This window comes from Anabrus simplex, chromosome 3 (assembly GCF_040414725.1).
Source record: "Anabrus simplex isolate iqAnaSimp1 chromosome 3, ASM4041472v1, whole genome shotgun sequence".
Taxonomy (NCBI): Eukaryota; Metazoa; Arthropoda; class Insecta; order Orthoptera; family Tettigoniidae; genus Anabrus; species Anabrus simplex.
In genome coordinates, this window is record NC_090267.1 from 458,571,651 (window position 1) to 458,715,829 (window position 144,179).

The following is a 144,179-nucleotide window of genomic DNA, read 5'->3' on the forward strand; positions in this document are numbered from 1 at the left end:
TGAAGGTGCCTAAATGCCCCCGTAATGGGGTCACATGATAGTACTTGAAATCATAGGCACAAGAACAGCTGGAACTACTACTTTCATCTTCTGATCATGCCCCGACGAGCAACACAGTACCCTGATTCTCAACACATAAGGGGACGATATGTTCCCCAGAAGAAAGGGTTTCCATCATAGGGGCCAGCACAGGATCTTCACGTTGATATTTTTCAATGTCACTAAACAATATGGAGGCATCAGTTTTAGAATGGCATTAATACCCGAAGGCATGGGCGTGGGAAGAGAAGAACTACCTTCCTGTTCGGTGGTCTCCACATCATGAGAAAACGTGCGGCTTAGTCCATCCGCAACAACATTTTCAGATCCTCTGACAAGTCTTACATCAAACTGGAATGCAGAAATCCTGATGGCCCAGCGGGCTATACGACCAGTACGACGCGGCCTAGCTAAGACCCAATTTAAGGCTTGGTTATCAGTTTCTAGGTCGAACTTGATGCAAATAAAACTGCCAAACCCTCAAGTTCATAGATGGAATATTTGGCCTCTTGGGCCGATAATGTCCTAGACGCATAGGCGATGAGTCGCCTTCCGAGTTCATTTTCCTGAAGAAGCACAGCAGCCACCGCCGATGACGAGGCGTCGGTTTGACCGAAAAATCAGGCATAGCAAGGACAGGGGCGTTGCAAAGAGCTAATTTCAGGTCTTCAAAAGCGGCTTGTTGAGACGGTCCACACTCAAATTTGACGCCTTTCCTACGAAGCAAGTTCAAGGGCGCCGCTCTGTTAGCGAAGTTAGGAATGAATTTCCTGAAGAAATTCACCATGCCTATGAACCTGGCAATACCTTTGATGTCCTTAGGAGGTTTGAAATTACGGGTGGCCTGTGTTCCGGAATGATCGATAGAAACACCATCGGGCGACACAATATGCCCTAGGAATGACATAGAAGGTTTAGCAAAGGCCACCTTAGATAATTTGACAGTCAACCCGGCCTTACGAAGACGATTTAGTACTTCCTTTAGATGATCTAGGTGTTCTTCAAAGGTCTCAGAAAATACGACGACATCATCAAGATAGTGATACAAGTATTCAAACTTGATGTCGGAAAAGACCCTATCTAGCAGTCTAGTGAGCACAGCTGCCCCCGTGGGGATCCCGAAAGGCACGCGGTTATACTCATACATGTTCCAATCGGTGGCAAAAGCTGCTAGATGTTTCGATTCTTCAGCTAAAGGTATTTGGTTGTACGCCTGATTGCGATCAAGGATGGTAAAGAACTTAGCTTTCCGAAACCATGAGAAACAAGAGTGAAGGTCGGGAAGAGGCAGATATTGTAACACCACCTACCGATTTAAAGACCTATAGTCAGTCACAGGCCTGAAGCCGCCTTGGGGTTTCGGCACTAGGAAAATGGGCGATGAATTCGCCGACTTAGAAGGTCGAATAATACCATCTTTTAGCATTTGGTCGACGATATCTTTAAGAGCCTTCATTTTGGGTGGAGACAGCCTGTAAAGTGGAAACCTAACTGGTATCGAATCCGTAACCTCAATCTTGTACTCGATAAGGTCAGTAACACCAAGAGTATCGGAAAATACATCTGGAAACGACTGACACAACTTACGAATACTTTCAGCCTGTTCCTCATGTAGATGTCTAAGGTCTAACAACATCTCATCCTGGGTAGGCGAAACAGATGAACATGATACAGAATTACACTTATGCAAAGGGATTTTACACTTATTAGCAAATTTGAAAGTGCACGACTTGCTCTGAATGTCGAGCACCAGACCAGTAGAAGCCATGAAATCCGCTCCTAATATTATGGGGCGAGACAAGGGTTCAGCCAAAAAAATTTACATTCCAGGTGAATTTAGATATCCGAATGTTGGCAAGAATGAACCCTATCATTTCTAACGGAGAGGAATTAGCCGAATCACAATGGACTGAAGACGAACAACATTCAGGAAACTTACAGACAGACTTTAATTTGGAATACCATTCGGCGGAAATAATGGAAAAAACACTCCCAGAGTCTAATAGGGCAGTGACCGGTTCACTAATCAATTCCATTTTTAGAAAAGGTACAAGTACGGGGGTGTCCGCCGCAATACTAAGGCATTATTTAGGGCATTCAAATGCGGGGTTAGAAGAACTTCTACCCTGTTCCGAGGTTTCGGTGGTTTTAACTGGGGCTGAGCCTAGGGAAGATGAACATGCCGACTCAGCCGATGACACTAGTCACTTCCTATTATTGGAGTAAAAGAGCAGCATTTGAAACATCCTTGTGAAGACCCTGCTCCATTCTTTGTCCCACCCGATTTTATCACTGGGCACTTGTTACGGAGATGTTCCGTTGACCCACAAGCATAGCACTTACGGGTGGTGAAAGTTCGGCGAGGTTGAGGCCGAAAATTACTAGAAGACGGAGGGGACTCCTTAGCGACTCGTAAGGTGTCAGCATAACCGCACTCTTTCGGCTGAGACAGCCATAGCCTCTAATTCTGCAAAGTTTTGAGGACGCGACGCGAAACACAAATACGACCTATAGGGCGGGGAAATGCCTTCACCAATCGTCTGCACAATTCGATCTTCAGGGAAATGAAGAGCGAATACCCTGGTGTAAAACTTAATATCTTGGATGAAGTCTGCAAGATTTTCATCCATTCGCTGTACTCTGAAATAGTACTTCTGGATTAATGAAGACATGGCTCGAGCCGGAATGAAGTTAGCTAACAGATGGGCGTGGAAGTCTTCTATGGAAGATTGTTCAGCTATTGCTTTGACTATTTTGTCCGAGAGGACACCTATGGAGTTAGGGTACATAATTTGAAGAATTTGAGAGTGAGATAGGGAAAACACTAGTGCGTGATCCTGAAATTCAACTAAAAATCTTATAAATGAAATGACCTCGTTAGTAGTTATACAGTAAACTTTGAAATTCCCCTAAGCAACATAGCCAATGAATGAGGCAAACTACTAAACCCAGGTGACATAATAGGTAACGGCCTAGAAGGTTGAGAAGTTTCTACCACAGCATTATTTAAGAAGAAAGATGGAATTTGTGTACGGTGATCAGACTCCTTTTCTAATGGGGATGATGTTTGTTGCATTGCCACAGATTTTCTACTTTCTACCATTTTTGAATAATCTTCCTCACTCGCAGTGTTTATCACAGGGGCTGGGTCGGTTTTGAGAGCAGCTGCCCCAGACAATTGATTGACTCTATTAGACATATTTGAAAGGTGATCAACAAGATTACTAGCTTCCATAGCATGATCTTTTAACTTGAGAGACAATAGGTCCCTAAAACTTTAATAAAAATGGAACAATCTTGCTTGTACTCTCTTAAGCTGATTAGGAGATAGATCACTTACTTCAAAAAACTAACTACAGACGCTAGCTCGGCGGTGTTGTCCGTGATAGTGGATATGGCTTCATCAATTCCCTTCTCCCCCAAAGTTGGGATACAAATTGGTAATTCTAATGACTCTGTAAGTTTGGTGGTATCTGCCGCAACAGTTCGATGCGGATTCTACGTTTATCCGTCAAAAAGGGTTTAATTGAGACCCATTCAACCACGCTCTGCTACCACTTGTTACGGGGTTACCCTTGGAGCAGAAAGATGTTAAAGAAGGTGCCGGGGTTAATGGGTCTAACTACAATATCAAGAATTGAATTAAAATTGTAAAATGTTATATTTTTCTTTTAGAACTTCAAACGTAACAATTGTTCATAACAATGAAACATCAGGCACAATGACCATCTTGAAACAACTCTAGGAAAATTCAAAATTAGTGAGCTTTACAAATCCTGGGCTTCAAGACCCTCGCCTTACAATTCCTGAGCTCCCAGCTCAAATTTACAAAAGAGCACAAATTTATTCAAGGGCAAAAATCCCCTAATTAACAGAGCACTTGCTCCCAAGATACGATTTCTAGCCTTCCAGAGGCACTCGTTAATCTTACCAAAACTTTGACAAAGAGCTAATAGGCTCTCACTTTTCCAAGCCTACTCAAGGCAACATCAACTTACAATCACTGGCCTCTCACGGCACAACTTACAATTTGAGAAAAATTTAATACAGGGGTATTTAATACCCAACCTACGCGGCTTTCATGGAAAAGAATAGGTTAAGTAACTGGCCCAAACACAAAAGGAATGGAGGCATACACTGCGCTCCAAGATAATTAAAACTTAAAACCCTAAAGGGCTCTAGGCTGATGAAACAGGGGCTATTCCCAAACTACTCAGGTGACTCGTATAGAAATTACTTTACCACATTACAGAAGGAAAAACAGTTACAAAACGTAGGCACCTCAAACCTAGATGAAGGGGAGCTCGAGAGGGTAATTCACTCTCTGTCCCCGATTTACAATTAAGGTTTTTACGAAGTTTTTACATTAGCCGAAAGATGATTTACATTTTAGATGAGTAGGTTACATAGCTCAAGAGTCGGACCTTTCCCTCGGATTAAACTGCGGATGTAGCAAGAAAGAATGATTTATGTGGCCAGTACCTTATATATGTTCTGCTGACCGAAGAAAGAAGCCACCTGCCTTCTGCTTAAGCACACACACTCAGTAAGACGACGTTCAATTGGCCAAGAAACGTGAAAAGCCGCAGTTTATAAAACCTCAGGGAATTTTCGAGATCATTCACGACTAAACCAGCCACATCCTCTCAATTTAATAGGTTAATCTCAAAGTTACACTCAAAATCGAACAAGAAGCCTGTGATAGGTTGAAAATTAATTACAGCAATTTTCCATCGGCCAGATTCAAAGCTGGCGGAAGGTAAAATGAAATATTGCCAACCCAAAAATAAATGAACATCAATCAGTTACAACAACCTAGAAATACAAAACTCCTTTAAATTATAAGTTCCTTCACTTTGCACCAGAATGCATGATCATAATTTTTAGTGGTGTCATCTGTAGGAAAATGTCCAAACTTCTTGATGAATATCAAAACAAAACCAGGAGAAATTCAGTCAATTTAGGAAACTGCACAATAACAAAATTACTTAATATTTCAGTGGAGACATCTTCTGATTAAAGTTCCGATTATTTGTGTTATTAGTTTAACTTTTGATTGATAGAGGCGTTCCTTTAGGCGCTAATTTTTAATGCGCGGCGTTGAGTTGTACATCCCGATACAATTATTATTATTATTATTATTATTATTATTATTATTATTATTATTATTATTATTATTATTATTATTATTCATCTGTTTACCCTCCAGGTTCAGTTTTATCCCTCGGACTTAGCGAGGGATCCCACCTCTACCGCCCCAAGGGCAGTGTCCTGGAGCTTCAGACTCTTGGTAGGGGATACAACTGGGGAGAATGACCAGTACCTCTCCCAGGCGGCCTCACCTGCTATGCCGAACAGGGGCCTTGTGGAGGGATGGGCAGATTGGAAGGGATAGGCAAGGAAGAGGGAAGGAAGCGGCCGTGGCCTTAAGTTAGGTACCATCCCGGCATTCGCCTGGAGGAGAAGTGGGAAACCACGGAAAACCACTTCCAGGTTGGCTGAGGTGGGAATCGAACCCACCTCTACTCAGTTGACCTCCCGCTGCTGAGTGGACCCCGTTCCAGCCCTCGTACCACTGTTCAAATTTCGTGGCAGAGCCGGGAATCGAACCTGGGCCTCCGGGGTTGGCAGCTAATCACGCTAACCACTACACCACAGAGGCGGACATTATTATTATTATTATTATTATTATTATTATTATTATTATTATTAATAATAATAATATTATTTTCTTCTTCTTCCTAATGTATTCAAACTCCAGGGTTGCTTTTATCCTCGGACTCAGCGAGGGATTCCAACTCTACCGCCTCAGGTGCAGTGTTCTGGAGCGTGAGACTTTGGGTCGGGGATACAACTTGGGAGAATGACCAGTACCTCACCCAGGTGGCCTCACCTGCTATATTGAACAGGGGCCTTGGTTGGGGGATGGGAAGATTGGAAGGGATAGATAAGGAAGAGGGAAGGAAGCGGCCGTGGCCTTAGGTTAGGTACCATCCCGACATTTGCCTGGAGGAGAATTGGGAAACCACGGAAAACCACTTCCAGGATGGCTGAGATGTGAATCGAACCCACCTCTACTCAGTTGACCTCCCGAGGCTGAGTGGACCCCGTTCCAGCCCTCATACAATTTTTCAAATCTCGTGGCAGAGCTGGGAATCGAACCCGAGCTTCAGGGGATGGCAGCTAATCACACTACCATTACACCACAGAGGCGGACATCAAATAGGCTACGGAAGCTAAAATAAACAATGAGCCGATGACCTAGATGTTAGCCTCCTTTAAACAACAAGCACCATCATCATCAAGATAGGCAAGAAAGGCAAAAATAATAACTGGTCCTAACGTTCCCAAACGTACGGAAACATGTTTGTGTCTATGTTACATTTCCATGTAGGCTTATCTACCTATATAAAAAGGCAATTTTGCCTAACTTCTGGGCTGTAGTTATAAATTACATCTTGTCGTATGAGGATTGAATTTTCCTTAAGTCGTTTGCATAAAATTTTCCCGGGGGAGGCTCGAACTCACAATCCCGGCATCGCTAAGCTACTGTCCATTAAGTACCGTGCGCTAACCAATTGCGCCACCTGGCAACATATCTGCAGTGCTATAAGTTATATAATATTGACTTCCAAGGACAATACCTTGTTAGCCGTTGATGGCGACATGGTGACATGGCGTTACCCGGTTTTTTTCATTTTCATGTCAGCTCACCGGCTCGTTCTTGTTATTTTCCTTCTAATTCTTTATCTGTTTACGATACAAGGTCGGTTTTCCCCTCGGTCTCAGCGAGGGAATCCACCTCTACCGCCTCAAGAGTAGTGTCCCGTAACTTCAGATTCTGGGTCGGGGATGAAACTGGGGAGGATGATCAGTACCTCACCCAGGCGACCTCACTTGCTATGCTGAACAGGGGCCTTGCTGGGGGATGGGAAGATTGGAAGGGATGGACAAGGAAGAGGAAAGGAAGTGGTCGTGGCCTTAAGTTATGTACTATCCCGGCATGTGCCAGGAGGAAAAGAGGGAAACCACGAAAAACCACTTCCAAAATGGCTGAGGTGGAAATCGAACCCACCTCTTGTCAGTTTTCCTCCCGAGGCTGAATGAACCCTTCTGCAGCTTCGCACCACTTTTTCGAATTTCGTGGCAGAGCCGGGAATCAAACCCTGGCCTCCGGGGGTGGCAGCTAATGACACTAACCACTACATCCAAGGATTCTAAAATATGTAGTAAATCACATCTTACCGAGCTCGATAGCTGCAGTCGCTTAAGTGCGGCCAGTATCCAGTATTCGGGAGATAGTAGATTCGAATCCCACTGTCGGCAGCCCTGAAAATGGTTGTCCGTGGTTTCCCATTTTCACACCAGGCAAATGCTGGGGCTGTACCTTATTAAGGCCACGGCCGATTCCTTCCCACTCCTAGCCCTTCCCTGTCCCATCGTCGCCATAAGACCTATCTGTGTCGGTGCGACGTAAAGCAACTAGCAAAAAAATCACATCTTGTCGTATGGGGATTGAATTTTCCTCAAGTAGTTGCATAAAATTTATCCAGGTTAGGGTCACATTCACAACCCCGGCATCGCTCAGCTACTGTCTTACAGGTACCTTGCGTTAACCAATTGCGCCACTGGGGAAGACGCGGACAGTGCTGTAAGTTACTGTATTTGAACTACAACGTCGACTTTAAGACAAAACCTCGTTAGCAGTTTTGAGTCATTGATACATGGGCGTCACCCGTTTTTTTTTCTTTTTTTTTTTTTTTTTTTCCATTCTCATGTTAGCTCACTGAAACTAAAATTGTATATACTGGCCCTTACTGACTTGAATGACCCAACCAGAGGCCGAAGCTACTGCCGACATGCTCTCAAGGTAAGGGAAGTACAGTATTCATATCTCCCCAATACGCCAAGGTATAAGGCACGAAACAGGACACAGAAAAATAATTAATCTGACCGATATTCTGTCATGTTTCTTCCGTCAAGATGCCGCTTCAATTAGGAATTGTGCAGCATCCGGTAGCCATTACGGCGATGATTATTATTATTATTATTATTATTATTATTATTATTATTATTATTATTATTATTATTATTATTATTATTATTATTATTATTATTATTATTATTATTATTATTATTGTACCGGACGGTACACCTCCACGACCCAAGTTCAAATCTTGCGCCAATTGAAACTTCTCTACTGGAGAAACCCGGAACTTTAACAACTGAACTAACTCTACTGGTTATCAAAAACTATGAGAATGCACTCTAGTGTGAAGGAATGAACCTTCTTGGAGAAATTTTGTATTCATAAGTTTTCATCATCATCATCATCATCATCATCTGTTTACCCTCCAGGTTCGGTTTTTCCCTCGGACTGAGCGAGGGATCCCACCTCTACCGCCTCAAGGGCAGTGTCCTGGAGCTTCAGACTCTTGGTCGGGGGATACAACTGGGGAGAATGACCAGTACCTCGCCCAGGCGGCCTCACCTGCTATGCTGAACAGGGGCCTTGTGGAGGGATGGGAAGATCGGATGGGATGGGCAAGGAAGAGGGAAGGAAGCGGCCGTGGCCTTAAGTTAGGTACCGTCCCGGCATTCGCCTGGAGGAGAAGTGGGAAACCACGGAAAACCACCTCCAGGATGGCTGAGGTGGGAATCGAACTCACCTCTACTCAGCTGACCTCCCGAGGCTGAGTGGACCCCGTTCCAGCCCTTGTACCACGTTTCAAATTTCGTGGCAGAGCCGGGAATCGAACCCGGACCTCCGGGGGTGGCAGCTAATCACGCTAAGCACTTCACCACAGAGGCGGACTTCATAAGTTTTCTCTTTACTAAATTTTGTTCTGTGGTTTGTGGGTTGGCAATATTAATCCTTTCTTTCCGCCTGTTTTGAATGTAGCCAATCAGGAATTTCTGTAATTAATTTTCGGCCAATCGGGGCTCTCTTCTCCAATTTTGTATGTAACTGTGTACTGTAGCCAATAAAAGTTTGAGGGCAGGTTGTTATCATTCATGAAAGGTCTCGAACTTTCCATGAGGGTATAAAAACTGCTGATTTTCTTGTCTCCGGGCCACTTCAGTAACATCTTGCTTAGAGTGTGGATATGTAGCAGGGGGCAGGAAGCGCCTCTTTCTTCGGGCAACAGATCTCCAACAAGGTAATGGCCTTTTAACATCTTTAATTCGTGCTAGCTCAGCAGTTTAACTCTCGGGGAGGGTTCGAAACCTTTCATATGTAAACTATTAAACATGTAAACCCTTTTTCTGGTAAACTTCAGTTTTCTTGAAATTTAATTCGGGGATAGAGAGTGCTTTACCCTCTCGAGCTCCCCTTCATTTGAAATTGAGGAGACTACGTTTTCGTAACCGTTTCTTCTCTTCCTTAATGTATTAAAGTTTTCTCATACGAGTCACCTCCCTAGCTTGGGAATAGCCCCTGTGTATCGGCCTAGAGCCACTTAGGTTTTAAAATGTGTATTTAGGAGTGCAAGCTCACGCCTCCTGTCCTTTGGGCCAGTAACTTAACCTGATGTTTTGTTTTCTTCATAGGAAGGCCCTGTAGGTTGGGTATTAAATACCCCTGTTCCTTGGTGTGCCTTGAGGGCAGTTAGAAGTAATGTTTGTTGTGGCCTTTGATAGGCTTGTAAAACTGAGAGCAGGCCAGCTCTTTCTGGTATTTTGGAAGGTGCCTCTAAGAGGCTTGGTATTACGAAGCGGGAGCAAGAGCTCCATGTAATGAAGGGGTTTTCTGCCCTTTGGTAATTTGTGGGTGTGAGCTGTGAGCTCAGACTTTGGGGCTCGTAGCCCAGTATTTGTAAAGTTGCCTTGTACCTGATTTAACTGGTTGTTAATTGTTGTACGCTCTAAATTCTGTCACCATTGTTAAGTTTTGAAAATATAACCTTTGTTGAAATTTTAATTCATCTTTCGAACTTGTAGTTAGACCCATTCCAGCCCGCACCTTCTTTCACCTCTGACTTCAACGGATAACTCCGTAACAATTATTATTATTATTATTACTGTACCGGGCGGTACACCTCTACTCTGTTTATTTAAAAGTTGCGCCAGTGGAAACTCCTCTTCTGGAGGAAGGTTGAACTTTATCTATTCTATTAATTCTCTACTTTCTCAGAAGATGTCACCACGTGGAAAATTTTGAGTTTTTGAACTGTGTCACTTTTGATGTGTTTTTGTTTCGCTTGAAGTAAGAAGTGTGAACTTTCTCTTCTAGAGGACACTACTGAAGATCAACAATAGTGCGACCTAGTGCGGAGTTAAAGAACTATTTTGTTGGAGAAATTTTTATTTCAAGAGTTTGTTCTTTGTTAAATTTCTTTCTGTCATGGTTTAAGTTGGCTGTATACCCCTCTTTTTCCCCTTAGTTTGGATCTAGCCAATCCCGAATTTCTTTAATTAATTTTCCACCAATAATGTGTTTCTTTTTCCTCTATGTAGGGGTTTCTTTTCCCGAATCAATAAAAACTTTGAGGGAGGGTGTTTTATTTCCCCTAACGCCTAGAATCTTCCGCGAGAGGATATAAACTGCTGATTTTGGGGTCTCCGGGCCACTTCTGTTCCATCTTTCAGTGTATTAAGTACATAGCAGGAGGCGGGAAGCGCCTCTTTCTTCTTCAGCCGTTCAACACCAGGTAATGGCCTATTAATAACTTCTTTTCTTGCTAGGTCGGCAGTTTAACACTCGCGGCGGGTTCGAAGCATTTCCATCATGTAGCCTTTTCCTAAAATGTAATTACTCCTTTCATCTTTTTCTTGTAAAGCTACATATTGGGATAGAGAGTGCCTACCCTCTCGAGCTCCCACTCACATTTGTTTTGAGGTGAACTTATTTTCTCAAACTATTCTTCGTTTATGTAATGTAAAGTGTTCTTCTCTAAGTCACCTCTGTAGTATGGGATTAGCCCTTGCGTTAGCGGCCCAGAGCCAGATTAGGTTTTAAAAAAAAAAAACAAAGTGTATTAGGAGTGCAAGATCGCCTCCTCTCAAATTGTTACTTTAGAGGTCATGTAATCCACCTTCTTTTCATGTAATAGACCTCTGTAGGTTGGGTATTTTACCCCTGTGAATACGTCCTTAAAGGACAGCTTGAAGGTAGAGTTTGGTTTGGCCTTTGAGAGGCTTAAATTTTAAGAGCGGATCGCTCTTTTGAAAATGGAGTGTCATATGCCTCGTGGAGGCTTTTCTGTGTAATTCGGAGCCAGGGGCTCCTAGGGATGAATGGGGTTTTCTGCCCCTCTGTTAAAACTTGTGTTTGTGGTAAAACTGAGCTGATCGCAGAAGTCAGGGCGTGAAGCCCAAAACCTGTAAATATTGTATCTCCCCTTGTTTTGCTACATTGTACCTGCCATGTCTGTTATTGCTTTGTTTTTGAAAAGAAAATATAACCTAGTTAAATTTTAAATTACTTTTACATTAACTTTGATTCCGTAGTTTGAAACCCATTCACGCCCGCACCTTCTTACGCCTCTACCTACCGCTAAAACACGGTAACAAGTGGTAGCAGAGCGTGGTTGAATGGGTCTCAATTTAGCCCCTTTTGACGGCTAAACATTGCTTTGATTCGAACTCTAACAATTTTCTCAGTTGCTGGAATTTTTTGAGTTTTTCAAAATTGTTCTGTCATCATGCCCGGCCCTCGCGATGTTCTCCTCCTTAACTACTTGCGCAAAGAGGAGTTGATATATGAGTTAACTATCAGAAACGTTCAATCTGGAGGCACGGTTGCAATAGACACTAACAAGCTTAGAGAGTCCCTTGATTTGCCCATTTCCATCCCCAATTTGGGAGAGAAAGAAATCGATGACTCTCTTTCCACGATTGTCGAGAATATTACTGGGCTTGCATCGGTAGTCAGCTTTTTTGATGAAAACGATCCATCTCCTAATCAAATTAAGCGTGTGCAAGGCAGGCTGTATCACTTTGCAAATAGAGTTAATGATCTGTTGTCTCTAAAGGTGAATGACGTTCAGAGGAAGCAAGCTAATACGCTCCTTGAAACTATTTCTGAATTGTCTAATAAGGTCACTCAATTGCTAACCGGCGAAGCTCCTCCCAAAACTGATCAACCCGCCATGGTGAATGTAGGTAACGAGGAAGAGCCTCCTCAGGGAGAAGTCAATAGGATAACCGTTGCTGCTCAAACTATCTCTGCCCCATCGAACAACGAATCTGAACGCCGTGCGTCATTGAGTAACATCCGCTCTGAATTAACTTCTTTGCCATTGAAACCTTTAACGACTATGTCACCTGGGTTCAGCAGCTTGCCTCATCCATTGGCAATGTTGCTTAGAGGTATCTCTAAGTTTTCCGTCAACACCACCAGTGACGTAATTTCATTTTTAAGATTTCTAGTGGAATTTCAGGATCATGCCCTTGTGTTTTCTCTTTCCCCATGTCAAATTTTGCAAATTATCTATCCTTATGCTATTGGTGTTCTATCTGACAAAATAGTTAGAGCCATCGCTGAGCAATCTTCTATTGAGGATTTCCATGCCCATTTGCTAGCTAACTTCATCCCGGCTAGGGCCAGGTCCTCCCTTATTCAGAAATACTATTATCGGGTACAGCGCTTGGATGAAAACCTGGCAGACTTCATCCAAGATATTAAGTTTTATACTAGGGTGTTTGCTCTTCACTTCCCTGAGGATCAAATTGTACAAGCTATTGTGGAAGGTATTTCACCATCCTATAGGTCATATTTGTGTTTCGCGGCGTGCCCGCAAACGTTCTCGGAACTTGAAGCATTGGCAGTCTCAGCGGAAGGAGTTAGATACGCCGATTCTTTGCGTGTCGCGAAAGAACCCCCGCCTTCCTTTAGTAACACTCGGCCTCCACCTCGCCGACCAGTCAATCCCCGTAAATGTTATGCTTGCGGGTCGCCTGACCATCTGCGGAATAAGTGTCCTCTGATCAAGTCAAGTGGGACAAGGAATGGAGCAGGGTCATCACAAGGCTGTTTTAAGTGTGGGGCCTTCTCACATATCGCCAAGAATTGCCCAAACTCAAATAGCACCCCCTCCTGCTCAACTTCTGGTGCAAATTCCAGCTATGCCAATAATAAAAAGTGACTAGTGGCGTCGGCTGAGCCGACTAATCCATCTTCCCGAGACTCAGCCCCTAGTAAACAGGTTGTAAATGCAGAGAACGACCAGCCTTCAAATTCATCTTTTGAATGCCCTAAAGAGTGTCTTAGGATTGCGGCGGATACCCCCGCACCTGTTCCTTTTCTTAAGATTGAGTTAAATAACGAGCCTATAACAGCTCTCTTAGATTCAGGCAGTGTTTGTTCCATTATTTCGGCTGATTGGTATTCTAAATTGAAATCTGTTTGTAAACTCCCTGACTATGACTCATCTCCTGTTAAATATGTTTCGGCTAATTCATCTCCATTAGAAATTCTAGGTTCCTTACATGTCAAAATTCGGGTTTTTAAATTTACATGGAAGATCAAATTGTTTGTGGCCAAGCGTTTGTCTTGCCCCATCATATTGGGAGCGGACTTCATTTCTCACACTGGTCTTGTGCTCGATCTCCAGAGTAGGTCGTGCACATTCAAATTTGCGTCCAATTGTAGAATTCCCTTGTTAAAGTGTAATTCTGTATCATGTTCATCTATTTCGCCTACCCAGGATGAGATGTTGTTAGACCTTAGACATCTACCTGAGGAGCAGGCTGATAGTATTCGGAAACTGTGTCAGTCGTTTCCCGAGGTGTTCTCTGATACTCTTGGTGTTACTGACCTTATTGAATACAAAATTGAGGTCACGGATTCAATTCCTGTCCGTTTTCCACCGTATAGGCTATCTCCACCTAAAATGAAGGCTCTGAAAGAAATCATCGATCAGATGTTGAAGGATGGTATTATTAGGCCCTCTAAGTCAGCGTATTCTTCGCCTATTTTTCTAGTCCCGAAACCCCAAGGAGGCTTCAGGCCTGTCATTGATTACAGGGCTCTCAATCGGAAGGTGGTGTTGCAATCTGTGCCCCTTCCCGACCTTCATTCTTGCTTTTCATGGTTTCGAAAGGCCAAGTTCTTCACTATCTTGGACTTGAATCAGGCCTATAATCAAATTCCCCTTGCCGAGGAGTCTAAACATCTTACAGCGTTTGCCACGGACTGGAATTTATACGAATACAACCGCGTGCCTTTCGGGCTCCCCACGGGGGCAGCTGTGCTCACTAGGCTACTAGATAGGGTCTTTTCCGACATCAAATTTGAGTACTTATATCACTACTTGGATGATGTCGTCGTATTTTCCGAGACTTTTGAAGAACATCTAGATCATCTGCGAGAAGTTCTCAATCGCCTTCGTAAGGCTGGGTTAACTGTCAAGTTGTCCAAGGTTGCCTTTGCTAAGCCCTCTATGTCATTCCTAGGGCATATTGTGTCTCCCGATGGGGTAGCTGTCGATCATTCTAGAACACAGGCCATCCGTGATTTTAAACCTCCTAAGGACATCAAAGGTATCGCTAGATTCATTGGTATGGTGAATTTCTTCAGGAAGTTTATTCCTAACTTCGCTAATAGAGCGGCGCCCTTAAACCTTCTTCGTAGGAAAGGCATCAAATTCGAGTGGGGACCTTCTCAACAAGCCGCTTTCGAAGATCTTAAATTAGCTCTCTGTAATGCCCCTGTACTTGCTATGCCTGATTTCTCGAAGAAATTCATCGTCCAAACGGACGCGTCGTCGTCAGCTGTAGCTGCAGTCCTTCTTCAAGAGACTGAACTAGGGAGGCGTCCCATCGCCTATGCATCTAGGACTCTATCGGCTCAAGAAGCCAAGTATTCCATCTATGAGCTCGAAGGGTTGGCAGTCTTATTCGCCTTAGAAAAGTTCCGTCTCTATCTGGAACATGTCAAATTCGACCTGGAGACAGATAATCAAGCCTTAAGCTGGGTCTTAGGTAGGCCGCGTCGTACTGGTCGTATAGCCCGTTGGGCCATCCGTATTTCTGCCTTCCAATTTGATGTACGACATATCAGAGGTACCGAAAATGTTGTTGCTGATGGACTCAGCCGTATGTTTCACAACGACGTCGAAACCCACGAACCGGTCGACAGTTCATCACCTTCCGAGTCCATACTATCCGAGGTTAATGCCATCCTAACAGATGCTCCCATGCTTTTTAGGGATATTGAGAAATACCAACGTGAAGATCCGACGCTGGCTCCTATAATGGAAACCCTTTCTTCTGGGGAACATGCTGTCCCTTATGTTCTGAGGAATGGTGTTCTATGTTGCCCTTCGAGGCATGATAAGTTGATGAAAGTTGTTGTTCCAGCGGTTCTTGTACCTATGATCTTCAAATACTATCATGAGACCCCATTGGGGGGGCATCTGGGTATCTTTAAAACTCGTGAAAAGATTCGTGAAATGTTCATCTGGAAAGGTATGGACGGTGAAATCCGTGAACTTGTAAAAGCTTGTAAATCTTGTTTGCTCAGTAAACCCACCATGTCCACTAAAGTAGGCCTTTTGTCTTCTCATCAAGCGTCGCGCCCCATGGAACGCCTGTATATTGATTATGTGGGACCCTTCCCCCAGTCAAAGGGCAATGCCAACAAGTTCATCCTTGTGTGTGTAGATGGTTTTACAAGATTTTCCTGGTTATTTCCGACTAAGCTGGCTACCGCTCAGTCAACCATTACTTGCTTAAATTCTATTTTTGCTTCTTTTGGTCCGTGTCAATATATTGTATCTGATAATGCTAAGGCTTTTACATCTAATTTATTTCGTAAATTCTGTTTTGACTTGTCCATCTCTCATGTAACTACATCTGCTTATTATCCTCAACCATCTCTGGCTGAACGGGTTAACCGTAATCTCAGGTCCGCACTCATTGCCTATCATCATGAAGATCCTTCCAGGTGGGACACGTCCCTGCATTGGATAGCTTTTGCTTTGAATTCGGCGGTTCATGAATCTCACAAGTTTACTCCAGCTTCCTTGATGTTCAAGTTTGTTCCCAACTCGCCGCTCTCTAACCTCTGGTCTTTGAATGACATTCTACCCGAGACAATAGATCCGGATAACATTAAAGATCTTTGGAAGAAGGCTAAAGCCAATCTTAAAGTGTCTCATGAAAAGGTTAGGGAAAGGTATGATCGTGGACGGAGACCCACCACTTTGAAGGTAGGTGACCAGGTTATGGTCAAAAATTTTGTTCCCGCGGGCAAGCTTGCCCCCAGATTTCATGGGCCTTGTATCATTCTCGATTTTCTTACGCCGGTTACCTTATTGCTAAGTAATCCAGCCACCGAGAGGATATTTAGAGTTCACCTGTCCCAGGTGAAACCGGTGTAATTTTGTGTTAACTTGCTTCATATTATTTTGAAAGGATATGAAGGTTATATTTTTTTTTTGAGTTTCACTTTTAAGGCGTTCTGCCCCTTCTGTAATATTTTGGTTTTAGATGTAAGCCTTCTGTAAAACCCACCCCGATCCGTTAAACTGCCATCCTGTTCTTGCCACGGCCATTACCACGCTCCCGTCTCCTGCTTCACCTTACACTGTGGCTTCATAATAGTAAATGCCATGGATATCTACACGCCGCTGGCCCCTCAACCTCTCCACAAGCCTGTACCCTCAAAGAAAATGATTGTCCAACACAATTCTGCCGCCTAGCTTTAATGTTTCAGCACCCCCGCAGCCGCGCAGCGCCGTGCAGCGACTGGGGAGGGGGATGGGCCCCCTCCTCTCCAGCGAGGACGACATGTGCACGGCGAGCCGGAGCTCACCTCCCGGCCAAGGCTGATGTGCGGCGCACGACCTGCTACATGCCCGCAGCCTGTATCTGTTCACCGCGGGCGCGGCGTACTTCAACACCTCTGCTCCCCTCATAGTGCGGGCGAGCGGTATCTCAGGGTACTTAAGGGGTCCGAGCGGCCTCCTTTTGGACGCAAGCTGCAACGGCCGGTCCGGCCATCCAACTTCATCAACATCAACTACATGGACAGTTACTATAAGAGATAACTACATTTGGGAATTTAACAACAATATTTGGTGGACATTGCAAAACTTTTCTTCACTTTTAAGCATTAAAGGTTTATCTTCAGAAATTCAACTACTACAAACAGAAAGACTTTACTGCACCTGCAACAACAAAATTTTGAAATTGAAACCAACCAAATTACTAAAATCTTATAAATGCTTCCGCAATTAATCTTAATATCAACATCATTACTTGGACTTTGTTTCAAACTGATTTCATGTGTCACCCCTGGAGGAACTTTTGGGGGGGGAGGTCTGTACCGGGCGGTACACCTCTACTCTGTTTATTTAAAAGTTGCGCCAGTGGAAACTCCTCTTCTGGAGGAAGGTTGAACTTTATCTATTCTATTAATTCTCTACTTTCTCAGAAGATGTCACCACGTGGAAAATTTTGAGTTTTTGAACTGTGTCACTTTTGATGTGTTTTTGTTTCGCTTGAAGTAAGAAGTGTGAACTTTCTCTTCTAGAGGACACTACTGAAGATCAACAATAGTGCGACCTAGTGCGGAGTTAAAGAACTATTTTGTTGGAGAAATTTTTATTTCAAGAGTTTGTTCTTTGTTAAATTTCTTTCTGTCATGGTTTAAGTTGGCTGTATACCCCTCTTTTTCCCCTTAGTTTGGATCTAGCCAATCCCGAATTTCTTTAATTAATTTTCCACCAATAATGTGTTTCTTTTTCCTCTATGTAGGGGTTTCTTTTCCCGAACCAATAAAAACTTTGAGGGAGGGTGTTTTATTTCCCCTAACGCCTAGAATCTTCCGCGAGAGGATATAAACTGCTGATTTTGGGGTCTCCGGGCCACTTCTGTTCCATCTTTCAGTGTATTAAGTACATAGCAGGAGGCGGGAAGCGCCTCTTTCTTCTTCAGCCGTTCAACACCAGGTAATGGCCTATTAATAACTTCTTTTCTTGCTAGGTCGGCAGTTTAACACTCGCGGCGGGTTCGAAGCATTTCCATCATGTAGCCTTTTCCTAAAATGTAATTACTCCTTTCATCTTTTTCTTGTAAAGCTACATATTGGGATAGAGAGTGCCTACCCTCTCGAGCTCCCACTCACATTTGTTTTGAGGTGAACTTATTTTCTCAAACTATTCTTCGTTTATGTAATGTAAAGTGTTCTTCTCTAAGTCACCTCTGTAGTATGGGATTAGCCCTTGCGTTAGCGGCCCAGAGCCAGATTAGGTTTTAAAAAAAAAAAAAAAAGTGTATTAGGAGTGCAAGATCGCCTCCTCTCAAATTGTTACTTTAGAGGTCATGTAATCAACCTTCTTTTCATGTAATAGACCTCTGTAGGTTGGGTATTTTACCCCTGTGAATACGTCCTTAAAGGACAGCTTGAAGGTAGAGTTTGGTTTGGCCTTTGAGAGGCTTAAATTTTAAGAGCGGATCGCTCTTTTGAAAATGGAGTGTCATATGCCTCGTGGAGGCTTTTCTGTGTAATTCGGAGCCAGGGGCTCCTAGGGATGAATGGGGTTTTCTGCCCCTCTGTTAAAACTTGTGTTTGTGGTAAAACTGAGCTGATCGCAGAAGTCAGGGCGTGAAGCCCAAAACCTGTAAATATTGTATCTCCCCTTGTTTTGCTACATTGTACCTGCCATGTCTGTTATTGCTTTGTTTTTGAAAAGAAAATATAACCTAGTTAAATTTTAAATTACTTTTACATTAACTTTGATTCCGTAGTTTGAAACCCATTCACGCCCGCACCTTCTTACGCCTCTACCTACCGCTAAAACACGGTAACAATTACTATTATTATTATTATTATTATTATTATTATTATTATTATTATTATTATTATTATTATTATTATTATTATTTTATTTTCTTCTTAATCTATTTACCCTCAAGGTTGGTTGGAGGGTAAACAGATTAATAATAATAATAATAATAATAATAATAATAATAATAATAATAATAATAATGTGTTCCTACCGCAGTAAGAATCATCATTGAAAATGTTTTTTTTAAATTTTTTTATCGCATCTGTGACCACGAATGTTTCGAGAACTGTGTACCGACCTTCAACGTGGCGTCAGCAATAGCTAGGTTTATCGCTGTTATATGGAGCGGACGTGGCTTTTCAATTACACAATGGGTGTTAAATAGCTCACAACTCATACTGAACGGTACGGTAATTGTGTATTTCCAAGCCTAGCAATGGTTGGTGGCTATCAAAACGTTTACTGGCGATAAATCTTAAGTTTGAACTTCAATACCATCCATGGGTTACAGCACTCTGCAAGTCCGTGATATCAGTATTGGAACTTACATAAGCTGTTACTGAATACATGCGTATTTGTCGAAGGCCATTGTGTTCGAGCCCTGCCCAGGCTCAAAGCCCAGCCCGGCTCGAAAAGAGGCAGAACTAAAAGCGATAGAAAGCGGCGATTGGTTTAAAATTCCTTAGCATGGCTACACTACAGCAATATTTGGAACAAATTATTTTGACGGCTTTCTTTATTTCGGTTAATAATACACTGGCTACTCCGTCAATCAAATCATATTTTTCACTTGATGTGAAAAACGTGTGAACACCGTTGCTATATAGAGTATTAAAAGGTTCTGCAGAAACTAAAGTAGTCCGCCTCTGTGGTGTAGTGGTTAGTGTGATTAGCTGCCACCCCTGGAGGGCCGGATTCGATTCCCGGCTTTGCCACGAAATTTGAAAAGTGGTACGAGGGCTGACAAGGGGTCCACTCAGCCTCGGGAGGTCCACTGAGTAGAGGTGGGTTCGATTCCCAGCTCAGCCATCCTGGAAGTGGATTTCCGTTGTTTCGCACTTCTCATCCAGGCAAATGCCGGGATGGTACCTAACTGAAGACCACGGCCAATTCCTTCCTTCTTCCTTATCTATCCCTTCCAGTCTTCTCATCCCCCCGCAAGGCCCCTGTTCAGCATAGCAGGTGAGGCCGCCTGGGCGAGTCACTGGTCATCCTCCCCAGTTGTATCCCCCGACCCAGAGTCTGAAGCTCCAGGACACTGCCCTTGAGACAGAGTCCGAGGGAAAAACCAACCCTGGAGGGTAAACAGATTAAGAAAGAAAGAAAGAAACTAAAGTAGACTACAGAAAGAGCTCTGCACGAATGCGGATATCCGCTAAATTAGTGTCTTGGCGGATACAAACTGCGTGGCAGTGCGGATAATTTCTAAATAATGAAGTTTATTGTTTTTCACTCAGATATGCTGTCCGACTCGTTGGCTGAAAGGTCAGCGTACTGGCCTTCTGTTCAGAGGGTCCCGGGTTCGATTCCCGGCCGGGTCGGGGATTTTAACCTTCATTGGCTAATTCCAGTGGCCCGGGTGTTTGTGCTGTCCCAACATTCCTGCAACTCACACACCACACATAACACTATCCTCCACCACAATAATACGCAGTTACCTACACATGGCAGATGCCGCCCACCCTCATCGGAGGGTCTGCCTTACAAGGGCTGCACTCGGCTAGTAATAGCCACACGAAATTATTATTATTACTCAGATATGCTCTTATTTTTACTTGTGGTTAGGCCACCCTTGATATTGGTATGGGAGCCAGTATAAAGAGCCTTGAGACCATAAAGCTGTAAATCTGACCTAAGCCTAACTGACTTCTGCCCACAATTAATGGAAAGAAGGAACAAAGGTCAATACGTCGGTAGTTGTCGCAAGAGAAAATCCCTCATAAACGTGTGACTGTAGGGGTTCTAGTGCCAGGTGTCAGGTCTATTGTATTATGTTAACAGATCTATCCGTTTCAATGCTTTCGGTGTAATATCCTATAGCTAAATAGTTACAATAACCGCGGATAGACATTCGAGGATGCGGAAGCGGATAATATTTTGTGTATCCGCCCAGGGCTCTAACTATACAAGGGACGAAATATAACAACTTTCGAAGAGGAATATATAGTCGAGGACAGGCCATTCTTTATCCCTTTTAAGTCGCACTGACACAGATAAGTCTTAGGGCAACGAAAGGATACGAAATGGTTAGGAGTGGGAAGGGGCCTTGGCCTTAATTAAGGTACAGCCCTAGCATTTGCCTGGTGTAAAATGGGAAACATGGAAAACAATCTTCAGGGCTCCCGACATTGGAATTCGAACCCACTATCTACCGAATGCAAGCTCACAGCTGTGATTCATAACCGCAGGAAGAACTCGCTCGGTGACAGGCCATTCGAACCCTGCGCCTGAGGGCTACGGAGTATTGACGCAGCCCCATGTCTGCTCAGGACTGATGTTCACTAATCTGTCGCAGTGGATGCGGTGATTCTGGAATTCACACGCTGGGTTGCTGACCTTGACCATTTTAGCCTCCACTGCAAACCATTTGAGTGATTTATATGTTTCTTTGTTGGGCAAAAATATTTGTTTTTTAAGGACAAAAAATTTCTACAAGAAAATTTTGTTTAATTATATATACTCCTGTTCACTACTGTACAACAATACAGTTATAATAAATAGTAAATTAAATCTTAAATTAGGACATCTTTAGGTGCTTGTATGGACCATCTTCAACTAACATCAAAAGTACAAGGTGAAATTAAAAGAGTATATTACATTCGGGAGATAGTAGGTTCGAACTCGACTGTCGGCAGTCCTGAAGATGGTTTTCCGTGGTTTCGATCTTCACACCAGGTACCTTAACTAAGGCTACAGCAGCTTTCTTCCCACTCCTGGCACTTTCCTATCCCATCGTTACCACAGGACCTATCTGCGTCGGTGCGACATAAAGCAACTTGTAAAAGAGTACAAAGACATTTAAATCAAAAATAAAATACGCGGATACATAGATAATTGCAGTTTTATGTCTAAAAAGGATTAAAAACACTTAGTTGCTTTGGTATTTTATTTTATTTTATTTATTTATTTATTTATTTATTTATTTATTTTTTTCTTTGCTAGTTGCCTTACGTCGCATCGACACAGATAGGTCTTATGGCGACGATGGGACAGGGAAGGGCTAGGAGTGGGAAGGAAGCGGCCGTGGCCTTAATTGAGTACAGCCCCAGCATTTGCCTGGTGTGAAAATGGGAAACCACGGAAAACCATTTTCAGGGCTGCCGACAGTGGGGTTCGAACCTACTATCTCCCGAATACTGGATAGTGGCCGCACTTAAGCGACTACAGCTATCGAACTCGGTGGTATTCTTTGAAAAGCAAAATAAACAAAGTGTAAAGACAGCTAAATGTCGGTCAGAAATATACATAAGTAGAGCCCCCCTCTGTGGTGTAGTGGTTAGTGTAATTAGATGTCACCCCCAGAGGACCGAGTTCGATTCCCACCTCAGCTATCATAGAAGTGATTTTTCCGTGGTTTCCTATTTCTCCTTCAGGCAAATTCCAGGTTAGTAACTAACCTAAGGGCCTCTTCCTTGTCTATCTCTTCCAATCTTCCCATCGCCCACAAGGCCCTGTTCACCATAGCAGGTGAGGCCGCCTGGGAGAGTTAGTGGCCCTCCTCCTCGGTTGTATCCCCGACTGAATGTCTCACGCTCCAGGACACTGCCCTTGAGGCGGTCCTGGGGAAAAGCCTACCCTTAAAGATAAACAGATAATGGAATGAAATGAAAACAATCCAACGATGCCATGTGCAGTTGCGAACCTCTGAACAGAAGTGAATTCTGATTGGCTGGTAATATTTAATGGTCCGCGTCACCTGAAGCTCAAAAAATTACCTTTACGTCGCTTCGACACAGAGCCTTCGCAGACTCACTTGAAAGTCAATGTGTAACTCACGATATTTCTGACGATGATGACGAAAACGAACAGCGGACCCGAGAAACACAGAAAAGCCTCAATTTTCAAACAACAATGGAGACCTGACAATGACATACCATACATAAAGCCTGCAGAGGTCCGCAGGGTTATAGGGCGTAAATGAGAAGAATTCTCCCGGCAATCACAAGGTGTTAAATAAAGAAATTAAATCGCTGCCGTATAAGGCAGTAGTACTTTTGGCAGCTATATTATCGGTCTGTTTAAAAACTAGATACCTCCCAGGAAAGGACAGATTATTCCCGAAAAATTATCGTACGATCACCTTGTTATCGCACGTTTCCAAAGCATTTGAGACTCCTTCTCACGCGCCTCAATGGTTACCTTACCCGCAAAGAATAGTGCGACCGGAACACCTCGGCTTCCGGTCTAAGCGCAATGCCCCACTAGCTGCGGTGCGCTTAGTCCATTGCTTTAGAAGATTATTCAATATACGCTTTAACGAACCAGTAGTATTTTTCGATGTTCAAAAAGCTTTTGATACTGTCTGGCACGAAGACTTATAGTAGAACTCCTAGGAACGTATAAAGTTCCCACTTATTTGGTCAATATTATTCAGTCTTATTTAACTAACAGGAGATTTTATGTCTCCTGTGAAAGGAAGAAATTCTCCCCTAGGGCCCTCCAGGCTGGGGTCCCTCAGGGAGGAATAATATTCCCTGTATTATACGGCCTATATGTGAATGATCTTCCAACCTATCAAGGAGTAGAAGTCCAACAGTACTTTTTTTTTTTTTTACGGGGGGCCCCCGTAGCCCGCTCCCCCGCCGTGACCATCGACTCAATCTACATGGCCTCCGACATGCTATTAATTTCTAAGAAGAAAGAGATAGCAGGGAAGAGTGGGAAGTGATACAAGGAGTATCTGCCGGTTTCCGAGTTAGACTCGCTACCACGGCAAGAGTTTGTGTTTGGTAAGGTGGTGTTGAAGTGTGGTATTGAAGGGTCAGGGAAAAACCACATGGGCAGAAAGGAGAGAGAGCCTACAGTACGCTGACGACATAGACATTTATACATCTCAGAGGAGAAATTACTATGTTATCAGAGCGCTGCAAAAACCTGTTCTGGAAATGGTGCGTTCGGAACAAGACGAAAATAAATTCCACGAATACCCAGGTTGTTATTTTCACCAAGTGCCGGCCTAAACTTGGTCTTCTGGCTAATAATAATGTCCCACTGTCTTGGCCTAACAAAATTAAATATCTAGGTTTAATATGGACCGTCGTTTGACTTGGAGATGGAATATAGAACAGGCTTTACAGCCAGCCAGGGCATGGGTGGCAGTCCTGAGATCTATGCTATATAATAGGTGTACCTCTAACAGCATTAAGAGAAACAGTTATTTAGCATGTCAGGCCCATCCTGCTGTAAGGCTGTCAGGCCTGGAGCTACAGATAGTCGCAAAAGTATCCGTCCACCTGCTGGTGTGATAAACACTTAGGGAAAAAAAAACCAAAATAGTCTGTAGCAAAGTAACGTCAAGGCAGAATATAATTGTATCAAAATATAGTGTATGTACCTCCGTTTCTGTTAATAATCCATTAATGTACGGATATAGCGTAATTAACGGCAACGCACAAGTCTTCGTCTGCTATGTTCTCTGTGATGTCTAACATCATAACGTTTGGAAATACATGAGTCAGGCTTCTTTCAAGCAGTACGTGCTGATGGTGCAACACGTAAACAACAGTATCAGAGTTAGAATGGGTAAGACAAGGAAAACACTTTTTGAACAGGAGCGAATTGTTGAGCGTCCGCCTGTGTGGTGTAGTGGTTAGTGTGATTAGCTGCCACCCCCGGAGGCTCGGGTTCGATTCCCGGCTCTGCCACGAAATTATTAAGTGGTACGAAGGCTGGAACGGGGTCCGCTCAGCCTCGGGAGGTCAGCTGAGAAGAGGTGGGTTCGCTTCACACGTCAGCCCTCCTGGAAGTGGTTTTCCGTGGTTTCCCAATTCTCCTCTAGGCAAATGCTGGGATGGTACCTAACTTAAGGCCACGGCCGCTGCCTTCTCTCTTCCTTGTCTATTCCTTCCAATTTTCCCATTCCCCACCAAGGCCCCTTTTCAGCATAGCAGGTGAGGCCGCCTGGGCGATGTCCTGGTCATCCTCGCCAGTTGTATCCCCCGACCCAGAGTCTGAAGTTCCAGGACACTGCCCTTGAGGCGGTAGAGGTGGGATCCCTCACTGAGTCCGAGGGAAAAACCGACCCTGGAGGGTAAACACATAAAGAAGAAACGAATTGTTGAAATTCCTAAAGAAGGATATTCCCTACGAATTAATTGCTGAGAAGACAGGAATTCTACGATCAAGAGCAAAATGCACTAGTCGCGCATTCAAAACCACTTCGCCTCTGATAAATAAATGTAGAACAGGACGCCGTAGGAATGTCACACAACGTGAAGAGAGACGTAACCTACGCACCGTGCCTGAAAATCCGCGTGTTTCTAGTCCTGAGCTGCGAGAAGATGTAGAATCATGAAGTGGGACGGACATCAGCGCCGGTACTGTATGGAGTGTGGAGTGTTACGTACAGTTGGTATGAGAGGCCGAACAAGCAAGTAAGGTAAGGTTAGTAAGTTAAAGTAAGGTAAACGGACGGAAGAGGTTGGAGTTTGCATAACAATATGTCAGTAAGCTTCTTACATTTTAGAAACGAATTATATTTACCCATGAACGTAAATTCAGCATGTTTGATACGTCCGCAAAGCGTAGTGTGTGGAGAAAGAAGGACGAAGAAATCCACAGTAAAAACCTTCATCCTGCAGATAAATATGGGGGTATCTGTTGGAGGCTGGTGCAAGCAACTTCGACAGAATACCCGCAACAATGGATACGATGGTGTATTTGGACGTTTCAAAGCAGAAACAGAATCCCACTGTCGAAAAGTTAGGCACTGTTGGTGACTACCACTTCAAAAAGATACTGACCCTAAACACACTGCCTAGGTCGTTACGCACTGGTTGCTTTAGAGTAGACCTACACCTTTTTTGCTGCAAACACCTCTCCAGACGCCAGATTAAAACCCCATACCGTATTTATGGGCGGAACTAAAACGGAGACTGCAGCAAAAGAGGAAAAGTAAGGGAAGATGGAAGCCACCATTTCTTCAAGATTGGCAGAAGATAGGCCCAGAAACCATGGCAAAACTTGTTCACGCCACGCCGAAGAGGCTTCAAGCTGTCGTTGCTCCCAAAAAAATTTCAACTGGATACTGAAGAGTTATTTGTTCTGTGAGCCAAGTGCGTGTGAAGTACAAGTGGACGAATATTTTTTCTGCATTACTTGTCAGAACAGACAGCTACAAAAACACTATTTTTAAACATATTGTGTTATTATTTGATAGTTTAACACGTTCTAATTCTCAAATAAAAGGTAACTAAATATTGCAACATGGATTCCCTTGCTACCTTTCCACTACTGGCTGTTATTTACGGTCACACCAGTGAATGAACGGATACTTTTACGACTACCTGTATATTCCGAAAACTCACATGTCAAAATTACAGATTTTCCAATATGAAACCCTCCGAAAAATGACGAAAGCACCATTCTTTAGATCTAATACTAGAATCCTCCTTAGTCAATCTACCTGCTCTTAAAACAGGTCGTAGGAACCAAGAAGCCGAACATTCGTTTCAAACATCGATATGTTTTAACTGGTTACCCCCCCTTTTTCGGCCTATTCCAAATTCTTCTTTTTCTTAATCTGTTTACCCTCCAGGGTCGGTTTTTCCCTCGGACTCAGCGAGGGATCCCACCTCTACCGCTCCAAGGGCAGTGTCCTGGAGCTTCGGACTCTGGGTAGGGGATACAACTGTGGAGGATGACCAGTACCTCGCCCAGGCGGCCTCACCTGTTATGCTGAACAGGGGCCTTGTGGAGGGATGGGAAGATTGTATGGGACAGGCAAGGAAGAGGGAAGGAAGCAGCCGTGGCCGTAAGTTAGGTACCATCCCGGCATTTGCCTGAAGGAGAAGTGGGGAAACTACGGAAAACCACTTCCAGAATGGCTGAGGTGGGAATCGAACCCAACTCTATTCAGTTGACTTCCCGAGGCTGAGTTGACCCCGTTCCAGCCCACGTATCACTTTTCAAATTTCGTGGCAGAGCCGGGAATCGAACCCGGACCTCCGAGGGTTGCAGCTAATCACGCTAACGACTACACCACAGAGGCGGACCTATTCAAATTAAATCACTAAATCAATAAAAATCTCAATTATATATCTCCTGAAAAGGCCCGTTTAAGCTTTCCCCCTTCAGAAGCAAAGCTTTGCCTCTCCCTAAACTCTGCTTCTTATTCTACTCCGACCCCCAAAATTAGAATTTTTTACAGCTTTGTGAAGAGGGGTTTCATCGCTGACATGGGGGTAAATTTTTCCTTCCATGACAGATCGCTTTTCCTCCGCCAGTGTACGTGATGGAGATGTTTCGACTCATCGGCAGGTAGCGGAAAGAGATGAGTAGAAGGGTATAGTTTTTGCCCTGGAACTCTCAAGCACTCGCTCTCAAAAAAAAAAAAAAAAAAAAAAAAAAAAAGATATAGGAAAGGCTGGGAGTGGGAAGGAAGTGGCCGTGGCCTTATTTAAGGGACAGCCCTAGAATTTGCCTGGTGTGAAAATGGGATATTACGGAAAAACAACTTCAGGGCTGCTGACGGGGTCGGAACACAACAGGAGTTGACCAACGAAAGTTTGATAGGAAAGGTGAAGCGAGATGGCTGGTGCGAGTAGCTGAGAAGCTAAAACTCAGCTAGGGAGGCTGACCAGAATAGCTGTGACGCTACACATGACTCAGTTAGGGGCCAGTGGTTACCAACCAGTTTAGAGTCCCTATGTTCTATGCATTAGTTGCATTTTACGACAGAAAGGGGCTGCTGTAGATGTATTTTATGTTTCCATTCAGAGGGGGGAAGGAATGCTCGCTATTATGCAAGGCATTTCGCAGTGTCGTCGCAGGTTTTAGCAAAAGGTTTATCGCACTTTTACTTCTTCATAAGTGAGTGATGTCCACCACCAGAGGAAGTAGGAAAATAAAAAGAAGAGCAATTGCCGGAACGAAGACAAATATGCTCATGTCTACTGCCTACAGCAACAGTGAAAACAGAAAAACATTTCGCCTTGCTTCAAAAAATTCCCCAGGTGAGGCTCGAACTCACAACCCCGGCATCGCTCAGCTACTGTCGTATAAGTACCGTGCGCTAACCAATTGCGCCACTGGGGAACGCTGCTTGAAAAGTTTAGGTTTATGTCTCCTAAGTAAAGCTCGTGCTCGTGCTGAATTATCTTAGTGGTTCTGTTCTTTGAAGCCCAGTCCATGCAGTTAAGTGTAGCAGACAAATCTAAATTCGTATTGCATACCACCTGAGCTCATGTGTATCCGTGCTCCAACCCCGCAGAAACGCAGTACTCTATGCCCTATCAGCTTTGAAGTTCCCGAAAGTGTACAGAAAAAATACAGGTAAACATACATCTCCGATTTTGAGGGATTGCGACGATATAAATAACTGACATGTACAAAAAACATCAGTTAAAAATTACAAAAAATGAAGCCTATCCGAAAAAATGTTGATCTAGTATCGACAGAGGTTCCGAAAGCTGCATACAACTGTGAGAGCCTACTTTCTTAATGGAAGGGGAACATCATCTAATAATACCAACGTTCCTGTTTTTATTCACATACTTACCTGACTTCGAATAATCCACTTCCCTTACGGAGAAAAATCTTCAAGATCACTTGTAGATTGTTCTTCTTTTTCTTCTTCTTTATCTGTTTACCCTCCAGAGTCGGTTTATTCCACCTCTACCGCCTCGGGGGCAGCCTCACCTGCTAGGCTGAACAGGGGCCTTTCGGGGGGATGGGAAGATTGGAAGGGATAGGCAAGGAAGAGGGAAGGAAGCGACCGTGGCCTTAACTCATGTACTATCCCAGCATTTACCTGGAGGAGACGTAGGAAACCACGGAAAACCACTTCCCGGATGGCTGAGGTGGGAATCGAACCCACTTTTACTCAGTTTACTTCCCGAGACTGAGTGGACCCCCAACCCTCGTACCACATTTCTAATTTCGTGGCACAGCCGGGAATCGAACCCGGGCCTCCGGGGGTGGCAGCTAATCACACTAACCACTACACCACAGAGAGAATGTTCTTTCTTTCTTTTCTTTCTTAATCTGTTTCCCCACCATGGTTGGTTTTTCCCACGGACTCAGGGAGGGATCCCACCTCTACCGCCTCAAGGGCAGTGTCTTGGAGCGTGAGACATTGGGTCGGGATACAACTGGGTTGGATAAGCAGTACCTCGCCCAGGCGGCCTCATCTATTATGCTGAACAGGGACCTTGGAAGGGATAGACAAGGAAAAGTGAAGGAAATGGCGGTGGCTTTAAGTTATATACCATCCCAGCATTTGACTCGGGGAGAAGTGGGAATCGACGGTAAACCACTCCGAGGTTGGCTGAAGTAGGAATCGAACCCCTCTCTACTCCGCTGACCTCCCGAGGCTGAGTGGATCTTGTTCTAATCCTCGTACCACATTTCTAATTTCGTGGCACAGCCGGAAATCAAACCCGGGCCTCCGGGGATAGCAGCTAATCACACTAACAACTATAACACAGAGACGGACAATATCGAACTTCCACTGTTTGAAAAACACTTTATTTTTACAATTTGCTTTAAGTCTCACCGACACAGACAGGTCTTACGGCGACGATGGGACAGGAGAGGGCTAGGAGTAGGAATGAAATGTCCGTGGCCTTGTTTAATGAAGAGACTAATAATTTGCTTGGTGTGAAAATGAGAAACTACGAATAATCATCTTCAGGGCTGTCGACAGTGGGCTACTAACTCCCGAATGGAAGGTGACACCTACGCGACCCAAACCGCTCGGTAAGTTTCATTGTGAATGGGGCCTAATGCCGTCGGGGTCGGAACACAACAAGAGTGACCAACAAAGGTTAGATAGGAAAGGTGAAGAGAGATGGCTGGTGCGAGTAGCTGAGGAGCTAAGACTCAGCTAGGGGCCCGTGGTCACCAACCTACGCTCTCAGCTTTAGAGTCGCTGTGTTTACCGTTTTGGAGTGCGCGAACTACGACATCCAGACAGTAGTGCGGTTTAAATGTATGTGGTAGTTTGCACACTTATCTGGAAGTTCGGTTGAAAACGCGTACTACGGCTTTCGTTTATGTGCAATCTGGGAGAATATGCCGAATATGTGGTGTAGTGGTTAGCGTGATTAGCTGCCACCCCCGGAGGCCCGGGTTCGATTCCCGGCTCTGCCACGAAATTTGAAAAGTGGTACGAGGGCTGGAACGGGGTCCACTCAGCCTCAGGAGGTCAATTGAGTAGAGGTGGGTTCGATTCCCACCTCAGCCATTCTGGAAGTGGTTTTCCGTGGTTTCCCACTTTTCCTCCAGGCGAATGCCGGGATGGTACCTAACTTAAGGCCACGGCCGCTTCCTTTCCTCTTCCTTGCCTATCCCTTCCAATCTTCCTATCCCTCCACAAGGCCCCTGTTCAGCATAGCAGGTGAGGCCGCCTGGGCGAGGTACTGGTCATACTCCCCAGTTGTATCCTCCGACCAAGAGTCTGAAGCTCCAGGACACTGCCCTTGAGGCGGTAGAGGTGGGATCCCTCGCTAAGTCCGAGGGAAAAACCGAACCTGGAGAGTAAACAGATGATGATGATGATGGAGAGACAATTAACGCTGCTGTAAGAATCAAGATGGCTACACAACAAGATGAATCTACATCTGCATGATGGTATACGAAAAATAAGTTGTTATAATGTAATCTATGTATATATTTATAAAATATATCATGCTTCCTGTCCAGCTATCACAGATTTTTAAAATATTTCCCAAGCTAGCAAGTTGTTGTTACTGATAATATGGGTTGCACGCAAACAGTTCAACATCGTTTGATGCTGCCACGCAGTTATTTGTTGGGTTCTAGTCCCAATAGTCCAACGATTTTTTACCGTCTAAATGTTAGTCGGTACGGTACTGGAAGTGATAGTACACATTTCCTAATCATTACAGTGCGTTTCAAAAGCTTGGGTTCAATTCCAAATCTATCCGCGAAGCACATATGGAGTAAAGTTATACGACGTTGTTCATAGTGATTCGTCCGTCGAATGAGGGCGTTAAAGAGGTAATATTTCTTTGACTTCATAACAGCTTGGTACTAAGTATTTACACAAAATGAGATAAATGCTAGTCCGCCTCTGTGGTGTAGTGGTTAGTTTGATTAGCTGCCACCCCCGGATGCCGGGTTCGATTCCCGGCTGTGTCACGAAATTTGAAAAGTGGTACGAGGGCTGGAACGGAGCCTAACTTAAGGCCATGACTGCTTCCTTCCCTCTTCCTTGTCTATCCGTTCAAATCTTCTCATTCCCCACAAGTCCCCTGTTCAGCATAGCAGGTGAGCCCTCCTTGGAGAGGTACTGGTCCTCCTCCCAAGTTGTATCCCCCAACCCCCAGAGTCTCACACTCCAGGACACTGCCCTTGAGGCGTTAGACGTGGGATCCCTCGCTGAGTCCGAGGGAAAAGCCAACCCTGGAGGGTAAACAGATCAAGAAGAAGAAGCTACCATATTTAATTTAATATTAAATTATTGCAGCCTTAACACTTAACTTGAAGTTAAAGCCGTCCGCCTCTGTGGTGTAGAGGTTAGCGTGATTACCTGCCACCCTCGGAGGTCCGGTTCGATTCCCGGCTTGCAACGAAATTTGAAAGTTGGTACGAGGGCTGGAACGGGGTCCACTCAGCCTCGGGAGGTCAACGGAGCAGAAGTGGGTTCGATTCCCACCTCAGCCATCCTGGAAGTGGTTTTCCGTGGTTTCCCATTTCTCCTCCAGGAAAATGCTGGGATGGTACCTAACTTAAGTACCTAAGGCCAATGCCGCTTCCTTCCCTCACCCTTGTCCATCCCTTCAAATCTTCCCATCACCCGCAAGGCCCCTGTTCAGCATAGCAGGTGAGGCCGCCTGGGCGAGGTACCGGTCATGCTCCCCAGTTGTCCTCCGACCCAGAGTCTGAAGCACCAGGACACTGCCCTTGAGGCGGTAGAGGTGGGGTCCCTGGCTGTGTCCGAGGGAAAACCCGATCCTGGATGGTAAATAAATAAAGAATAAGAAGAAGCTAAAGCTGAAAAGCATTTACTGAAACTTGTCCCAATTATATTTCAAAATGTTACTTTCTTCCTTTCCTTCTTTCTTCTTTCTTAATCCGTTTACACTCCAGGGTTGTTTTTTTCCTCGGACTCAGCGATGGATCCCACCTCTACTAAATCAGGGGAAGTGTCCTGGAGCCTGAGACATCTTGTCGCGAATGAATCTGGAGAGGAGGACCAGTACCCTGCCCAGGTGGCCTCCCGGTTACGTTTCAAAACTCACAAGTCTCAAAACTCACGTCTCGAAACTGGTAGCTGAAGTAAACATTCTAATGAGTCTCAAAATTCAGGAATCCGGACAGCAGGTGCTTGCGATGAAGTGCCCGGTGACTCACGCTTCCCTTCAACCCATGTTTTTCCACCGACTTAGGGCAGTCAGCCTGGTAGCAGATTGCCTATCACTTGTTTATCTAGTCTTTTCTTGAATAATTTAAGAGCCCCTGGGGCCCCTTTTTAGTCACTTCTTATGACAGGCAGGGGATACTGTGAATGTTATTCTGCCACCCTAACCCACAGGGGAAAAATAATGGTTAGTGAATGAAAGAGACCGGGGTGAATTATTATTATTTTTAAAATATTTTGCTATTGTCTTAAAGCTAATATAATGTATTTTTTTCCCTTTAACATAAATTTGTAGTAATGACGTGTGGCTACCGGAGAGGTCTGGTGCAGGTCTTTGACGCCGTATACGTGACCTGCACGTCTGTGAGGATGAGGCCATAGCTAAAATGAAGGCTAATGCTGAAGACAGCACGAATCCCCAGTCCCCGAGCCATAGGAATTAACTAATGAAAGTTACAATTTCCCACCCGACCGGATACCGAACACACGACCTCCCGGACCCCTTGAACTAAAGGCCAGCATGCTAACCATTTATGCATGCAGCCGGACGACATAAAATTAAAGTACATATATTGCCCGCTGCTGGTTAAAATAAACTGTCAGTAGGTAGTACTGGGGCTTAGCTCCATTATGCGGCCAGAAGGCCGCATTTACTTGAGGAAGGAATTTTATTTAGAGATTACAGATCAAGGTCCGTCTCTGTGGTGTAGTGGTTAGTGTGATTAGCTGCCACCTCCGGAGTCCCGGGTTCGATTCCGGGCTCTGCCACGAAATTTGAAAAGTGGTACGAGCGCTGGAACGGGATCCACTCAGCCTCGGGAGGTCAAATGAGTAGAGGGGTGTTCGATTCCCTCCTCAGACATCCTCGAAGTGGTTTTCCGTGGTTTGACACTTCTCCTCCAGATGAATGCCGGGATGGTACCTAACTTAAGGCCACGGCCGCTTCCTCCCCTCTTCCTTGTCTATCTCGTCCCATCCCCAACAAGACCACCTGGGCGAGGTACTGGTCATTCTCCCCAGTTGTATCCCCGACCCAGCCCTTGTCCATCCCTTCAAATCTTCCCATCACCCGCAAGGCCCCTGTTCAGCATAGCAGGTGAGGCCGCCTGGGCAAGGTACCGGTCATGCTCCCCAGTTGTCCTCCGACCCAGAGTCTGAAGCACCAGGACACTGCCCTTGAGGCGGTAGAGGTGGGATCCCTCGCTGAGTCCGAGGGAAAAGCCAACCCTAAAGGGTAAACAGATTAAGTAACTGAGATCAGAGATCAAGACAATTACTTCACTCATTTAGTTTCAACATTAGGAGATTCATTTTTAAAAAAAGCTTCTTTCTATTTTTCGTAAGCGTTCGTCTATTAACTTATTTCAATCGATTATCCACCCGACACACTTAAACCGAAAAATGTATTTTTGACGCATCCAAATATTCTGCGCGATATAACTGATATATCTGAAACTCATTCTATTATTTGATTTGATTATTCACTCGATTATTTAAATAATCGGATAGAAGTTATTCGATTATTTGAAGTATTCCATTATCCCATCACTAATAGGTTGGACATGTATCCATTCAAAGAAGAACTGGCCCTGCTCGTGAGTTCTGAGACTGGCTCAGGTAGAGAAACCTGTTCTTACTAATCCCCTTCCTGAAATTCGTGAGTTTTGGGACTCATGAGTTTTGAGACTCGTGAGTTTTGTGACGACACGGGCCTCCTCTGGTATGCTGAACAGGGGGTCCTGTGGGGGTTGGGAAGATTCGAAGGGATGGACAAGGGTGAGGGAAGGAAGCGGCCATGGCCTTAAGTTAGGCACCACCTCGGCATTTGCCTGGAGGAGAATTGGGAATCCACGGAAACCCACTTCGAAGAGTCGAACAGAGAATTAATAGCCTACTATGTAATGTACACTGACTGACAGAGCAAATACAACACCAAGAAGGAGTGGTCAGAACTTTATGCCAATTGCAGGGTAGACTGACGTCACTGAGGTATGCTCATGATGTGAAATGCGCCGCTGTGCTGCGCACGTAGCGAACGATAAATGGGACACGGCGTTGGCGAATGGCCCACTTCGTACCGTGATTTCTCAGCCGACAGTCATTGTAGAACGTGTTGTCGTGTGCCACAGGACACATGTATAGCTAAGAATGCCAGGCCGCCGTCAACGGAGGCATTTCCAGCAGACAGACGACTTTACGAGGGGTATGGTGATCGGGCTGAGAAGGGCAGGTTGGTCGCTTCGTCAAATCGCAGCCGATACCCATAGGGATGTGTCCACGGTGCAGCGCCTGTGGCGAAGATGGTTGGCGTAGGGACATGTGGCACGTGCGAGGGGTCCAGGCGCAGCCCGAGTGACGTCAGCACGCGAGGATCGGCGCATCCGCCGCCAAGCGGTGGCAGCCCCGCACGCCACGTCAACCGCCATTCTTCAGCATGTGCAAGACACCCTGGCTGTTCCAATATCGACCAGAACAATTTCCCGTCGATTGGTTGAAGGAGGCCTGCACTCCCGGCGTCCGCTCAGAAGACTACCATTGACTCCACAGGATAGACGTGCACGCCTGGCATGGTGCCGGGTTAGAGCGACTTGGATGAGGGAATGGCGGAACGTCGTGTTCTCCGATGAGTCACGCTTCTGTTCTGTCAGTGATAGTCACCGCAGACGAGTGTGGCGTCGGCGTGGAGAAAGGTCAAATCCGGCAGTAACTGTGGAGCGCCCTACCGCTAGACAACGCGGCATCATGGTTTGGGGCGCTATTGCGTATGATTCCACGTCACCTCTAGTGCGTATTCAAGGCACGTTAAATGCCCACCGCTACGTGCAGCATGTGCTGCGGCCGGTGGCACTCCCGTACCTTCAGGGGCTGCCCAATGCTCTGTTTCAGCAGGATAATGCCCGCCCACACACTGCTCGCATCTCCCAACAGGCTCTACGAGGTGTACAGATGCTTCCGTGGCCAGCGTACTCTCCGGATCTCTCACCAATCGAACACGTGTGGGATCTCATTGGACGCCGTTTGCAAACTCTGCCCCAGCCTCGTACGGACGACCAACTGTGGCAAATGGTTGACAGAGAATGGAGAACCATCCCTCAGGACACCATCCGCACTCTTATTGACTCTGTACCTCGACGTGTTTCTGCGTGCATCGCCGCTCGCGGTGGTCCTACATCCTACTGAGTCGATGCCGTGCGCATTGTGTAACCTGCATATCGGTTTGAAATAAACATCAATTATTCGTCCGTGCCGTCTCTGTTTTTTCCCCAACTTTCATCCCTTTCGAACCACTCCTTCTTGGTGTTGCATTTGCTCTGTCAGTCAGTGTAAATTCTTATGTTATCTTTTTCTTTTCCTTCAGCCACTCTTCCCAGATTCTGCTGGTGTTGTGAGTGCGAAACTCGTCGCACATATGTATTTTGCCCTGTTTTACGACTGGATGTCCTTCCTGATGTCAACTCTATTGCGTGTTTCTCTGGTGGGAAGTAATGTGGTGTGTTGGCAGAATATGTAGAGGAGAGTGTTTGGACAAACACAAAATTCCAACCTCTAATTCAGAAGAATCATCTAGATGCAGTTAAAATACCCCATGCCGCTAATACTTAAACCCGGGAATCCTCTCAACCTCGGCGGTGACAATTCAGCGAAGGAGTCAGACCTCCCAAGTTATCAATTACATGAAAAGAACTACTGCAGCTGGTATTGAACAGCGTGTCTTACGGCTCACAGACAGAAATGATTCATTCCTCCACACCACAGCACTGCATTATTGATTTCATGGAAATTTACGATTGGGTTCCGCCTTCCAGTGCTGCCAGCTCGTACTTGACAATGCAAGAACAAAGGATCTTTGGGATGGGAATGTGCAACATAGGAAAATATGTAATCGGCCACAACGACCCCGAATAGACCGCCAATGAACGATCGTTATAGGTGATAGTCACACAAACCACTTTTTTTCTTGTCGTTGCTGCTGAAAATGTCATATCTGCAAGTGTTAAGCTTCATACTTAAATCGTTAATTAACAGAATTAAGTTTAAAACTTCAAAATATACCAATAACTGAAGTAAGTACTATATTTACAGTACGCCGAGCTCGATAGCCGCAGTCGCTTAAGTGTGGTCAGTATTCAGTATTTGGGAGATAGTGGGTTCGAACCCCACTGTCGGCAGCCCGTCGTATCACATTATCACACCAGGCAAATGCTGGAGCTGCATTTCAATTAAGGCAACGGCTACTTCTTTCCCACTCCTAGCCCCTTCCTATCCCATCGTCGCCATAGGAGCTATCTGTGTCGGTGCAACGTAAAGCAACTTTTAAAAAATTTCTTTCTTTCTTTCTTTCTTTCTTTATCTGCTTACCCTCTAGGGTCGGTTTTTTTTTTCTCGGACTCAGCGAGGGATCCCACCTCTACCGCCTCAAGGGCAGTGTCCTGGAGCTTCAGATTCTGGGTCGGTGGATACAACTGGGGAGGATGACCAGTACCTCGCCCAGGCGGCCTCACCTGCTATGCTGAACAGGGGGATGCCTTGCCTTGCGGGGGATGGGAAGATTGGAAGGGATAGACAAGGAAGAGGGAAGGAAGCGGCCGTGGCCTTAAGTTAGGTACCATCCCGGCATTTGCCTGGAGGAGAAGTGGGAAACCACGGAAAACCACTTCGAGGATGGCTGAGGTAGGAATCGAACCCACCTTTACTCAGTTGACCTCCCGAGGCTGAATGGACCCCGTTCCAGCCCTCATACCACTTTTCAAATTTCGTGGCAGAGCCGGGAATCGAACCCGGGCCTCCGGGGGTGGCAGCTAATCACACTAACCCCTACACCACAGAGGCGGGTAAAAAAAAATTACATTACAGTATTTGTGGCATGGAACTGCGAGGAATTTCATTGACTTGGTACATTGATCGGCACATTTTTTCTTTGCTTCTTAAACCATATTTGTGCTGATATTATATGGCCCACTTGATATTTAAAGAATGTTCTTCAAAAACAGACTGTATTTTCTCTCTGTCCTTCCAAATTGTGGAAATCGTTCAGTGTGACACATCCAATTCTTTCCCAATGCAGACATTTATTTCCCCATTTCCCAATCGCCATATTATGGGTGACTTTTCGTCAGTATTAAACTCTTTCTTTTCTTTTGCAAAACCTTCTCAGTGATGCTTGCCTTGACTAGTTAACAGACAGACTAATTTGATATCAAGCGGTATATTGTTGTCAGCAATCCCCAAATACGTATGTGTAACCGTTCATCACCATGTCATAGGCATGTTAGGAGGTTCAGTCAATAATATATGCCGTTTACCGCTACATTCTGCGACATTTAGTGTCGTAATTAAGAATGTATGCCTCAAACCGGGACACGAGTTGCCGTATGCAGGCTCGAAGGGAGCAGGTCTGTGTGTTGTATCGAGAGAAGGATAGCGTATTACCGCGGAACCTTGAAATTGCGCTCTCGCTCGGTGCGAGAAAGAAGAAGAGATGAAGTTACGCATAAAAGTGTATTTTGTCAGAGAGCGGGGTGAATTAAGGTGTGTTAACCCCCAAGAAATAAAAATCCTTACTGATTCAACACCGCATTCATGGGTGCCAATCCACCATATTTAACTAATAAGAAAAAGAATACTTTTTTGATATAACCTATGGAAATGTATAAGTCAGGACTAATTCGAACCGGCGTATTTTATGCAAACTGATGATGCACATAAACGCAATACTTTAATAGTGGATCGGTAATGACGCATGTCATATAGCAGTGCGCAGACTGAAGCCGATTGCTAAGATTTGGCAACGTGAGGAAAAAGGTGGGAGTAGTTACTAGATAAACTATGACGCGTGAATTTATAAAAGGACGCTTTTGAGATTGTGAATGACCAGCTGATCGGATAGACATGAGATCAGATTAGTATAAAATAGGGGTCAAGAGCTATAATTTGATTACTCTCACATAGCTGAAATATTACGTTTAGCGGAGCAGAATTTCGATTAGGGGCGTGGTTTACCACCTCTCCGACCACTCAGCCAAAATACTATAAGTATAACCCGGACCTAGATGCAGGAACCCACTGTAATCTGTACGACCGTAGTACTTACGTGTTAGTGATGAAATATGCAAAAATCTATAACAGTGTGAAAAGTGCTGTATCGAAGAAACATATATCAGTGCAGTATAAATATCGCGAAATAAGCCGTGTGGTACGATGCAAAATACGGTAGTGATTAAGGTATGTATTCACGTTTGAAACTGCGATTTAGGTCAAAATAATCAATATTTGGCTTTTGATGTCAAATGAAAGCCTGGAATTTCTAGTTTCCAAATATGTAAGTATCATTGTCCGGAGACATACAGAAAGGCCGTAAATTGCATTTAAATGGACCACTGCGTTCATGATTTCTCTGCTCCAGGGGCGTGGTCAGGTGCTAACATTCACTAGCTTTCAATACTCAAGCAGATTTTTCTACATAATTACATTTCAATACATTACACTGGTGTTTCCCCATGTAGTACCTTTGTGAACCAAAAGATAGCATTGGTTGTCATATGATATATCTCTGGAGAAGGAATGTTGAATCTTGCATAAATGCTGTGCAATCCAACTATGAATGCCATGTGCTGTGTTATTTGTGTTTATATCGAGTAACTAACTTCTGCTAAGTGAATAATGGGTAGTAAGAGACATAGTGGCTATAAAAGAAAGCGCCGTTGCTATGGAAATAAGTATACAATGAATAAACGAAATATTACTGAGACAGTAGTCCAAAATGAGAACAATAAAAATGAACTTCCCAATTTCAGTAGTGCTTCTGAGTCTAAAACTTTCTACTTCGCATTATGACAGTAATTGTGGTGATTCTCGAGGTAGTTTTAACAGTATATTTAGTGTGGAATGTGTAGAAAAAATGTTATCTTTGCTGGTATGTCCTATCTGTATGAAATGTAGATCAATATTGCTGAAAAACTTCTGTAAACAAATTGGGCTTTTTTGTTAGTTTGGGGTGTAGTAGTAGTGATTTTCAATCTGAACCTCAGTGTACATCAAGGAGAATTGGTCACATTCCTGAAACTAATAGAAGAATTGTGTATGGGATGCGCTTCAATGGTTGTGGGCGAAGTGAAGCAAGAAAATGTTCGTATATTTTGAATTTACCTTCACCGCCCGCACCTGCAGTATATACTGAATATGTCAAGATTCTGGCTGAAGTTACCACTGAAAGTATCTGAGGAAGAAAACGATTCAAAGAGGACAAAATACTACAATAAGAGGGACCTACTTATGCATCAAACCAAACCAAACCCACTGGCACTACAGCCCTTGAAGGGCGTTGGCCTACCAAGCGACTGCTGCTCAGCTCGAAGGCCTGCGGATTTCGAGGTGTCGTATGGTTAGCATGAAGCATCCTCTCTGCCGTTATTCTTGGCTTTCTAGACCGGGACCGATATCTCACCGTCAGGTAGCTCCTCAATTCTAATCACGTAGGCTGAGTAGATCTCGAACCAGCCCACAGGTCCAGGTAAAATTCCCTGACCTGGCCGGGAATCGAACCCGGGGCCTTCGGGTAAGAGGTAGGCACACTACCCCCACACGACTGGGCCGGCTCTTATGCGTCAGGAGGGTTTTAATTAGCCAAAGTAAGTAATTTCAATCCCGAAATAAACTTCCAAGATTCAAGTTCAATTTTCCACACAGTGAATTTCTCCAGAGTTTTCATGTTTCAAAAAATCATAACGTCATCAAATTTTAAGTTATAGAATACATTGATATGTCAAATTGAAGCTTATTAAAAGTAGAATGTTTTGAACTAAACATAATAATAAATAAGACTATAATAAAAAGGTACCAAATGAAAAAACAAATCTAAATATTCTAAAATTTTGACCGCCATGAAAAATATATTATAAAAAATATGATATCAATGAATTCTTAAATTATATGCATTATTAGGATGAATTATGCGCAAAAATAATTGGAATTGAACTATTTTCCAGAAAGCTATGATTTTTGGAAATTTATGCAAAATTTTGGAGTTTTTGTCAGTTATTTGGGAAACGGTACCGTACGTGTGAAATTTTTATAGTGTAAATATCTTCTGTAAATGCAAGTATTTCATTGTAAAAATTTCAAAAACATTGATAAAGTAGTACAGATTTTGGTCCGAAACGTGAATACATACCTTAATAGAGGTGTTATTTCAACATTTATCCCTTGAAATATTTGTGACACAATGACGCCTTATGATGCAATTACCAAAAAACCGGCAAACGCATCAGGTTGCTTAGAATTAGTGAGACAGCCGATTACATTCAGTAATTAACAGTGGCCGATTTAAAGGCATTTAAACAGTTAGTGACGCTCATTAAATTAAGAGAACGGTGTTCGTGATAGGAAAACGTTTGCGTACTCCATGGACACTCGTGGTAATAATTAGTCAGGCTGTGTCAAAAAGGGGAAATGAATAGTGATTTATACAAACTTACCGCTATTCGGGTTAGTCCATTTGAATCAATAAGTGGATCTAATCACCAGTAGGTTCTTTGAAATAGTGTTCATTAACCAACTTCCCATTTTTGCCTGTAGGTTCATGAGTGATCGTCGAACCCAGGATTGGAATCAACTACAGTCGCGCCTAGTACAGCATTCTTCTCTTCAGGGAACGTCGAGAGATTCCAACAGCAGAAGACCACAGTTCGAGACATGGACGGTACCACGAGGGAAAGGAACCAAGGCCTATTTAAGAGTGAAGCTGTCGTAATGGAGATCTAAAAACCCCAGGTGTACCCTCGAGATAACAGCAAACCACACACATATCGATAAGTACATTTTTTTAAAAATATACTAAGCATGGCATCTGTACGTTCGCATATTGATATAATTTTAAATAAATGTCTTGTTTATTTTATGTAATTAATAATATTAAGTGTAGGGAACACTATGCGTGTGACTGGGAAATATTATTTTATTAATTAGGATTTCTTCTGTAATTTAACGACAATCACTAATATTTCAGCGGGCTTGTTTGCATGAATTAGTACATAAGATCCCATAAAATTCTAGTGCATGTGAAGCATAAATTTCAAGGGAGAACAGTACTTCAGCTGAATTTATAATTTCTTACTAATTTTACTAACTGGTATGGATCTTCATAATAATTTGAATATATATTACGTATTCGCTTCACATGGTAGCATGTTTTTTTATAAATCTCATAATAATCATTGAAGATGTTCAAGCCCGAGGTGCAATTCATGAATTATATGTAGATACGCGAGTGAGATGGTATTACTTAAATGACCTGTGGGAATAGAGTGTTCCTTATAAATGAATAGGGTGGATTTGAGATGCAGTGGCGTGACAGTGAGGAAGGTGAGACTTGTGACATGTTCGAGATGATAGAATGATAAAGAAGTAGAATAATGATGGTTATCGCGACGTATTGAATTAGGCTGTATATGGCCCGAACAATAAGAAGTAAGAATTTGTGTCCCTTGAATAATTGTGTACTTGGAAACGAGCAAAATGAGAAGAAAGAAAGAAAGAAAGAAAGAAAGAAAGAAAGAAAGAAAGAAAGAAAGAAAGAAAGAAAATAGAAAGTGTCTTTGTGGCCGCAAGGTAGAACACTGACCACAACAAGAGAGACAGATTTATGATGAAAGGGATTTGTCTGGCCCCAGATGCGGACCGCGTCGTCTTTAAAAGCCTTCAGAATGTCAGCCCTCGTAAGTCCCCTTCACTCACCACTGCATTAACAATCCCATGCTAATGATATGTTATGAGTAACGTTGAGAATTTTATGATTCTATAAAGGACGTATTCCTCCCAATTTTTATTTATTAAATTACCTCGTGATAGGAGTTTCAGATTTTTGCACCTTGGAAGCTGGATAACGTGGGTTCGACCCCCGTCAGAACAATGGATTTGAGCTGACATCATATGGCTTCACTAGGCCATAACTTCAAGGTGTTTTGTTGCTAATGTGTTTAATATTTCTTTGTGTAAGGTATTCATGTATTTATGTTGATCTTAAGTGTTTATGGTGATGGGTAGGAAACCAACGTTATGTTGATCCGCTTCATGTAGCAGGGTCGGGTAAACCCAGAAATACGTGTGTGTGTTCAGTATAATATGTAATTGATGGCCAAATAGACCATGTGTTCGATATGCGGCGATGGAATCTCGTGGGTGATAAAATGTACCCGATTATCTTCCTAAATTCCATAACCATGACGGCCAACTAACAGTATGACTTAATGAGATAGTGTCATTAGACCTTATGGTCAATTCATTCAATGAATAGATGCCATCGAGTATCATTGTTCAGTGATAAATAAAACCTGCGTTTGTGTAAAGTGAATATAGTATTACACTCGCTAATAAGGTGATTCAAAGTATGCCAAGCGATAGCCAAAACAGTGTATGAACTGACAAAAACGTTGAGACATCTGTATACAAATGATTTCACTTACTATTGTTTATTTTTATGTGTAATAATATGGCATTATCTCGGGTATTTTATCGTGTGGTTCTATCAGTTTAATAAAAAAAAATAGTAAATATCGAGAACAAAACTCTTCTCATTAATACATTAGTATATTCCCCTTACATTATAGAGAACCCTACTTTCGTTATATTTAATGTAGTGCCCATTTTCTTTTACGAACATTCCATTACCCGTATGCTTCTGAGCTTTAGCCGTTGACGCAATGAAAGTAGGGAGAATGGGACTTGGAGCCCGGGAAGTAACTTCCGAAGATTCTCAAACAAAGAACTCCATTTATTTATTTATTTATTTATTTATTTATTTATTTATTTATTTATTTATTTATTTATTTATTTATTTATTTTTGAAGCCGAATTATTTAAATGGTGCCCTGATATGTCCGGGATGGGTACATACGTATGTTGGGTATTCAGCCCGAAGGCTGGTCTGATCCTCTACAGCTCCACTAACAGCAGTCATAGACACCCTAGGCGTCACTGAAGAGGCGTACTAGGAAAATGAGGAATGAGTTAGTTTCCCGTTTCTTTCCCCACCGAGCCAGATGTTGCTATTACTTATCATTCTGCCAAGCCTACTGAAATGCAAGCACCAACCGACCCTATGAGTGATATTTTCACACTACTCGTAACAGGAACTAGCTGCATAAAGAATAGTATTTTACTATCATCGTTCATACCTCGGTCACTTTCATATTGTCAAAGCCAAGGATGTGACTGAGACAGGTCAATGAAAGTAACACATTTATTCTAGCCCATACCAGACGATATAATAGTGCGCTGTAAAGACTACATCTCACCAGCAAAGGTATCCCAAATCCGTAACAAACAAAATTCAACAGTGGACGTCATAGCCCACTCATTTATCTAAAAATGTGTCCGACTCGTTGGCTGAACTGTCAGCGTACTGGCCGTCGGTTCAGAGGGTCCCGGGTTCGATTCCCGGCCGGGTCGGGGATTTTAACCTTCATTGGTTAATTCCAATGGCTCGGGGGCTGGGTGTTTGTGCTGTCCCCAACATTCCTGCAACTCACATACCACACATAACACTATCCTCCACCACAATAACACGCAGTTACCTACACATGGCAGATGCCGCCCACCCTCATCGGAGGGTCTGCCTTGCAAGGGCTGCACTCGGCTAGAAATAGCCACACGAAATTATATTATTATATCTAAAAATGTGATTAAAATACTTCGTTCCGGGCGAGTTGGTCGTGCGGTTAGGGGCGCCCAGCTGTAAAATTGCATCCGGAAGATAGTGGGTTCGAACCCTACTGTCGACAGCCATGAATATGGTTTTCCGTGGTTTCTCATTTTCACAACCCCAAAGAAAACTTTAGAGCGTGGTTTGTCACCATGGGGCCCTTAGCTTAGTCCTAGCATTGCTTCCACTTACTTGTGCCAGGCTCCTCAGTTTCATGTATCCTATCCGACCTCCCTTCGCCAACTCCTTTTTTTTCCGACCCCTGCATAAAGAATAGTATTTTACTATCATCGTTCATACCCGGCCGAGTTGGGGATTTTAATCTTCACTGGTTGATCCTGATGGCTCGGGGGCAGACTGTGTGTATATAGGGGATTGTTGCCAGTTGTACTTCCTCGTAAACACCATCGAGGCCTAGGGAGTATCTCTATTTTGCGCCCTACGTGGCCCTTGTCTTTCTTTGGCCGACACTTTAATTTTTCAAAGTGTCGGATCTCTTCCATTTTTCTTTCTGATTAATCTTATATAGGGGATTGTTGCCAGTTGTACTTCCTCGTAAACAATAATCATCACCACCACCACTTCCATTTTCACACCAGGATCATTCTGGGGTTATACCTTAATTATGGCTACGGTCACTTCCTTCTGCCCCCTGGCCCTTTCGTGTCCCATCGTTGCCATAAAACCTGTCTGTGTGGGGCGACGTAAACAATAAAGTAAATTGTACAAGGTCCACCTCCGTCGTGTAGTCGTTAGTGTAATTAGCTGCCACCCCCGGAGGTTCGGGTTCACTTTCCGACTCTGCCGCGAAATTTGAAAAGTGGGAGGAAGACTGGAACGGGGTCCACTCACCCACAGGAGGTCAACTGAATAGAGGAGGATTCGATTCCCACCTCAGTCGTCCTCAAAGTGGTTTCCCATTTATCTTCCAGGTAATTGCCGGGATGGGACCTAACTTAAGGCCACGACCGCTTCCTTCCCTCTTCCTTGTCTATCCCTTCCAATATTCCCATCCCCCACAAGGCCCCTGTTCAGCATAGCAGGTGAGGCCGCCTGGGTGAATTACTGGTTTATCGCTGACCTACTCTCACTCTCCACGACACTGTCCATGAGGCGGTAGAGGTGGGATCCCTCGCTGAGTTCGTGGGAAAAAAACAAACCCTAGAGGGTAAACGGATTAGAAAAAAAGGAAAATGGTACGAGTATATACTAGTAATACTGTTGGTTTCACTTCCCACATACCAGTTTTACGGCTTTTGGAGACGTCAATGTGATGGAATTTTGTCAAGCAAGTGTTCTTGTTCCTGCTGATAAATCTATTGGCATGAGCCTGGCGTATGAACATCTTCAGCTATCACAGGACTATCCGTCTCCAGCATTCAATGGTGAACATCTTGGCCTTCGGCTCAAAATGCTCAGGATTCCACCGAGTGAGTTGGCCGTGCGGTTAGGGTCACGCAAGTGTGAACTTGCGTTCGGGCGACAGTGTATTCGAACCCCACTGTAGGCAGCCCCGAAGGTATTTTTCCGTGGTTTTCTCATTTACACACCAGACAAATGCTAGGGCTGTAGTTCAATTAAGGCCACGGCCACTTCCTCTCCACTCCTAGAATTTTCCTATCCCATCGTCACCATAAGACCTGTCTGTGTCAGTCCGACGTGCAATAAATTCTAAAAATATGTTGTTATTATTATTATTATTAGTAGTAGTAGTAGTAGTAGTAGTAGTAGTAGTATGCCCATCTCTATGGCTAAATAGTTGATGTGCTGGCTTTAGGTCCAAGATCCGCGGGTTCAATTCCCGGCCGAGTTGGGGATTTTAATCTTCATTGGTTGATCCTGATGGCTCGGGGGCTGACTGTGTGTATGTGCTGTCCTCCTTGTTAGAAGTCATCAGAAGTAGGGCCCCATCTTCACAGACACGCAGGTCACCTATAAGGAGTCAATTCGAAAGACCTGCATCAGGCCTCTCCGGAGGCCAACCCCATTATTATTATTATTATTATTATTATTATTATTATTATTATTATTATTATTATTATTATTGTTACGGAGGTTTCCGTGGTAGGTAGAGGTGAAAGAAGGTGCGGGTGTGAATAGGTCTCCAGCTACGAAAGCAAAATTAATTTAAAATTTAACAAGGTTATATTTTCTTTTGAAAAACAAAGAAATAACAAGCATGGCAGGTACAAAGTAGCAAATCAAAAAGGGTAGTTACAATATTTACAGGAATTGGGCTTCGCGCCCTGATTTTACACTGCTTGGGCAATCAGCTCAGTTTTACCCCAAACACGAGTTTTAACAGAGGGGCAGAAAACCCCATTCATACCTAGGAGCCCTTGCTCCAAATTACACAGAAAAGCCTCCACGAGGCATAGAACACTCAATTTCCAAAAGAGCCACTCGCTCTCAAAATTTAAGCCTCTCCCAGGCCACACCAAACTCCACCTTCAAGTTGTCCTCACTGGACATAGACACAGGGGTAAAATACCCAACCTACTGAGGTCTATTAAATAAAAATGGGCAATTACATGACCTCTAAAATAACAATTTGAGAGGAGGCGATCTTGCGCTTCTAATACACTTGTTTTTAAAAACCTAATCTGGCTCTAGGCCACTAATGCAAGGGCTAATCCCATACTACCGAGGTGACTTTAGAAAAGAGCAATTTGTTTTACATTATCGAAGAATAGGTTAAGAAAATAAGTTCACCTCAAGACAATGTGAGTGGGAGCTCGAGAGGGTTAGCACTCTCTATCCCAATATGCAGCTTAAAAGAGAATAGAAGAAAAGATCGTTACATTTTAGGAAAAGGTTACATGGAGGAACGCTTCGCACCCGCCCCGAGAGTTAAACTGCTGAGCTAGCAAAGAAAGAATTTATTAATCGGCCATTACCTTATTGCTGACCGCTGCCGAGGAAAGAGGCGCTTCCCGCCTCCTGCTATGTACTTTATACACCGAAAGATGGAACAGAAGTGGCCCGGAGACCCTAAAATCAGCAGTTTATATCCTCTCGCGGAAGGTTCTAGGCGTTAGGGGAATGAAAACACCCTCCCACAAACTTTTTATTGGCTCGGGTACAGAAACATATCCAAGTTGGGGGAAGATACATCAGATTGGTCGGAAATAACTCAAAGAAATTCAGGATTGGTTAAATGCAAAACAAGGGGAAAGAGAGGGGTATACAGCCAACTTAAACAATAACTTAAAAAAATTTAGCAAAGAACAAACATTTGAAATAAAAATTTCTCCAACAAAATAGTTCTTTGACTCCGCACTAGGTTGCACTATTGTTGATCTTCAGTAGTGTCCTCTAGAAGAGAAAGTTCACACTTCTTACTTCAAGCGAAACAAAACCACATCAAAATTGACACAGTTCAAAAACTCAAAATTTTCCACGTGGTGACATCTTCTGAGAAAGTAGAGAATTAATAGCGTAGATAAAGTTCAGACTTCCTCCAGCAGAGGAGTTTCAACTGGCGCACATTTTAAATTAGCGGAGTGGAGGTGTACCGCCCGGTACAGACCTCCCCCCCCCCCAAAAGTTCCTCCCGGGGTGACACATGAAATTGTTTGAAAACAAGGTCCAAGTTTTGATGTAGATATGGAGATTAATTGCCAAAAAAATTTATAAGATTTTCTTAATTTGGTTTGATTTAGTTTCAAAATTTTGTTGTTGCAGATGAAGAATAGTGTTTAAGTTTGTAGAAGTAGAATTCTGAGGATAAACTTTTAATACTTAAACAGTGATGAAAAATTTTGCAATGTCCACCAAATATTGCTGTTGAATTCCCGAGTGTAGTCATTGCTTATAGTAACTGTTCATGTAGTTCAGGTTGATGAAGTTGGATGGCCAGACCGGCCGTTGCAGCTTGCGTCCAAAGGAGGCCGCTCGGACCCCTCAAGTACCCTGAGATACCGCTCGCCCGCACTATGAGGGGAGCAGAGGTGTTGAAGCACGCCGCGCCCGCGGTGAACATATACAGGCTGCGGGCAAGTAGCAGGTCGTGCGCCGCACATCAGCCTTGGCCGGGAGGAGAGCTCCGGCTCGCCGTGCACATGTCGTCCTCGCTGGGGCCGAGGGGGCCCGTCCTCGAACCCAGCCGCGGCACAGCGCCGCGCGGCTGCGGGGGCACTGAAACATTAAAGCTAGGCGGCAGAATTGTGTTGGACCATCATGTTTCTTTTGAGGGCACAGGCATGTAGAGAGATTGAGGGGCCAGCGGCGTGCAGATATCCATGGCATTTCATCTAAGCCAGCCACTGTGTGTAGTGGAGCAGGAGACGGGAGCGTGGTAATGGCCGTGGCAAGGACAGGATGGCAGTTTAACAAATCGGGGGAGGTTTACAAGAAATGCTTAAATATAGAGAAATATAATAGAAGGAGCAGAAAGCCTTAAGAGTGGAACTCACAAAAAAATATAACCTTCATATTCCTATCAAATTATATGAAGCAAGTTGAAACAAAATTTACACCGGTTTCACCTGGGACAGGTGAACCCTAAATATCCTCTCGGTGGCTGGATTGCTTACTAACAATGTAACCGGAGTAAGAAAATCGAGAATGATGCATGGCCCATGAAATCTGGGGGCAAGCTTGCCCGCGGGAACAAAATTCTTGACCATCACCTGGTCACCTACCTTCAAAGTGGTGGGTCTCCGTCCACGATCATACTTTTCCCTAACCTTTTCATGAGATACCTTAAGATTGGCTTTAGCCTTCTTCCAAAGATCTTTAATATTATCCGGATCTATTGTCTCGGGTAGAATGTCACCCAGAGACCAAAGGTTAGAGAGCGGCGTGTTCGGAACAAACTTGAACATCAAGGAAGCTGGAGTGAACTTATGAGATTCATGAACCGCCGAATTCAAGGCAAAAGCTAACCAATGCAGGGACGTGTCCCACCTGGAATGATCTTCATGATGATAGGCAATAAGTGCGGACCTGAGATTACGATTAACCCGTTCAGCCAGAGATGGTTGAGGGTAATAAGCAGAAGTAGTTACATGAGAGATGGATAAATCAAAACAGAATTTACGAAATAAGTTAGATGTAAAAGCCTTAGCATTATCAGATACAATATATTGGCACGGACTAAAAGAAGCAAAAATAGAATTTAAGCAAGTAATGGTAGACTGAGCGGTAGCCAGCTTAGTCTGAAATAACCAGGAAAATCTGGTAAAACCATCTACACATACAAGGATGAACTTGTTGGCATTACCCTTTGACTGGGGGAATGGTCCTACATAGTCAATATACAGGCGTTCCATGGGGCGCGACGCTTGCTGAGAAGACAAGAGGCCTACCATGGTGGACATGGTCGGTTTACTAAGCAAACAGCTTTTACAAGCCTTTACTAATTCACGGATTTCACCGTCCATACCTTTCCAAATGAACATTTCACGAATCTTTTCACGAGTTTTAAAGATACCAAGATGCCCTCCTAATGGGGTCTCATGATAATACTTGAAGATCATAGGTACAAGAACCGCTGGAACAACAACTTTCATCATCTTATCATGCCTCGAAGGGCAACATAGAACACCATTCCTCAGAACATAAGGGACAACATGTTCCCCAGAAGAAAGGGTTTCCATTATCGGAGCCAGCGTCGGATCTTCATGTTGGTATTTCTCGATATCCCTAAAGAGCATGGGAGCATCTGTTAGGATGGCATTAACCTCAGATAGTATGGACTCGGAAGGTGATGAACTGTCGACCGGTTCGTGGGTCTCGACGTCGTTAGAAAACATACGGCTGAGTCCATCAGCAACAACATTTTCGGTACCTCTGATATGTCTAACATCAAACTGGAAGGCAGAAATACGGATGGCCCAGCGGGCTATACGACCAGTTCGACGCGGCCTACCTAAGACCCAGCTTAAGGCTTGATTATCTGTCTCCAGGTCGAATTTGACATGTTCCAGATAGAGACGGAACTTCTCTAAGGCGAATAAGACTGCCAAACCTTCGAGCTCATAGATGGAATACTTGGCTTCTTGAGCCGACAATATCCTAGACGCATAGGCGATGGGGCGCCTCCCTAGTTCAGTCTCTTGAAGAAGGACTGCAGCTACCGCTGACGACGATGCGTCGGTTTGGACAATGAATTTCTTCGAGAAATCAGGCATAGCAAGTACAGGGGCATTACAAAGAGCTAATTTAAGGTCTTCAAAAGCGGCTTGTTGAGAAGGTCCCCACTCGAATTTGATGCCTTTCCTACGAAGAAGGTTTAAGGGCGCCGCTCTATTAGCGAAGTTAGGAATAAACTTCCTGAAGAAATTCACCATACCAATGAACCTGGCGATACCTTTAATGTCCTTGGGAGGTTTAAAATCACGGATGGCCTGTGTTCTAGAATGATCGACTGCTACACCATCAGGTGACACAATATGCCCTAGGAAAGACATAGAGGGCTTAGCAAAGGCAACCTTGGACAACTTAACAGTTAACCCAGCCTTACGAAGGCGATCCAGAACCTCTCGCAGATGATCTAGATGTTCTTCAAAAGTCTCTGAAAATACGACGACATCATCCAAGTAGTGATATAAGTACTCAAATTTGATGTCGGAGAAGACCCTATCTAGTAGCCTAGTGAGTACAGCTGCTCCCGTAGGGAGCCCGAAAGGCACGCGGTTGTATTCGTATAAATTCCAGTCCGTGGCAAACGCTGTAAGATGTTTAGACTCTTCGGCAAGGGGAATTTGATTATAGGCCTGATTCAAGTCCAAGATAGTAAAGAACTTGGCCTTACGAAACCATGAAAAACAAGAATGAAGGTCGGGAAGGGGCACAGATTGTAACACCACCTTCCGATTGAGAGCCCTGTAATCAATGACAGGCCTGAAGCCTCCTTGGGGTTTCGGGACTAAAAAAATAGGCGAAGAATACGCTGACTTAGAGGGCCTAATAATACCGTCCTTCAACATCTGATCGATGATTTCTTTTAGAGCCTTCATTTTAGGTGGAGATAGCCTATAAGGTGGAAAACGGACAGGAATCGAATCCGTGACCTCAATTTTGTATTCAATAAGGTCATTAACACCAAGAGTATCAGAGAACACCTCGGGAAACGACTGACACAAATTGCGAATACTATCAGCCTGCTCCTCAGGTAGATGTCTAAGGTCTAACAACATCTCATCCTGGGTAGGCGAAATAGAAGAACATGATGCAGAATTACACTTTAATAGAGGGATATTACAATTAGAGGCAAATTTGAAAGTGCAAGACCTACTCTGAAGATCGAGCACAAGACCAGTGTGAGAAATAAAGTCCGCTCCCAATATAATGGGGCAAGACAAATGCTTGGCCACAAACAATTTAACTTTCCATGTGAATTGAAAATTTCGAATTTTGACATATAAGGAACCGAGAATTTCTAATGGAGAGGAATTAGCCGAAACGATTGGATCGCCGACAAACAATAGTTAGGAAGCTTACAAACAGATTTCAATTTTGAATACCAATCAGCCGAAATAATAGAACAAACACTACCTGAATCTAAGAGAGCTGTTATAGGCTCGTTATTTAACTCAATTTTGAGAAAGGGGACCGGTGCGGGGGAATCCGCCGCAATCCTAAGACACTCTTTGGGACCTTCAAAAGATGAATTTGAAAATTGCTCGTTCCCTGAATTTACAACCTGTTTACCCGGGGCTGAGTCTCGGGAAGGTGGATTAGACGACTCAGCCGAAGCCACTAGTCACTTTTTATTATTGGCATAGTTGGAATTTGCGCCAGAAGTTGAGCAGGAGGGGGTGCTATTCGAATTGGGACAATTCTTGGCGGTATGTGAGAAAGCCCCACATTTAAAACAGCCTTGTGATGACCCGGCTCCATTCCTTGTCCCACTTGACTTGATCAGTGGACACTTGTTGCGCAGATGGTCAGGCGACCCGCAAGCATAACATTTACGGGGATTGACTGGTCGGCGAGGTGGAGGCCGAGTATTACTAAAGGAAGGCGGGGGTTCTTTCGCGACACGCAAAGAATCGGCGTATCTAACTCCTTCCGCTGAGACGGCCAATGCTTCAAGTTCAGAGAAAGTTTGCGGGCACGCCGCGAAACACAAATATGACCTGTAGGGTGGTGAAATCCCTTCCACAATAGCTTGTACAATCTGATCCTCAGGGAAATGAAGAGCAAACACCCTAGTATAAAACTTAATGTCCTGTATGAAATCAGCCAAGTTTTCATCCAAGCGTTGTACACGGTAATAGTACTTCTGAATAAGGGAGGACCTGGCCCTAGCCGGGATGAAGTTAGCTAGCAAATGGGCATGGAAATCCTCAATAGATGATTGCTCGGCAATGGCTCTTACGATTTTATCTGAGAGAATACCAATAGCATACGGATAGATAATTTGCAAAATTTGACATGGAGAAAGAGAAAACACAAGGGCACGATCCTGAAATTCAACTAGAAATCTTAAAAAAGAAATTACATCACTGGTGGTATTAACGGAAAACTTAGAGATACCTCTGAGCAACATTGCCAATGGATGAGGCAAGCTGCTAAACCCGGGTGACATAGTAGGTAAAGGTTTCAATGGCAAGGAAGTTAATTCAGAACGGATGTTACTCAATGATGCACGACGTTCAGATTCGTTGTCCAATGGGGCAGGGATAGTTTGAGCAGCAACGGTTATCCTATTAACTTCTCCCTTGGGAGGCGCTTCCTCACTACCTGCATTCACTGTGGTGGGTAGATCGCTTTTGGGAGGAACCTCCCCTGTTAACAATTGAGTGACCTTGCTAGATAATTCAGACATATTTTCAAGCAGCGTACTAGCTTCCTTCTTCTGAACGTCATTCAACTTTAGAGACAACAGATCGTTAACCCTATTCGAAAAATGATATAGCCTAGCTTGCACACGCTTAATTTGATTAGGACAAGGATCATTTTCATCAAAAAAACTAACTACAGAAGCTAGCCCGGTAATATTCTCCGTGATCGTGGAAAGAGAGTCGTCAATTTCTTTCTCTCCCAAATTGGGGATGGAAATGGGCAAATCTAGGGACTCTCTAAGCTTGTTTGTGTCTACTGCAACCGTGCCTCCAGATTGTACATTTCTAATAGTCAATTCATAGATCAACTCCTCCTTGCGCAAATAGTTAAGATGGAGAACATCGCGAGGGCCGGGCATGGTGACAGAACAATTTTGAAAAACTCAAAAAATTCCAGCAATTGGGAAAATAGTTAGTGTTCGGAACAAACAATGTTTAGCCGTCAAAAGGGGCTAAATTGAGACCCATTCAACCACGCTCTGCTACCACTTGTTACGGAGGTTTCCGTGGTAGGTAGAGGTGAAAGAAAGTGCGGGTGTGAATAGGTCTCCAGCTACGAAAGCAAAATTAATTTAAAATTTAACAAGGTTATATTTTCTTTTGAAAAACAAAGAAATAACAAGCATGGCAGGTACAAAGTAGCAAATCAAAAAGGGTAGTTACAATATTTACAGGAATTGGGCTTCGCGCCCTGATTTTACACTGCTTGGGCAATCAGCTCAGTTTTACCCCAAACACGAGTTTTAACAGAGGGGCAGAAAACCCCATTCATACCTAGGAGCCCTTGCTCCAAATTACACAGAAAAGCCTCCACGAGGCATAGAACACTCAATTTCCAAAAGAGCCACTCGCTCTCAAAATTTAAGCCTCTCCCAGGCCACACCAAACTCCACCTTCAAGTTGTCCTCACTGGACATAGACACAGGGGTAAAATACCCAACCTACTGAGGTCTATTAAATAAAAATGGGCAATTACATGACCTCTAAAATAACAATTTGAGAGGAGGCGATCTTGCGCTCCTAATACACTTGTTTTTAAAAACCTAATCTGGCTCTAGGCCACTAATGCAAGGGCTAATCCCATACTACCGAGGTGACTTTAGAAAAGAGCAATTTGTTTTACATTATCGAAGAATAGGTTAAGAAAATAAGTTCACCTCAAGACAATGTGAGTGGGAGCTCGAGAGGGTTAGCACTCTCTATCCCAATATGCAGCTTAAAAGAGAATAGAAGAAAAGATCGTTACATTTTAGGAAAAGGTTACATGGAGGAACGCTTCGCACCCGCCCCGAGAGTTAAACTGCTGAGCTAGCAAAGAAAGAATTTATTAATCGGCCATTACCTTATTGCTGACCGCTGCCGAGGAAAGAGGCGCTTCCCGCCTCCTGCTATGTACTTTATACACCGAAAGATGGAACAGAAGTGGCCCGGAGACCCTAAAATCAGCAGTTTATATCCTCTCGCGGAAGGTTCTAGGCGTTAGGGGAATGAAAACACCCTCCCACAAACTTTTTATTGGCTCGGGTACAGAAACATATCCAAGTTGGGGGAAGATACATCAGATTGGTCGGAAATAACTCAAAGAAATTCAGGATTGGTTAAATGCAAAACAAGGGGAAAGAGAGGGGTATACAGCCAACTTAAACAATAACTTAAAAAAATTTAGCAAAGAACAAACATTTGAAATAAAAATTTCTCCAACAAAATAGTTCTTTGACTCCGCACTAGGTTGCACTATTGTTGATCTTCAGTAGTGTCCTCTAGAAGAGAAAGTTCACACTTCTTACTTCAAGCGAAACAAAACCACATCAAAATTGACACAGTTCAAAAACTCAAAATTTTCCACGTGGTGACATCTTCTGAGAAAGTAGAGAATTAATAGCGTAGATAAAGTTCAGACTTCCTCCAGCAGAGGAGTTTCAACTGGCGCACATTTTAAATTAGCGGAGTGGAGGTGTACCGCCCGGTACAATTATTATTATTATTATTATTATTATTATTATTATTATTATTATTATTATTATTATTATTGTAACGGGAGGTACACCTCAACTCCGCTTATTCAAAATAAGCACCTTAATGAACTCCTCTATCGAACAAAAGGTGAAACTGATACTACATGAAGTTGGAACTTTAATCGGAAGATGTCACTACTGAAATATTAAGTAATTGTGTTATTGTTAAGTTTCCTAAACTGATTGAATTTCTCCTTGTTTTGTTTCGCTATACATCAAAAAGTTTGGACATTTTTCCACAGATGACACTACCAAAAACTCTGATCATGCACTCTGGTGCAAGGTGGGAGAACTTATAACTTAAAGAAGTTTCGTATTTCTTGGTTTTCATAACTGAATCTATGTTCATTTTATTTTTTGGGTTGGCAACATTTCTTTTCCTTCCGCCAGTTTTTAATCTGACCAATCATGAATTTTTGTAATTAATTTTCTGCCAATCCCGCATTTCTTGTTAATTTTGAATTAACCAATAAAAATTGAGAGGGTATGTCCGGATTAGTCCTGAATTCTCTCGAACCTTGCCTGAGGGTATATAAGTTGCGGCTTTTCGAGTTCCCTGGCCTATTGATCGTCGTCTTTCTGAGTGTGTGTGTTAAGGCATGAGGGCTCTTTGTTCGGCCGGCAGAACATCTACCAGGTAATGGCCACGTAAACTAAATCTTTCTTGCTGTTTCCGCATACTTATCCGAGGGGAAGGTCCGAATTTCCAACTATGTAACCGTTTTAATGTAAACTCCTTCCTTTTCATGTAAAATTTCATAAAGCCTTTAACTGGAAATCGGGGATGGAGAGTGAGTTACCCTCTCGAGCTCCCCTTCATATTGGTTTGAGGTGACTATGTTTTCGCAACCTTTCGTTCCTGTAATATGTTAAAATTATTTCCATGCGAGCCACCTCAGTAGATTGGGACTAGCCCCAGTTTCATCGGCTGAGAGCCCTGTAGGTTTTTAATACTTCATTATCTGTGAGCGCAGTGTATGCCTCCATTCTCGATATGTTCTTTTTTCGCAAAGGCCCTGTAGGTTGGGTACTAGATACTCCTGTATAAAACTATTTCAATTTGTAAATTGTGCCTTGAGAGGCCAGAGATGTTTTTGATGTAATGTTGCCTTGAGTAGGATGGAAGAAACTGAGAGCCTGTAAGCTCTTTTCAAAGTTTTGTAATAGTGAAGGATGCCTCTGGAAGGCTAGATATCGTAATTTAGGGAGCAAGTGCTCTTGAATTAAGGAATTTCTGCCCTTAACTAAATTATCCCTCATTTTGAATTGTAAACTTGAGCTGGTAGCTCAGAAATTGTAAAACTAGGAGCTTGAAGTCCAAAATTGTTAAAGTTCTGAATCTTGGATTTTTCCAAATTTCGTTTCAAGATTGGCATTGTACCTGATTTTCATTGTGATTTCACTTAGTGAACATTTGTTAAGTTTGTTTGTTTATATTGAAAGAAATATAATCTTTGTTAAAATTTTAATTCAGTTCTTGATATTGTAGTTAGACCCATTCAAGCCCGCACCTTCTTTCACCTCTCTGCGTTCCACAGATACCCCGGAACAATTATTATTATTATTATTATTATTATTATTATTATTATTATTATTATTATTATTATTATTATTGTACGTAGTGAAAGTTTGTAGAATTCACAAAGAGACTGTAATCGTAATGGAAATGGTTTGGGATACATGATGAAAATGCCAGGGAAGAAAATTTCGAAGTGGCATAGAGGACGGGCGTGAATGATATGAATGACCTCTGTAAGGGATTATATTAAAACTTGAGAAGTTGATACCAAGAGAAAATTTGGAAAAGGGAATGGATGGAGAAGATGAAGAACAACAAGAATAAGAATAAGAAGAAGTTGTGATCATTTAATAGAAATCAATGACAGTATTCAATTAATTTTGGAAAGGATCAACCACAAAAATGTCGGACTGGCAATGTCCTGTTTTTCTTTAATTTTGTAGAAACGATATAAGTTAAGCCATATACTTCTAATCCCGAATGCCACTTTAAATAACATTTCTGTAATTTTATTTTATGTTATTTTAAATTAAAGAGAATGGAGTTTAAGGGCATAAAAATGGAAACTTCCCTACGTTTCAGAGTCCGATATGAACAACATCAAGGGAAGACAGATCAGATATTTGCAAATAAGGAGATCGGCACATGGATGTAGAAACTGAAGAGATGCTGGACTCAGCTAGGAAGCCTATAGGCGCCACCTAGTGCTAGGTTTAATTCCTTGCCACTATCATACATCGAGTGCTATTTATTCCCAAAAGGTTGGTTTCACTACAGTCGAGACTCGTGGTTTACAATTCCTCTTTTTATAAACGTAATTCCGTATCACGTAACAATCCGTCACGTAATACCAGAAAATTAATTAACTCCTCTATTCTTACGTCTGTATACTTTGTGTTGTAATATTTCCCCGTCTCCTTAAACATTTCTAATGATACGCCGGATTAGTGCCTTCCGGAAATGGAAACTATAATTTAAGTCTATAAAGTACAGAAGCATGATACAAAGTTAACTGCCGCTAATGATAAGGTAATAACTGAACGGAAGACTGACTTTAGGAGACGCTTGTTGGAATCTCAAAGCGGAAATGCTGAAAATGTTTTCTTCCGTGCACATTCCAGGAAATAGCTGGAGCTTGTTTTGCTGGCAGAAAGATCACGGTAACTAATGACATCTTGTGAAATGGAAATTGTCTGTTAGAAGTGGAAAAGGAACAAGTTATTGGTAAATAACTTAGGTTGTTGAAGTAATACTGTAATATTCCGACATTAACATTTATCGTATGTGTTCCGTGGTTTGTCGTGGATCGCAGAGGTGAAAGAAGGTACCGGGATGAATGGGTCTAACTACAATGTCAAGAATGAATTTTAAAACTTAAACTGAAGGTTGGTCCGCCTCTGTGGTGTAGTGGTTAGCGTGATTAGCTGCCACCCCCGGAGGCCCGGGTTCGATTCCCGGCTCTGCCACGAAATTTGAAAAGTGGTACGAGGGCTGGAACGGGGTCCACTCAGCCTCGGGAGGTCAACTGAGTAGAGGTGGGTTCGATTCCCACCTCAGCCATCCTGGAAGTGGTTTTCCGTGGTTTCCAACTTCTCCTCCAGGCGAATGCCGGGATGGTACCTAACTTAAGGCCACGGCCGCTTCCTTCCCTCTTCCTTGCCTATACCTTCCAATCTTCCCATCCCTCCACAAGGCCCCTGTTCAGCATAGCAGGTGAGGCCGCCTGGGCGAGTTACTGGTCATTCTCCCCAGTTGTATCCCCCGACCAAGAGTCTGAAGCTCCAGGACACTGCCCTTGAGGCGGTAGAGGTGGGATCCCTCGCTGAGTCCGAGGGAAAAGCCGAACCTGGAGGGTAAACAGATGATGATGATGATGATGAAACTGAAGGTTGTATTTTCAAAAATTTTTAACTTAACAATTTTTACAGGTACAAGTAGCAATCATTAAACAAGTCTAGGAAGGACAAGATTAGTGGTTTTAACAGATCATGGGCTTCAAGCAATCGCTTTATTTTTCCTGACCTCCTAGCTGAAATTTACAAAAGAGCACCAATTTATACAAAGGCAGAAATCCCCTAATACATGGAGCACTTGCTCCCTAAATAACAATATCAGGCCTCCCAGAGGCACTTTTACAACACTTGAAAAAGAGCTAACGTGCTATCAGTTTTCCAAGCCTACTCAAGGCAACATGGCATGAAACTCTAATAATCTCTGGCCTTACAAGGCACTATTTACAAATAAGAAATCTTATTACACAAAGGTATCTAGTACCTAACCTACAGAGCCTTAGTGAAAAAGAACAGGTTAAATAAACGGCCGAGTACAATATGAATGGAGTCGAAGACTGAGCTCAAGAAACAACCTATAGGGAGCTTGGCCGACGAACAACCTCAGTAGTTTGGGAATAGCCCCTGTTTCGTCATCCTCCAACACACGTCTAACATTTAGTGGATGTCGTCAAAAATAATAATCATCACCAGCGTTGAAATCCATACTATAATTTTAGGGTGAGGCCCTCCAATCGCCTACCGTCATTTTTCAAACATACATATCCATGACTATCCAGTGAAACAAAACTCAATGAATCTACACAGCCAAACATATCGCTTTAACGTCCAATATCTCATCCCACAAATGTTCCGATTTACTGATAAATTACCGCCTTGTAATTTATGAACTTCACTAATTGGAAACTCGTCATTACAGTCAAACAACAACACCAACCGTGTATACAAAATGCTCTTTTATCCTTGAGGTCATATTATTCTAACATTCATTACTGACTTTACGTAACTAGTCACTTGAAATTTTACTACCAAGAGTTACCCACCAAAATCGTTTTTCACTTGGGATCTTTTTTTTTTTTTTTTTTTTTTTGCTAGGGGTTTTACGTCGCACCGACACAGATAGGTCTTATGGCGACGATGGGATAGGAATGGCCTAGGAGTTGGAAGGAAGCGGCCGTGGCCTTAATTAAGGTATAGCCCCCGCATTTGCCTGGTGTGAAAATGGGAAACCACGGAAAACCATCTTCAGGGCTGCCGATAGTGGGATTCGAACCTACTATCTCCCGGATGCAAGCTCACAGCCGCGCGCCTCTACGCGTACGGCCAACTCGCCCGGTACTTGGGATCTTATTTGACATTTAACTTACTGCTTCACACAATAACTATCTCGGACCGACCTTCTCCAGATCCCAGCTTTCGGATTGTTAGCGGAATATACAACAGCCTGCCACATACAGTAAATCTCACATTTAATATACAGCCTGTCTCAACATTCCTTGGAGTTCTGGCTGCATTTAGCCAGCAAACCTCTCGTCTAGCCTACCATAGCTAGGTTATACATCTTCTTTATAAATATAACTTAAACTACACAACACTTTCCAACGCACTTTCAAACGTTTACCAAGCGACAAAAACTCGGCTCAAATGACCACATCTACTGCGTCCACAAGACTGTCCCCTTCTCGCCCGACTATGCTCAGGTGTTCCAACAGATAAGAAACCAGACACAGTAGCTAACTTCGGAATAACCATATGGCATGGTAATCTGTAGTCATCAGAAATATTACAGAAATAGAATCAGTTCATCTACTGATATTTTATAGGCAACTAGAATGACTCTTCGTCTTCTTCTTCACTGTCGGCAGCCCTGACGATGGTTTCCCGTGGTTTCCCATTTTCACACCAGGCAAATGCTGGGGCTGTACGTTAATTAAGGCCACGGCCGCTTCGTTCCCATTCCTAGGCCTTTCCCATCCCATCGTCGCCATAAGACATATATGTGTCGGTGCGACGTAAAGCAAATAGCAAAAAAAAAGCGTCTTCTTAATCTGTTTACCCTCCAAGGTCGGTTTTTCCCTAAGACTCAGCGAGGGATCCCACCTCTACTGCCTCAAGGGCAGTGTCCTGGAGCTTCAGACTCTGGGTCGGGGGATACAACTGGGGTCATGACCAGTACCTCGCCCAGGCGGCCTCACCTGCTATGCTGAACAGGGGCCTTGCGGGGGATAGGAAGATTGGAAGGAATAGACAAGGAAGAGGGAAGGAAGCGCACGTGGCCTTAAATTAGGTACCATCCCGGCATTTGCCTGAAGGAGTAGTGGGAAACCACGGAAAACCACTTCGAGGATGGCTGAGGTGGGAATCGAACCCACCTCTACTCAATTGACCTCCCGAGGCTGTGTGGACCCCGTTCCAGCCCTCTTACCACTTTTCAAATTTCGTGGCAGAGCCCAGAATCGAACCCGGACCTCCGGGGGTGGCAGCTAATCACACTAACCACTACACCACAGAGGCGGACTACAAACAAAATATTTACCAAAAAGAAGGTTCAACTCTCTCTAATAACTGTTTTTAAACAGAAGTAACCATATGTCACGGTAACCTATAGTCATCTCAAATATTACAGAAATAGAATTAGTTCATCTACTGATATTTTATAGGCAAATAGAATGACCCTTTTTCTTCTTCTTAATCCGTTTTCTCTCCAGGGTCGGTTTTTCCCTCGGACACAGCGAGGGATCCCACCTCTACCGCCTCAAGGGCAGTGTCCTGGAGCTTCAGACTTCAGACTTCAACTGTATTATTATTATTATTATTATTATTATTATTATTATTATTATTATTATTATGATTATTATTTAATTTTTGAATTTATATTATTCTATATATATTCAACCTTTCCCATGCTTAACATTTTGTATTTTGCAAAGCTAGTGATCAATGATCACGAAGGTTATTCCACAAGTTCAGAGTGGAATATTTCGATGTTGGGTTATCAAACAGTGGTTTGTTTGAAGCAGTTCAGGCAATTCAACAAAGAACTAATGTAGAAAAAGTACCGCCCGAACAGGGACTTGAACCCTGGACCCTTAGGTTAAAAGCCTAATGCTCTACCGACTGAGCTATCCGGGCTGCTCGACGGCTGATACTGTTATAACTATGGATATCCCTTGTTTGGTAGAGGACTTGTTCACGGCCGCTAGGCGCCAGCCAGCGCAGCTGCAGGCTCCCAGAGCGATACGAAGCTATCGCAAATCAACGCTATCGTGTTACTTAATTGTTATCAGTTATTATGGTCGATACTAAGGTGCATACTCATGGCAGGACTGGAGTTGGTCCCCAAACATTTTCGAGGAAACACTCGAGCTGAAGCGTCAGTACAGGAATTGGTTCCGCCCTTAACCAACATTTTTAACAGACTGAGGAATATCCGTATCAATGGGTCCGCCTCTGTTATGTAGTGGTTAGTGTGATTAGCTGCCACCCCCGGAGGTCCGTGTTCGATTTCCGGCTCTGTCACGAAATTTGAAATGTGGTACGAGGGCTGGAACGGGGTCCACTCAGCCTCGGGAGGTCAAATGAGAAGAGGTGGGTTCGATTCCCCCCTCAGCCATCCTGGAAGTGGTTTTCCGTGGTTTCCCACTTCTGCTCCAAGCAAAAGGCCGCTTCCTTCCCTCTTCCTTGCCTATCCCTTCCAATCTTCCCACCCCCCACCAAGGCCCCTGTTCAGCATAGCAATAGCAAGTGAGGCCGCCTGGGCGAGGTACTGGTCATCCTCCCCAGCTGTACCCCCGACCCAACGTCTCACGCTCCAGGACACGGCCCTTGAGGCGGTAGAGGTGGGATCCCTCCCTGAGTCCGAGGGATAAACCAACCCTGGAGGGTAAACAGATTAAGAAAGAAAGAAGATATCAAGGGCGTAGGCCTATGTATATCGAAGATTTCTGTATTTTTAAAAAGTTGATGTGGACCTATTTGTGAATACTTTATTTTCTCTCTTAATCTGTTTACCTTCCAGGGTCAGTGTCCTGGAGATTCAGACTCTGGGCCGGGGGATACAACTGGGGAGGATGACCAGTACCTCGCCCAGGGGCCTTGCCTAGGGATGGGAAGATTGGAGGGGATAGACAAGGAAAAGGGACAGAAGCGGCCGTGGCCTTAAGTTCGCTATTATGCTAGGAGGAGAAGTGGGAAACCACGGAAAACCACTCCCAGGATGGCTGAGGTGGGAATCGAACCCACCTCTACTCAGTTGACCTCCCGAGGCTGAATGGACCCCGTTCCAGCCCTCGAACCCGGACCTCCGAGTATGACAGCTAATCACATTAACCATTACACCACAGAGGCGGACGAATACTTTACTTTGCAAGATGAAATCACTTGCTAACAAATCTCCACTAGAATTGACGTCGTTTGTAGAAACAAATCATGTATAAATCATTGTGAACGGCGCCCAAACCATCGGGGTCGGAACACGACAAGAGTTGACTAATGAGCGTTGGATAGGAAAGGGGAAAGCAAGGAGACTGGCGGTAGTAGCTGGGAAACTACCTACCTAAGACTCAGTCAGAGGGCCGTGGTCAAAAACCAACTTTAGAGTCCCTATATTAACTTGTATTAATTGAATTTTATGACATAGGGGATGCTGTGCTTGTATTTTATGTCTCCATTTGGAATGGGGGAGGAATGTACGCAATTTTGCAAGACATTCCGCAGAGACGTTGCCACAATCGCTTTTTTACTCCATCATAAGTGAGTCATTTCGGAAAGAAGGAGAATGAAAAGAACAAACTTGCCGGAAACTAAAACAAATATACTCACGTCTACTGCCTACAGCAACAGTGAAAACAGGAGAAAATTTTTTACTTGCTTTAAAATTTTCCCCAGGTGAGGCTCGAACTCACAACCCCGGCATCGCTCAGTTACTGTCGTATAAGTACCGTGCGCTAACCAATTGCGCCACTGGGGAACGCTGCCTGCAAGCGTAACTTGATGGTAAAGATGTCGGCCATTTATTGAAACTTGTCCCAAATATTTCTCGAAATGCAGTTTAAATCAGTGTAGGACCAGTTTACATATCGATAAAACATGTATTTGAACTTGTAATCAAGAATTAGTCCGCCTCTGTGGGGTGTAGTGGTTAGTGTGATTAGCTGCCACCCCCGGAGGCCAGCTATGCCACGGAATTTGAAAAGTGGTACGAGGGCTGGAACGGGATCCACTCAGCCTCGGGAAGTCGCCTGAGTAGAGGTGGGTTCGATTCCCAACTCAACCATCCTGGAAGTTGTTTTCCGCGGTTTCCCACTTCTCCTCCAGGCAAATGGCGGGATGGTACCTGAAAAAAAAAGGCATCGGCCGCTTCCTTCCCTCTTCCTTGCCTTTCCCTTGTACTCTTCCTATCCCCTCACAAGGCCCCCATTCAGCATTGCAGGTGAGGCCGCCTGGGCGAGGTACTGGTCGTTCTTCCCTTTTGTATCCTGACCTAAAGTCTCACGTTCCAGGACACTGCCCTTGAGGTGGTAGAGGTGGGATCCCACGCTGAATCCGAGGAAAAAGCCAACCCTGGACGGTAAACCGATTAGGAAAGAAAAAAAGAGAAAGAAAGAAAGAAAGAAAGAAAGAAAGAAAGAAAGGAAGAAAGAAAATATTTAAAAAATGATATTTAATGTTTTTTAGGGTTTGAAATTATTTTCCGTCCGCCTCTGAGGTGTAGTGGTTAGTGTGATTAGCTGCCACCCCGGAGGCCCGGGTTCGATTCCCGGCTCTGCCACGAAATTTGAAAAGTGGTACGAGGGCTCGAACGGGGTCCACTCAGCCTCGGGAGGTCCACTGAGTAGAGGTGGGTTCGATTCCCACCTCAGCCATCCTGGAAGTGGTTTTCCGTGGTTCCCACTTCCCCTCCAGGCAAATGCCGGGATGGTACCTAACTTAAGGCCACGGCGAATTCCTTCCCTCTTCCTTGTCTATCCCTTCCCATCTTCCCATCCTCCCGTAAGGCCGCTGTTCAGCAAAGCAGGTGAGGCCGCCTGGGTGAGGTACTGGTCATTCTCCCCAGTTGTATCCCGACCAAGAGGGTGAAGCTCCAGGACACTGCTCTTGAGGTGGTAGAAGTTGGATCCCTCTCTGAGTCCGAGGGAAAAACCGACCCTGGAAGGTAAGCAGAGTAAGAAATTATTTTCCATTTAATTGATTGTTCATCCCATTAACAAGTTTTACTGTTTTCGGAAAGGCCGAGGTGCCAGAATCTTGTCCCGCTGGAGTTCTTTAAAGTGCTTGCAGATCTACCGACAGGAGGCTGACGTATTTGAGCTGACGTATTTGAGCATCTTCAAATACCATCGGACTGTGTCGGGAGTTAGAGATTCGAATAACTTACCAAGGGAGACGTTCAATAAATTTCCAATTTTTTGGAAATCATTTAAGGAAAGCCTAGGAAAATAACAGATAGGAAATCTGCCACTTGGGCGATTGCTATAAATGTAGACCAGTATTGATTAATTCATTGATTGATTGATTGATTGATTGATTGATTGATTGATTGATTGATTGATTGATTGATTGATTGATTGATTGATTGAGCTTGGAGTCGAACCCCCTCTACTCCGTTGACCTACCGAGGCTGAGTGGACCCCGTTCCAGTCCTCGTACCGCGTTTCAAATTTAGTTGCAAGACCGGGAATCGACCCGGGGCCTCCGGGGATGGTAGGTAATCACTCTAATCACTACAGCACAGAGACGGACATAAAATTAAAAATTATAGGGAAAAATTATTTCGAAAATTCTAAGGTATTGAAACCATAATTCAATGATGAGGAAAAAAAAAATTCCAAATATTTATTTCAGCTACAAACTACTTTTTGAGAGTAGCCATGTTTTTATTTCAAGAGTCTGGCTCTCTCGTGGGAACAGAGTTCTCTGTGACAAGCGAGGCGCGAGCTCGTGAAATGTCGGGACACTTCGGTGGACCTCGAGTATTGGATAATTTGTCAAATTCAAGAAATCCTTCATAACGAGAGATTTTGGCGATATGGTAAATCGAGGAATAAAGGATCTAAGTTATTTATAAACCATATGTGAAGATAGAATCCCCAGGGTAAATATAAATGCAGTTAAGCCTGGAGAAAAGTTTGCGTCCGGCTCTCGAATTAGCGGCACGTGGCAAGGCCAATGGATGACGAAGAACCCGCGAAACGCCAAGGCAGATATAATTCATTTCGCCCGTTGCAAGTATGGGAAAAATATGAAATTAATTTCAAGAAAATTGGTCCATTGGATGTGGAATTAGCAGATTGTGCAATCGAGCCTCGTGGAGAGGGTGGCGTCCCTCCCAGAGGGTATAAAAGAAACTTTTCTCCGCATATTTTACAAACTCTGTCTGGTTGTCTGAACGGCGAAGCTCACGTCACTCGTCTGGAAGAAAGTGCGGGGTTTTGTTCTCCAGGTAATGTGTTACATGTTGGTGTCAATTGTTCAAATAGAATATTAAAGTAGAAGGTGATAGAGATTTTCCTGAACTGCCGCCGATGGAAACTTTGAAGGTTTAGAGATTTGGTTAAAATACGTAGCTGAGATTCTCTCTGTGTTTCATTGTGTACGTCTAATATTTGTCGAAGAGAAGTCTGGAGGCTGGCCGCGAGGTCTGATTTTCTTATCCGTTTGGAACACCTGGCCAGCGGTAGGGTGAACGAAAGCAGAATCTTGGGAAAACAGTGGCGGTCGCCATTTGAGAAGATCGCTCGTCGCCTGTTAAACGCGAAGAAAGTGCGGTGTTTGCGGTGTTGATCGACACCGAGTGAATTTTTTTGTGTAGTTTAAGTTATATATATAAGAAGATGATGTCAAATGTAGCCATGAAAGGCTAGGTACAAGGCCTGCTGGCTAAATGCAGCCAGAAATCCAGGATGACGTCTAAGATTACAGGTCTGTAAATATATTTTATCAATGTTGTAGTTAGAATATTGTTTGTCCCAACAAATTTTCAGTGCGAGCGTCGAATTGATATATAATAATGATCAGGCGAATGTATTACATTTCTGGTCGTCGTGTGAAACTCTTCACGGCTGTAAAATTCACGTCGAGAAACTATAAAAAGCGAAGTTTAAATAATGCGTTATATTCTTTGAGATATTGTCCAAATTGAGTAAAATTAGGAAGGTGATAACGATCATGTAGTCGTGATGAATGTCTTAATTTCGAATATCGTATGAGTTCAGAAAATGTTTGTCGAAATAATAATAATACTAATAATAATAATAATAATAATAATGATAATAATAATAATAATAATAATAATAATAATAATAATAATAATAATAATAATAATAATAATAATAATAATAATAATATTTACCGCGGGATAACATTTTTCTATGTCAAAAATGTATTTAACATATGTTCAGTAAGATTTGCGTTCATCTCGAAATCCAGTGAAGCCTGATAATGTTATGTTTTTCTGTGGAAAGGTAATTTTGTGACATAGTGTATGTCGGTGATATGGGAAATCACGGTGTGTTGTTGTATTCCTGAGGTCCGAACGTTGTAGTAAAAATAAATGAAAAAAGGATTTTGTAAAAGTTGTTTGTCACGGGAGGATTGAGGTTTCAAAAGCTTTGAAACAGAAAAATGGATTCTTCCGAAATGATATGTTGATATAAGAGTTGTGTACATGTTGAAGGCAGAGAAAGCCTGTATTTCATGTAATGCCGCCGTGAGAGGCGATGAGAATGAATTTTTGAGACAGGCTATATTTGTTGATGGCGAAAATTTTTGAGACAGGCTGTATATGTCAGGCTGTAGTATACTCCGCTAACAATTCGGAACAGCTGACCGAGTGAAGGTTGGTTCGAGATGAGTATTGTGTGATGCACAGTAAGATTTCAAGTTAAAATCCCCTGTGAAAAACAATGTCTGTTGAAGATTGTAGCTCGTGGTAGTTAAATGCAAGTAACTAGTTTACGTAAAGTCAGCATAACGAATATTATATAATACGACCTCAAGGGTAGAAGAGCATTCTGAATACACGGTTGGTGTTATTTGACCGTAACGACAAATTTCTAATCAGTAAATTTCTTACGAGACGAGAATTTATCATTAAATCGGAAACGTTGTGGGATGAGATATCGGACGTTATTAAAGCTATAGTTTGGCTGTGTAGATTCAATGCGTTTTGCTTCACTGGATAGTTAATGGATATGGATATTTGGAATAATGAGATGATAGGCGATTTGAGGGCCTCACCCTAGAGTTATGTTGTGGATTTTTTGCGGTGGTGATGATTACGGTTTTGGGCGATATTCACGTAATGTTAGATGTGTGTTGAAACTCTTTTTTTTCAAACTTCATTGCGTATGTCGAATTCGTGTTTGAGTTGCGGGTTGCTTGCTACGCGTTATTTATTTTCAATTTCACGTTTTATTAACAAGATAGGGACTTAGTTGCATTTCCCGACTTGCGTTCATTCTGTGGCAAGATTTGTTTCGTTGTGTGCTATTAGTTTCGACAAGGTTTACAGCTAAAATATCTAAGAGTGTGTTTGAAGTTACGATTTCGCCTGACATTCTAGAGCAGGGCCTCTCAAATGCCCAAAATCTCACGCGTGCAAATCGAGGCGCAAGAGCTCCGTGCACTGTGCATCGGTCGGGCTCGGCTTGTCTCGGACCAACGCTTCGTCTCTGGGCTACTCGGCTAAGCTCGGCTCTACTCGGCGCAACTCAGCTCGGATTTGGAGCGCTACGGGGCAAGTGTGGAAGAGGGTGACAGGGGGAGTTAGCAAGACAGGCGTGAGGAAAGAGAGAGTAAGCGCTATTGCTCCAAATCGAGGAGTGGGGTGTCTGCACTCTGGTCAACCAAGCGAAGTCGTCTTTTGCACCGTGCACAGTGCATGCACCAAGCGCATGCTCCCTGAGAGGCCCTGTTCTAGAGGAAGCGTAGACAACCCAATTTCCGCTCGACAATAGATTTAGGACGTCACATGTTATCCTAGGAGTATACTAATGATAAGACGTCCTAGTTCACGCTCAACGATAGGTTTAGGAAGGTGTGTGTATGTACATAGAGGTTAGTGTTAGGGTGCAGACATTAGATAGGCCCGACGATAGGTTTAGGATGTCGGCTGTATATACTCAAGTCTTAGATTAGGTGTTGTTACGAAGTGACTTGAGCGATGGTAGTGTCTGCAGTAGTGTATGCAATGCGAAGAGTGTTAGCTAAGTAATATTGATGCCTGCCATGTTTTGCGCACAGCCCTTACCAGCTGGAAAGTGTTTACCTAAGATTATGGAACCACTAGTGGCATGAACGTGAGGGTTGTCCAATATTGGGTACTGAGCTAACGGTGATTTGAAATATTACTGCAGTGTGCCATGCGTGTTTGAGTTCAATGAACTTCAGTATTTTATTTTGTTACGGACTTAATTGTTTTGACGTTCTGACGTCCGTTTGCTTTGCTAGTGTGCGTGCGGACACTTAGCTTATTTATGTGAGACTTGAGTTACGAATGCGGGTTCGATTCGTCAGCCGGGAATATGTTTTACTTTAATTCTTCGTTCTTTAATTTTATAATGCGTAGTTGATTGTGGTCGATTAATAACTTTGCAGGTATTGTGTTGGGACAAACAATAAGTAGATGGATCTGTGATAGTAGTCGTTGTTGTAAAGGAAAGAATTCTTGTGTTGTTATTTTATTTTACCATGTGGACTTGTAATTTCATTAAGCGTAACGTAACCGTTTATAACCTGAAAGTTGGTTTTGTAATAATATTTTCCAAGTGATTTGCCACTTTTTATTTAACTTCAGTGTTTGGCATTTCTTCTAAATGGGTGATGAATAAGGGTTTCCTGCATTTCGCAGTTTTTGTTCCTTCAGAACGACGTAACGTAAGATCCTCTCGGATCGTGTTGTTGTTGGTTCCTTCTGAACAGCTGTTTGGGTGATGCACGTTTCAGCATCGGGATTATTTTATAACTTAAGGGTGTCACGAGATGACAATACATGGTGGAATTTTATTTTAAGTTGTGAATGCTGCTGTAAACTTGTAGTGAACACCATGCTTTCCAGTAATATTCCGCAACCTATCCAAAGCAACTGATAGTCAATTTGGTTCGATTAAGGGTCCATTCGGCGGGTGTTCCCATATCCGATAGGGTATTTGACTGGTGAATAACCTTAGTTAATAGTAAATGCGGCATTCTACTTGTTGAAGGTCAGATTTTCCACGGATCATGTGGATTAATTCTCAGTTATCGTTTGGATCAATAGGTGCCCGATTTTCAGGTTACTTTTCATTTTTCTAGTTTTCGCTGTCCACTAATCTGTGATATTTCTACTTTTCTCCGAAGAAAATTATTCGATACTGTAATTAATAAAACTAACGCCATGCAATGTGACTGCGTTTGAAACATGGAATAATTAATTTTGTCTTGATCAAGGATTTTATATAAATGATTTTTTTGTGAAGTTAAATGATTCAATAAAAGTTAGTAAGCACATATTTGCTCCTCATTTGAAGTAGTTAGGCTCTCTTCTGAACCCCATCGTTTGGTTAAGATCGTGACCGAATTATTCCCGCTACGACCCCAAGATTTAAGAGTTCGATATTGCTCTACTGCAGCAGCTGTGGCCGACCAACGATGGAATGGTAAGTCAAGGGTTCAGTATCATGTTTAGCCTCACCATGTGATGATAACCACTTAGCGCCTCTATGTTTAAAAAAACGACACAAAATGTAATATATTCCTTTTCCTTGCGAACCTTTGTATTATTCCACTCTAAAAAAATCAGTGCTTTCCTTAAAACTAACATTCAGTAATGTAATTGAATCGGTCTGAGTAAAAAGGCATTATGTCAAAATATGCCCCCCCACTTTCTTTTTTTGGGGGGGGGGTAATTCGAGATTTAAAACTGAGACGCATTGAACGGTGGAGAATTATGTCAGGCCTAAAATCGTTGTTTGTAACTTTGTATGCAGCGGAGAAAAGCATTGTCATTGAATACTTACTTTTCAGTGGCGTACTTCTTTTCATCTTTCTTTCAGTGTGTTAGTGTTTCCCGCGCTCCTCACAACTTTTCTTCTCTGAGACCCGCACATACATTTTAAAGTAAAATAGAACTATGCTTCCTTTGTTCTTCTTATGCAGACTTTCTGTATATCTCCTGCATCTTCCAAACAGTTTAGATATTTCAGTGACAAAGTAGGAGTAGTAGAAGCTTCATAGATTCTCCTATGGAACATTCATTCCTTCTAGGGAAACCTCAATTATCAGCCTTTCCTGCAATGCCGAAAGACAAAATTTTTCAGTGGAAAAGTGCCAATACAGACTAATAAAATACAGGATGTTAAGATACTAATTAAATACGTAGAACCCTGGTTACTGAGTTTTTATGGCGAACTTTTAAAATGACCAACTACGGAGTGTGCTGAAAATCAAGAATTTAAAAATGGCCAGGTACTATTGCGTTACCTATCAAACAGCCATATTTTGAATGTTTTATTGTTTGTTCTTGTAATACGTTTTTAGTAGTTAGTACGTCTTTCATTTAGTAAAGCAGTACTAATTTTTGTTGTTAAGTATCATAGGAAGTAATGATGGTAGGTACAATATGTGTATCTCAAAAAATGTGCACCCTTCAGAAACATTACTCTACTGTTTGGTTAGGGAGAAAGTTCAATTCCAAAATTGTTTTGAATCCAAAGCTAAATAAATTTACCTTAAAATCGGTAAATTGGTTTAATTTCAGTTTAATTTCCTTACAAAAATTGAACTTCAAAGCTGAAAGGAATTATGTTTTTTTTATAAAATATATATTTAAAATTAATTATGATATACATAACAGCATACTGTCAGATATATCTTGACTCATTTCCTGTTGCTCCTCCTGAAGGAAAGGGTTTCGGTGAAACACTTCCATCTCTTTCTACTGTTGACTAACCTCTTTACTTCGTTCCAAGTTTTTCCCACTGCTAGACATTCCTCTTCGATCGTCTTTTTCCAGGTCTTCTTCGGACGTCCACGCTTTGTAGCACCTTGGGGGCTCCAGTCTAGCGCTGTCTTTTCAATGGCTCCAGCGGGCTTCCTTTAAAGTATGTCCTATCCAACACCATTTTCTCTCCCTTATCTGTATTTCAGTTGCTGCTGATTAGTTTCTTCCCATAGGTCTTCATTTGAAATAACGTCTGGCCATCTTCTGTTGATGATATGTCTTAGACAGCGATTCACGAAGACTTGCAGTTGTTTAGTCGTCTTCTGGGTAACCTTCCAACGTTTCACAGCTGTAAAGCAGAACGGACTTAACATTCCTACTATTTGCTTTACGTCGCACCGACACAGATAGGTCTGATGGCGACGATGGGATAGAAAAGGCCTAGGAAGTGGAAGGAAGCGGCCGTGGCCTGGTGTGAAAATGTGTTAAAAAGTCGTAGCTTAGTCTTTCTAGAAATGTTCTTGTTTCTCCATATAGTTGTAGTGATGATGATGCTTGTTGTTTTAAGGGGCCTGACATCGAAGGTCATCGGCCCATATAGTTGTAGTAACCATACTCCCAAGATATACGAAGGAGTCTACTTCTTCTATCTCTTTATCATCTATAGACAATTTATCGTCAAACTTGGAATTGACCCTCATCTCCTTGGTCTTATTAATATTTATTTTAAGTCCATCATCCTCTGCCTCCTACTTCAACCGCTTAATCTTTTCTTCCATATCTCTGAACCGTTGAGCCAGTAGGCAGATGTCATCTGCAAAAACAAGGTCTTCTAACCTATCTTGTAAGCCCCACTGGATCCCCTTTTTCCTATCACGATACGCTCTCCTCAACACACTACCAAACACAGGTAGGAAAAGCGTCGGAGAAAGAATACAGCCCTGTCGAACTCCCAAGGTCATATCCATTGGGTCAGTAAGATCTCCCATATGCAGAACCTGACATTTATAACCCTCGTACATATCCCTTTTAAGATTCAGGATCTTTCGCGGTATACCATATTCTTCAAGTGTTTGCCACATAACCCTTCTATTTACAGAGTCGAAGGCCTTCTCAAAATCAATGAAAGTCAAGTAGAGGATGTTCTGCCATTCTGTACTTTGTTCCAAGATAATTCTCAGAGTGTTATGAGATCGATACAGCTACGGTGTTTACGAAAACCAGCCTGCTCCCTTCTAAGGTGCAATTCCACAACATCCTTCCCCCGCTCTAAAATGATCTTTGAAAGCACCTTTCTTGGAACCGACAAGAATGTAATTCCCCTCCAATTGTCACCCTTAGTAATATCCCATTTCTTTGGTATCTTAACAATCACGCCTTTCTTCCATTCAGCTGGTAGCTCTTCTTCATTCCAAATCCTTTCAAACAGGGGTTGCAATCATTTTTTCGAGGTTTCAATATCTGCTTTAAACATTTCTGGCGCGATATTATCCGTACCTGGTGCTTTTCCAGTTCTTATCTGTTTCAAGGCCTTCTCTTTTTCTGAACAGGTTGGAGGATGCAAATTTATTCTCGGGTCACTATCTACTGGTTTGTTGGTTACCATTCTGTTCTACAGTTATATTTCTGTCTCTATTGAGCAACTCTGAGAAATGTTCCTTCCATCTCTGTAACTATTCTTTCCGGGTGGTCAGTAGTTCACCTCTCTTGTTTCTAACGGGTTTATTACTGTTAAATCCTCCCCTTGACAGTTTCTTTGTGATACTGTACTATACAATTCCTTAGCATCTCCCCTTCACCGAGCTCGATAACTGCAGTCGCTTAAGTGCGGCCAGTATTCGGGAGATAGTAGGTTCGAACCCCACTATCGGCAGCCCTGAAAATGGTTTTCCGTGGTTTCCCATTTTCACACCAGGCAAATGCTGGGACTGTGGCTTAATTAAGGCCACGGTCGCTTCCTTCCAACTCCTAGCCGTTCCTTGTCCCATCGTCGCCATAAGACCTATCTGTGTCGGTGCGACGTAAAGCAACTAGCAAAAAAAATAGCATCTCCCCTTGCTGATGCCCCTTCTGCCATTCGTACTTGTTCATCTACCCACTGTATATGATCCTTTCTTACGCTTTTCTTCTCACTCTTATGAGTTTCCACACATTCCTTTTGTGCTGCGGTTTTCTGTTTTCTTGTTTTACACATATTAATCTTTGCCTTAACTAGCTTCCTAGCCTCTACTTTTTTCTAAGTACTGAACCCATAATTCTACGGTGAGAAAAATATTTTTTCTCCATATTTATTTGGTATCAACAAGTTACTTTTATTTTTGAGGGCAGCCATGTTGCGCTCCTAAGAGCCCCGATGTCGCGAGGGAATGATCTCACTCACGGCAAGCTCGTGAAATACCGTGACATCTCGGCGGACCTCGAGCGCCCGATAATTCTTTAAATTCATGGAATTCTATATAACGAGGGATTTTGGCAATACAGCAAATAAAGAAATAAATAAGTTAAATTATTCGTAAACCCTACGTGAAGACAGAGCCCCCAGGGAAAAACATAAATGCAGTTAAGACTAAGTACATGTCAGCGTCAGATCAGTGAACTAGCTACACGTGCCAAGGTCAATGGATGAAGAAAACGCGCAAAACGCACGGGCAGAAATAATTTATTTCCCCTGTTGTGAGTGTGGTAAAATTATAAGATTAACATCTAAAATAACTACAAGCCTGTCCGGAAGTATGGGACAAGTCTCATCAAAATCGGTCTATTGGACGCAAAATTGGCAGATTACGCAGTCAAGCTTAATAGTGTGGGTAGCGTCCCTCCTGAGATTATAAAAGGAACCCCCCACCGTATATTTTTCAGTGTCGATCTGGATCTTGAAGCCGCGGGAGCTTCCGCCCGTCGTCAGTGGAAAATTGCGCCAGATTGATCTACAAATAACTAAATACATGTCCGTGGCTGAGGTCCACATACTCGGTTAGGAAGAGAAGGTGATTGAAAAAGTTCTGAACGTTTGCCGACGAACTTTGAAAGTGTAGGCGTTTGTTAAAATATACACAGCAGATTTTATTATATCATCTCATGTACGTTTGAAAGTGGTAAGAGAGTTGGGGAAGCTGTTCAGAGTAGTTCTGCTCCCTTTATCTGTTGAACACCTGTTTTATTGGAGTAACAGAGAGAGACAACTCTGGGAACGAGCCAGACAGTCGCAGTTGACTGCAGAACGAGGGATGTTCGTGGTGTAAATTATAGAGGAAAGTGCGTGATTTGTGTGGTAATTTTTGTATCGTGTGAAAAAGGCAGTGTTTGTAAGAGTGAGATGTTGGAAAAGATAATGTTATTTGTGAAAATGTACGGCTAAAAGCACGAGGTCAGCTGGCGACGATGTAGCCAGAATACTGGGAATGACGCCATGTGCAGTTCTGTCTATATTTGTATTATGTTGTAGTTAGATTTCATTGTTCTGTCCCAACAAATTTTCCAAGATGATTGTCGGGTTGATATTTGTAATTATCAGGCGAAAGGTGTTGTAATTTTTGGTCAGCGTGTGAAAATTTTAGTGTGTAAATTTCACGTCAAGTAACTGTAAAATGCAACGTTTAAAATTTGGTGTTAATGTTCGATGAGATATGGTCCAAAGCGTGGAATTGTGGAAAGTTATAAGTGTAAATTAGTCGTGGCGAATATCTTAATTTCAAATATCAGTTGAATTCGGAAATGTTTGTCGATATTAATAATAATAATAATAATAATAATAATAATAATAATAATAATAATAATAATGTCTACCGCGGGATAAAGGAATTGTTCTATGTTAAAAGGTGCATTTAACCTGTATGTTTTACAAGGATCGCAGGCATCCAAAGAAAATTCGATAGAGTTGCATTTATTCATGCGAAGTAGAATTTTGGGACATCGTGTATATCAATGATACGAAAAATCGCGGTGTGTTCTTGGATTCTCGAGGTCCGAAAGTCGTAATAACAGTAAAGTCAGAGATGTGTTTTATAGTGGTTGTTGTTTTCACCGGAGGATTGAATGATGAAAAAGGGTCTTGGAAATATAAGGAAAAGGGATTGAGAGCGAAGAATTTATATTTATGTGGAGATGAGAGGGATAGGAATATTGAAGATGAAATGAAGCCTGGATTTTAAGTGATACCGCTTGAATAAGGCGAGGAGAATGAGTTTGAGACAGGCTATATTTTGCCGAGGAAGTAATTAGGAAACAGGCTGTATTGAGACAGGCTGTAGTGTTTTCCGCTACCAATCCGAAATTTGAGACGACTATTGTGTGAAGCACCGTAGATTTCTAGTAAGATCCCAAGTGAAAACGACTCTAGTAAAAGGTTAAAAATCTTGGTAGTAAACGTTCAGTGATTTGTTACGTAAAGCCCGTATGAATATTAAGATAGTGTGACCTCAAGGATAAAAGAGCATTTAGGACACATGGTTGGTGTTGTATTGAATTTCGTTCACTGGATATGTCATTGATAAATAGTTGGAATTGACGATAGGCGATTTGAGAGTTCTAATGCGGTAGTGATGATTATTATTTTGAAGGCATCCACTAAATGGTAGACGTGTGTTGGGAATTATCATTTGCTTCCCTAAACTTCAGTGCACATGCTGAGATTGTGTTTGAGGTGGAGAATTGTTCGTCACGTATATTTATTTTCGAGTCCACGTATTGTAACGAGGTAGAGACTTACTGTATTTTTCGACTTGCATTCATTTAATAGTAAGAGACGTTGTTCCGTTGTGTGTTATTAGTCTGACCAGGTTTAGTATTGAAATGTCAGAGTTTGTTTGAAATTGCTAGTTCGCCTGATATGTTAAGGGATGCGTAGTACGACCCATTTTTGACGCCCGACGATAGATTTAGGACGTCACATGTTATCCTTGGAGTTACTGATGATGAGACGTCCTAGTTCACGCCCGACGATAGAATTTGGAAGGTATCATGTACATAGAGATTAGTGTTAGGATGTACAGATTTTAAGTGAGCCCGACGATAGGTCTGGGCTGTCAGCTGTACACACTCAAGTCTCAGATTAGATGTTTCTTTTGTTTTTGCGAAGTGGCCTGGACGAAGGTAGCACCTACAGTAAAATATAAATCATGAAGAGGGTCAGATCGGTTATGATGAGGCCAACTAGTGCGTAGCTCCAACAGCTGTTGGTGTTCCTTAAGATAACGGGGCCGCTATCGGCGAATGAGGGTTGCCCAAATGTTGGATATCGACCTGATGGAGAGTAAATATTTTTACTGTAATTCTCCGTGCGTGTTGAGCTTTAATGATTTCGATATGTTATTTTATTTTACGGACTTAATTGTTTTGTCGTTCTGACGTCCGTTTCGTTTTGATAGTGTGCATATTGACACTCAATGTATTAGTGTGAGACTTGAGTTGCGAATGCGGTTTCGATTCGTCAGCCAGTAATACTATTTTATTTTCAATCTTTGTCGTACTGTCATTTTATTCGTAGTTGAATTTAATTAAGTAATCACCTTATAAGTAGTGTGTTGGGACAGACTAAATAGATAGATCTGTAATGGTAGTCATTGTTTTCCAAGGGAAAGAATTCCTTAAAGTTGTAATATTTTTCAATGTGGACTGGTAATTTTATTAAGCGTAACAAACCATTTCTAACCTGAAAATCGGTTCGATAATAATACTTTTCAAGTGACTTTCCACTTTTTAATTAACTTCAGTGTTTGGCATTTCTTCTAAATGCATGATGAATAAGTGTTTCCTGCATTTCGCAGTTTTGTTCCTTTAGAACGACTTAACGTAAGATGCTCACGGATCATGTTGTTGTTGGTTCCTTCCGAACAGCTGTTTTGGGTGATGCACATTTAGCATCGGGATTACCTTATCACTTAAGGGTGTCATGAATGACAAATACATGGTGGAATTTTAGTTCAATTGTGAATGATGCTGTTAACTCGTAGTGAACACCATGCTTTCCCATAATATTTCGCAACCTATCTAAAGCAACTGATAGTCAATTTGGTTCGATTAAGGGTCCATTCGGCGGGTGTTCCGTATCCGTAAGGGTATTCGACTGGTGGATAACCTTAATTGAGAGAAAATCAGGCGTTCTACTTGTTGAAAGTCAGATTTTCCACGGATCGTGTGGATTAACTCTCAGTTCTCGTTTGGATAATAGGTGTCCGGTTTTCAGGTCTTCCCTTTTTCAGTTTTTCAGTTTCGCTGTCCACTAATGTACTAACTTCTCCGAAGCAACTCTTCGATATTGTAAGAAACAAATCAACGCTATGCAATGTGACTGTGTTTGAAACATTCAAAAATAAAAAATTCATTTTTTTATTTCAAGAATGTATATTAAATTAATAATGTGGTCGTGCTATTTCGATTTAATAAAAGTTAGTAAGCACATTTTGCTCCTCATTTCAAGTAGTTAGGCTCTCTTCTGAACCCCATCGTTTGGTTAAGATCGTGACCGAATTTATTCCCGCAACGACCCATGATTTAAGATTTCTAGATTGTTCTACTGTAGCAGCCGTGGCCGACCAACGATGGAATGGTAAGTTCAAGGGTTCAGTACCATCAGACATCCATTCCTTCTTGAGATAATTGTGAAATCTAAGTACCTTCTCACTTCTAAATATGTGTTCTTAACTTTCTTCCGTGGTAATTCAACGTCCATCATGCGTTCTGGTTCAACAGCAAGAGCTTCAAAGCGGTTTCTTAATTCTATCTGGAATTCTTTCCTTTTGCTTTCATCTTGCAATTTACGTAAATCAAGTTTCTTATTTCGCCTTTCGAATTTCCTTCCACTTGCCACAATTTTCATTCTAAACTCTGCAACTACCAAGTGATGATCACTTCCAATATCTGCCCCTCTTTTTTATTTCTAACATCAGTCATTGATCTTCTAAACTTTCTCCTTACAACGATGTGGTCTATCTGGTTTTCTGTAACATGATCTGGCGACACCCATGTAATCTTATGACATCGTTTATGAGGGAATAAAGTACCACCCACTACCAAATCATGGCTAGTCCTGAAATCAATGAAAAGCTCCCCATTTTTGTTACAATCACCAACTCCATGCACTCCTATAATTTGTTCCAGCCCTTCATTCTTAGACCCAACCATCGCATTTAAATCCCCCATCACAATAATAATATCCCTCTTTTTCACTCTCTTAATAATCTCATTTAGCTGGCAGTAGAATAACGTGTTTTTTTTTTTTAATCTGACATTTCTGTGGGAGCATAACACTGGATCACGGTCACATTGCTAACCCGGATCTTGAATCGAGCTGTCATCAGTCTTTCTAGTCTGCCTCCATGGCTAAATGGTTAGCGTGTTGGCCTTTGGTCACAGGGGTCCCGGATTCGGTTCCCGGCAGGGTCGGGAATTTTAACCGTCATTGGTTAATTTCACTGGCACGGGGGCTGGGTGTATGTGTCGTCTTCATCATTTCATTCTCATCACGACGCGCAGGTCGTCTACGGGAGTCAAATCAAAAGACCTGCATTTGGCGAGCCGAACGTTCCTCGGACACACCCGGCGCTAAAAGCCATACGCCATTTCATTTCATCAGTCTTTCTGAGCGGGTTTCCAATCAAGGAGGCTCCTCTTTGCGGTTTCATTCAATAACAATCCTACACCTTCTCTATGTTCTGTATCCTCCCCCATTTGCCCAGAATAAAGGAATGTGCGCCAATTAAGAGTGTGTATTTCTCCAAAGTCTGGCTACCGTACTTAACTCAATCCAAGGATATCCAGCCTCTATTCCTCCATCACTTTAGCCACTTGCTTCAATTTACTGCTCTCTCTCTCAGGGTTCTGACATTCCAAAACCCCATTCTCGTTTTTCGTTTCATGCCAACTTATTATCCATCCGGTTGTGTTTCACTTCGGTTTATATTTAAGACTGTGCGAGTTATTAGCCCTCAGCAACCCGAGCTTGGTGGTGGGACTGCCACCTAAGCCTCTAAGCCTGCTGTTTTCTGTAGGCCTTTTCTCCCTTAGCCTTCGAAGATCCCTCTTCACCACAATAGTCTTGGCTACTGAATGCATGATTCGAAGCAGTGTATCGATTCATTCAAGTGTCCGAGTGAATCGATTCACAGGAACGGCCAGCTCACGGCACACGATTCAGCATGCTCCCTGCGGACAGTGCTGAGTGACGCATTCACTGGACGTTGACGGGGAGCCGAGCTTCCGCTGCAGTGAGACAATGAATCATGGCACATCGAAAGAATCGTGAACGAGCGCGGCTCAGTGAGACACAAGAAACACACTCCTCCTTATCGGCTCACTGGACACGCGGAGAGCCGAGCTTCCGCTGCAGCGAGACATACAGTGAGCTATGGTACAGTACACGGTTCTAGGACATTTCGTACCACGGACATTTCGTACCACTTGACCGGCTGATTACCTGCGAAGTGTCAGTTAATGACTTTAAAATATTTAGGAGAGGACATTCCGTACCACTTGAAACAGTGGGAAGTATTCCGAAGTAAAAACGATATCCCACTGCATGCATTCATATGCATATCCATTGTCCACTGCTGGCACAGAAGCCTCCGCACGGTGTGACCATTATTGATGTTAACTTTCCGTCGGGCGCAACTGATTTGATTGGCAGTTAATAATTAACACGTGTGCCAAGAATTATTCTTATATCGTATTCGTCATTCGCAGGGACCTAGCTACTTCCACCTTTCAGTAGTTTCCTGTTTCCGCGTGACCTTCAAGCACATATCGGCCAGTTCATCAGAATCTTTTATTTTATTTACTTGATAATGAAATGATGCGCTAGTTTATAAATGTTCACAATAATAGTAATATTATCCATCCTTGTGCTCGTCAGGTGCACATTGCGCCCGAACACGATATGTGTTTCTATTGTATTGTTTTGTTTCAGGATTTATACTTTAAAAACCGACTTTCCTATGATAATAATTACGTAAACATAAATGATAAGCATAGTTTAAAGGGCAATTAATAAAATAGTATATAGTAGAAGTTTTCTTCAACAAATGATGTAATTATTTTGTTTGTGATTTCTTAGTGTGTCTGTCAGGCTCATAACGCTCGCTGGCGTGGAAATGAACTTCCAATTTGACATCAAGTGGTACGGATTGCCCTGGCGTAAACATTTGAGGATTACTGGAAAACCATTCGCAGATAGATAACGGACCTAGGTGGTACGAAATGTCCTATAAAATCAAGTGGTACGGAATGTCCGGACACCCAGTACACTGAAAGAATCGTATGCTATAATGGATTCTCGAGCTCAGCTCATTTGAAAATAATACCCATTTGCATTCACTGTCCTCTTCTTACAGGGAGGTTTAAACAATAGATGGTTTTATTTGCAGATTTAAAAAGGTAGTCAAAATGTAATTCTGAAGTAGCTAGTAAGTAGATAGGCTATTAGGTTATACTATTTATTAGTTTAATGAATCTTAGTATTATAACTTAGTTGACATTTGACAATTAAACTCTACTCTAGCCTGCCCTATGACTATGGGTCATGCTCATGACCACTCAAAGTACCTGTTTTATATTGGGAAGAACGGCTCAGTATTCTCTCAGTTCATATGTCACATCGTTGCACAAGACTTCAATCATATGTGGGGAGACGCAATAACTTAACCAACAGTATGTTGAATCAGAAAACCAGCGGGCTACTGTACATCTCGCGTAACCTATACAAAATGTGACGATTTAAAAAATCCTCAGCTGATAGAAAAATACATATTTTCAAAAATGACTGAGCGAGTTGTCGTGCGGTTAGTATCGCGTAGCTATGTGGTTGCATTCGGGGGATGGTGGGTTCGAATCCCACCGTCGGCAGCCGTTAAGATGGTTTTCCGTAGTTTCCCCATTTTCACACCAGGAAATGCTGGGACTGTACCTTAATTCAGGCCATAGCTGCTACCTTGCTAATCCTAACCTTTCCCACCCTGCGTCGCCGGAAACCTTCGATGTATTAGAGTGACTAGCATTATTTTTCTAAGAAAGGAGTTCATAGTATGAAGATCAGATGGCAGCTTCGAGCACTGAATGTTGTTGCTGCTGTCTTACCAGCACATACTACACAGATGCAGTAGGAGCGGTGACTAATGTGCCGTGAATTGGATCACTGTATCGATTCAGTAACGTGAACGGAATTAAATGAATCGAATGTCCCATCACTACACCACAAGGCAGTGGTTCCCCTTGTTTCTTTAAACGCCACGGGAAGAGAGTTGCCTCGTCCGCCAGCTTTGCCGTTCCAAAAGTCTCTTTTTCCGCCGCACCTGCCATTGAGGACTTCACCAGAGCCCCGTTAGCCGTCACTTTTCAGGGTTCCTGTAGAGCCTTCACAGCTACCGTAGCGGTCATGGGGCACACACACAGTCCCCGTTGTACATCGCCCCTGCAGGCAATTCCTTACTTCATGCCGTTGCCCACATCCCACGACGTAGACGAGGGGTTGGACTTTAAGAGGCGTCAGATATATAGCAACTGGCAATAGGCCTAGTCTATAACACTGCATACGTGTCTTACGTGTACTGGCCATCATTTTGAAACTACAACGTATTTTACTTCTCCTAAAAACTTGCAAAAAGTGGCATAATGACATTTAGCTCCGACTGATTCAATTGAAATTGTAATTTGAGTTTTACTGAATAGATTCAATTAATTCATTTGTGATCGAAAATATTTCGCAAGAAACTGTAATTGATCCCAATTACTTGTTTCCTTGTACTCCTTCCCATCACTGTTGAGACAGCGTTGTGAATGTTGTCTAAATTCATTCCTCTGGGCTGTTTACCTGCCAGGCTTACGAAATAGCTGGTTGAAGCCGGAAGCCCCACGGGGTTAATCCTACACAACTGAGCTGCCTACAGCATGACTCATAGTAGCTAAACAATGGAGCCGGAAACAACGCAATGAATTCGGGACCTCTCTGCCTTCTCAGAACTTTAGGCTGCAGGGTCAAAGGATACATAAATATACTTTATTCATACGAAACCGACCCCTCTCTTGCAAATAATAAAACAATAAACATTAAATTAAGATGAGGCCGATGACCTTAGATGTTAGGACCCTTTAAACAACAAGCATCATTAAATTAAGATGAAAATCCACAGCCTATTTCCAGTCATTCGACCTGGTCAGGAATGGAATGAATGCAGCCGCCATCTAGCGGCGAGGATAGGAATTGTGCCGGCTGCCGAAGCCTGTCGCACTCCTCTGCGGCAATGATTAATGAATGACAGATGAAATGAAATGATACTTGAAATGGCGTATGGCTTTTAGTGCCGGGAGTGTCCGAGGAAATGTTCGGCTCACCAGGTGCAGGTCTTATGATTTGACGCACGCAGGCGACCTGTGCGTCGTGATAAGAATGAAATGATGATGGAGACAACACACACACCCAGCTCCCGTGCCAAAGAAACTAACCAATGATGGTTAAAATTCCCGACCCTGCCGGGAATCAAACTCGGGACACTTGTGACCAAAGACTAGCACGCTAACCATTTAGCCACGGAGATGGGCAATATTGGAGTGTTGCTGGAATTAATTATGACAGGGAAAACCGGAATTATAATACAAAGAAAGAATCCGTTTACCCTCCAGGGTTGGCTCTTCCCTCGGACTCAGCGAGGGATTCCACCTCTACTGCCTCAAGGGCAGTGTCCTGGAGCGTTAGACTTTGGGTCGGGGTATACAACTGGAGAGGAGGACGAGTAATTCGCCCAGGCAGCCTCACCTGCTACGCTGAACAGGGGCCTTGGGAGTGATGGGAAAATTGGAAGGGATATGTAAGAAAGAGGGAAGGAAGCAGCCGTTGCCTTAGATACCACCCCGGCATTTCCCTGGAGGAGAAGTGGGAAACCACGGGGGAAAAACCCAGATCAGATGTAAGGCTTTTCAGGCGTTTGCTCTATTAACCAGTGTTTTGTCTTAGGTCTGACACTGGACTCATCAGAGTGGGATGTGTCAGACCCTACCCACTGACGCTGGGGAGTATACAGGTGAACTTATCAGAAGCCTACATAAGAGGCACAGTCTGATAACTGCATACGGGAGATAAAACTCCACAATGGAGGATGGTTGAGGAGGAAATCGACATACTCAGTTGACCTCCCGAGGCTGAGTGTACGCCGTAACAGCCCTCATACCACTTTTCAAATTTCGTGGTAGAGCTGGGAATCGAATATGGGGCTCCGGGGGTGGCAGCTAATCACACTAACCACTACACCACAGAGGCGGACGGTGATTTAAAATATGAATGGAATCTTTCAAAATACCCTTAAGATTTTCTGCATATCGCTGGGCACACAGACCAAATCGTTGAAGGTGCTTCTTTGTCCAAAGAAACGATGTCCTACGCACAATTTCTATGTGTAATCAGTTGCATTATATCTGTCACCTAGGTGAGGAATACGTGGGAGACTGCTTCTCGATTAACATCTGTAGCCTGTATTCTTCTCAAATCGAACTGCGCGGTCCAAAATAATTGCTCTTTACAATTCCGTTACAATATCTGCCCTTCTATTGTTGCCTTCCTCCACCAACAATGGACCTCTTCATATAGGCTACTTCCACTTCACCTTTTTTTAAACCTCTGCAAGAGAGGTGTGACAAACGGTTATTTTTGTGTAACTTCTATATCTGTCACTGCTACAATGAAGTAACTGTGAAAAGTAACCGTTAAAAATAACGTCCAACGTCACTCACCTTTCATTGGTTACAGGCTGGTAACGGCTTCAAGCTGGTCTCCTTACAGCTGTGTTGCGAAGTCCCATTCATTCACTCGCACATGCGTGCACGCATCACTACACCGTTGAAAGTCGGTGCAGGAAAACACGCATTCCTATTTGCTATAAAGAGAGGCAGACAACGGATGAAATGAGAAGACAATATAGCGTTTTCTGAAATCTATAGGACTGAGTTTGACAATGTCCCGATCTAGGATAGAAAACAAGAAAACATGATCTGTCTGCTAAACCTCGACACAAACCGGCACAAGAGGATCGATTAAGTAAAATGAAGTAATGTTATATCAATATGGAAAGTTAGCATACTAATTTATGGTACAAGAAAAATTATATGGGTGAAACTTATATTATGATGCAGGTAGCCCTGTGTGATGTCTGAGTCAACGATTACCCCTGAGTAGTTGAATATGTCATAACAGTTTACACTTTAGTTACCAGATAACCGCAGCAACTTAAACAAATACACTATAGAGTATAATATTATACACTATAGTGCATTTGACTCAGAGCAATCTCCTAAGAAAACGCTCTCACTGGGAAGACATGCCTAGTGTCTGAACTCTGAAAGTCACATTCTGTGTCTGTAAGCTGCTACTAGAGACAATTACCACTTCCCAGTTACTGTTTCCACTAGTACGTTATTCTGTTGTCGTTACTCGGTAACCTCTTATTTCTTGTCCTCGTTACATTTGTAACAGTGACAGGAATGTAACTGTGACAAAGGAACTGCTACGTTAATTTTCAGCCATCTCTACTCTGCAATTCCAGATCGAACAACGTGACAGGCGGACGAATGAAGCAGAAATTATTAATTTAACCGTACGCTTTGAACCTTTGTCAGCCGACTGACGTGGACAAAGAGAAAGATAGTATTTATCACTCAACCATCCCTTCCTTTCTTGAGGAAGACCTCGGAAGTTGAAGACCTCTAAATTGCCTAAAAATGACCTATAGAAAGCCTAAAAACATATGCAAAAAAGGACTTAAAACTTGTAAAAAGGACGTAAATTTTCAATTCAAATTCATTCCAAAGTTTTGTTTTCTTCTTCTTCTTTATCTGTTTACCCTCCAGGGTCGTTTTTTTTCTCGGACTCAGCAAGGAATCCCACCTCTACCGCCTCAAGGGCAGTGTCCTGGAGCTTCAGATTCTGGGTCGGGGGATACAACTGGGGAGGATGACCAGTACCTCGCCCAGGCGGCCTCACCTGCTATGCTGAGCAGAGCCTTGCGGGGAATGGGAAGATAGGAAGGGATAGACAAGGAAGAGGGAAGGAAGCGGCCGTGGCCGTAAGTTAGGTACCATCCCAGCATTTGCCTGGAAGAGAAGTGGGAAACCACGGAAAACCACTTCCAGGATGTCTGAGGTGGGAATCGTACCCACCTCTACTCAGTTGACCTCTCAAGGGTGAGTGGACCCCGTCACAGCCCTCGTACCACTTTTCAAATTTCGTGGCAGAGCCACGAATCGAATCCGTGCCTCCGGGGGTGGCAGCTAATCACACTAACCACTACACCCGGAGGCGGACATTTTGTTTGTTTTAACGAAGATTTTGTACTCCTATATCGTTCTTATCCGTAGGGGAACCTGTGGTGAGAATTTGTTCTCCACCGTAACAAGGATTTTCAATCAGACACTTTGCTACTCTGTGCTGTTCGCTTAATTGACAACATAATAGAATCCGCCTACACTATAATGGGATGAATAGTACCAGGAGGGGCCCTGGTGAAGCATTCAAGCCAGCTGTTGTTGTACATAATGTAACCGACCAAGGCCAGTTTAAGGACGCTTGTCACCTGCATAACAACAGTTTCTATTGCGGCACTAAATGTTAGCGTATCAGTCACATTCGACCACTGTGCACTAGAGACAGTCATGATAGCTTCCTTCCCGGTTGACCTGTGTTCAGTGTATCGGATAACTTCTTTTATTTTTTTATGTATTTACAATTTGCCTTATCTCACACCGACCCACATAGGATTTATGGCGACGATGGGGTGAGAAGGTGCTAGGAGTGTGTAGGAAGCGGCCGTGGCCTTAATTATGGTACAATCCCAGCGCTTGTCTGGTGCGAAAGTGGGAAACCACGGAAAATCATCTTTATGGCTGTCGACAGTGGATTTCGAACCCACTATCTCCAGATGCCTAACTGTACATCGAAGAAAGGTACACTCCTATGTTTTGGGTCACAGCAAATGTAGGGGAAGGTCGGGAGGTATCGGACGGTGGCTGGTATCGGACAATTCACAGATGTCTTTGTTAGCAGCATGTGGCAGAACCTGTTTAGCTACTCACAGGTCCGCCTGCATGTTTGAAAGGTGGGTATATCCTATTTAGTCGAAAGGCAGGGTCGTTTATGAGTGGTGGTGTATTTTTGTCCTTTGTGTGATTTTCGGCCGGCACGGATTTATTTTTACCAAGAAGTAGCAGCAACAAGGATAAGTTGCATTGAACTTTAAGTACATTAGCAGAAGCAGTATTCCTTACTCTGTAATATCGTGGGTTTAGAATTAGTTTCTTTTCGAACGTTCCCGTTCAGTTCCAGTTGTTTCTTAAGGGAGTCATTAGGGTTGTATCGGACACGAAACTGGCGTGTGGTATCGGACACATAGGTTGCAGTTCCGTCCGGGTTACTGATAGTACTATCCTTTGTTTTAGGTAAGCATGGGGAAGATACAAGGATAATGGGAAGAAAGCAATATAATATTAGCCGTGAATAGTGTCAGGGACAATAGAATGAGTATTAGAGAGGCCAGTCAATGTTCCTCTGTTCCACAAAAGCACGTTAGATAATAGAATTAAACTCTTGAAGCTAGTAAAGAGATTCCAATAAAAGCGTGTACCGCGAACAGTGAGACTTTTCAGAGAACATTCTCAGATGAAGAAGAGAATGACCTGTTCATGCATATAAAAACACTGGACAGCCAACTCATGCCACTCATCAAAACATAATTTTTAAAACTTGTGTATCAATTTGCTGAGGAATTGAAAGCTGAACATGGGTTTAATAAAACTAAAATGATGGCAGGAAAGACCCTTTTTATGATTTTATGATGAGGCATTAAGGACCTCCGTTTGAGTCTATCAGCTTGCAGCGAGCAGTAGGCTTCAACAAGGAGCAAGTGGACATACTTTTGACAAATTAAATGGTCTTGTGACTAAATATTTGTGTAGTCCATCAAGAATCTTCAACGCTAATGAGTGTGATATTTGCAGAATGGCTAAACGTTAATTTGTTTTATTTTGAATGTGAAAAAAAAAAATACATTTTTGTTAAAAAAATTGACCGTCCGATACCACCCTCCATTTTTCAAACCTACTAAAGTGTAATGACCTCCTTAATTTGTTAATATTGTCCGTGTTTTTAATTGTGATTAAATATATTCTAGTGAGTACGTAGATACAAGAATATAGATGCTTATAAAATGCATTACATGAATTTTTTCCTATTCCATAAACAAATTATGGTAGAAAAGTTAAACTGTCCGATACCTCCCGACTTTCCCCTACGTTTAGTCCTCAGCCCAAAGGCTGGTTGGATCCTCAACAGCTCTGCCATCAGCTGTCATAGATGGCCTAGGCGTCAAAGAAGAGGCGTACTAGGGAATTGAGGAGTGAGGTAGTTTCCCATTGCTTTCCTCACTGAGCCAGAAGTTGCTATTACATATCAGTCTGCCAAGCCCACTGAAATGCGTGCACCAACCGACCCTATGAGCAACATTTTCATACCATTCATAGCAGGGACTGGCTGCATAAGGAATGGCGTTACTAGCAATCTCAGTGTTGCCAACTTAGCGGAACTGTTGGAATTTTTGGCGGAATTCTAGATTTATTATAGCGGAATTTAGTGTTTTATCCATTTTACGTTCTTTTTTAGTTTGTACTCCTGTCTGTCTCCGAGCTATTCCGTATTTTTTGCCAGGAGCTAGCAGTCACATGAGGAAAACATGTTATTTGGATTTGATGTTATGAGATCATGGTATCATAAACTTCTAATGCGTGGGGAAAGGAAAGGATACTTATCTCTTAGTTGACGAATGATGACAGATAATGAAAGAGAGTAGCATTTATATTCATGCCATGAAGGAAGACCGTTTAATAAACTGGCCTGTTTTGTGTGTGGCCCTTGAGGTAGGGGATTCACCTAGTTTGCACCCGGCACTAAAACGCCCACAAATTTTAGCTCGCCGGCTCTCAGGCAGAGGTTAATCCCAGTGAAACTCACAGATCAGGTGAGTGCAGACATTTACTTTTATTATTATTATTATTATTATTATTATTATTATTATTATTATTATTATTATTATTATTATTATTATTTTACGGGAGCTGGATGTGCATGTATCTCATCATCATCATCATCATCTGTTTACCCTCCAGGGTCGGTTTTTCCCTCGGACTTAGCGAGGGATCCCACCTCTACCGCCTCAAGGGCAGTGTCCTGGAGCTTCAGACTCTTGGTCGGGGGATACAACTGGGGAGTATGACCAGTACCTCGCCCAGGCGGCCTCACCTGCTATGCTGAACAGGGGCCTTGTTGTGCATGTATCTAAAATGTAAAATTAATAAACATCGAGGAACATTTATGCAGACAATATCTGTAGTCTAACCCATCCCCCCTTAAAAAAATAAAAAAGATATTGAGAAACATACCGGTATGCGGTTTTCAAAAGGCTTTCCACTGAATTTACGCACTGAACAAACACGCAAACAACCCCAACACATATACACATTCCTCATTAAAAAAACTATTGAAATATATAATTAAACCCACAATAACACCTGCAATGGCAAAATATTCACGAACTCAAACATTTATGTGAGCACGCAAAAACAGAACTTCCCAATATTACCAAAATCATTGAAATAAAACCACAACGTCGTAATGCAAAATTACATGTTATGTTTTAATAGTGACATTTATAAACTAGACATTTTTAACAAAAGAAAATCACAATATCATGTTCTTATTTTGAAAACATAAAAGTAAAATAATTAGTATAGTTAGTCGATTTACAAACTTGGCTATGGAATAGGCAAGTTGGGAGTATTCTATCCTCTTTGGTATTAAAAGACCTGGCGGGAACAGCTCTACAGTATTTTGTTTTCCCGTTTGCTATCAGCGATCCCCTCTTCTATGCTACCGCTGAGTCAAGAGGGTGCCACCTGCCACGTCTCATTTCGGTCGTAATGCAAGTGTGATCTGTGCCGCCTCTCTGCGATCGAACGAAGGATCGCTGTGAAGTGATGTCTTGGCGGTCTTGGCTGTTGTTTCCACAGCCTATCGGAAAAGTTCGGCACGCATGCGCAAAAGGCAGAGTTCCTGCTTTCTGGCAAAAATCTTAGAAATTCTCGCTGAGCTGTGATCGCACAGCTCAGCACAGCCACCCGGCGTGGAGCACATGACTAGTTACCTGCTTGTGAGGGGAGTTGAATAATTTCCCATACTTTGGCTGACGTCTTTTTCAATGCACTGTATTTGATTGCAGATAATATTTTTAAAGTGATTTATTTCTCAAATAGGCAATGTGCTGCAGCACTTCAGCACATAGGGTACGGCCGCCCCTGCTTGGCAGTACGTGCCCACTTATCGATATGACTTTGCACCCCCTCCGGCTGGATGCATGCACTGATTCGGTTGAGAAGGGTGCCGTAAAGCTGTAGTATACTCTCCTGAGGCAAGCTGGCCCACAAGTGTTGTAACTCGTCCTTGATATCCTGGATACTGGCACTGGGACGTAGTTGACGTTCGAGCTGGTCCCACACATGTTTTATCGGGGACAGATCTGGGGACCTCGCTGGCCACGGGAGTGCCTCAGACAGTTCATAGAGACACATGCCGTGTGTGGAACACAATGCGACGCCATTCATCAGCAGTCCATGCTTTCCCTGTGGGTGGGGCAGTATCCCCTGCCTGTCGTAAGAGGCGACTAATAGGTCCCCAGGGGCTCTCAACTTTGGAGCGTGGGTTGGTGACTACGAGGCCCTTAGCTCAGTCCTGGCATTGCTTCCACTTACTTGTGCACCGGGAGAGTTGGCCGTGCTGTTAGGAGCCCGCAGCTATGAGCTTGCATCTAGGAGATAGTGGGTTCGAATCCTACTGTGGGCAGCCCTGAAGATGGTTTTCCGTGGTTTCCCATTTTCACACCAGGTAAATGCTGGGGCTGTACCTTAATTAAGGCCACGGCCGCTTCCTTCCCATTCCTAGGCCTTTCCTATCCCATCGTCGCCATAAGACCTATCTGTGTCGGTGCGACGTAAAGCAAAATAGCAATAACTTACTTGTGCCAGGATCCTAACTTTCACCTACCATATTTGACCCCCCTTGGTCATCTCTTGTTCTTTTCCGACCCCGACGGTATTAGAGCATCGAGGCCTAGGGACTCTTTCATTTTCCCGCCCTTCGTGGCCCTCGCCTTTCTTAGGCCGATACCTTCATTTAAATACACTGACTGACAGAGCAAATGCAACACCAAGAAGGAGTGGTCAGAACTTTATGCCAATTGCAGGGTAGACTGACGTCACTGAGGTATGCTCATGATGTGAAATGCGCCGCTGTGCTGCGCACGTAGCGAACGATAAATGGGACACGGCGTTGGCGAATGGCCCACTTCGTACCGTGATTTCTCAGCCGACAGTCATTGTAGAACGTGTTGTCGTCTGCCACAGGACACGTGTATAGCTAAGAATGCCAGGCCGCCATCAACGGAGGCATTTCCAGCAGACAGACGACTTTACGAGGGGTATGGTGATCGGGCTGAGAAGGGCAGGTTGGTCGCTTCGTCAAATCGCAGCCGATACCCATAGGGATGTGTCCACGGTGCAGCGCCTGTGGCGAAGATGGTTGGCGCAGGGACATGTGGCACGTGCGAGGGGTCCAGGCGCAGCCCGAGTGATGTCAGCACGCGAGGATCGGCGCATCCGCCGCCAAGCGGTGGCAGCCCCGCACGCCACGTCAACCGCCATTCTCCATTCTTCAGCATGTGCAAGACACCCTGGCTGTTCCAATATCGACCAGAACAATTTCCCGTCGATTGGTTGAAGGAGGCCTGCACTCCCGGCGTCCGCTCAGAAGACTACCATTGACTCCACAGCATAGACGTGCACGCCTGGCATGGTGCCGGGCTAGAGCGACTTGGATGAGGGAATGGCGGAACGTCGTGTTCTCCGATGAGTCACGCTTCTGTTCTGTCAGTGATAGTCACCGCAGACGAGTGTGGCGTCGGCGTGGAGAAAGGTCAATTCCGGCAGTAACTGTGGAGCGCCCTACCGCTAGACAACGCGGCATCATGGTTTGGGGCGCTATTGCGTATGATTCCACGTCACCTCTAGTGCGTATTCAAGGCACGTTAAATGCCCACCGCCACGTGCAGCATGTGTTGCGGCCGGTGGCACTCCCGTACCTTCAGGGGCTGCCCAATGCTCTGTTTCAGCAGGATAATGCCCGCCCACACACTGCTCGCATCTCCCAACAGGCTCTACGAGGTGTACAGATGCTTCCGTGGCCAGCGTACTCTCCGGATCTCTCACCAATCGAACACGTGTGGGATCTCATTGGACGCCGTTTGCAAACTCTGCCCCAGCCTCGTACGGACGACCAACTGTGGCAAATGGTTGACAGAGAATGGAGAACCATCCCTCAGGACACCATCCGCACTCTTATTGACTCTGTACCTCGACGTGTTTCTGCGTGCATCGCCGCTCGCGGTGGTCCTACATCCTACTGAGTCGATGCCGTGCGCATTGTGTAACCTGCATATCGGTTTGAAATAAACATCAATTATTCGTCCATGCCGTCTCTGGTTTTTCCCCAACTTTCATCCCTTTCGAACCACTCCTTCTTGGTGTTGCATTTGCTCTGTCAGTCAGTGTATAATAATAATAATAATAATAATAATAATAATAATTGTTACCGTGTTTTAGCGGTAGTTATGCGTAAAAGAAGGTGCGGGTGTGAATGGGTTTCAAGCTACGAAATTATAGTGCATGTAAAATTAATTTAAAATTTAACAAGGTTATATTTTCTTTTCAAAAACAAAGCAATAACAGACATGGCAGGTACAATGTAGCAAAACAAGGGGAGTTACAATATTTACAGGTTTTGGGCTTCACGCCCTGACTTCAGCGATCAGCTCAGTTTTACCACAAACACAAGTTTTAACAGAGGGGCAGAAAACCCCATTCATCCCTAGGAGCCCCTGGCTCCGAATTACACAGAAAAGCCTCCACGAGGCATATGACACTCCATTTCAAAAGAGCGATCCGCTCTCAAAATTTAAGCCTCTCAAAGGCCACACCAAACTCTACCTTCAAGCTGTCCTCTAAGGACGTATTCACAGGGGTAAAATACCCAACCTACTGAGGTCTATTACATGAAAAGGAGGTTGATTACATGACCTCTAAAATAACAATTTGAGAGGAGGCTAACCGCACTCATGATACACTTTGATTTTTTAAAACCTACTTTGGCACCAGGCCGTTATTACAAGGGCTAATCCCATACTACAGAGGTGACTTAATAGCAATTTACATTACATTACGGAAGAATTGGTTGAGAAAATAAGTTCACCTTAAGACGATGTGAGTGGGAGCTCGAGAGGGTTAAGCACTCTCTATCCCGATATGTCGTTTTAAAATAGAATAGCTACCGGTTGTTTTTACATTTTAGGAAAGGGTTACATGGTTGAACGCTTAGAACCCGCCCCGAAAGTTAAACTGCTGAGCAAGAAAAGAAAGAATTTATTAATCGGCCATTACCTTATTGTTGACCGCCGCCGAGGAAAGAGGCGCTCCCCGCCTCCTGCTATGTACTTAATACACTGAAAGATGGAACAGAAGTGGCCCGGAGACCCCAAAATCAGCAGTTTATATCCTCTCACGGAAGATTCTAGGCGTTAGGGGAAAGAAAACACCCTCCCACAAAAATTTTATTGGCTAGGGAAAAGAAACCCCTACATAGAGGAAGAAGAAACACATTATTGGTGGAAAATTAATTAAAGAAATTCGGGATTGGCTAGATCCAAAATAAGGGGAAAAAGAGGGGTATACAGCCAACTTAAACAATGACAGAAAGAAATTTAACCAAGAACAAACTCTTGAAATAAAAATTTCTCCAACAAAATAGTTCTTTGACTCCGCACTAGGTCGCACTATTGTTGATCTTCAGTAGTGTCCTCTAGAAGAGAAAGTTCACACTTCTTACTTCAAGCGAAACAAAAACACATCAAAAATGACACAGTTCACAAACTCGAAAATTTCCAGGTAGTGACATCTTCTGAGAAATTAGTAGATTAATAGTGTAGATAAAGTTCAGACTTCCTCCAGAAGAGGAGTTTCAACTGGCGCAACTTTTAAATAAACAGAGTAGAGGTGTACCGCCCGGTACAGACCTCCCCCCCCCCCAAAAGTTCCTCCAGGGGTGACACATGAAATCAGTTTGAAACAAGTTCCAAGTTATAAGGTGAATATGAAAATAGATTACAAGATTTTCAGAATGTTGTGTGATTCAGTTTCCCAATTTGTTGTTGCAGGTGAAGTAAAGTCTTTCTGTTTTTAGAATTTGAATTTCTGAAGATAAACTTTTAATACTTAAAGGTGAAGAAAAATTTGCAATGTCCACCAAATATTGTTGTTGAATTCCCAAGTGTAGTTATTGCTTATGGTAACTGTCCATGTAGTTGATGTAGATTGAGTCGGATGGCCAGACCGGCCGTTGCAGCTTGCGTCCAACGGAGGCCGCTCGGACCCCTCAAGTACCCTGAGATACCGCTCGCCCGCACTATGAGGGGAGCAGAGGTGTTGAAGTACGCCGCGCCCGCGGTGAACAGATACAGGCTGCGGGCATGTAGCAGGTCGTGCGCCGCACATCAGCCTTGGCCGGGAGGAGAGTTCCGGCTCGCCGTGCACATGTCATCCTCGCTGGAGAGGAGGGGGCCCATCCCCCTCCCCAGTCGCTGCACGGCGCTGCGCGGCTGCGGGGGCGCTGAAACATTAAAGCTAGGCGGCAGAATTGTGTTGGACAATCATCTTCTTTGAGGGTACAGGCTTGTGGAGAGGTTGAGGGGCCAGCGGCGTGTAGATATCCATGGCATTTACTATTATGAAGCCACAGTGTAAGGTGGAGCAGGAGACGGGAGCGTGGTAATGGCCGTGGCAAGAACAGGATGGCAGTTTAACGGGTCGGGGCAGGTTTTACATAAGGCTTACATCTAAAACCAAACTATTACAGAAGGGGCAGAATGCCTTAAAAGTGAAACTCAAAAAAAAATATAACCTTCATATCCTTTCAAAATACTATGAAGCAAGTTAACACAGAAATTACACCGGTTTCACCTGGGACAGGTGAACTCTAAATATCCTCTCGGTGGCTGGATTACTTAGCAATAAGGTAACCGGCGTAAGAAAATCGAGAATGATACAAGGCCCATGAAATCTGGGGGCAAGCTTGCCCGCGGGAACAAAATTTTTGACCATAACCTGGTCACCTACCTTCAAAGTGGTGGGTCTCCGTCCACGATCATACCTTTCCCTAACCTTTTCATGAGATACTTTAAGATTAGCTTTAGCCTTCTTCCAAAGATCTTTAATGTTGTCCGGATCTATTGTCTCGGGCAGAATGTCATTCAGAGACCAGAGGTTAGAGAGCGGCGAGTTGGGAACAAATTTGAACATTAAAGAAGCTGGAGTAAATTTGTGTGATTCATGGACCGCCGAATTCAAAGCAAAAGCTAACCAATGCAGGGACGTGTCCCACCTAGAATGATCTTCATGATGATAGGCAATAAGTGCGGACCTGAGATTACGGTTAACCCGTTCAGCCAGAGATGGTTGAGGGTAATAAGCGGAAGTAGTTACATGAGAGATGGACAAGTCAAAACAGAATTTACGAAATAAATTAGATGTAAAAGCCTTAGCATTATCAGATACAATGTATTGGCACGGACCAAAAGAAGCGAAAATAGAATTTAGGCAAGTAATGGTGGACTGAGCGGTAGCCAGCTTAGTCGGAAATAACCAGGAAAATCTGGTAAAACCATCTACACATACAAAGATGAATTTGTTGGCATTTCCCTTCGACTGGGGGAAGGGTCCTACATAATCAATATACAGGCGTTCCATGGGGCGCGACGCTTGATGAGAAGACAAAAGGCCTACTTTAGTGGACATGGTGGGTTTACTGATCAAACAAGATTTACAAGCTTTTACAAGTTCCCGAATTTCACCGTCCATACCTTTCCAGATGAACATTTCACGAATCTTTTCACGAGTTTTAAAGATACCCAGGTGCCCCCCCAATGGGGTCTCATGATAGTATTTGAAGATCATAGGTACAAGAACCGCTGGAACTACAACTTTCATCAACTTATCATGCCTCGAAGGGCAACATAGAACACCATTCCTCAGAACATAAGGGACACCATGTTCCCCAGAAGAAAGGGTTTCCATTATCGGAGCCAGCGTAGGATCTTCACGTTGGTATTTCTCAATATCCCTAAAAAGCATGGGAGCATCTGTTAAGATGGCATTAACACCAGATAGTATGGACTCGGAAGGTGATGAACTGTCGACCGGTTCGTGGGTCTCTACGTCGTTATGAAACATACGGCTGAGTCCATCGGCAACAACATTTTCAGTACCTCTGATATGCCGTACATCGAATTGGAAGGCAGAAATACGGATGGCCCAACGGGCTATACGACCTGTACGACGCGGCCTACCTAAGACCCAGCTTAAGGCTTGATTATCTGTCTCCAGATCGAATTTGACGTGTTCCAGATAGAGACGGAACTTTTCTAAGGCGAATAAGACTGCCAAACCTTCAAGCTCATATATGGAGTACTTTGCTTCTTGAGCTGACAATGTCCTAGACGCATAGGCGATGGGTCGCCTCCCTAGTTCAGTCTCTTGAAGAAGAACTGCAGCTACTGCTGACGACGATGCGTCGGTTTGGACTATGAATTTCTTCGAGAAATCAGGCATAGCAAGTACAGGGGCATTACAGAGAGCTAATTTTAGATCTTCAAAAGCGGCTTGTTGAGAAGGTCCCCACTCGAATTTGATGCCTTTCCTACGAAGAAGGTTTAAGGGCGCCGGTCTATTAGCAAAGTTAGGAATGAACTTCCTGAAGAAATTCACCATACCAATGAACCTGGCGATACCTTTGATGTCCTTGGGAGGTTTAAAATCACGGATGGCCTGTGTTCTAGAATGATCGACTGCTACTCCATCGGGTGACACAATATGCCCTAGGAATGACATAGAGGGCTTAGCAAAGGCAACCTTGGACAACTTAACAGTTAACCCAGCCTTACGAAGGCGATCGAGAACTTCTCGCAGATGATCTAGATGTTCTTCGAAGGTCTCTGAAAATACGACGACATCATCTAAGTAGTGATATAAGTACTCAAATTTGATGTCGGAAAAGACCCTATCTAGTAGCCTAGTGAGCACAGCTGCCCCCGTGGGGAGCCCGAAAGGCACGCGGTTGTATTCGTATAAATTCCAGTCCGTGGCAAACGCTGTAAGGTGTTTAGACTCTTCGGCAAGGGGAATTTGATTATAGGCCTGATTTAAGTCCAAGATGGTGAAGAACTTGGCCTTACGAAACCATGAAAAACAAGAATGAAGGTCGGGAAGGGGCACAGATTGTAACACCACCTTCCGATTGAGAGCCCTGTAATCAATGACAGGCCTGAAGCCTCCTTGGGGTTTCGGGACTAGAAAAATAGGCGAAGAATACGCTGACTTAGAGGGCCTAATAATACCATCCTTCAACATCTGATCGATGATTTCTTTCAGAGCCTTCATTTTAGGTGGAGATAGCCTATACGGTGGAAAGCGAACAGGAATCGAATCCGTGACCTCAATTTTGTATTCAATAAGGTCAGTAACACCAAGAGTATCAGAGAACACCTCGGGAAACGACTGACACAATTTGCGAATACTATCAGCCTGCTCCTCAGGTAGATGTCTAAGGTCTAACAACATCTCATCCTGGGTAGGCGAAATAGATGAACATGATGCAGAATTACACTTTAATAGAGGGATTTTACAATTAGAGGCAAATTTGAATGTGCACGACTTACTCTGAAGATCGAGCACCAGACCAGTGTGAGACATGAAGTCCGCTCCCAGTATGATGGGGCAAGACAAATGCTTGGCCACAAACAATTTGATTTTCCATGTAAATTTAAAAACACGAATTTTGACATGTAAGGAACCTAGAATTTCTAACGGAGATGAATTAGCCGAAACATATTTAACAGGAGATGAGTCATAGTCAGGGAGTTTACAAACAGATTTCAATTTAGAATACCAATCAGCCGAAATAATGGAACAAACGCTGCCTGAATCTAAGAGAGCTGTTATAGGCTCGTTATTCAACTCAATCCTAAGAAAAGGAACAGGTGCGGGGGTATCCGCCGCAATCCTAAGACACTCTCTGGGGCATTCAAAAAAAGAATTTGAAGATTGCTCATTCCCTGAATTCTCGACCCTTTTGCCCGGGGCTGAGCCTTGGAAAGCAGAATTAGTCGACTCAGCCGAAGCCGCTAGTCACGTTTTATTATTGGCATGGGTGGAATTTGCACCAGAGCAGGAGGGGGTGCTATTTGAGTTTGGGCAATTCTTGGCGATATGTGAGAAAGCCCCACATTTAAAGCAGCCTTGTGATGAACCAGCTCCATTCCTAGTCCCACTTGGCTTGATCAGTGGACACTTGTTGCGCAGATGGTCAGGCGACCCGCAAGCATAACATTTACGGAGATTGACTGGTCGGCGAGGTGGAGGCCGAGTGTTACTAAAGGAAGGCGGGGGTTCTTTCGCTACACGCAAAGAATCGGCGTATCTAACTCCTTCCGCTGAGACGGCCAACGCTTCAAGTTCAGAGAAAGTTTGCGGGCACGCCGCGAAACACAAATATGACCTGTAGGATGGCGAAATACCTTCTACAATAGCCTGCACAATCTGATCTTCAGGAAAGTGCAGAGCAAACACCCTAGTGTAGAATTTGATATCTTGAATGAAATCAGCCAAGTTTTCATCCAAGCGCTGTACACGGTAATAGTACTTCTGAATCAGGGAGGACCTGGCCCTAGCCGGAATGAAGTTAGCTAGCAAATGGGCATGGAAATCCTCAATAGATGATTGCTCGGCAATGGCTCTTACGATTTTATCAGAGAGAATACCAATAGCATACGGATAGATAATTTGCAAAATTTGACATGGCGAAAGAGAAAAAACAAGAGCATGATCCTGAAATTCCACTAGAAATCTTAAAAATGAAATTACATCACTGGTGGTGTTGACGGAAAACTTAGAGATACCTCTAAGCAACATTGCCAATGGATGAGGCAAGCTACTGAACCCAGGTGACATAGTCGTTAAAGGTTTCAATGGCAAAGAAGTTAATTCAGAGCGGATGTTACCCAATGACGCACGGCGTTCAGATTCGTTGTTCAATGGGGCAGAGATAGTTTGAGCAGCAACGGTTATCCTATTGACTTCTCCCTGAGGAGGCTCTTCATCACTACCTACGTTCACTGTGGCGGGTTGATCAGTTTTGGGAGGAACGTCGCCGGTTAGCAATTGAGTAACCTTATTAGACAATTCAGAAATAGTTTCAAGGAGCGTATTAGCGTCCTTCCTCTGAACGTCATTCACCTTTAGAGACAACAGATCATTAACTCTATTTGCAAAGTGATACAGCCTGCCTTGCACACGCTTAATTTGATTAGGAGACGGATCGTTTTCATCAAAAAAGCTGACTACCGATGCTAGCCCAGTAATATTCTCGACGATCGTGGAAAGAGAATCATCAATTTCTTTCTCTCCCAAATTGGGGATGGAAATGGGCAAATCAAGGGACTCTCTAAGCTTGTTGGTGTCGATTGCAACCGTGCCTCCAGATTGCACATTTCTGATAGTTAACTCGTATATCAACTCCTCTTTGCGCAAATAGTTAAGGAGGAGAACATCGCGAGGGCCGGGCATGATGACAGAACAATTTTGAAAAACTCAAAAAATTCCAGCAACTGAGACAATTGTTAGAGTTCGAGTCAAAGCAATGTTTAGCCGTCAAAAGGGGCTAAATTGAGACCCATTCAACCACGCTCTGCTACCACTTGTTACCGTGTTTTAGCGGTAGTTATGCGTAAAAGAAGGTGCGGGTGTGAATGGGTTTCAAGCTACGAAATTATAGTGCATGTAAAATTAATTTAAAATTTAACAAGGTTATATTTTCTTTTCAAAAACAAAGCAATAACAGACATGGCAGGTACAATGTAGCAAAACAAGGGGAGTTACAATATTTACAGGTTTTGGGCTTCACGCCCTGACTTCAGCGATCAGCTCAGTTTTACCACAAACACAAGTTTTAACAGAGGGGCAGAAAACCCCATTCATCCCTAGGAGCCCCTGGCTCCGAATTACACAGAAAAGCCTCCACGAGGCATATGACACTCCATTTCAAAAGAGCGATCCGCTCTCAAAATTTAAGCCTCTCAAAGGCCACACCAAACTCTACCTTCAAGCTGTCCTCTAAGGACGTATTCACAGGGGTAAAATACCCAACCTACTGAGGTCTATTACATGAAAAGGAGGTTGATTACATGACCTCTAAAATAACAATTTGAGAGGAGGCTAACCGCACTCATGATACACTTTGATTTTTTAAAACCTACTTTGGCACTAGGCCGTTATTACAAGGGCTAATCCCATACTACAGAGGTGACTTAATAGCAATTTACATTACATTACGGAAGAATTGGTTGAGAAAATAAGTTCACCTTAAGACGATGTGAGTGGGAGCTCGAGAGGGTTAAGCACTCTCTATCCCGATATGTCGTTTTAAAATAGAATAGCTACCGGTTGTTTTTACATTTTAGGAAAGGGTTACATGGTTGAACGCTTAGAACCCGCCCCGAAAGTTAAACTGCTGAGCAAGAAAAGAAAGAATTTATTAATCGGCCATTACCTTATTGTTGACCGCCGCCGAGGAAAGAGGCGCTCCCCGCCTCCTGCTATGTACTTAATACACTGAAAGATGGAACAGAAGTGGCCCGGAGACCCCAAAATCAGCAGTTTATATCCTCTCACGGAAGATTCTAGGCGTTAGGGGAAAGAAAACACCCTCCCACAAAAATTTTATTGGCTAGGGAAAAGAAACCCCTACATAGAGGAAGAAGAAACACATTATTGGTGGAAAATTAATTAAAGAAATTCGGGATTGGCTAGATCCAAAATAAGGGGAAAAAGAGGGGTATACAGCCAACTTAAACAATGACAGAAAGAAATTTAACCAAGAACAAACTCTTGAAATAAAAATTTCTCCAACAAAATAGTTCTTTGACTCCGCACTAGGTCGCACTATTGTTGATCTTCAGTAGTGTCCTCTAGAAGAGAAAGTTCACACTTCTTACTTCAAGCGAAACAAAAACACATCAAAAATGACACAGTTCACAAACTCGAAAATTTCCAGGTAGTGACATCTTCTGAGAAATTAGTAGATTAATAGTGTAGATAAAGTTCAGACTTCCTCCAGAAGAGGAGTTTCAACTGGCGCAACTTTTAAATAAACAGAGTAGAGGTGTACCGCCCGGTACAATAATAATAATAATAATAATAATAATAATAATAATAATAATAATAATAATAATAATAATTGTACCGGGCGGTACACCTCTACCCCGTTTATTTAAAAGTTGCGCCAGTTGAAACTCCTCTTCTGGAGGAAGGTTGAACTTTATCTATTCTATTAATTCTCTACTTTCTCAGAAGATGTCACCACGTGGAAAATTTTGAGTTTTTGAACTGTGTCACTTTTGATGTGTTTTTGTTTAGCTTGAAGTAAGAAGTGCGAACTTTCTCTTCTAGAGGACACTACTGAAGATCAACAATAGTGCAACCTAGTGCGGAGTCAAAGAACTATTTTGTTGAAGAAATTTTTATTTCAAATGTTTGTTCTTTGCTAAATTTCTTTCTGTTATTGTTTAAGTTGGCTGTATACCCCTCTCTTTCCCCTTGTTTTGCATGTAGCCAATCCCGAATTTCTTAAATTAATTTCTATCCAATCAGATGTATCTTCCCCCAACTTGAATCGATTGCGGGGTCCTATCCAATAAAAACATTGTGGGCGGGTGTCTTCATTCCCCTAACGCCTAGAAACTTCCGCGAGAGTATATAAACTGCTGATTTTAGGGTCTCCGGGCCACTTCTGTTCCATCTTTCAGTGTATTAAGTACATAGCAGGAGGCGGGAAGCGCCTCTTTCTTCTTCAGCCGTTCAACACCAGGTAATGGCCTATTAATAACTTCTTTTCTTGCTAGGTCGGCAGTTTAACACTCGCGGCGGGTTCGAAGCATTTCCATCATGTAACCTTTTCCTAAAATGTAATTACTCTTTTCATCTTTTTCTTGTAAAGCTACATATTGGGATAGAGAGTGCTAACCCTCTCGAGCTCCCACTCACATTTGTTTTGAGGTGAACTTATTTTTTTCAAACTATTCTTCGTTTATGTAATGTAAAGTGTTCTTCTCTAAGTCACCTCGGTAGTATGGGATTAGCCCTTGCGTTAGTGGCCCAGAGCCAGATTAGGTTTTAAAAACAAAGTGTATTAGGAGCGCAAGATCGCCTCCTCTCAAATTGTTATTTTAGAGGTCATGTAATCAACCTTCTTTTCATGTAATAGACCTCCGTAGGTTGGGTATTTTACCCCTGTGAATACGTCCTTAGAAGGACAGCTTGAAGGTAGAGTTTGGTGTGGCCTTGTGATAGGCTTACAATTTTGAGAGCGGATCGCTCTTTGAAATTTGTTTCTGTATGCCTCGTGCAGGCTTTATGTGTAATGTTTGGAGCCAGTGCTCCTGGGCATGAATGGGGTTTTCTGCCCCTTGGCTAAAATTTTTTTTTGGAGTAAGGCGGGGCTGATTGCCCAAGAGTTATGAAGTAAGGGCACTGAGCCCGAATCCAGTAATATTGTACCTACATTTTTGCTACTCTGTACCTGTTATGATTGTTATCTCTTGTTTTTGAAAAGAAAATATAACCTAGTTAAATTTTAAATTAATTTTACATTGCACGTTAAATTCGTAGCTTGAAACCCATTCACACCCGCACCTTCTTTCACCTCTACCTACCACGGATATCTCCGTAACAAGTGGTAGCAGAGCGTGGTTGAATGGGTCTCAATTTAGCCCCTTTTGACGGCTAAACATTGCTTTAATTCGAACTCTAACAATTTTCTCAGTTGCTGGAATTTTTTGAGTTTTTTTTAAATTGTTCTGTCATCATGTCCGGCCCTCGCGATGTTCTCCTCCTTAACTATTTGCGCAAAGAGGAGTTGATATACGAGTTAACTATCAGAAACGTTCAATCTGGAGGCACGGTTGCAATAGACACTAACAAGCTTAGAGAGTCCCTTGATTTGCCCATTTCCATCCCCAATTTGGGAGAGAAAGAAATTGATGACTCTCTTTCCACGATCGTCGAGAATATTACTGGGCTAGCATCTGTAGTCAGCTTTTTTGATGAAAATGATCCGTCTCATAACCAAATTAAGCGTGTGCAAGGCAGGCTGTATCACTTTGCAAATAGAGTTAATGATCTGTTGTCTCTAAAGGTGAATGACGTTCAGAGGAAGGACGCTAATACGCTCCTTGAAACTATTTCTGAATTGTCTAATAAAGTCACTCAATTGTTAACCGGCAAAGTTCCTCCCAAAACTGATCAACCCGCCACGGTGAATGTAGGTAACGAGGAAGAGCCTCCTCAGGGAGAAGTCAATAGGATAACCGTTGCTGCTCAAACTATCTCTGCCCCATCGAACAACGAATCTGAACGCCGTGCGTCATTGGGTAACATCCGCTCTGAATTAACTTCTTTGCCATTGAAACCTTTAACGACTATGTCACCTGGGTTCAGTAGCTTGCCTCATCCATTGGCAATGTTGCTTAGAGGTATCTCTAAGTTTTCCGTCAACACCACCAGTGATGTAATTTCATTTTTAAGATTTCTAGTGGAATTTCAGGATCATGCTCTTGTTTTTTCTCTTTCGCCATGTCAAATTTTGCAAATTATCTATCCGTATGCTATTGGTATTCTCTCTGATAAAATCGTAAGAGCCATTGCCGAGCAATCATCTATTGAGGATTTCCATGCCCATTTGCTAGCTAACTTCATCCCGGCTAGGGCCAGGTCCTCCCTGATTCAGAAGTACTATTACCGTGTACAGCGCTTGGATGAAAACTTGGCTGATTTCATTCAAGATATCAAATTCTACACTAGGGTGTTTGCTCTGCACTTTCCTGAAGATCAGATTGTGCAGGCTATTGTAGAAGGTATTTCGCCATCCTACAGGTCATATTTGTGTTTCGCGGCGTGTCCGCAAACCTTCTCTGAACTTGAAGCATTGGCCGTCTCTGCGGAAGGAGTTAGATACGCCGATTCTTTGCGTGTCGCGAAAGAACCCCCGCCTTCCTTTAGTAACACTCGGCCTCCACCTCGCCGACCAGTCAATCCCCGTAAATGTTCTGCGTGCGGGTCGCCTGACCATCTGCGGAATAAGTGTCCTCTGATCAAGTCAAGTGGGACAAGGAATGGAGCAGGGTCATCACAAGGCTGTTTTAAGTGTGGGGCCTTCTCACATATCGCCAAGAATTGCCCAAACTCAAATAGCACCCCCTCCTGCTCAACTTCTGGTGCAAATTCCAGCTATGCCAATAATAAAAAGTGACTAGTGGCGTCGGCTGAGCCGACTAATCCATCTTCCCGAGACTTAGCCCCTAGTAAACAGGTTGTAAATGCAGAGAACGACCAGCCTTCAAATTCATCTTTTGAATGCCCTAAAGAGTGTCTTAGGATTGCGGCGGATACCCCCGCACCTGTTCCTTTTCTTAAGATTGAGTTAAATAACGAGCCTATAACAGCTCTCTTAGATTCAGGCAGTGTTTGTTCCATTATTTCGGCTGATTGGTATTCTAAATTGAAATCTGTTTGTAAACTACCTGACCATGTCTCAGCTCTTATTCAATATGTTTCGGCTAATTCATCGCCATTAGAAATTCTAGGTTCCGTACTGGTCAAAATTCGTATTTTTAAATTTACATGGAAAATCAAACTGTTTGTGGCTAAGCACTTGTCTTGCCCCATCATATTGGGAGCGGACTTCATTTCTCACACTGGTCTTGTGCTCGATCTCCAGAGTAGGTCGTGCACATTCAAATTTGCGTCCAATTGTAGAATTCCCTTGTTAAAGTGTAATTCTGTATCATGTTCATCTATTTCGCCTATCCAGGATGAGATGTTGTTAGACCTTAGACATCTACCTGAGAAGCAGGCTGATAGTATTCGCAAACTGTGTCAGTCGTTTCCCGAGGTGTTCTCTGATACTCTTGGTGTTACTGACCTTATTGAATACAAAATTGAGGTTACGGATTCGATTCCTGTCCGTTTTCCACCGTATAGGCTATCTCCACCTAAAATGAAGGCTCTGAAAGAAATTATCGATCAGATGTTGAAGGATGGTATAATTAGGCCCTCTAAGTCGGCGTATTCATCGCCTATTTTTCTAGTCCCGAAACCCCAAGGAGGCTTCAGGCCGGTCATTGATTACAGGGCTCTCAATCGGAAGGTGGTGTTGCAATCTGTGCCCCTTCCCGACCTTCATTCTTGTTTTTCATGGTTTCGTAAGGCCAAGTTCTTCACGATCTTGGATTTGAATCAGGCCTACAACCAAATTCCCCTTGCCGAAGAGTCTAAACATCTTACAGCGTTTGCCACGGACTGGAACTTATACGAATACAACCGCGTGCCTTTCGGGCTCCCCACGGGGGCAGCTGTGCTCACTAGGCTACTAGATAGGGTCTTTTCCGACATCAAATTTGAGTACTTATATCACTACTTGGATGATGTCGTCGTATTTTCCGAGACTTTCGAAGAACATCTAGATCATCTGCGAGAAGTTCTGAATCGCCTTCGTAAGGCTGGGTTAACTGTCAAGTTGTCCAAGGTTGCCTTTGCTAAGCCCTCTATGTCATTCCTAGGGCATATTGTGTCACCTGATGGTGTAGCAGTCGATCATTCTAGAACACAGGCCATCCGTGATTTTAAACCTCCTAAGGACATCAAAGGTATCGCTAGATTCATTGGTATGGTGAATTTCTTCAGGAAGTTTATTCCTAACTTCGCTAATAGAGCGGCGCCCTTAAACCTTCTTCGTAGGAAAGGCATCAAATTCGAGTGGGGACCTTCTCAACAAGCCGCTTTTGAAGACCTTAAATTAGCTCTTTGTAATGCCCCTGTACTTGCTATGCCTGATTTCTCGAAGAAATTCATCGTCCAAACCGACGCGTCGTCGTCAGCAGTAGCTGCAGTCCTTCTTCAAGAGACTGAACTAGGGAGGCGACCCATCGCCTATGCGTCTAGGACATTGTCGGCTCAAGAAGCCAAGTATTCCATCTATGAGCTCGAAGGTTTGGCAGTCTTATTTGCCTTAGAAAAGTTCCGTCTCTATCTGGAACACGTTAAATTCGACCTGGAGACAGATAATCAAGCCTTAAGCTGGGTCTTAGGTAGGCCGCGTCGTACTGGTCGTATAGCCCGCTGGGCTATTCGTATTTCCGCCTTCCAGTTTGATGTTAGACATATCAGAGGTACCGAAAATGTTGTTGCTGATGGACTCAGCCGTATGTTTCATAACGACGTAGAGACCCACGAACCGGTCGACAGTTCATCACCTTCTGAGTCCATACTATCTGGTGTTAATGCCATCTTAACAGATGCTCCCATGCTTTTTAGGGATATTGAGAAATACCAACGTGAAGATCCTACGCTGGCTCCGATAATGGAAACCCTTTCTTCTGGGGAACATGTCGTCCCTTATGTTCTGAGGAATGGTGTTTTATGTTGCCCTTCGAGGCATGATAAGTTGATGAAAGTTGTTGTTCCAGCGGTTCTTGTACCTATGATCTTCAAATACTATCATGAGACCCCATTGGGGGGGCATCTTGGAATCTTTAAAACTCGTGAAAAGATTCGTGAAATGTTCATATGGAAAGGTATGGACGGTGAAATTCGGGAACTTGTAAAAGCTTGTAAATCTTGTTTGATCAGTAAACCCACCATGTCCACTAAAGTAGGCCTTTTGTCTTCTCATCAAGCGTCGCGCCCCATGGAACGCCTGTATATTGATTATGTGGGACCCTTCCCCCAGTCAAAGGGTAATGCCAACAAGTTCATCTTTGTGTGTGTAGATGGTTTTACAAGATTTTCCTGGTTATTTCCGACTAAGCTGGCTACCGCTCAGTCAACCATTACTTGCTTAAATTCTATTTTCGCTTCTTTTGGTCCGTGCCAATACATTGTATCTGATAATGCTAAGGCTTTTACATCTAATTTATTTCGTAAATTCTGTTTTGACTTGTCCATCTCTCATGTAACTACTTCCACTTATTACCCTCAACCATCTCTGGCTGAACGGGTTAACCGTAATCTCAGGTCCGCTCTTATTGCCTATCATCATGAAGATCATTCTAGGTGGGACACGTCTCTGCATTGGTTAGCTTTTGCTTTGAATTCGGCGGTCCATGAATCACACAAATTTACTCCAGCTTCTTTGATGTTCAAGTTTGTTCCCAACTCGCCGCTCTCTAACCTCTGGTCTTTGAATGACATTCTACCCGAGACAATAGATCCGGATAACATTAAAGATCTTTGGAAGAAGGCTAAAGCCAATCTTAAAGTGTCTCATGAAAAGGTTAGGGAAAGGTATGATCGTGGACGGAGACCCACCACTTTGAAGGTAGGTGACCAGGTTATGGTCAAAAATTTTGTTCCCGCGGGCAAGCTTGCCCCCAGATTTCATGGGCCTTGTATCATTCTCGATTTTCTTACGCCGGTTACCTTATTGCTAAGTAATCCAGCCACCGAGAGGATATTTAGAGTTCACCTGTCCCAGGTGAAACCGGTGTAATTTTGTGTTAACTTGCTTCATATTATTTTGAAAGGATATGAAGGTTATATTTTTTTTGAGTTTCACTTTTAAGGCATTCTGCCCCTTCTGTAATATTTTGGTTTTAGATGTAAGCCTTGTGTAAAACCTGCCCCGACCCGTTAAACTGCCATCCTGTTCTTGCCACGGCCATTACCACGCTCCCGTCTCCTGCTCCACCTTACACTGTGGCTTCATTATAGTAAATGCCATGGATATCTACACGCCGCTGGCCCCTCAACCTCTCCACAAGCCTGTACCCTCAAAGAAGATGATAGTCCAACACAATTCTGCCGCCTAGCTTTAATGTTTCAGCGCCCCCGCAGCCGCGCAGCGCCGTGCAGCGACTGGGGAGGGGGATGGGCCCCCTCCTCTCCAGCGAGGACGACATGTGAACGGCGAGCCGGAGCTCTCCTCCCGGCCAAGGCTGATGTGCGGCGCACGACCTGCTACATGCCCGCAGCCTGTATCTGTTTACCGCGGGCGCGGCGTACTTCAACTCCTCTGCTCCCCTCATAGTGCGGGCGAGCGGTATCTCAGGGTACTTGAGGGGTCCGAGCGGCCTCCGTTGGACGCAAGCTGCAACGGCCGGTCTGGCCATCCGACTCAATCTACATCAACTACATGGACAGTCACCATAAGCAATAACTACACTTGGGAATTCAACAACAATATTTGGTGGACATTGCAAAATTTTTCTTCACCTTTAAGTATTAAAAGTTTATCTTCAGAAATTCAAATTCTACAAACATAAAGACTTTCATTCACCTGCAACAACAATATTTTGAAACTGAATTAAGAAATCTTGTAAATGCTTCTGCTATCTATCTTCGTATCAACATCATTACTTGGACTTTGTTTCAAACTGATTTCATGTGTCACCCCTGGAGGAACTTTTGGGGGGGGAGGTCTGTACCGGGCGGTACACCTCTACCCCGTTTATTTAAAAGTTGCGCCAGTTGAAACTCCTCTTCTGGAGGAAGGTTGAACTTTATCTATTCTATTAATTCTCTACTTTCTCAGAAGATGTCACCACGTGGAAAATTTTGAGTTTTTGAACTGTGTCACTTTTGATGTGTTTTTGTTTAGCTTGAAGTAAGAAGTGCGAACTTTCTCTTCTAGAGGACACTACTGAAGATCAACAATAGTGCAACCTAGTGCGGAGTCAAAGAACTATTTTGTTGAAGAAATTTTTATTTCAAATGTTTGTTCTTTGCTAAATTTCTTTCTGTTATTGTTTAAGTTGGCTGTATACCCCTCTCTTTCCCCTTGTTTTGCATGTAGCCAATCCCGAATTTCTTAAATTAATTTCTATCCAATCAGATGTATCTTCCCCCAACTTGAATCGATTGCGGGGTCCTATCCAATAAAAACATTGTGGGCGGGTGTCTTCATTCCCCTAACGCCTAGAAACTTCCGCGAGAGTATATAAACTGCTGATTTTAGGGTCTCCGGGCCACTTCTGTTCCATCTTTCAGTGTATTAAGTACATAGCAGGAGGCGGGAAGCGCCTCTTTCTTCTTCAGCCGTTCAACACCAGGTAATGGCCTATTAATAACTTCTTTTCTTGCTAGGTCGGCAGTTTAACACTCGCGGCGGGTTCGAAGCATTTCCATCATGTAACCTTTTCCTAAAATGTAATTACTCTTTTCATCTTTTTCTTGTAAAGCTACATATTGGGATAGAGAGTGCTAACCCTCTCGAGCTCCCACTCACATTTGTTTTGAGGTGAACTTATTTTTTTCAAACTATTCTTCGTTTATGTAATGTAAAGTGTTCTTCTCTAAGTCACCTCGGTAGTATGGGATTAGCCCTTGCGTTAGTGGCCCAGAGCCAGATTAGGTTTTAAAAACAAAGTGTATTAGGAGCGCAAGATCGCCTCCTCTCAAATTGTTATTTTAGAGGTCATGTAATCAACCTTCTTTTCATGTAATAGACCTCCGTAGGTTGGGTATTTTACCCCTGTGAATACGTCCTTAGAAGGACAGCTTGAAGGTAGAGTTTGGTGTGGCCTTGTGATAGGCTTACAATTTTGAGAGCGGATCGCTCTTTGAAATGTGTTTCTGTATGCCTCGTGCAGGCTTTATGTGTAATGTTTGGAGCCAGTGCTCCTGGGCATGAATGGGGTTTTCTGCCCCTTGGCTAAATTTTTTTTTTTGGAGTAAGGCGGGGCTGATTGCCCAAGAGTTATGAAGTAAGGGCACTGAGCCCGAATCCAGTAATATTGTACCTACATTTTTGCTACTCTGTACCTGTTATGATTGTTATCTCTTGTTTTTGAAAAGAAAATATAACCTAGTTAAATTTTAAATTAATTTTACATTGCACGTTAAATTCGTAGCTTGAAACCCATTCACACCCGCACCTTCTTTCACCTCTACCTACCACGGATATCTCCGTAACAATAATAATAATAATAATAATAATAATAATAATAATAATAATAATAATAATAATAATAATAATAATAATAATAATGTTATTTGCTTAACGTCTCACTAACTACTTTTACGGTCTTCGGAGACGCCGAGGTGCCGGAATTTAGTCCCGTAGGAGTTCTTTTACGTGCCAGTAAATCTACCGACACGAGGCTGTCGTATTTGAGCACCTTCAAATACCACCGGACTGAGCCAGGATCGAACCTGCCAAGTTGGGGTTAGAAGGCCAGCGCCTTAACCGTCTGAGCCACTCAGACCGGCGATGCCTTCATTTTTGGAAGTATTTGATCCCTGTTTTTTCCCTCTGATTAGTGTTATATAGAGGATGGTTTCCTAGCTGTACTTCCTCTTAAAACAATAATCACCACCACCACCGCAGTCAATGCTTCCCGGTCACGGCACCACTCCAAATGCAGTCGTTTGTGATGTGGTGTTAAAGGCAGCCTACGCGTGAGACAGTGATTCCCTAGTCCGGCTGCTACCAGTCTCTGACCAATGGTGTGGGATGACACAGAATATTAGCACGAGTCCATTACTTGTTCTCTGATGGCAGGCGCAAATGTGAAGGGGTTACCATGCACTTGGTGCACAATACGGCGAAGAGTCAGACATGGTCGTCCGGAACCTTGACGACGAATATGCCTGCCCTTCACGTTCCCATACATTCCAACATCCGACCACTGTCACATCCGAATGCCCCACAAATCTGGATATTGGCACGATTCGACTAGCCGACCAAATACAGATCCACAGTGACGCCTCCTGTCAGGTGCTGATAACGCTATCTCACACGAGTACGCGGCATCTCCGTGTCTTTTCGCAATGATCACTCAAAATCTGACGCTGTTCACGCCTATTATAATCGTACCAGACCTGGTAACAACACTAACGCACTCTGGTGGCCTTTCTACCTATCACGGATAATTGCAACTTCTGTAAGTGAACGAAGTTACATTGACATCCGACCATCTCTTCTGGGTCCTTTTTTTTATCAGGCAATATATACGTTTTAAATGTATATTCTTTTGTTTTAAATAAAATAGTGGAAATATATTCAGAATAATACAACTTATTTCATACGATATATCTGTAAGAACAATTTGTCATAACTTGATTTTTCTTCATAGTCATCGTGGGATGACTTCCTTGGGCAGTGCGGGCAGTTTACTGTGCAGTCCGACCTAATGTTACGTATAAATCAGCGGTGATTGTAACGAACTTGCCAATCCACCATGGTCTAAGGGGCTATCCGTGGGTACTAGAAGGCCCAAGGTGCCATTAAGCCCACTTCAAGCATGGCGTCCTGGATCGGGGCCGAAGATGTTGCGAAACGCGTCATGGGATGGATCAACAAAATTTACCATCAAGAGGAGAATGACATCGAACATTTGAACGGGCAATCTTCTCTAACAATCGTAGCTTTTAATCCAGATTCTGCAGTCAAGATACTATCTCAACTGAAACAACCCAAGGTGTGCAAAGTATTTATTTTGGACCAGGAGGCTAGGCACCACGATCCGCGCTTTACGAACAAAGCCTCCATATTTCACGCACGAGATCAGTATCATTCCTCTATATCTACCAAAACTTCTATAATTGAAATTGGCGATCAGGAGCAGAAGTTATTCAAAACTCGTGAAAGAGATGAGACTCCTGAAAAGGAGACGACTGGTTTGAAGGCTTTAGAACACAAACAAGTGCGACCAGATGCCGCCGAGGCAGGTGATAAGAAACATGGCCGAAATCGTTCACAAATTTTTGTGGAGAAACGTGAACCAAAGAAAGCACAGAAACACTTGCGCAAGCGGCCTGCAGAGACAAAAACCTTGTCAAACGACCGCAAAACTGATAAGATGTCTGTTCCTAAAGTGACTAAACAACAAAAGGGAGCGAAGGAAGCGAAGGAAGCAAAGGAAGCGAAGGAACCAAAGGAGCCACTGGGGTCTAAGGACCAGCTAGTAACGTTCATGGAAGTGGCCTCTGACAGTACTAGTTGCACGCTTTCAGTATCACCGAGTAAAGAACGTCTACCACGAAAAAGATCAACCAGGACTACATTGGCTCTCATAAGAGCTCAGCTGATGCAGTTAATGGATTACCAATCGGAGAATGGTGAGGAGGATACGAACAAGGAACTACAGCAACTTCCTCAGCCGCAGAGTCGTGGTTCTCGTATATTTCGCGAGCCTGTCAGTACAGGAGTGTTGTTTACTCACGCCCAAAGTCCTTCCGGTGTCATGTAGTATATCTCCAATAAATCGTACGTAGTGTACTAGTGTTCGTATTACTGTATACCATAGAAGGTTCAAAGGTAAATGAATGGAAAGAGATAATTTGTATGTCAGAAATAAATGTTTAGGATCAATCTGATTGTTGTAGTTTGGGTCATCAGTGCAGTGAGCTCGCAGTTGCTATCACAGTATTCTGTAAGAAGGAAGTCAGCTCCCAGAGTAAAATACATTTACATTGGTCTTTGCTTTATGAGAGTGAAACCTGGGTGGACTCAGGATATCTTATTCATAAGTTAGAAGTAGCGAGAATGATTGCTGGTACAAACAGGTGGGAACAATGGCAGGAGGGAACTCGGAATGTGGAGATAAAGACTAAGGAATGAACTCGATGGATGAAGCTGCACGCATACACCAGCTTCGGTGGTGGGGTCATGTGAGGCGAGTGAAAAAGGATAGGTTACCGAGGAATTAATGGACTCTTATGGAGGGTAAGAAGGGTAGAGGGAGACCAAGACGACGATGGTTAGACTCAGTTTCTAAAGATTTAAAGATAAGAGATACATAACTAAACGATGCCACAGAACTAGTTACAGCAAGAAGATTGTGGTGGCGATTAGTACGCATTCACAGAGGCTTGCAGACTGAACGCTGAAAGGCATAACAGTCTATAATGAAGATGTAATGTATGTATGTATGTATGTATGTATGTATGTATGTATGTATGTATGTATGTATGTATGTATGTATGTATGTATGTATGTATGTATGTATGTATGTATGTATGTATGTATGTATGTATGTATGTATGTATGTATGTATGTATGTATGTATGAGTCGTCAGTCCATGCCACACTATCCTGTGCTAAACTTTACATTCCTACGTAACTCCTACATCCTACATATTATACTCTACTCTGTTTGTCATATTCATACCTTGATCTACCCCTACCGTTCTTATCACCTAAACTTCCCTCAAAAACCAACTGAACAAGTGCTGGGTGTCTTAAGATGTGTCCTGTAACTTTATCTCTTCTTCTATCCGACTCCATGGCTAGATGATTTGCGTTCTGGCCTTTGGTCCAGGAGTGCCTGGTTCGATTCCCGGTTGGGTCTAGAATTTCAACCTTCATTGGTTAATTCCAATGGCTCGGGGGCTGCATTTTGTGCAGTTTTCAGCATTACATTCATTGTAGGTGAGGCCCGATCCTCACAGAACCGCATGTCATCTATACAGGGTCGACTAGGAAGACCTGTACCACACTCCTTCAGAGTATTATTATTATTATTATTATTATTATTATTATTATTATTATTATTATTATTATTATTATTATCTCTTCTTCGGGTCAAATGTCATACCGTTTCCTTCTCACCATTTATATTCAGTATCTCTTCATTCGTGATTCAATTTACCCATCTTACCTTCAAGATTCTTACGTAACACCACATTTCAAAAGCTTCCATTCTCCCTCTCTTTCTGACATGCTTCACTTTCAAACAATGCCACGCTCCAGATGAAAGTCTTTAAAACATCTTTCTAATTCCTATATCAATGTTTGAAGTGTTCTTAAGAAAGTCCCTCCTTCCTTCTGTTGGTCCTCCTAACTTCTGCCATCATTAGTTATATTACAACCCGAGTACCAATTTTCATCTACTTCCTTAAATACTTATTTTCCTAATCCAAGATTTCCTGTGTCACCTAACTTCGTCCGACTGAGCTCTATTATTTTCGTTTTGTTTTTATGTATTTTCGTCTTGTACTCCTTCTCCAACACTGTGTCTGTACCGTTCAGTATTATTATTATTATTATTATTATTATTATTATTATTATTATTATTATTATTATTATTATTATTATTATTATTATTATTATTATTATTATACCGTTCAGTAATTTCTCCAGATCTTCTGCAGGTTCGGGTAAAATAAAAATCTTCTTCTTGTAGTGCCTTCTCCATCACTGAAAGTTGGCCACAATCACAGCGAAGGCTGTCCTCATCAGTCTACTAGAATCTAGTCCTGTTCCTCAGCCAAGAGTGTTTCCTTCGACCGCGACCCCTACGTCCATCAATTTTACACTGCTTGATCAATGGAGATGAGATGGCTGAAGAAATTGAATTAGGAAGAGGTGTAAGACAGGGCTGCTATTTATCACCGACACTGTTCAACATCTACCTTACCGAGCTTGATAGCTGCAGTCGTTTAAGTGCGGTCAGTATCCAGTATTCGGGAGATAGTAGGTTCGAACCCCACTATCGGCAGCCCTAAAGATGGTTTTCCGTGGTTTCCCATTTTCACACCAGGCAAATGCTGGAGCTGTACCTTAATTAAGGCCACGGCTTCCTTCCCAGTCCTAGCCCTTTCCTGTCCCATCTTCGCCATAAGACATAGCTGTGTCTGTGCGACGTAAAGCCAATAACAAAAAAAATCTACCTCGAAAAAATGATCAGCGAAAGTTTTAATGGAAAAAGTGGAGTTTGTGTTGGATGTATAAGATTTGCGGATGATATGGATGTGATGGAAGAAAGTGAACGTGAAACTCAACATGAAACTAAAAGAATATGGAATAAGAATTTTTAAAAAAGAATACCAAAAGTATGATAATTGGAGGAACAGGTAGAAGGTGTCGTATTAGTATAGGGGGAGACAAAATAGAGCAAGTCAATAACTTCAAGTGTTTGGGAAGTATGATCAGAGATGGAATGTATTGCACGACAGAAATTAAGAAAAGAATTGCCATGGCAAAAGAAGGCTTCAAGAGAAAATCGAAATTACTTTGTGGGCCACTAAACAAAAATTTGAGGAAAAGACTTGGGCATTGCGAAAGGAAGACGAGAGAAGATTGGAGGCACTAGAGATGTGGTATGGAGGAGAATAGAACAAGTGAAATGGGAAGACCGGGTAAGAAATGAGGAGGTACAGTATTACGAAGAGTTGGAGAAGAACGAAATATGTTGCAAATCATTAGAAGGAGAAAAATGAACTGGATCGGACATTGTTTGAGGAGGGACTGTTTACTGAAAGAAGGAATAGAAACAATGGTGAAAGGCAAAAGAGGACGTAAAAGATATCAAATGTTGGACAATAACAAAGGAAAGAAATATTCGGACATAAAAAAACTTGGCGCAGGACAGGCAAAAGTGGAAGAAGTTCATCCCATGACAAGACCTGCCATAAGACAGAATACCTGGATGATGATGATGATGATGATGATGATGATGATGATGATGATCAATTTAAGTAAGTTGTACTTGTCATTTCTCACTATATGTAGGCTGACTTTCTTTTCTTAATTGTACACACTAACATTCGTTTGCCTCCTCATGCGTTTGAGTACGGCAGCATTGGACACGTGGTCAGTCCTCGAGATCCACAACATCCTTCGGAACATCCACATCTCGAGGGCTTTCATTCTCTTAACGGTGTTACATTTCAGCGTCCATGTTTCAGCGCCAAACAAAAGCAATGAATATACATGGTATCCGAAGTGTCTCCAAGATGAGGCTTCTATAGCACAGTAGAGTCCTCATTTTCAGAAAGCTAGCGCGAGCCATTTCTACTAGTACACGGATCTCTAAATCCGGGTGTACTCTCCACGAAACTTTTAGTGAAACTTCGTTTTACTGTGGTGAGGAGTAAGGAGGGAGCTACAACGGTTCCAGTAATACTGCCAACTGAATTGAAATGAAATTTGAATTGAATCGATAGTATGATCGATCGATATGAATTTTCTAAACCGTTTTTTTCGTGCAGGAGTTCTATTTTGTTCCTGTGATGTACTTTGATTTTCCTCACTCATGTTCAAACTTAACCTATATTTTGACTTTGCTGTGTAAATAACAACAGTATTTCAAGTGTTGCAATTATACCGCCAGATGTCTCACGGCGATGCATAATCGATTCTTTGTGTGTGTGTGTGTGTGTGTGTGTGTGTGTGTGAGAGAGAGAGAGAGAGAGAGAGAGAGAGAGAGAGAGGTTGCCAGTACGAATCTCGAAGATAACCGAGGTCTGCCTATTCAGCACTAGGGAGTCGAAGTTCCACTAAAAGTTTCGCGGACAGTAAGTCCTCAGTAATCCAGCTGCCAATAACAATATAGTCGGCAGATCTCAGTGTTTTGATTTCCTCTCCCTGGATTTGTGTTTCCCTTTTGGCTTTTGCAAATTCCTCTTTGATTTCCTTTATCGCCAGCAGCATCACCTCAATGATTATCCGCATTAATTAACTTCGTATTTTGAAGTTCTCGTCCAGAGCGTTGTACAGTGGAGCTAAACCAAATTATACGTGGCAAAGAATTGTGTTGACTGATTGACACTTGCATGGTAACAAACGTGTTTTCCGTCATTTGTCAAGTTATTCTAACAACAGAAAGTAAGATTTCGAAAAAAAGTGGGTGAGTTGGCCGTGCGGTTAGGGGCGCGCAGCTGTGAGCTCGCATTTGGGAGATAGTGGGTTCGAATTCCACTGTCGACAGCCCTGAAGATGGTTTTCCGTGGTTTCCCATTTTCACACCAGGCAAATGCTGGGGCTATACCTTAATTAAGGCCACGGCTGCTTCCTCCCCATTCTTAGGCCTTTCCCATCCCCTCGTCGCCATAAGACATCTGTATCGGTGCGACGTAAAGCAAATAGCAAAAAAAAAAAATAATAATAATAATAGAATACCTTCATTCGGGTCTGTTTGAGAGACCTTCCGATTCCATACTTCTGTACTTCTTAAACTCCTCGTTCCAAGTATCTTGAGCCTCCTAGCTTACTTGACTAAAAAAGGGGACTAGTGTTGGCTACTGAGTGTATGATTCGAATAAGATCGACTCCAATCCTCAGACCTTAATGCTACTCTCGATCGCTCAAAGATGGCGAATCGAGTAGCCGGAAATATTGGAAGTGTGGGTTTGTTTTGGTTTGTTGTTATCTTATGTAGTCGGTGTAATTTCATGAAATTTCACAATACATATTAGTTTATTTGTAGAATATAAGTGTGCGGATGTATTTGTATGAATCAGTGGACACTTAGGATCTGTAATTATACGCAGTAATGTGAGAATGTGCTTGTTTTGATCGTGTTGTGGGCCAGGTTTTAGTCTATGGCAATGCCTCTCATACGACTATTCTTACGTTTCCTGCGGAATAAAACATTAAAAGAGAAATGAATGAGGAATATACATCGTGATTATTTTGAAGTCGATGACAAAACTGTAGTGTGCATACATCATTTGGAGAATAAGTCTGAGGTTAGGAAAAACTTTCCTCCAGTTCCAAACTATTCGTGTCCGTCGATAAATATTAATTTAGATAGAATATAATTGATATTGTGATATTCCGTCCGTACTATGTGCTCCAAAGTGTCGAGTGATTTAGATGAAAGTGTATTTTACAATAATCTGTGCTTGCCTGCGGAAATGTTTGGCTGGATCTTGGAGTGTAACATAACTTATAAGTTTGACAGATGGAGCAATCTATGTACAGTTTCACAGAAGAAATTGTGACTTGGGAGATTAGATGGGTTTGTAACCCAGGGTTTTACACTATCAACACCTTCCGATTCATGCTTGTGGTTATCTGTTTTAGCAGACTAAACCGAACTGAAGCTCGTCCATGTGGTTGAATATCAATGTTTAGAGTCAATAGAGTTTTTGCACTCATGTTATTTAATTGGTAAAATCCTATTATACCTTTAGTGCCTGTCCCCCTGTGGGTGGGGGCGGTAGAATAACACCCACGGTATCCCCTACCTGTCGTAAGAGGCGACTAAATGCGTCCCAAGGGCTCTGAACTTTGGAGCGTGGGTTGGCGACCACGGGGCCCTTAACTGAGTCCTGGTACTGCTTCCACTTACTTGGTGCCAAGCTCCTCACTTTCATTTATCCTATCCGACCTCCTTTGGTCAACTCGTGTTCTTTTTCGACCCCGACGCTATTAGGTTTGTGAGGGCTAGGGAGTCTTTCATTTTCACGGCCTTCGTGGGCCTTGTCTTCCTTTGGCCGATATCGTCATTTTTCGAAAGGTCGGACCCCTTCCTGATTAGTGTTATATAGAGGACGGTTACCTAGTACTTCCTCTTAAAATAATAATCACCACTGAACGTTTCATTACTAAGGTTACCATCATTGTGTGTAGTGCTGTTATGCCATATGTCAACATTATGTTAACATTACCAGAGCCGTTCATTGGGCTGACATAATCATTTCGGGTGTACTTGGGCTGAGTGGCTCAGACGCTTAAGGCGCTGGCCTTCTGACCCCAAGTTGGCAGGTGCGATCCTGGCTTAGTCTGATGGTTATTTTAAGATGCTCAAATACGTCAGCCTCGTGTCGGTAGATTGACTGGCACGTAAAAGAACTACTGAAGGACTGAATTCAGGCCCTTCCACGTCTCCGAAAACCGTAAAAAAGTAGTTAGTGGGACGTAAAGCCAATAACATTATTTTTTCGGGTGTACTCGTCTTTCATTTGGGTGCTTAATATAAGAAATTGTCCAACACTTCAAAACTACCGTAAGGCAACAAATTATGTTTCATAGTTCTCATGAGAGCGAATAAATTGAGGAATTTTGCACCTTAATTTATATTGAAACATTAAAAATGACGTGATAAAATATAATTCTAACAATTTTATCATGTATATTCTTCTATCCAGCGAAGTGAAATCTAAGAGAAACCGTTATTTGTTGAATTGAATTTATAAATAATAAGCTTGTTTTTCTCTTTTCTAGTAGAATATATGCAATTCTAGTTGATTATGTGTGGTGCTTACTTGTTGGCAAAGCGTTTTCGTACGTGAAAAAAAGTGATTTTCAGTATGACGTTACATTTAACATGTTAAATTACCGCCGTCTGTATAATATGTACGTGATATTTTCGTGTTAGCCAATACCAGCAATCCGGCTACTTCGGCCGCCATGTTTTCTTTATATTACGGTCTGATGATTGGAGTCGGTCTTGATTCGAAGTAGTGTATTGATTCATTCAACTGTCCAAGTGAATCGCAACGCAGCAACGACGGGCTCACGGCACACAATTCAACTGACTCGCAGCAGACAGTGCTGAGTGGCGAACTCAAGGATCAGTGAGAGACAGCACACACCGAGGCCTCGGCACACGCACGGTTCGTTATCGGAACATTTGACGTTGGCGGAGAGTCGAACTTCCGCTGCGGTCGAGACATACAGAGCTGTGGCTCAATGAAAGAATCATACGCTATAACGAACTTTCGCTCTCAGCTCATTTTAAAGGTGCTCGTACACTTGAGAGTAAATAATGGCGAGAACCTCTCGATAGCAGTTACTCACCAATGGACACAGTGCCGAGAGCAACTATCGGAAATTCTCTCGCAACTCTCCGAGGGCTAACTTGTCCCAGCGTGCTCGCTAGTCGACACGTGCTCCCCGGCCCTCTCGGAGATTAGCTCTCCAGATACGAACTGTGTTCGAATTGTGGCGAAGCTATCGAGAGCTTGGTTCTATTTTCAATAGCAAGATGGCTAAAAATTGGTCACCGAAGGAAACAAAACTGTTAATTGAAATGTATGAAAGTCGAGAAATTTTGTGGAATGTGAAATGTACCGATTACCGTGACAGAATGAAGAAACTTAAAACTTTAGAGGAAATAGGAGTGTTTTCGTGTTCCGGAGCTGAAGTTCAAAGGAAACTTCACAACTTAAGGAAGCAGGTAAGACAGCTTAATAATAATGAATTAAGAGTAAATTGATGGTTTATATTTTGTTATAATCGCATCAATTTTCATGAAAATAAATGTATTATAATGATTGTAGCCTGGTCATTATTATAATAACAAGTATATAATATAATATAATATAATATAATATAATATAATATAATATAATATAATATAATATAATATAATATAATATAATATAATATAATATAATATTTAAATTAATCAATAATGTGATGCTCTCTATTGTTTAAGGTAACTCAAGAATTGAAAAAAATGAAAAACAGAAGAAGCGGTAGCGGGACAGATGCCAATTACCAAAGTAGTTGGCCTTATTTCAATGCTCTGAAGTTCGTCATCCCGGGACTTATTCCCTGTTCAACACAATCTAATTTGGTAAGTTCATATTCTAATAAGTTCCCTCTTCAACACAAGTTTCTTATTCTCTGTTGTGAGTTGCGATGTGTCTATACTGCCAGTCCACTTCACCCTCAGTAGTCATAAAATAGTTTTTGAATTCATCCCTCACATCCTTTTGTGAAGTTGTATAGTTATTTCTTTTGCCTCGTCCCAGCGGAAAAAAACGTTTTTCCAGGGTTATCTTCATCACGCTAAAGTCCATTTTTTTTTTTTTGCTAGGGGCTTTACGTCGCACCGACACAGATAGGTCTTATGGCGACGATGAGATAGGAAAGGCCCAGGAGTTGGAAGGAAGCGGCCGTGGCCTTAATTAAGGTACAGCCCCAGCATTTGCCTGGTGTGAAAATGGGAAACCACGGAAAACCATTTTCAGGGCTGCCGATAGTGGGATTCGAACCTACTGTCTCCCGGATGCAAGCTCACAGTCGCGCGCCTCTACACGCACGGCCAACTCGCCCGGTCCAAAGTCCAGATATCACATCTCAACTTACCGCATCTTCTGAATCAATCATTCCATTTCCTAAATAGGCTGACTCATTTGCGTTCAGTAGGAAATTATGAAGGGCACATATTGACGACACAACGTCTTTAACAGTATTCGGATCCAAGAGCATAGGTTTTCTTAGTACTGAAAATCTGTTTGCTAAAATCCCGAAACTGTTTTCCACAATTCTACGAGCCCTTGACAGGCGATAATTAAAAATTCGGTTGGGTGCTGGTTGATCACGAAAGAGATAAGGTTTCAAAAGGTATGTTTTCATTGCAAATGCGTCATCACCAACAAGACAGTATGGCACTGGCATATTTCTTCCTGAAAGTGGAAGGTAGTGCCTTTTGTTCCAATTTATCGAACAAACTTCTGTTAGAAAGTACACCTCCATCCGAAATTCGGCCATTACAACCGATGTCTACGTAAATAAATTTATAATTAACATCTGCGATGGCCAACAAAACAATACTGTGCGTTCCTTTGTAGTTTTAAAACAGACTCTTACCGTTATTAGGAGCTTGTATAACTACCTGCTTCCCGTCCAAGGCACCCAGGCAATGAGGGAAATTCCATCGTCTTTCAAAATCTTATGCTATTTTAAGCCATTCATCCCTGTTTTGTGGAAACTGTAATGATAGAATAATAATCTGCTTAGTCAATGAATTAGCAGGAAGATGTATTAATACATTACTGTTATAATATTATGATAAAAGTACCTAATTGTATTAATAATAATAGTAAACTATAATACAGTAGTTGATTTTGTTTTCTGATTAGATATGTTTTTAATTTGGTGGATACAGTACTTTTGTATCCATCTCTTGGCACAGGCCAGAGTAAAGTGTAGCTTTCACCGAAGTCCCAGTCTCATCCATGGCTGTGACAATGTGGAAGCTGCTGTGGTATGGGTGGTACTGTGTAATGACATTCAGAGTACGACTAGTGCATCTGAGTGTTATGAAAGGTGTTGCTCATAGGGTCAGTCGTGCTGCAATAGCACTTTCTGACACAGTGAGGAAAGCAATGGCAAACTACCTCACTACTCGTCTTGCCTAGTACGCCTCATTTTGGTGCTGCCATTGGTTTTTGCGGTTTCCTTATAACCGCATAACCTTTGGTGGTGCTATTTGAGGATCCAACCAGCTTCTGGGCTGATGACCTAACAGACCTAACAGACAGACAGAATTTGGTATTTAATTTTAGGCGAAGAGTTCTTCAAATTCCGACAGAGACATACCAAAGGATGGAGAATTTTTTTAAACTTCGGAAAAGCCTTTCGAAAACGAGCAGACTACTCTAAATGTAGCAAAAAGGAAAACAACGTCGAAGTCGTCTAAAAGGAAACGCGAGTAAGAAGATGACATTTCAATAAAAACTGCATTAGACGTACTTTCGAAAGGAGCACCAGACGAATACGACAAATTTGGGGAATATTTTGCTTTAGAACTACGCACTCTTCGAAATGAATATGTTAGAAGGAAGTTGAGAAATGAAATAAGAAAAGCCGTAGTTCGTGCGGCAGATGAGGACGAAGAAGCAACGTGTTCATTCTCTTCAGTGAGTGCTAGCAACAGCCCTTCAGCAGGATACAATGGTTTTCTCTGATCTCCTCCTGCATTACCACAGACTTCTGAGTCGAATTCAGCGAGAGATTATATTAATACTTTTTAATTTGGCAGATCTGTAATGCAAAATTATGTACGGTACACTATATTTCTTTCCTTCCTCTACGAAGTTAAAACTTATGTACTGAACCCATAATTCTACGGTGAGAAAATTTTTTATTTTTCTCAAATATTTATTTGGTATTCAGAAACTACTGTATGTTTGAGGGCAGCCATTTTGCACTCCCACGAGCCCCGATGTTAGCGTGGGAAGGTTCTTCCTCAAGGCAAGCTCGTGGATTGCCGGGACACCTCGGTGGGACTCGAGTGCCCGACCATTCTTTAAATTAATGGAATTCTGCACAACGAGGGATTTTGACAATATAGTAAATGAAGAAATTAATAAGCAAAATTATTCATACACCCTCTGTGAAGGTAGTGACACCAGGGAAAATTTAAAGTGCAGTTAAGCCTAAGTACATGGTAGCGTGAGACCAGCGAACTAGTTACACGTGCCAAGGTCAGGGGCAGAAGAAAACGCGCGAAACGCACGGGCAGAAACAATTTATTTCTCCTGCTGTGAGTGTAGAAAAATTATAAAATTAACACCTAACATAAGTGCAAGTCTGTCCGGAGTCCTGGGACAAGTCTTATCAAAATCGGGTTATTAGAAGCAAAATTGGCAGATTACACAACCAAGCCTCATAGAGGGGATAGCGTCCTTCCGGAAATTATAAAAGAAACCCCCCCACCGTAGATTTTTCAGTGTCGATCTGGAACTTGGAGCCGCGGGAGCTTGCGCCCGTCATCTTGGGAAATTCGCGCCAGATTGACCGACAAATATCTAAATTCATGTTCGTGGCTAAGGTCCATATATTTGGTTAAGGAGAGAAAGTGATTGGGATTTGTGAACGTTTGCAGACGAACTGGGAAGGTGTAGGCTGGTCGAAGTATACACAGCAGATTTTATATTTTATCATTTCATGTACTCTTGTAAGTAAAGAGGGTCTGGGGGAAGCTACGCAGAGGAGTTCTGCTCCCTTTATCGGTTGAACACCTGTTCTTATTGAAACAACGGAGAGAGAAACCACTCTGAGAAAGCATCAGACAGTTGTAGTCGACTGCAGGACGAGGGAAGTTCGTGGTGCAAGTTACAGAGAAAGTGCATTATTTATATGGTAATTTTAATATCGTGTGTGTGAAGGGTAGTGTTTGGATGAGTGATATTTTGAAGATGAAAATGTTATCTGTGAAAATGAGTGGCTAAGTACGAGGTTGCTGGTGATGATGTAACCAGAATGCTGAGAATGTCACCATTGTGCAGGTCTGTCTAATTTATATTATGTTGTAGTTAGTTAGTTACTGTCTGTCCTAAACAAATTTTCCAGATGCTTGTCGGGTTGATATTCGTATTTATCAGGCGAAAGGCGTTGTAAATGTTGGTCAGCGTGTGAAAATTTCAGTGTGTAAAATTCATGTCAAGAACGGTAAAATGCGACGCTTAAAATTTTGTGTTGAGATGAGATATCATTCAAAGTGCGGATTTGTGAACGTTATAAGTGTAAATTTGTCGTGGCGAATATCGTAATCTCAGGTGTCAGTTGCATTCATAAATGTTTGTCGATAATAATAATAATAATAATAATAATAATAATAATAATAATAATAATAATAATAATAATAATAATGTTTACCGCGGGATAAGGAAATTTTTCTCTGTTAAATTGCATTTAACCAGTTATATTTACAAGGATCGTAAGCATATTTAGATAATGTCAATAAAATTTGTTAGAGTCACAGTTATTAATGGGAAGGAAATTTTGAGACATCGTGTATACCAGTGTTGCGAAAGGTCGATGCGTGCTCTTGGACTCTCGAGGTTCGAAAGTTGTAATAATAGTAAAGTAAGAGATGTGTTTAATAATGGTTGTCGTTTTCACCAGGGGATCGAAGTATGAAAAAGGGTCGTGAAGGAAAAGGGATTGAGAGCGATGGATTTATATGTACGTGGAGATGAGAGAGAAGTGGTACCGCTGGAATAAAGCGATGAGAAAGTGTGTTGAGGCAAGCTGTATTTTTGTAGAGGAAGTATTTAGGAAACAGGCTGTGTTAAGACAGGCTGTATTGTTTTCCGCAATCAATCCGAATTCGAGACGACTATGGTGTGAAGCCTTGTAAATTTATAGAACGATTCCAAGTGAAAACGACTCTAGTAAATGTTAAGGTCTGGGTAGTAAACATCCAGTGACTTTCGTTAAGAAAATGTGCGATCTCCAGGATCGAAGAGCACTTTGGACACACGGTTGGGTTATATTGAATTTGTTCACTGGAGAAGTCATTGATAAGATGGTTGGAATTGATGATAGGCGATCTGAGAATTTCGAATGCGGTGGTGATGATTATTATTTTGAAGGCATCCACTAAAAGGGTAAACATGTGTTGGGAATGTTTATTTGCTTCCCTAACACTTCAGTGCACAGGCTGAGAGTGTGTTCGAGGTGGAGAATCGTTCGTCACGTCTATTTATTTTTGAATTCACATATTATAATGAGGTAGACACTTACTGTATTTTTCGAGAGGTAGATATTTACTGTATTTCGACTTGCATTCCTTTGGTAATAGAGACGTTGGTTCCGTCGTGTGGTATTTTGTCTGACCAAATCTAGTGTGGAATATCAGAGTTTGTTTGAAATTGCTGTTCGCCTGATATCTTAAGAGAGGTGTAGTACGACCCACTTTGACGCCCGACGATAGATTTAGGACGTCACATGTTATTCTTGGAGTCACTGATGATGAGACGTCCTAGGTCACGCCCGACGACAGAATTTGGAAGGCATCATGTATATAATGATTAGGGTTAGGGTGTACAGATTTCAAGTGAGCCCGACGATAGGTCTGGGATGGTAGCTGTACACACTCAAGCCTCAGTTTAGATATTTCTTTGTTTTGTTTCTTGAAGCGGCCTGGGGAAAGGTAGCCTTTACAATACGATATGATTTTATGACGAGGGTCAATGCGGAGCTCTCCATTGAGATAACGGGACTGCTATCAGAGAAGTGAGGGCTGTCCAAGTGTTGGATATCGGCTCGACATAGATTAAATGTTTTTACTGTAATTCTTCGTGCGTGTTAAGCGTTAATGACTTCGAGATGTTAATTTATTTTTACGGACTTTATTGTTTTCTCGTTTTAACGTCCGTTCTCGTTTGATAGTGTGCATTTTGACACTCAGTGTATTAGTGTGAGACTTGAGTTGCGAATGCGGTTTCGATTCGTCAGCCAGTATTTTATTTTATTTGCAATCTTGTCATACTTTCATTTGATTCATAGTTAACGTAAGTAAGTAATCACTTTACCAGTAGTGTGTTGGGACAGACAGTAAATAGAGAGATCTGTACTGGTAGCATTGTTTTCAAGGGAAAGAATTCCTTAAATTTGTTGTAAATTTTAGCGTGGACTGGTAAATTTATTAAGCATAACAAACCCATTTCTAACCTGAAAATCGGTTCGATAATAATACTTTTCAAGTGACTTTCCACTTTTCAATTAACTTCAGTGTTTGGCATTTCTTCTAAATGCATGATTAGTAAGTGTTTCCTGCATTTCGCAGTTTTGTTCCTTTAGAACGGTCTAACGTAAGATCCTCCCGGATCCTGTTGTTGTTGGTTCCTTCCGAACAGCTGTTTGGGTGGTGCACAGTTAGCATCGGGATTATCTTATCACTTAAGGGTGTCATGAATGACAAATACATGGTGGAATTTTATTTCAATTGTGAATGATGCTGTTAACTTGTAGTGAACACCATGCTTTCCCATAATATTTCGCAACCTATCCAAAGCAACTGATAGTCAGTTTGGTTCGATTAAGGGTCCATTCGGCGGATGTTCCGTATCCGTGAAGGGTATTTGACTGGTGGATAACCTTAATTGAGAGGAAATCAGGCGTTCTACTTGTTGAAAGTCAGATTTTCCACGGATCGTGTGGATTAACTCTCAGTTCTTGTTTGGAATAATAGGTGCCCGGTTTTCAGGTCTTCCCTTTTTCAGTTTTTCAGTTTCGCTGTCCACTAACATATTAGCTTCTCCGAAGCAACTCTTCGGCATTGTCCGAAACAAAGTGACGTTATGTAATGTGACTGTGTTTGGAACATTCAAAACCAATAATTTATATTTTTTTTCCTGCAAGAATGCATATCAAATTAATTATGTTATCGTGCTATTTCAAGTTAATAAAAGTTAGTAAGCACATTTTTGCTCCTCATTTCAAGTAGTTAGGCTCTCTTCTGAACCCCATCGTTTGGTTAAGATCGTGACCGAATTTATTCCCGCAACGACCCATGATTTAAGAGTTCTAAATTGTTCTACTGTAGCAGCCGTGGCCGACCAACGATGGAATGGTAAGTTCAAGGGTTCAGTACAGTATGCCTAAAGTTGTACTTTTCGGTTTCTTTATCTTGAATTATCAGTTGCTTTTACTAGAGCTCGTGTAATTACATTCACGAATAAATAAGGTTCAATAAGTATATTATTTCATAAGTAAGTATTTTCCTTTAAGGGCATTGTAGATAGCGGGAGCAACTTCTTTTATTATTCTTCCTATCGTACATACAGGGATACGGAAAAGATACTGAAGACTGCTAAACGAATCACCTGAAAAGAACTGCATTATATACAGTAAATAATTAGCATGAATAGAATGCACCTTACTATAAATACAAATAATTCAAATAAACTTACCTGTGGCAAAAAATCTTAGAGTAACCGTCACTCGATCACGCACAGATATAGCTTTTCTCATTTTAGTGTCCTTCTTGAAGATTACCGGTCCCACAGATTCGATAATAAATTCAACTTCAAAGCTCGTCAATCTACAAAAATTTCGAAACTGCTGTGCGTCTTCCATTTGTAATTCCCGAATTAGCATATGACCGGCACCTAGAGCACTTCTCCTTTCAATCCATGGCTTAACCCAGTATCTTTTTCCTTTAGATTTCTTTTTTTACGTAGAATAATCACAGCTGCTGCGACTTGTCTGTAATAGTGTGATGACATTTCAACTACTCTCCACTCTCTACAGGTGGACAAGTGGACAGGGTAAGACGGGAACTCGTGAAAGCTATCTTGGCGAGGAACTCGCCGGGTACTCTCGATAGTTAATCCGGCCTAAGGGTGGGCTTCCATTTGAGATTAACTGGGAGAGTAACTCTCGATATCCGCTCTCAGATTGTTGTCCATTTGAGAGTAAATTTCGGCCCGAATAACTATCGAGAGTACACGGCAAGTCCCTCGCCAAGATAGCTTTCACGAGTTCTCGTCACACCCTGTCCACTTGTGCTCCTGTAGAGAGTGGAGAGTAGTCGAAATGTCATCACACCACTACTGACAAGTCGCAGCAGCTGTGATTATTCTCTGTACAAAAAAAATTAAAAAATCAAGTTTGGTAATTGTCACCTGTCCCGCTACCGCTTTTTCTATTTTTCATTTTTTCAATTCTTGAGATACCTTGAACATTACAGAGCATCACATTATTGATAAATTTAAATATTGTATATTTGTATTATATACTTGTTATTATAATAATGACCAGGCTACAATCATTACAATATACTTATTTCCATGCAAATTGATGTGATTAATAAAGTTTAATTAAGAGTAAATTGTTAGTTTATATTTTATTATAAACAGACCTGATTCCTTAAGTTGTAAAGTTTCCTTTGAACTTCAGCTCCGGGACACGAAAACTTCACTCCTATTTCCTCTAAAGTTTTATGTTTCTTCACTCGATCTCCTTAATTTTTCGACTTTCATACATTAACAGTTTTGTTTCTTCCGGTGACCAGTTTTTAGCTATCTTGCAATTGAAAATAGAATCAAGCTCTCGATAGCTTCGCCACAATTCGAGCACAGTTCGTATCTGGAGAGCTAATCTCCGAAAGGGCCGGGGAGCACGTGTCAACTAACGAGCAAGTTGAGACAAGTTAGCTCTCGGAGAGTTGCGAGCGAATTTCCGTTAGTTGCTCTCGGCGCTGTGTCCATTGGCTATCGAGAGGTTCTCGCCAGTATTTACTCTCAAGTGTACGGGCACCTTAAAATAATAACCATTTGCGTTCACTGTCCTCTTCTTACAGGGAGATTTAAAATAATAGTTTGGTTTATTTGCAGTGTTCGAAAAGGTAGTCTAAACATAATTCCAAAGTAGCTAGTAAGTGGACTGACTGTTAGGTTATTCTATTAGTTTAATGAATCATAGTATTATAACTAAGTTGACATTTGACAAATAATTCAGCTCAGCTCTCTAGCCTTCCCAACGAGTATTGAGAAGAATTACTCAGTATTCTTTCAGTTCGTATGTCGCATCATTACAAAAGATTTCAGTCATCGAATCACGAGGTCACCGGTGTACGGGAACAGTGCGTAATTGAGCCGACTGACGTAATAACTTTTTTCTTACAATTGGCATTACGTCACACCGACACATATACGTATTATGGCGATGAAGATATAGGAAACGGCTAGGAGGGGGAAGCAAACGTCCGTAGCCTTAATTAAGGTGCAGCTCCAGTCAGTAGCAGTGATTAGGGGGGGGGGAAGGGGGTGAAGGAGACAGGCGCCCGCCCCACCACTTTGTGGAGAAAGTATTAAATTTTGATTCAATTTTAGTCGGCTGAAACTAGGAATTATTAAAAAAGCAATTTGTACAAGCCCTGTTGTTTTATCAGGTAATTATCTCCCTTATTTTATTTTGAATAAAATACTTCTTCTTCTTCTTAATCTGTTTACCCTCCAGGGTTGGTTTTTCCCTCTAACTCAGCGAGCGATCCCACCTCTACCGCCTCAAGGGCAGTGTCCTGGAGCTTCAGACTCTGCGTCGGGGAATACAACTGGGGAGGATGACCAGTACCTCGCCCAGGCGGTCTCACCTGCTATGCTGAACAGGGGCCTTGCAGAGGGATGGGAAGAGTGGAAAGGATAGACAAGGAAGAGGGAAGGAAGCGGCCGTGGCCTTAAATTAGGTACAATCCTGGCATTTGCCTGGAGGAGAAATGGGAAACCACGGAAAACCTCTTCCAGAATAGCTGAGGTGGGAATCGAACCTACCTCTACTCAGTTGACCTCCCGAGGCTGAGTGGACCCCGTTCCAGCCCTCGTACCACTTTTCAAATTTAATGGCAGAGCCGGGAATCGAACCCAAGCCTCCGGGGGTGGCAGCTAAACATACTAACCACTACACCACAGAGGCGGACTTTAACAATTTTTTTTTTTTTTTTTTTTTTTTTTTTTGCTAGTTGCTTTACGTCGCGCCGACACAGATAGGTCTTATGGCGACGATGGGACAGGAAATAGCTAGGAGTGCGAAGGAAGCGGCCTTGGCCTTAATTAAGGTACAGTCCCAGCATTTTCCTGGTGTGAAAGTGGGAAACCACGGAAAACCATTTTCAAGGCTGCCGATAGTGGGGTTCGAACCTACAATCTCCCGAATACTGGATACTGGGCGCACTTAGCGACTGCAGCTATCGAGCTCGGTACAAAAATTATTAGCGGAAATACGCACAACATTCATTCATCTCAGCTAACCGATTTGTAAAGCTCACTGCAAGTAATGGAGACTTTGTCTGCTTTGTAAGGAAGGGTAGCAAGAGTATGTATATTTGTCAAGGCTACGGACACTGAGGTATGATTCACCCACTTGCCCATAAACCTGGGTACGTCTTGATTTCTGTACATTTTTTGCCCCTCCACTCCAATTCTCAGTTGCCACTACTGGTCCAAGTATTTGCTTGGTGTGAAAATGGGAAACCAGGGAAAACAATCTTCAGGACTGCCGACAGTGGGATTCGAACCCATTTCTCCCGAATGCAAGCTCACAGCTGCTCGCCTCTGGCCGCACGGTCAACTAGGTACGCAATAACAACTAAAAGGACGCTGAATCAGAAAATCGTGAACACGGTAAAATTTCCACGTTCTTTGAAATCTCGTAAGAAAATGTTAAGCAAGTTTTAACTATCGCTACTAACTTGTGGCGCGACCCTACCTTAACCTAGCTAGCTGGTGTGTCGCCATAAGACGCTGTGAATTTCCAGGTAAGCCCACAGCTCACACCTCGTCTCACGAGGACAAGGTGCCTCAAAGCGCATGCATCAACTCAGCAATTTGAATTCCGCTATTTAGTGTAGCTCTCTTTCCCGCCTGCAAACACCAGTCAAAGCTCACTATATCGGTAGCAAACATCTCCAACATCCTCAACCATCAAACCAACAACAACTTCCGTCACTATTAAATCTCAATCTCAACACCCCTGCCACTCAAAATTCAAATCACATATCACAATCCCTTCCCACGATAGAGCTTCTAAGATGTGTTCCTAATAAGCACAACCTATGTCTATACTGCTAATAATAAGAGTTGGTGTCTGACATTTCTTAGAGGGAGGTCCGTTTACTGCCTGCCGAGGCGGGATAAAGGGAGTGGCTGTGTGGTTGCCATGGAAACGAGGGTGGGGCGACTGCGGTTGCCATGGAGATTACACTTCAGGGCAGCTCGTCTTGCTGGGAGTTGCCAAACCTGTCATTGTCACTGATAAGAACCTGATTGTTTGTATAAGAGTGGTCGCAAATGGGACGACACCGCCTGGCCAGGTAGTCTACAACAGATCACAGCGGTCAGAATGAAGGAGGGGACAAGTGAGCCGGAAGCGAGGGGTAAGAGTATGTAGAAAGAAATGCTAGAATGTGGCAACATCGTGAAATGGCACGTGCAGTGCTCCTCCCTCCAACCTACCTGTCAGACACCAACTCTTATTATTAGCAGTAGAGTACTCTAAAACCCAAGAAACGTTCCAACCCAGAAACATTGTATGCCTTACCAACAACTACCGCACGCCTTAAATCAATCTCCTTGTAGACCTCAAAGCGAGCCCGACAGATGGCACGCGCCTTCTAAAATTACAAGTAGCCTCCTGAGATCCTTTTGTTAATTCCAGAGGAAGCTGGTTTCAGGCCAAGCATGAACTGCACTGCGCAAGTAGTAAACCTAACACAGTAGGCCTATATAGAAGATGGTTTTCAATCCCGAAAAAATTACAGGAGTAGCGTTTGTAGTACTTTCTTGTGCATATGACACCGTACAACATCAAATCATGTTACAAGAACTGTACAACCTTACAAAGAAATTCAAGCTTACCAGAATTGTTGCTGCCCTTTTACAGAATAGACGATTCTTTTTTGACTTTCAGGGTCAGCGAAGTCAATGGAGAAAGCAAAAGAATGGTCTTCCTCCAGGAAGTGTGTTAGCTCCCTTGCTTTTCAACGACCAGCCACATCCACCTCATACTAAATGCTTCCTATACGCTGATGATCTGGCCTTGGCTTTGAAAGAGTAAAAGCAATCTCACTTCAGAATTGGATATTTTGTCTCACTACTCTCTCTCCAGTCGTTCCACCAGTGGCGGCGCGTGACTTTCGTCACTGAGGTTCAACAGAAGGAAGTCCGACTCGTTGGCTGAACGGTCAGCATACTGGCCTTCGGTTCAGAGGGTCCCGGGTTCAATTCCCGGCCGGGTCGGGGATTTTAACCTTAATTGATTAATTCCAATGGCACGGGGGCTGGGTGTATGTGCTGTCTTCATCATCATTTCATCCTCATCACGACGCGCAGGTCGCCTACAGGCGTCAAATAGAAAGACCTGCACCTTGAGGGCCGAACCCGTCCTGGGATATCCCGGCACTAAAAGTCATACGACATTTCATTTCAACAGAAGGAAAAATCCCCCTTTCACTATCTCCTCTCCTCCCTGTCACCTGTGCCATGACTAAGTTCAAAGAATGGGCATAATGGTGAACATAATGTGCATGCCTAAAATCTTCCCTGATGAGAACTTGCACCCTGAATGGTGACCACTCATTACATTTGCTCCATCGTAACCTTGTGAAATCAACGTATCTGGAATATCCACAACTTCGCTCAAAGAAAATTTCAGCATCATGACTAGAGGGTGAGAGGAAACACCAGAATCTTTCAACTGGCTTACCGTTGGGAAGAACGATAACAAATTGTGCTGTAGTTGATATATCGGTGTTTTCATCTGCGATTACCGAAATTAAGTGCGCTGTGGTGATTTATTTATTTTTTCTTTTCTCACGACAGATTTCATACATGCACGAAAGCGAATCATTCTGAATGTCTTTCGAGGTGCCTTTGAAAACAGTAGCTTTGGACAGATGGTCTCTTAATGCAACGTCAATTTCAGAACTAAAATTAACGAGGCCTCGAAATATGCTAGGATTCGATGATTCACTTATTTCTTCATGCCCGCGCAGTGCCATCTCAAACGCGCCACAGAACTTTACACAGCACATAACGATTTTTCCATACTTGATCGTTGTCTCTTTCCACAGACTGCCTGTAAGCACAGTCAAATTACTGACGGTTATCGTGTCTTCCCAGGAGATCGAATTGTAACTGGGCAAGCACATGAGATTTAGAACTTTTGTGTTTCTTTACTTTTTTGGGACAAATGCCCTAAATGTACCACTCCGACTTTGGTCCAAGTCCCTTCGCCTTCATCACTCATGATTCATAAAAAAGGAAAACAAATCAACATATTACTAATTTCGCACCCACAGATCCACTCGATTCTTTTATATATATATATATATATATATATATATTGCACCCATAAGCGAATTTGCCTAATTTAATTCATAATTAAATTGAATATTTCACATATGAGATACCACAGTGAGGCTGTGAAACTAGCAGTCACAAAGGAAATTTCTGGCGCCAGCCTGACGGCGAGAGAATCCATGGAACTTTTCTCTAGACACGACCAGATTGTAAACCACCCTTCAAATAAATTTTATGACACCGCCGGGGAGTGGTCACTTGCTGTCCGCTCTCACGAGGAAAGCACGCGGTGAAGCCTGACCTATTTAGCTAGGACAATAGAGGACCAACGACTGTAACCGCCAATTCGTGGGAAGAAGCGGATGCACCACGTTTGGAAGAGCGCGAAAGTCTCAGCCAATCAGAATATTCTAAATTTGAATGAGCTGTCATACCGGGAGATCTACTAACAGTATCTCGTGATCTGAAGCCCGAGGTGGTAGTGAAAAAACAGTGTCCTAACTGCTTTATAATATTTGGTGAATTATCAGTGTCAATCCGTGGTTAATCAGTGCCTAATTAATAAAATTCAACTTCAAACGGAGGAGGAATGGGACCCGGAATGAGGAGTCAGCATGGCGGAACGAGGCCATCCCCCGGAAGAAAATAACACCAGGGACGCGCATCATCGTGTGGATTATCCTATGATCATTTCCCACGGCGCAATATCACATGTGAGTCGGACAGAATTTAGGAAGTTTTGAGTACAAATTGTGAAAACCATAACCTACGGATGTACGAGAAAGCGCTCCCAAGGACTAGATCATTACGCCACATCCCTTCCACGGAACTATTTTCCAGGTGGTGGGAGAAATTTTTATAAAAACCCAGCGACCACAGGGTCGAACTCTCAGTTACTTCTCAGTGTGAATCAACTCTCAGTTACTTCTCAGTGTGAATCAACTCTCAGTCACCTCAGTGTTTTGAGTCTTACTCAGTCATTCCAAGTTCGCAGTCGTTCTCAGTGTTTTCTATTTCTCAGTTATTGTCTTGAGTACTTTTAGTGATACTTCAGTATTCTCAGTGAATCTACGTTTTGACAGAGTGACAGAGTGTGTCAGCATAATGCATTTTTAGTCAGTTTTATTTTGGCTGGTAAGAAAGCGATTAGACACTTGGAGGCATTTTTTTAGAAAGCCTGGTATTATTTTACTTGGGAGAATATGCATTTCAGGAAATGAACACTTTCACAGACATTTACTGTAAAGGCAGGGAGTGCAGGCAAGAATTACACTCTAAACTTAAATGAGCTCACATTACTAGTCGAGGGAAACAAGTCCATGTTTTCCAGCATAGACATAACAACATTTCTAACCAGCGGGGAGCGTTATTTGTGAGATCAGTATAAAATTTTCTCCACAACAGAAACTGTATATTTAGCTTGTTTCTACCATTCAATAAACTGTTTGGCAAGCGAGATGTTATGGGCAGAAACTAGTAAGACAGCCGGGAAGGTGTTTGACTTTCTTCAATGCAGACCGCAATAGCAAAAACTTGACGGAACAGTTATGCCCCAGTAGGGTTAATGTACTATAAGCTGTAAGGTAAACAAAGCTGAGGGATCGGCGACCAGGCCACCAGGTGATCTTGCAGGTAGATAGCGAGGAGACCATCCGTCTACACAACAGGCAGTGGCATTTCTTCTAAACTTTCACTGGAGTGAGAGAAATACGAGTGTTTTATGCTAAGAATAATCGTGTGTCACGGCATGGCAAGAATGTGTCAAATTTGCGTGTGTATAAATTTGGAATACCACATCAGCTTGAAGATGGAATTCTAATTTCACCATGACGGGGGCCGGTGGGTGAACCGACCTGCTTCCTCCACCATCAGGTATGAGCATCATTATAATGTAAATAATATGTAGGACCGTGGCAAAATCGATGATCAGTGTAGTTTAGAGTACTAAGTAGGGTTGTAAATAATTCACAGTTTTATAATTCTGATAATAATAATAATAATAATAATAATAATAATAATAATAATAATAATAATAATTATAATAATAATGTTTCGGTTGCACTTTCAGATAGGCTTATTTTGTGCGCTTTGGCTAAGTAGATGTTTGTTTGCGTGTATTTTATGGTTGATTTTCTGTAGTATGTCATTCTGACAGTTAGGCAGCTATGATTTTGATCTACGAGTGTAATGTCAGTTTATTATTATTATTTCATCATGATTTTAGATCGATGGTTTTTGAGTTATATTTGTCTTTTGTTGGAGTTGTGATGTTATGGACACCGCCGCGATGATTTCAAGGTTTATTTTTTTTTCACTATTTTGCGCATTTCAGAGTGTTTTATGTTGCGGAATCATCCTTCAGATGACCGTTTTCGATTTGTTTTTATCCCGCGTATTTTTGCGACGATTTTTGGGTAGACGCGAATATTTATTTGCTGTAGTTGCGGTTGCGCACGTTTCAACATTTGTGTTTTGAGAGGCAATCTCGTCACTTGTTTTTTTTTATATAGTAACTATGAGAGCCATTGATGAGTCAGCTCTGTGATTTTTGTGATGTGTTAACAGTGAATGATCGAGAGATTCGAGCTAGATGATGAATATCCCTGATGATCTACGTTGATGATGGAAACATGATATTTGAACCATGTCTTGAATTTACATAAGAAGTCGTAATGTGCACGACAGATATTTTGCCCGCCGGATACGAGCGAGGTTGTACTGTGAGAATATGAATAATAATGACGTCGCGAATAAGTGAATAAATAAGAATTGTGGAATGAAGAATTTAACCACGTGCGTTAAATGTGTTACGACATGGGTTATGATACTACAGGCAGGAGCCTGTATTTGTTTAAATAATTCCAGGGAGAATAGATGCTCGACAAATAATGCTAGCCAGTGTACAATGTGAACAGAGAGACGAATCAATGTGTTTTGAATATTTATGTAGAATCACGGATTGACGTGAAATAACAGTAATTTTTCCATCAAGGTTAAATAATTTTATGTCCAGACATTTGTCGTCTGAAATTTGGGATTGCCGTCAAATTCGCAATATTTTGCTATTCGCAGCGGGGTATATTTTTCTGGTAACTCCGTGTTTGTTTTTGCGCATTTCTATCCTTATTTAATTTTCCAATAGGCCGCGATGGTGGGATCCAGTTGTTTATTTGTTTTCCTTTCTGATTGTACTTTTACCGTATATTTGTAGGACGCAAGCGTATGTGAATTATTTATGTTTTATTTGTTATAGATAGATCAGTGCAGCTAGGCTAGTTTGTTTTGATTTCTGTATTTTATCGGAGCAGTGTTTCTCCGTTAATTAAAGTAATGATGTAAATACCATTTCAGATGTTAGGTTTATTGGGTCATCGATTATGTCACCGTCGAAATAGTGATGGTATGCTCATACCAGGCATATAAGTAATTACCAAACTTTCTTTTAAAATCCACTACATTTTTATTTGGGAATGAAGCGATCTTTAAATGAACCAATTGTATAAAACTGCCGCAATAAATGGTAAATAAGATGGTATCTGCCTCCATCTAGTGGTGATACCACAAATATGAATTAATGATGAAATGCAGTTAGCGGCAAAGTCAATAGAAATTTTAATGTACAAGGATCGCTATCATTCGATAATGTTAACATCAGGCACTTGGCCTAAATTTCTGCTTATATTTTAGAAGTCCAGTCTATCACAGACACGTAAATGAAGAGTAAATTTTAAATGAGTGGTTGGATACACTCAGAGTGATGTGTCAATATTTGATTTTGTTTAACCAGGAGGTATTTGAATAAGACGATGGTCATGTAGGAAATGAAGTGATGTTCATGGTTGTTTTGTTCTGTTTTCTAAGAACTATTTCCTTAAGTGATACACTTGCTCAATGCAGTCCAAGATTATGTAAATTTGGGTATTTTTCCCAAATGAGTCATGTGATAAACATTTATAACTCTTATAAGTCAGTGGATTGATCGACGTAACAGAATTTAATTTACTTTGTTGTGAGTCAACTATGTTAAAGTTAGTAATTTGAATATTTGAGAGACAGTTTCTCTGTTATGTAATTTTGTATTTCAAGTAGGTGGTTTTTCTGACCAGAGTTTTAACGGAGTCATTTTATTCAACTTGAAGACAGTGTCAAGATAGTCTGGAATATTTAATTAAGGTGTTTGACCTTCAGTCAGTTTATTCAGGCAGTTATGATTATTTTGGAAGGCAGACCTTCAATCTTTAATATTTTATTAGTCATTTATTTTCATTTAGTTTACACTTTTCACTAGTTCAATTTACGTTCAGCATTTTATTTGAATAAATTAGTCTTTTATTTTAAACTTTAATTCAGTCTTGGGTACCGTCATTTTAGTTAGTTTACCCCCTTCTTTTCATTCCCTCACTCCTCAATCAGCAGGTGGCCTCACCGGGGATATCGAACGGGCACGACTGAGAATGAAGAGTCTACATGCAGCGGTGAGTATGTGTTATATGTCATTTATTACAGGAGCAGCCGGCGCATAGAAGAGAGAAGAGATCACCGCATTTGGTGCCTTAGAAGGGCACAGGGGCCGGAGTGAGGAGTGAAAAGCGTGTCGCCCACCTTTAGGGGCTAGTTTGCTTATCCCCGGGACTTTGCACTTTACATTTATTTATTTTGTACCCAGACTAACAGCCATGAACATAGATTTACTGAGTGTTGATAAATATGAATGCTGTGATAGTACTGTTTGACAAGTAGTGGTATTAATTATAAATGATATGTTTTGTATGATTTTATCCAAATTTAGGATAAAATTGTTTTGTATTGGTGATTACTGTGTCTTGCATGTGATGGAAGTATGTTGGGGAACCTGAAGGTCTCAGTCGTATTCTCTCAGCATATAAAATGTCGATTAGCCAGGAGCAGTGGGACAGGTTGATTAAAACCATTAACGATTTAAGTGTAACAACTAGTGAGTTGAAATCAAGTCAGGCCGAACTATCGAATAAGATCGAAAGTAGCCAAACAGAATTAGCTGACGAACTGAAATCCAGTCAGGCTGAACTTGTAAACAAAGTAGAGAGTAGCCAGGCCGAATTAGCTAACGAGCTAAAAAACACACAAGGCGAATTGAAATCCAGCCAGGTAGAACTTGTAAATAAGATTGAGAGTAGCCAAGCCGAACTTGCGAATAAAGTAGAGGCAGTACACGGGCAGGTCTTGGAAGAATTTAAACAGTATGAAATAAAACTCGAGGAGAAGTTCATAAAAAGTCAGGTCGAATTGAAAAAAGAGTTACGGGAAAACCAGGATAAACTCATGCAGGCGTGTAATGCAAACAGGCAAGAGACGATGGAAGAAATAAAGAAGTTAGCCGATGCACAAGTACAAATACAAGAGCAGTTAGACAGCCACAGCGCGACTGTTGAGGAAAGTATGAGGGAAACCAGGGAAATGGTGCAAGATCAAGGCAAGGACTTAGCTCGAGGTATGATACTCTTGGAGGAGCGGATAGATAAAATTGAGGACGAGAATAGGAAAGAAATGGATAGAGTATGCGTACAGATCGGAGAGACGCAGGAGAAAACGAGCCACGAAATCATGACCTTAAAGTCGGAGACCCAGGATATTACCAAGAGGTTAACCGAACTGTCAGAAAAGATCGCGGAAACTGAGGGTGCGATTACACTCAGCGAGCAGTCAGTAAGACAGGAAGTTAACGAGGTCATAGAGGGAAAAATCCAGGCAATTAAGACCCAGAGCGAAAACTTGTCGACCTTGGTTAAAATGCTAGTCGACAGACAAGCCGAGTCCCAGGTAGCCAGAGAGATTAGGATACAGCCGCAACACGAGCCGACACAGACCGAGCCGATAACCCAAATATTTAACATGGAGAGGACAATGCCCGAAAGTACGCAAAGAACTGAAGCTTCCACGCAAATCATAAACATCGTGCGTACGAGTGACGATCAGCCGAAGAAATTCAGTGGAACGTCACAAATAACACCAAAAGTCTATCTTAGGGAGTTGAAACAATATTTCCAAGACATTAAAGCCCCTGAAGAAAAGAAACTACGCATAGTAGAAAAATATCTCGAAGGACAGGCGAAGACCTGGTACTACGGTTTCGTAGATACTTTTAAGACGTTCGCAGATTTCGAGAAGGCTTTTCTCGAAAGGTACTGGTCCTTATCCACACAACAAGCACTCCGAATGGACTTGTACACTCGCAAGTACATGTCGACACAGCCCACACGATACTTAGACTTCTTTCTAACACAGCTCGTCAAACTGAGACAGTTAGATTCTCCAGTATCTGACGCAGAGATCGTTCAGACGATAATCAAACAATTTCCGTCGGACGTGCAGAGAATGCTCATTACAGCGAGGGTCGATGATCCAACCCAAGTTGAGGCTATTCTAAGGGAGCTAGACGCTACATCCACTAATAATGTACCGCAGAGAGTGACCAGGCAAACGCAGGAACATAGGGCTTACCTAGCTAATGCCACCAATGAAAATGTACGAGGCAATGCGCAGGTAAACGGCCCGAATTCAGGCGCTGTATCGCGGCGAGATACGAACACGAGACGCCAGGAGGAAGAAATCCAACGTCCGTGGTTTAGAAAACCTAACTACCCAGACAGGCGACCGCGCTACCAAGACAGGCAGCCGTACCAAAGGAGGTACCTCTCACGTGACAGAAGGCGATGGGAAGAGCGAGGAAGAGATAGACCTTACTATCGCGATCCTGAAAGGAGATGGAATGAGAGAAGGAATTACCAGCGAGATAGGAACTCGGACCCAAGGTACCAAGAGGGGCGCCGATACATCAATGACCTGAGTAACAAACAGCAGCGCGATCAGTGGAAGCAGGCGATCGAATCCCAAGATATGAATCCGGACATCACAGGAGACGGAAGCCACGAATTCCAGCAGCGAGCCAGGAGAGAAACCCAGGACCGCAGACCACTAAACCCAGAAGCACCCCCACACAAGGAAACAGGTGCTAGGAAGAAGGAATATCTTCCTAATTGGAATTAAGGACTCCATCATATAGCTCGGACATAAGGGAAAAATCCCGAAATCACGGAGAGGCAACCAGTTCATATTAGTCACCATGGATGTATTTTCCAAATTTACAAACCTTTCTCCAATGCAAAAGGCCAATACTAGGTCAGTTTTAAGATGCATTAATAGAGAAATAATTCCGGCCATGGGAAAACCGGAGAAATTATTAACAGATCACGGAACACAGTTCACTTCCGCAGAATTTAAAACAGGTTTAAGGCAATTAGGAATACAGCATATTCTGAGTTCAACACGTCACCCAGAGTCGAACCCGGCAGAAAGAGTAATGAAAGTCATCGCAAAATTCAGCAGAATTTATATCCCAGAACAACATTGGCGATGGGTCGATATTCTCCCATTGATCACTGACTGCATAAATAATACTGTCCATGAAGCAACAGCGAAAATCCCGGCCACAGTGCACAATGGCTTACAACCAGCCAGGACGTGGAGCCCAGTCGTCAACTGTCCGCCTGAACCCCAATTATCTCCGGAACTATGTACACAGCAGGTACGGGAGCACTTAAGAGAGCAAGCTGACCGCAGGCTGAGGAGAGTTCGTAGAAAGAAATACCGCAAGCCATTAAGGGAAGGTGAAATGGTATTGATCCGTAGACCAGCCATCTCCGATCCTGAAAGGAAGTATTACGCAAAATTCGCACCATTGTACATCGGGCCTTACCGCATTGTCCAGGATCTGCAAAACAATGCATATAGAATAAGAAGTTTAGATGGAGAAAATGAAATGATCATGAATGCGGCAAATCTTAAAGAATACAGAATAGCACCAGGCGCAGCTCAAGTGAACCTCGTGGAAAAACCAAGGAGCTCAAACGCAGGAGAAGACGCAAGTTCCGGCACGGAAGGAGAAGATGATGAGGATGACCCATGTACCGAAGCAGAAGAAGAAGATGATGAGGATGACCCATGTACCGAAGCAGAAGAAGAAGATGACCAGGAAACCCTATCAACGAACCCAGGAGACGACAGTCATTTCGAGATTGAGACAGATCAACAGACAGAAGAGAATTGTCCGGAATGCGAACAGAACTCAGCCGAGATACTAGCAGTCATGAAACAGATTGCAGATGACCTCGAGAAAGAGAACAAACTTTTAGAGAGAGAAATCAGAGGAAAACTCAGACATAAGCAGAGGTATACTTCGTAGTTAGGAGTATACATTCGCTTATGGCTGCAAGTATGTCTAGAATATCATTGGTTGAATCGAGAAATCTTCCACTATCGCGTAAGATTTCTAACGGCGTAAGGGGGCATTGCACCCATAAGCGAATTTGCCTAATTTAATTCATAATTAAATTGAATATTTCACATATGAGATACCACAGTGAGGCTGTGAAACTAGCAGTCACAAAGGAAATTTCTGGCGCCAGCCTGACGGCGAGAGAATCCATGGAACTTTTCTCTAGACACGACCAGATTGTAAACCACCCTTCAAATAAATTTTATGACACCGCCGGGGAGTGGTCACTTGCTGTCCGCTCTCACGAGGAAAGCACGCGGTGAAGCCTGACCTATTTAGCTAGGACAATAGAGGACCAACGACTGTAACCGCCAATTCGTGGGAAGAAGCGGATGCACCACGTTTGGAAGAGCGCGAAAGTCTCAGCCAATCAGAATATTCTAAATTTGAATGAGCTGTCATACCGGGAGATCTACTAACAGTATCTCGTGATCTGAAGCCCGAGGTGGTAGTGAAAAAACAGTGTCCTAACTGCTTTATAATATTTGGTGAATTATCAGTGTCAATCCGTGGTTAATCAGTGCCTAATTAATAAAATTCAACTTCAAACGGAGGAGGAATGGGACCCGGAATGAGGAGTCAGCATGGCGGAACGAGGCCATCCCCCGGAAGAAAATAACACCAGGGACGCGCATCATCGTGTGGATTATCCTATGATCATTTCCCACGGCGCAATATCACATGTGAGTCGGACAGAATTTAGGAAGTTTTGAGTACAAATTGTGAAAACCATAACCTACGGATGTACGAGAAAGCGCTCCCAAGGACTAGATCATTACGCCACATCCCTTCCACGGAACTATTTTCCAGGTGGTGGGAGAAATTTTTATAAAAACCCAGCGACCACAGGGTCGAACTCTCAGTTACTTCTCAGTGTGAATCAACTCTCAGTTACTTCTCAGTGTGAATCAACTCTCAGTCACCTCAGTGTTTTGAGTCTTACTCAGTCATTCCAAGTTCGCAGTCGTTCTCAGTGTTTTCTATTTCTCAGTTATTGTCTTGAGTACTTTTAGTGATACTTCAGTATTCTCAGTGAATCTACGTTTTGACAGAGTGACAGAGTGTGTCAGCATAATGCATTTTTAGTCAGTTTTATTTTGGCTGGTAAGAAAGCGATTAGACACTTGGAGGCATTTTTTTAGAAAGCCTGGTATTATTTTACTTGGGAGAATATGCATTTCAGGAAATGAACACTTTCACAGACATTTACTGTAAAGGCAGGGAGTGCAGGCAAGAATTACACTCTAAACTTAAATGAGCTCACATTACTAGTCGAGGGAAACAAGTCCATGTTTTCCAGCATAGACATAACAACATTTCTAACCAGCGGGGAGCGTTATTTGTGAGATCAGTATAAAATTTTCTCCACAACAGAAACTGTATATTTAGCTTGTTTCTACCATTCAATAAACTGTTTGGCAAGCGAGATGTTATGGGCAGAAACTAGTAAGACAGCCGGGAAGGTGTTTGACTTTCTTCAATGCAGACCGCAATAGCAAAAACTTGACGGAACAGTTATGCCCCAGTAGGGTTAATGTACTATAAGCTGTAAGGTAAACAAAGCTGAGGGATCGGCGACCAGGCCACCAGGTGATCTTGCAGGTAGATAGCGAGGAGACCATCCGTCTACACAACAGGCAGTGGCATTTCTTCTAAACTTTCACTGGAGTGAGAGAAATACGAGTGTTTTATGCTAAGAATAATCGTGTGTCACGGCATGGCAAGAATGTGTCAAATTTGCGTGTGTATAAATTTGGAATACCACATCAGCTTGAAGATGGAATTCTAATTTCACCATGACGGGGGCCGGTGGGTGAACCGACCTGCTTCCTCCACCATCAGGTATGAGCATCATTATAATGTAAATAATATGTAGGACCGTGGCAAAATCGATGATCAGTGTAGTTTAGAGTACTAAGTAGGGTTGTAAATAATTCACAGTTTTATAATTCTGATAATAATAATAATAATAATAATAATAATAATAATAATTATAATAATAATGTTTCGGTTGCACTTTCAGATAGGCTTATTTTGTGCGCTTTGGCTAAGTAGATGTTTGTTTGCGTGTATTTTATGGTTGATTTTCTGTAGTATGTCATTCTGACAGTTAGGCAGCTATGATTTTGATCTACGAGTGTAATGTCAGTTTATTATTATTATTTCATCATGATTTTAGATCGATGGTTTTTGAGTTATATTTGTCTTTTGTTGGAGTTGTGATGTTATGGACACCGCCGCGATGATTTCAAGGTTTATTTTTTTTCACTATTTTGCGCATTTCAGAGTGTTTTATGTTGCGGAATCATCCTTCAGATGACCGTTTTCGATTTGTTTTTATCCCGCGTATTTTTGCGACGATTTTTGGGTAGACGCGAATATTTATTTGCTGTAGTTGCGGTTGCGCACGTTTCAACATTTGTGTTTTGAGAGGCAATCTCGTCACTTGTTTTTTTTTATATAGTAACTATGAGAGCCATTGATGAGTCAGCTCTGTGATTTTTGTGATGTGTTAACAGTGAATGATCGAGAGATTCGAGCTAGATGATGAATATCCCTGATGATCTACGTTGATGATGGAAACATGATATTTGAACCATGTCTTGAATTTACATAAGAAGTCGTAATGTGCACGACAGATATTTTGCCCGCCGGATACGAGCGAGGTTGTACTGTGAGAATATGAATAATAATGACGTCGCGAATAAGTGAATAAATAAGAATTGTGGAATGAAGAATTTAACCACGTGCGTTAAATGTGTTACGACATGGGTTATGATACTACAGGCAGGAGCCTGTATTTGTTTAAATAATTCCAGGGAGAATAGATGCTCGACAAATAATGCTAGCCAGTGTACAATGTGAACAGAGAGACGAATCAATGTGTTTTGAATATTTATGTAGAATCACGGATTGACGTGAAATAACAGTAATTTTTCCATCAAGGTTAAATAATTTTATGTCCAGACATTTGTCGTCTGAAATTTGGGATTGCCGTCAAATTCGCAATATTTTGCTATTCGCAGCGGGGTATATTTTTCTGGTAACTCCGTGTTTGTTTTTGCGCATTTCTATCCTTATTTAATTTTCCAATAGGCCGCGATGGTGGGATCCAGTTGTTTATTTGTTTTCCTTTCTGATTGTACTTTTACCGTATATTTGTAGGACGCAAGCGTATGTGAATTATTTATGTTTTATTTGTTATAGATAGATCAGTGCAGCTAGGCTAGTTTGTTTTGATTTCTGTATTTTATCGGAGCAGTGTTTCTCCGTTAATTAAAGTAATGATGTAAATACCATTTCAGATGTTAGGTTTATTGGGTCATCGATTATGTCACCGTCGAAATAGTGATGGTATGCTCATACCAGGCATATAAGTAATTACCAAACTTTCTTTTAAAATCCACTACATTTTTATTTGGGAATGAAGCGATCTTTAAATGAACCAATTGTATAAAACTGCCGCAATAAATGGTAAATAAGATGGTATCTGCCTCCATCTAGTGGTGATACCACAAATATGAATTAATGATGAAATGCAGTTAGCGGCAAAGTCAATAGAAATTTTAATGTACAAGGATCGCTATCATTCGATAAT

The 144,179-nt window shown here is 42.7% G+C and overlaps 3 non-coding genes across 3 annotated transcripts; all 3 read right to left on the reverse strand.

The window, feature by feature from the left end:
* Nucleotides 1-27,941: 27,941 nt before the first annotated feature.
* TRNAI-UAU (transfer RNA isoleucine (anticodon UAU)) lies at nucleotides 27,942-28,031 on the reverse strand. Its single transcript is given in 2 exon segments — nucleotides 27,942-27,977; nucleotides 27,994-28,031. It is a non-coding gene; the product is annotated as a tRNA-Ile (tRNA).
* A 33,161-nt stretch (nucleotides 28,032-61,192) lies between these two features.
* TRNAK-UUU (transfer RNA lysine (anticodon UUU)) lies at nucleotides 61,193-61,265 on the reverse strand. The gene has a single exon. It is a non-coding gene; the product is annotated as a tRNA-Lys (tRNA).
* A 1,747-nt stretch (nucleotides 61,266-63,012) lies between these two features.
* On the reverse strand, nucleotides 63,013-63,102 carry TRNAI-UAU (transfer RNA isoleucine (anticodon UAU)). Its single transcript is given in 2 exon segments — nucleotides 63,013-63,048; nucleotides 63,065-63,102. It is a non-coding gene; the product is annotated as a tRNA-Ile (tRNA).
* Between the last annotated feature and the right edge of the window lie 81,077 nt (nucleotides 63,103-144,179).